Below are 144,179 nucleotides of genomic sequence, written 5' to 3' on the forward strand. Positions count from 1 at the left end.
CTGCATGCTTACTTTCATTAGGTACACAAAAATGCTGGAGAAACTCAGCGGGTGCAGCGATGGAGCGAAGGAAATAGGCAACGTTTCGGACGAAACCCACCCGAAGGGTTTCGGCCCGAAAATGGGGTATTGATTGTGGATGATCAGCCGTGATCATATTGAATGGCGGTGCTAGCTCGAAGGGCTGAATGACCTATTCCTGCACCTATTTTTCTAGGGGACAGCTGGAACCCTGGAGGGTAGTTAGGGAACAGCTGGAGCCCGGGGTGGGGTAGTTGGGGGTAGTTAGGGGGCAGCTGGAGCCCAGGGAGGTGGTAGTTGGGGGGAATTAGGGGAACAGCTACAGCCCGGGGTGGGGGGAATTAGGGGAACAGCTGGAGCCCGGGGTGGGGGGGTAATTGGGGCCGGGGTGGGGGGGTAGTTGGGGCCGGGGTGGGGGGGTAATTGGGGCCGGGGGGGGGGGGTAATTGGGGCCGGGGTGGGGGGGTAGTTGGGGCCGGGGTGGGGGGGGTAGTTGGGGCCGGGGGGGGGGGTAGTGGGGGAACAGCTACAGCCCGGGGTGGGGGGTAGTTGGGGCCGGGGGGGGGGGGGGGGGTAGTTGGGGCCGGGGTGGGGGGTAGTGGGGGAACAGCTACAGCCCGGGGTGGGTGGGGGGTAGTTGGGGCCGGGGTGGGGGGGCAGCTACAGCCCGGGGGCGCCGCCTCTCCGCTCCGCTCGCAGCGCAAACCGCGCTCGGCCACCACCCTCACAGCGCAGGGATATCCATTCACAAACTTGCTGCCCAACAAACAACAACCTTGCAAGTTTTGAGCGGCGTTCAAAGGTGGAAAAGTTGTGACCAAACATTATGTTTGCTATTTCCCCTCCCCCCCGTTTGACAGACACAGTGGGGATCCGCGGGATTGCGGCGGCGACTGTTGCCGGCCGGCGGACTACTTTGCCGTGGGCCGGGGCGGAAGGGTCGGCGGCGGTTGCTAGGAGCGCTGTGGCACCGCCGGCTTCTGTGGGAGGGACGGGCGGGACGGGCGACACTAGAGGGGACAAGCGGGACAAGCGCCATAAGCGGGACGGGCGACACAAGCGGGACGGGCGCCACAAGCGGGGACAAGCGGGACGGGCGATACAAGAGGGACGGGCGGGACGGGCAGGGCAAGAGGGACGGGCGGGACTGACGGGCAGTGTCGTGGAGCTGGATGAGGCGGAGGAGAGGGCCCCAGCGCAGAGCGCTGGGGGGCACAGGGTCCCAGCACGGAGCGGCCGCAGAAAGAGACAGGGTCCCACTGCGGAGCAGAGGGAGAGAGCGAAAGAAGCCCTGTGCGGAGCAGCAGGAGAGACGGAGACGGTCCCAGGGCGGAGCCGCGGGAGAGTGAGGAAGAGGATCCTGGTGCGGAGCAGCTGGAGGGAGGAAGAGGGTCCCAGCGCGGAGCGGTTGGTGACAGAGGGTCCCACCGCGGAGCTGGATGAGACGGAGGGGAGGCCCCAGCGCGGAGCGGGAGGAGCCCAGCCTGGAGAGGGAGGGGTCTCGCTCAGTGGCCTCGCCTCGCCAGCTCACCCCCGCTGTCAGCTTCACTCTGAGCGGCTGTCTCTCTTCCCGGAGGCCACCAACATGGAGAGGAAGCGAACGACTTGCCCGTCTCTGCCCCCCGGGTGGAAAAAGGAGGAGGTGATCCGGAAATCGGGGCTCAGCGCCGGCAAGAGCGACATTTATTACTACAGGTAGCTGGGCTGGGCTGGGCTGGGCTGGTGGGGCAGAGGAGTGGGTGAGGGATTGGGGCAGACAAGCTTGGGAGAGAGAGATAGAAGTAGGGTGCTGTGGTGGCAACATGTAATTGGGAAAGTAAGGGGTGAAGGAGCTGGAAGTCAGTGGGGAAGAAGTGGTTGGGGGATAAGAGTGGCTGGGGAGGGTGTGTTGGAGGCAAGGTGAAGAATGGATAGTAGATGTTGAGGTGGGAGGGTGGTGAAGGATTGGTCAAGTTCATGAGTCTGAAGAAGGTCTCGACCCAGAAACGTCACCCATTCCTTCTCTCCAGAGATGCTGCCTGTCCCACTGAGTTACTCCAGCATTTTGTGTCTACCTTCACAAGTTCATAGACTGTTAGGGATAAGGAGGAGTTGGAGTGGAAATTGAGATGTTGAGGGTGGGAAACTGGGAAGAGGTGTGTGAAGGACTTGAGGTGGTAGTATGGAAAGTGGGTGCTGAGTGGTAAAAGTATGGGAACCACTTTAAACCACCCGCGACCAGTGTCCTGCTGAATCTATAGCCGAAGCTTTAAACGATAGCTTTGAAGAAAGAGGTCTTAAAACGAAGGAAGTTTTTGGTTAATGGGTTTTCGAAAGACAGTAACAGAGGAAAATCTAAGTTTTTCCAAGTATCAACTGGTGTACAGTCAGGTTAAAGTGTATTGAATTCCAAAATTGCAATTAGGAGATTTAAGTTTTAGCCAGCTTAAGGCAAGCATTACAGGAAGGCATTAACGGGTTGTAATTTTGGATTTAGCTGTAATGAATGAAGTCGGGTAGGTGGAGGATGTATCAGTGGGAGAATATGTTGGTGTAGTCAACCTAATACGTTTAGAACAATTTATGAAGAAGGACAAAGATAAGTTTGGAGTTACATTAAAACATAAAGTACAGTACAACACAAAAACAGGCCCTTCCACCTACAATGTCTGCTAAACATGATGCCAAGACCATAACCTATCTGTCTGCACGTAACTTGTATCTCTCCATTCCCTGCATATCCAAACGCCTATCCAAAAGTATTTTAAATGCCACTAACATGTCTGCTTCAACCGCCACTCCTGGCAGTGCATTCCAGGTGTTTACTATCCTCTGTGTAAAAACAAACTTAGCCCTGTAATATTTGATATTACCATCCTGAGAAAAATGTTCTGATTGTCTACCCTATCTATGCTTCTCATAAATGTATACACTTCTATCAGGCCTCACAGCAAACTCTCGGGTTCCAGAGAAAACAATCCAATTTCTTCCTGTAGCTAATACCCCCTAATCCAGGCATCCTCCCAGTAATGGGACAACCAGAACTGTATGCAATATTCCAAATGTGGTCTAACTAAAGTCCCATCATCATGACTTCCTGGCTTGGAAGTAAACATAGACAGGTTGCTTAGTAAGTTTGCAGATGACACCAAGATTTCTGGGCAAGGTTGTCAAGGTATACAACGGGATATAGACACAGAATGATGGAGTAACACAGCGGGTTAGGCAGCATCTCTAGAGAAAAGGAATAGATGACGTTTCGGGTCAAGGCTTGTCGAAGGGTCTTGACCTGAAACGTCAACTATTACTTTTCTCCAGAGATGCTGCCTGACCCGCTGAGTTACTCCAGCAATTTGTGTCAATATCCCGTTGTATTCCTTGACAGCCTTGCTCAGAAATCTTGGTGTCATCTGCAAACTTACTAACCAACCTGTCTATGTTTACTTCCAAGTCATTTACATATATCGCAAACAACAGAAGTCCCAGCGGATCCCTGCTGAGCTCCACTGGTCCCAAACCTGCTGCCTGAATGTTTTCTTTCCACCTCAGCTCTCTCTCTCTCTCTCTCTCTGTTTCTTAAACGTTGGGATAGTCCCTACATCAACTTTCTCCTCTGGTAGCTTGTTCCATATACCCACCACCCATTGTGTGTTTGGCCAATCCAGAAGATTAAGATGTAATTTTGGTCTTTTAATAAAAGATGATTTGGTAATTTGGAGTCAAAACTGTCTTACCCATTGAAGACAGAGGGTAGTGGTGAAAGGGTTTTTGTTTGAGGTCTGTGACCAGTGGTGTTCTGAGGAATCAGTGCAGCCAACACAAAAAATGGTTGCAGACAATAAAGAAAGCTTTTGAAGGATATAGCAGTATATAGATCAATTCCAGATATGGCCAGAGAAACAGCTGATGGGGTAAACCTGGGCCATTGCACTTTGGGACAGTATACAGTTAATGGCAGGAGCCTTATCAGCATTGACGTATAGAGGGATCTTGGAATCCAGGTACAAAGCTCTCTGACAGTAGCAACATGAGTCAAAGAAGGTGTGTGGTATCATCGACCCGGCATTGAGGCGTCTCACCATAATTCCTGACTCAAGTCCAGGCCCACAGCCTCCATGCTGTCTGACTCTCCTGGGTCCTACTGCTCCCCTCCTCGTACAGGGAATCTCAGTAATGATTCCACTGGAACTTCCCCTTTCCCTCTTTTAACCAGGTTACCCAGACTACTCCCCCCTCCCCTTCACCCCCCCTCCCCCACACCCATACACTACTCTTCATACCCCTACCATCCTCCCACAGGACATCGCCTCAACCTCCATCCACTCCCCTGCCCTCCACTGACTCCAGCTCCCACCCTTATCGTGCTTTCACCATTCCCCCCTGACCTCCCCCTTACCGATACAGAATGATCTGTCCTCAACAGAGGCCTTACTTTTGTTCCCCTCTGTCCCCATCTTAATGGGTTCCGGGTCCGCCAGCTTTTCTTCTGCCTCCGCCTCGACTTTTATGGGAAAGAGTCCTCACCGCCCAGTAATGACCCCTTCACCCACCTCCACGGGCTCTCCTTCTCTTGGACTCCCCCGGACGGTCCTCTACACTCTAGACCTTTTAATTTCTAACTGCTGGTTTCTAACATCAACCTTCTCAACTTTTCCACTCCCCTTACCTACTCTAATCTCACACCCTCTAAAAATACAGCCCTCCGCTCACTCTGCTGCAACCCCAACATTATCATCAAACCTGACGATAAGGGAGGTGCATGGCAGTCTGGTGAGCTGACCTCTACTAAGCTGAGGCCAGGCACCAACTTACGGGCACCTCCTACGACTTGCCCCATAACTATGACCCCACAGATGAGCACCAGGCCATTATCTCACAGATCATCTTTTATCACTTCTGGCTGGCTACCCTCCACAGCCTCCAACCATATTTTTCCCCATCCCCACACAGCCCAGGTTTACCTTCTCCTCAAGATCCATAAACAGAACTGCCCTGGCAGACACATTGTTTATGCCTGCTCCTATCTCACGGAAATAATTTTCACGTACCTCTACTCCATCCTGTCCCCCCAGGTCCCAACCCTCCTGACGATTGTCTAACCTCACACGCCCTTTGTCTCTTCAATGACTTCCATTTTCCTGGCCTCTGCCCTCATCTTTACTATAGGCGTTCAGCCAGCCAATTTCCCTCTACAAACACTCCTCCGCCTGGCGGAGCTGGTCCTGACTCTCAACAACTTCTCCTTTGACTTCCTCCAAATCAAAGCGTAGCCATGGGCACTTACATGGGCCCTAGCTATGCCTGTCATTTTATAGGGAATTCCCTTTCCAGGTGTACAATGGCCCTATCACCAAACTCGATCTCTGTTGCATTGACAACTGCATTGGAGCTACCTCCTGCACCCATACAGAACTTGAACTTCATTAACTTCATTACTAATTTCCATCCTGCCCACAAATTCGCTTGGACCATCTCCGAACCTCCATCCCCTTTCACTGACTCCGTCACAGGAGATAGACTATTGACTGACATCTATTACAAACCTACTGACTCCCAAGGTTATCTAGACTACACATTTCCCCCCCCCTGTCTCCTACAAAGTCTCTCCCCTACTCCCAATCCCTCTGTCTCACCAAGATGAGGTGTTCAGCGGACATCCGAGATGTCCTCATTCTTTAGGGAACAGAGGTTCACCTCTTCCATCCTCTCTTGTCTTCTCGTGATCCCGCAGCTTTGCTCATGTTCTCCCTCCCCCAGTTGCACCAGCAACAGAGTCCCCCTGGCCCTCACCTTACACCCCTTCAGCCGTTGCATGCAGCACGTAATTCTCCGACATTTTCACCACCACCAACAAGACCCCACCTCTAGATACATCTTCCCATCTCTACCCGTTTCTACAGTGACTGTTTGGCCTGATCCACTTATACCTTCCCACCCAAATCACCTCATTCCCAGATACTTTGCCCTGCAACTGCAGGAGATGCAACACCTGTCTATATATCTCCACCCTTGACTCTGTCTTGGGACCCTGACAATACTTTCAGGTGAGTCAGAGGTTCACTTGGACCTCCTCCAACCACATGTACCGTATCTGCTGTACTAGGTGTGGACTCCTATATATTGGCGGGACCAAGCGCAGACTGGGTTTGTATTTCGCTGAACACATACTCTCAGTATGCCTTGGCCTATGCGATCTCCCGGTTGCCAACCACTTAATCCCCTTCTCCTACCCATACTGACCTTTCTGTCCTGGGCAGCCTCCACTGTTAGTGTGAGGCCACACACAAATTGGAGGAACAGCACTTTGTATTCTCATAAAAGACAGGAGCAGAATTAGACCATTCGGCCTATCAAGTCTACTCCGCCATTTCAATCATGGCTGATCTATCTCTCCCTCCTAACCTCATTCTCCTGCCTTCTCCCCATAACCTCTGAAACCCATACTAATCAAGAATCTATCTATCTCTGCTTCAAATATATCCACTGACCTGCCCTCCACAATCTTCTGTGGCAAAGAATTCCATAGATTCACCACCCTCTGACTGTAGTAATTCCTACTCGTCTCCTTCCTAAAAGAACGTCCTTTAATTCTGAGACTGTCCCAGAAGTGGGAACTAGTGGAAAATTTTGCCTGGGCAGTTTACAACGTAGTAGTATGAATATTGATTTCTCTAATTTTAAGTAACCCTTGCATTCCTTTTCTCTCTATCCCTCCTCCACCCTAGTCATCCTACTGGTTTCACTGTTGTCCTGCTTAGTTTCACTAAGTTTCACTTCTTTATTACCTCTTCCACAGCCAACGATGGAGCATTGTGGGCTCCACCTTTGCTTGATCATCCTTGTTGGCCTTGATTTGTTCTTTTCGTACCATTCATTCTTTTGTTTTGTGTACCTTTTCATACCTCTAGTTTCCCTCTCCTCTGACTCTCCATCTGAAGAAGGGTCTCAACATGAATTCTCACCTATTTCAATTCTCTAGAGATGTTTCCTGAGTTACTCCAGTATTTTGTATATATATATATATATCTTCTGAGTACAAGAGTTGGGAAGTCATGTGGCTTTATAAAACTTTGGTTAGGCTGCTTCTGGAGTATTATGTGCAGGTCTAGTCAATGGACAATAGGTGCAGGAGTAGGCCATTCGGCCCTTCGAGCCAGCACCGCCATTCACTGTGATCATGGCTGATCATCCACAATCAGTCTTTTGTTCCTGACTTCTCCAAATATCCCCCGGCTCTGATATCTTTAAGAGCTCTATCTAGCTTGAAAGCATCCAAAGAATTGGCCTCCACTGCCTTCTGAGGCAGAGAATTCCACAGATTTACACCCCTCTGTGTGAAATATGACTGGAAAGATGTGGAGGTTTTGAAGAGGGTGCAGCCTGGAACTTTCCGACCACAGATGTTAAGCTCGCTGGCCAGTAGTTCCCAGCCTTTTCCCTGCATCCCTTCTTGAATAGAGATACAATATTTGCCATCCTCCAGACTTCTGGCACCTCGCCTATATTTAATGACAACTCATAAATCTCGACCAGGGCACCCTGTAATTTCCTCTCTTGCTTCCCACAGTGGATATATCTGAGATTTGTCCAGGAGATCTGTCTACCTTCATAAGTGTCCACCTGCATCCCTCTAAAGATCGAGACTTTTACCACCAGTACACTGAATAGTACTCTGCCCTTCTGTTTTTCCTAGCAAGTTCCCCTAATTTGTCTAAATTGCCAGAGCTGTCTGCATCCTGCTCACAGCTCAACATACCTTTGGCCTTGGCAAATCTAGAAATACTATTTGGTATTCTCATCTAAGTTGTTGATTTCACTGCAAATACCTGAGACGAAGGCACTGATTCCTGTGGTACACAACTGGTCATTATCTACTGCTCTGAACCTGCTGATTGTTTGCGAGTAAGAAGAAAACATTTAAATCAGAGGAATAGACAATAGGTGCAGGAGTTGCCATTCGGATCTTTGAGCCAGCACTGCCATTCAATGTGATCATGGCTGATCATCCACAATCAGTACCCCGTTCCTGCCTTCACCAAGATATGGATGGTACAATCAGTTTGGCAGAGAGATGACAGATGAAAATTTAATCTCGAGTAAATTAATACATGTAGGGAGGTGCAAAAAGCAAGGGAATATAAAATAAATAGTCTAGTCCATCAGACTTCCCACCATTGACACCATCTACACTTTACACTGCCTTGGAAAAGCAGCTATCATTATCAAAGACATTCCACCCCGGTCATTTCTTTGCCCTGCTCCTGTCCCTTGAAGGCGTGCAGCACTAGACTCAGAACAACTTCCTCCCCTCCTTTATCAGGCTTCTGAACAATCCTTCCATAAGCTAGGGTAGTGTCTGATTTAACCTATACTCCATTGCGAACATTGGTCTTTGCCTGAGGAACTGATGCGCTACAATGCTGAGAGCTATATTCTGCACGCTGTATCTTCCCCTTTGTTTTATCTATTGTACTTGAGTTACAACTTATGCTATCTATGTATGCTGTATCTGATCTGTTTGGATAGCATGCCAAAACAAAGCTTTTTACTGCACCTCAGTACACTTGACAATAATAAACCTAAACCTAAATAGGATATTGAGTGGCATGGCTACAGATGCTTAGAAATAGCAAGTAATGCCAATAACATGGTGAATCATATATATCGGATGTTTGTTTTTACAAGATCAGCCATCTATACATAACTAAAACTCTGCTCTTGTTATCTTCTGGTTTGGCGGTCTTTCTATTCGCGCAAAAACGGTTCGCGATAGCGCTAGGATTTTTCGCCAGTTCACTCACCGTTCTCCTGTGCTGCGAGTGCACCAAGTTTTGTTCCGATCGGTAGAATGTGATAAAAGTTAGCGATGTTTAAAAATCTTACAAACCGTGCGTACGTAGATCGCTCTCTTCTCCTGCCAGTCTGTGTCGTGCGGATTAGTCTTTTCCCCTGTCACTCCCTGGGACGGTCCCCCCCCCCTTCCTGTGCCATCGCGTCTTTACTGGAGCTGAGGATGGCCGGTGGAGGTTTCCAACCGGACTTTTGGAGGGACCCGAAGCAGTCCAGCCCCACCCCGCCCCAATCAGCAGCCCAGCGTCGGAGAACCGACCCAGCTCAGCCCAGCGCCAGAGACCCGACCTAGCCCAGCCCGGAGTCAGAGATGTCGCCGATGTCACCAAATGGAAAGCGGAGACTCCGATCTCGGCCGAGTAGAACGACCAGCGACCAGCGCCCGCTGTGAGTCCCCATCGCATCGCCAATTCCATCCACTACCCCTCTGGTCCCCCTCGCTGGCTCCTCCCCCCCCCGTCTTTGCTCCGAGCCCACTCCCCCCCCCCCCCTGCCCACACACCCTTCTCCCCTCACAACTCCCTTCCCGCCCACACACCTCTTCCCCCCCCCCCCACAAGCCCCCCTGCCCACACCCCCCCACACCCTTCCCGCCCACATACATACCTCCCCCCACCCCACATCCCCCCACCACACCCCCTCATCCCTCACACCCCCCCCTCCCCCCACACCACCCCCTCCCCCCACACCACCCTCTCCCCCCACACCACCCTCTCCCCCCACACCACCCTCTCCCCCCCTCCTACACCTCCCCGTCCACACACCCCTCCTCCCCTCCCTCACCCCTCCCCCCCCCCTGCCACATACCCCACTTACCTCCCCCCCCCCCCCCCCTCCCACACATGAAGAGGAGGGGGGAGGGAGTGCTTGCGGATGAGGGGAAAAGTGCTGTGTCTGCGCAGTTGGGGGCTATGGTTGAGTGGTAGAATATTGCGTTGGGGAATGGGTTGCATTGCGAGACCATGCCTCCCGTGTGACTGGGACCCAACGGATCCCACTTAGTCTAGTAGTAGACAAGAACAGAAACATTCTGCTAGAATTGTTTTCAATGCTAGTTGGCCCACAGTTCACTCACACTGAATTTAGTGCAAAAACAAAAAAAAAACATTTCAGCCTGTGTTGCTTGACGCATGATGTGGAAATTGTGTTATGGAAAATCACAAGATGGATTCTAGGAATGCAACCCCCTCTGTAACGTGTGGGTTGTCTGTATTGCCCTTTGATCTGATCATGGCATCACAGGAAAAATGTAATTACATTTGTGTGAGTGCAGAAGATTTTTTGTTGCCCAAACAGGCAAATTGTAGCCCTGAGGAAAATTGGATAACCCAAAACGGTTCCTCGGAACAGATTCAGATGCTGAAGGAAGACGTAACTGAAGTATATAAAACTGCTGGAGTGAACAGGAATTAGCTGTTTCCCTTAACAGGGGGATCAAAAACTGTGAATCATAGATCTTGAAATATTTAATAGAAGGAAAAGAGAGATGATGAAAAGTCTTTGCATTCAGCAGGAACCAATGGCCTGAAATGATAGTAGAGCAAGAACCCATCACATATTTAAAGAGTAGTTTGATGAATACTTCAATAATTGTGACCCACAGTAGTGCAAGTGGTGAAAAGTAGGATTACGCTTGAGAGCTTTTTTTCTGTTTGACTGGAATTAGTAGATACATTTTCCGTGTCGTAAATTTTCTCTGACTTCATGATTCCTTATCAAACATCAGTGAAAATTGGAGAGGTACTTGGTGGAATATAATGTGCAGGCCTACAAGGAAAGCGTGGGAATAATCTGTTGTTCTACAGTTAATCCTGGCTAAATTGGACCAGCCAGGACTTCAAAATGGGGCTAAGTTTCAGAGTTTGCTGGGAGATTTGGTTAAATTATAATTGCTCTCTGTAGAGCTGGGACAGCCTATGAGAGGTGCCAGGGAGTCTGGAACTTAGATACAATTTGCAAGCAAAGAATGGGAAGCCTTGCAAACCCTGTCAGTCTGGTACTAAATGCATAGAATGGATTAGACGGCTGCAAACCAGACATACACCTTGTAAATAGCTTGTAAATAATGTTGCAGAGTCTGACTGCTAAGTGTTGATTGGATGGGGTGTTGAGCCTTGTCTGAGATTTCTGTTAATCAGTGTAAAGGGCCTGTCCCACCAGCATGCGACTGCATGTGGTGAGCGTGGCCTAACGTGGTCGCTTGAGCCGTACGGCCTCGCGGGGCCGGTCCCACTTCGATCGCCGGAGCTGTATGGAGTTGTGCGGGGCTGGTCCCGACATCGCGCGGGGCTCCGAAAGACTGACACTGTCCAAAAAATCGACGCGGCAACGGCCTGCCGGCCCGCAACCGCTTTGAGGCCGTACGCAGCGCCTCGACGGGCGTACGCAGCGTCTTGACGGCGTACGCCTAGCGAGTGGCGTTGCGTGATGACGTAACCATCCGACGGCGTGCGACGCTGAAATTCAGTCGGCCCGCCTCCTGCCCAGTTGATTGGTGAGTATGATGTCGGGACCAGCCCCGCACAACTCCAGACGGCTCCGCGGTTGGAAGTGGGACCGGCCCCGCGAGGCCGTACGCCTCAAGCCACCACGTTTGGTCGCGCTAGACGCATGCAATCGCATGCTGATGGGACAGGCCCTTAAATGTTTCCAAGTTGGCTTCATCTCGAAGTCCGTTGAGAATACAATGTATTGAACTGTTGTATCATTGGGTGAGGGAAATGCCTGCTATGTATGGGGTCAATCGATATTTGTAATTGGGTAATTAAGAGACAACCCCCGTGTGGTGAGGCCCTCGAGTTCGCGGGGCATATAAAAGTCCGTGGTCACGAGGCTCACAGTCGATCTTCTGGAAGAGCGCTCAGGACCGCGTACCTTTCTGGAGTACCTCTGTCTGCGCGAGACCTAGAGGGCTTGAACAGATAGACGCAGGGATCGAACCCGCGGTGGGATAGGTACAGTGTGTGTCTGTGACGCGCTTTTGGTAAAATAAAATTTAGTTGATTCAAGTGCTTGATTCAGTGTTTTTACTGAAACTAGACTGGGGGGAAGCTTAGAAACAAGCAATTATCACTACTTGAATCAGATGTGGATATAAAAAGCCAAATGTTGCATCAGAAATATTGAAGTTAATAAGTTTAATATATCCACATTGGGATAATACAGAACCAAGAAGCCAAAAGGGCTGCAGAAGGATGTAGGCTGTTTAAGCAAGTGGCAATAAATGTCAAATGCAGTATAATGTACAATGCATGAGTTATACATTTTAATTGGAAGAATAAAAAAAGCAGAATAACTGCATGAAGCTTGGGAAATGTTTGTTTTCTGTGGAATCCATCACACTATTATGCAGCAGAACAGATTGAAGAATTATATGGACCTACACCTTTATGTTTTTTAGGTTCTGGTTCGAGTACTGTGAACTGAAGTATTACTGTAACATAGAAAAATAGGTGCAGGAGTAGGCCATACGGCTCTTCGAGCCAGCATCGCCATTCAATATGATCATGGCTGATCATCTAAAATCAGTACACCATTACTGCTCTTTCCCCATATCCCTTGATTCCATTATCCCTAAGAGCTGAATCAAACACTCTCTTGAAAACATCCAGCGAATTGGCCTCCACTGTCTTCTGTAGCAGAGAATTCCGCAAATTCACACCTCTCTGCATGATGATGTTTTTCATCATCTCAGTCCTAAATGTCCTACCCCTTATTGATAAACTGTGACCTCTGGTTCTGGACTCCCCCAACATCGGGAACATTTTCCCTGTATCTAGCCTGTCTAATCCTTTAAGAATTTTATATGTTTCTATAAGATCCCCTCACATCCTAAATTCCAGTGAATACAAGCCCAGTCGACCCATTCTTTCATCATATGTCAGTCCCACCATCCCAGGAATTAACCTGGTGAACCTACGCTGCACTCCCTCGATAGGAGTAATGTATTTCCTCAAATTAGGAGACCAAAATTGCACACAATGCTCCAGGTGCAGTCTCACCAAGGACCTGTACAACTGCAGAAGGACCTCCTTGCTCCTAAACTCAATCCTCTTGCATTGAAGGCCAACATGCCATTAGCTATCTTCGTACTAGCATTATAGTCATTGACAAATGGAGCAATATTACCATGGCTTCTTTAAGTGAAAGCAAGGAGAGGATATTGCTTTTACTGCAGGAATAGTGGTGTAACATCTCCAAGTTTGCAGATGACACAAAGAACATCTCCAGGTTTGCGGATGACACAAAGCTGGGTGGCAGAGTGAGGTGCGAGGAGAATGCTATGAGGCTGCAGGATGACGGATAGGTTAGGTGAGTGGACAGATGCATTGCAGATGCAGTATAATATGGATAAATTTGAGGTTATCCACTTTGGTAGCAAGAACAGGAAGGCAGATTATTATCGGAATGGTGTCAGATTGGGAATAGGGGAGGTGCAACACAGGGGAGGAAATCCCGGGGGGGCAGGGGGGACACGTCCCCCTCTGTTTTGAGAGGTGGGGGACATCCCCCCCCCCCCCCCCCCCCCAAGTTTTTGTAATCCGGATTTTAAAACCCGGTGAAATCTCCGCTTTCTGCGAGACAGTGGGGGTGGGACTGATGATCGAGGGCGCCGATTGGACGAGAGAGACGTCGGTCAGCAGGCAATGGGGGCGGGATATGATGATTCAGCGAGATCATTGGAGGAGGGAGGTCTGGGGGGGGGGGGGGAGAGTGTGTCTGAGGATAGAGTGCGGTGATTGGAGGAGGGAGACATGCCAAAACACTCTCGGCACAGACCTGCGCCTCATCTGCAGCCAGGATCGATCCCGGCTCTCCGGCGCTGCCCCGTCCCCACCCGAGTGCTCCCCTTCCCACGGGTGGCCAGAGAAGTCGGGAGTCAGACGGGAGCTGTACTTTTAGGCCCACAGCCAGCGCAGAGAAGCAGCGCTAAACCCAGCACAACTTTGCCTGTCCCGCCAGGTTAACCTACAGCTCTGCCTGGACTTGCGGGAAATATGGCCAGCACGGTGAAGCAGCGCTAGTGTCCCATCAGTCCAGGCAGGGCTGTAGTTAACCCGGCGAGACAGGCAGAGTTGAGCTGCATTTAGCGCTCGATTGAGCCTCCGAAGCCGTGCGTGCGTGTGTGTACGCATGCGCGCGTGGCCGCCAAAAAATTGTGTCCCCCCCTGTCCACCATCCCCTCCATATTTTGATAGCGATTTCCGTGCCTGGTGCAACGAGACCTGGGTGTCCTTGTACATCAGTCAGTGAAAGTAAGCACACAAAATGTCTTGAACATTGAATTCTCCCAATTTTGTTAGTCCTTGCTGTCTCCTCCCCTTCCTCAGCCCTCGGGCTGTCTCCTTCCATCCCTCTGCCTTCGGGCTCCTCATCCTTTTTCCTTTCTTCTCCCCGCCCCCACCTCCCATCAGTCTGAAGAAGGGTTTTGGCCCGAAATGTTGCCTATTTCCTTCGCTCCATAGATGCTGTGGCACCCGCTGAGTTTCTCCAGCATTTTTGTGTACCTTCGATTTTCCAGTATCTGCAGTTCCTTCTTAAACACTGAAAGTAAGCATGCAGGTACAGCAGGCAGTGAAGAAAGTTCATGGCATGTTGGCCTTCATTGTGAGAAGATTTGAGTTTAGGAGCAAGGAGGTCCTTCTGCAGTTGCACAGGACCCTGTTGAGACCACACCTGGAGTACTGTGTGCAGTTTTGGTCTTCTAATTTGAGGAATGATGTGTTCAAAAGACACAGAAGGCAGTGGAGGCCAATTCACTGGATGTTTTCAAGAGAGAGTTAGATTTAGCTCTTAGGGCTAACGGAATTAAGGGATATGGGGAAAAAGCAGGAACGGATACTGATTTTGGATGATCCGCCATAATCATATTGAATGGGCTCAAAGGGCCGAATGGCCTACTCCTGCACCTGTTTTCGATGTTTCTAAGTTGTAGTATTTTTGCAGCTATACGTTTTACAGTATATCCAACCTGTCAATCGCCTCCCTGTAGTACAGCACCCAGAATTGAATACAGTAATCCAATTACAGCCCAGAGTTTTGACAGCTATTGATAATTCATCCTTTCTGTTTTCCAGAATTTTTGAGATAAAAGCCAAAGTTTCTCTCGTCCATTTACTGTTGTGCATTTACTCACTAACTTTTACTAATTTTTGTATTTGTTCTTTTGAACCTTTCTGCTTTTCTCACCTTTTGGTAATTGCTCTGATTAGTCATTTTGGTTGCAGAGCATTCAGCTTCACTGTTAGTGCTCAATCTGGTGTGAAATTCCTTCTCGAAGCTAGCACAGCTGATTGAGACCTAGGACGATGCTGTTTATTTCAGATTGAAGTCGTGCCCCCAGGCCTGCTAGCTGTTAAAGCAGGTGGAGATTGGGACTTGTCAACAATAATTGTTCAATATCATTCAAGGCTATTAAAAATTGAACAAATAAAGCGCTTTCATTATTTCAAACAATGTGCTTGCCTTGCTCAATCACCCAAAATGGGCCAGGAATAGTGTGAAGATTTCCCAAGGAAATCTGTAGAAGATTGTATTTTTTTTGCTGGCCTACATGAAAAGCCCAATGTTGGAACCCAATTGAAAACTTCTGAGAGGACAACAGTATTTAATTTCAAGACTTGTATATTTAATATCAGGACTTGTGCTTTTCTCTTGGTGAAGAAATGTCTTCTTATCTCAATGCTGAATAGATTACCCATTATTTGATCCACAATTCTACACACTGCAGCCATTATTCCTGCATCTGTCTTATCAAGTTTCTTAAGAACTTTGTGTTAGAAACATAGAAACATATGTAACCCAGGTCCCTCCTAATACCAACATTCAAACTAATTAAAAAATATCTTTCTACTTTTAATGCTGAAATGGATGACCACATTTATCTGCTTATATTAAATCTATTATTTCTTTATCCATTAATTTGCATCCGTTTGAAGCTTCTATGCATCCTGCATACAACATGCCATCCAGTTTTGTATCATCAGAAAACTTGGACATACTGGAATTGATGCCCTTGCCCTAATCTTTGATGTAGAACAGAAGAGACACTGGCACTGATCCCTAAAGCAGGGGTTCCCAACCTTTTTCGTCCTGTTTACCCCTGACAACTTTAATAGCACATAACAATGTTATTTCACTTATTTATGAACAGCTAATGATCACAGTCAGTCAATGAGAAAAAATATGTACAAATCCAGAATCAACAAATTTACCCCCTGGGTAGGTGAACTTTACACCTCGGTGTAAATTTACCCCAGGTTGGGAACGCTTGCTCTAAAGTATCACACAAGTTATAGACAGGAAAAACAGAACCCTTATTTCAGCAGTTTTTTTGGTAGTTAAGTAATCCTCAATGCATCTATCAATATCAACCCTGACCACATTCGTCATGTAGTTTTAGAATATCTTGTGTGGCACTTTAAAGAAAGCCTGCTGAAAGTCCAAATCCATCACATCCACTGATTTGCCCTTATCCTTCTATTAGTTACAGCCAAAAAAAAAAAAATCCCAACAGATTTGTCAAACATGATTTTCCTTTCATAAACCCATGTTAATGAATTAATCCTATTATTGTTTTTTAAATGCCTTGGTAATAGATTACAATAGCTGGGTAATAGATTACAATAGCTTTTGTTCTACTGATGTCAGGCTAATTATAGATGTTTTCTCTTTACTCTTTCTTAGATTGTGGGGTTTTACTATTGTTCACTGCTTGGGAACTATTCGAGAATCTAAAATGTTGTAAGGTGTCAACTGTTGCACCCATTATCCTCAAAATCCCAGCTTTCAAAATCTTGGGATTTAAATCATCAGTTCTGAGGGTTTATTTGTTTTCATTCTCATTATTTTTTTCCTTTGGCAAGGAATACAGATTTATTTTCAGGCTCACATTAACTTCAATCCTATTGTTCTCCACTATTTCTTATTGAAACATAACATTATTAAGGGTTTGGACACGCTAGAGGAAGGAAATATGTTCCCGATATTCGGGGAGTCCAGAACCAGAGGCCACAGTTTAAGAATAAGGGGTAAGCCATTTAGAACGGAGATGAGGAAACACTTTTTCACACAGAGAAATGTGAGTGTGGAATTCTCTGCGGTGGAGGTCGGTTCTCTGAATACTTTCAAGAGAGAGCTGGATAGGGCTCTTAAAGATAGCGGAGTCAGGGGATATGGGGAGAATGCAAGAATGGGGTACTGATTGGGGATGATCAGCCATGATCACATGGAATAGCGTTGCTTGCTCGAAAGGCCGAATGGCCTTCTTCTGCACCTATTGTCTATGTATCTACAGTATGTTAATGTTGTGATAGTACCTGCCTCAACTACCTCCTCCAGCACCTGCCTCAACTACCTCCTTCCATATATCGCTCACCCTTTGTGTAAAAACATTGCCCCTCAGGTTCTTAATAAATCTTTCCTCGCTCACATTTCCTGCAGGTTTTTATGTCTGTCAATGTTAATTTATATAAAATATTAGTTTCATTTCTCTACCATTTTATTATTTTTCAATATAATTTTCTATCTTGGTCTGTAAGGGAACTCATTAACTTTTGTTAACCTTTTGTCTTTGTGTGTTTGCATAACCTCTATCTTTTTTTAAATCTTTACTGTATTAATCTTGTATGCATTTTCCACTCGTGCTTACCATTTTTTTGCTAGCATAATACTCTCGTTTATGTAAAATTATTTTTATCCCAGCTGGGTAGTAAAGTTGTTGCCTCACAGCGCCAGCAACCTGATCGATCCTGACTATGGGTGCTGTTTGTATGGAGTTTGTATGTTCCTCCTATAACCTCATGGGTTTTCTCTGGATGCTTCGGTTTCCTCCCACATTCCAAAGACATGCAGGTTTGTTGGTTAATTGCCTTCTGTAAATTTCCTTGGTCTGTAAAAAGCGAAAGCGGGATAACATAGGGCTAGTGTATGGGCTTTCGATGGTCAGCGTTGATTAGCTGGGCCGAAGACCTGTTTCCATGCTAAATGTCAAAAAAGTCCGTTAGCCGTATTTGAGCCTCCATTATTAGGCTTTTTGAGCCTTAAGGTAATTGTTTTTGTTCCTTTATGACTTAACTGTGTTCATTCATTACATGTTATCAAGTCCACTGTCATTTACTTTAATGTAAGATTGTAATCTATCATAGCTAACTCGTGCCTTAAAACTCCAAATTAGTTTTGTTTCGATTGTTTCCAGGCTTCTGATTGAATTAAATTAGTTTTGATCTTCATACAAAAAATCTACCATGTTATGATCACTCTTACTTGAAGTTGCATAACTGCATGATTATCAATTAACCCTCCCTCGATGCATGTATTAGATCGGAAATACCCTGCTCTTACGTGGATTTCACAACATACTGACCTAGAAACTCATATTGTATACACTCCATAAAGCGACTATTGTTGATAAAGGTTTACCCAGAATATATTTAGATATTGTAAAATTCAGTCCTTCAGGAATATTGCATTACCTCTGTTACGTGCACCTCTAATTCCCTGACTATACTGTATCTTGCTTGTGTATTCAGATGAAGCCTTCAGTTTGATCTTTTCCCCCCATTTGGTTCCCAATACTGACTCTGGAACTGTCCCCACCGATATTTTCTGCTCCTTTATTATCTTCATCCAAACTGATTCTTCTTGATGTTCGGACCAAGGTTCCTTTCTTTCAACTGCATTAATCCCATCCTTTTATCAGAAATACCCCTTCTACTTTTAAATTTGCCTATTCCAAATTTCAATTATTTTGCAGTAATATCTCCTTAATTGCTATACTGCTTGCTTATTTTCATCTGTGCCATTAATCATGACACCTAAAAGATACTTGGACAATATATGGGCAGGAAAGGCATTGAGGGATATTGGCCAGGCGCAGGCAAGTGGACTTATCTCAATCAAGCGAGTTTACCCGAATGGCCATCTTTCGGTGCTATATATATTCTGTGACTTTAATTCATCTCTCTTGTTATAAATACTGTAGCACAGATAAAGGGCTTTCAATTATGTCTCTTTTTAACCATGTTTTCCAACTGATGAAAATTGGAGGTATACTCTTATGTTTGTTTGGTTTGATCCTTCCTGATGCACAGTGGTTAATATTGCCCTACTCTAACTTTTTAACTTAATTTCCCTTCACGTGAACCCTCTACTCACTGGTTTGTTCAAAACCTAATCTATAATTTCAGCTCAGATCAAGTGAAGTCCATTCCATCATAATAGTTTCCTCTTTCCCCGGTGCTGGTGCCAGTGTCCGAGACGTTGAAATTTTTTACTTGCTCAGATCTTTGAGCCATGCATTCAGCTCTGATCGTATTTAGTGTATGTAAATTTGTATTTGTTAAGGCAGAAATGCAGAGTTTATGCTCTTTGTAGTTTAGCGTTTAGTTTAGTCCCGAGCTGGTTGAACTTGTCCTGCAGAACCTTATTAATCCCATACCTATTGCTGATTCCCCCAATTGACTCGCCCTCCTCTATTCTTATTCCTGGTTAGGTCTAATGAGTATATGTTCAACGTGGTCACATCATCCATGTGCAAGGTGCCATCTTCCTCGACTCTGCTCTGCTGATAGTGACTGCCTATCTAATTAATGTGATAAATTTTAATCAAAGATTGTTTCCAGTTGCACCCACTATGATGGCCGCCAATCCAAATTTCACATGATTAAAGTCAACCCCTAGGTTATGTAAGGGTTCTGTTCCTGAGAACTATCTATAAGCCGATTTATCCGTAAGTCAGAAACGTCTTTTTTATTGTAACACATAACCTGTTGCTCTCCACGTAACTCCTGTAATCCTCTCATTTCATTAAATATTCACCTTAACACTACCCATAATTAAACATGGAAAATATACTATCCAGTCATTAATGAATACCACAAAACATTTTATTATTATTATTATTATTATTATTATTATTATTTTTACTTGCTTGAAAAATATATTTAAAATGAATAGAGCATTTGCATAAAGCCCAATAGAATGAGAGGCACAGATAGAAGAGACGGTCAGAATCTTTCGCCCAGTGTGGAAATGTCAGACTAGAGGACATAGCTTTAAGCTGCGAGGGGCTAAATTTAGATGAGATATACAGGGCAGGTTTTATTAAACAGACAGCGGTGGGTGCCTGGAATGCACGGCTAAAGATTGTGGTGGAGGCAGACACGATAGCGATGTTTTAGAGGCTTTTTGTAGGCACATGGATATGCAAGGAATGAAGCGAGATAGACCATGTGAAGGAAATGGAGGGGAGGGATATGAATCGTGTACAGCCAGAGGAGATTAGTTTAACTTGGCATCATGTTCGGCACTGACATTGTAGGCCTGAGGGCCTGTTCTTGTGCTGTACTTTTACAGTTCTATTTCTGTAAATCGGGTCATCTGCAAGTTGGGGTGCCTCTATAATCTCTTTACAACATTTTGATATCCTATTTGATCCAGAATTGAATTTAAGCTGCGGAGCCTGTTCATATCCAAAATGGCTGATTTCCATCTGAGCAACATTGCTTCATCCTTAATTCTAGCATCAGAATCTATATCCATATAAATCTTGTCATAAAAGCGTAAGAATTAGGAGCTGAAATAGGCCGTTCTATCCAGCAAGACTACCCTGCCGTTCAACAAGTTCATGGCTGATCTTCTACCTCATTCTTTTGTCCAATCCTCATATTCATTTAATATCCTGAATCATTTAATATCCTGAAAATCATATTCATTTAATATCCTGAAAATCATTTAATATCCTGAAAATTAATAATCTGTTTTGAACACAATCAATGGCTTGTCCTCTGTCACCCTCAGACAGATAATTCCAATGATTCTCCTTCTGAGCATGGACATTATTTTGCTTTCAGTTCTAAGTGACTTGCTCTTTGTTTTTTTCGGACACAGTCCCTAAGTTCTAGAATACTTAGCCAAAGGAATCATAATTCCTGCATTCATTGATTCAAATACAAATATTTTGTTTCTCGCAATCAGGCCAGATCTCATTCTTCTAAACACCAGAGAGTAGACATCTAATCTACTCATTGACAGATCTGCCATCTCAGAATCCAGTTTGATAAATTTTTACTGCTACCCTTTCTCCAGCAAGTATACTTTTTTTTAAGGGAAGGAGACCAACATTGCATATAATACTCCCAAGTGTGATCTTTTGAAGGTCATTTATAATTCTAACAAGGCATTTTTATTCTTCTGGTCAAATTCTCTTGCAAAGCATGGTAATCCCTCTTGCATCCCTTTGCTAGTGACTCTTATATAAATTGAAAGAACAAGAAAGTCAAAATTAGGGTTGTATGCTCATTATCTACATTTCAACAGCTTATAAGTCTGTACCCATTGTATATATGTTTGATATCAGTATGGCGACAGACTGCGTAGAACTACTTGGTGAATCACGGTGACTCATGGTGTGGTAATTCAAGGGATTTCAAGTACAAGACCAATGACATACTTTAGAATGAGGTGTGGTTTATGAGGGAGCATTTTTCTGGTCCATTAAATCTACAAAAGATTTGATGGTGTTCTTCCCAATTTCAGCACAAATTTTAATGATTCAACAACATTTATCTTACTTCAAACAATAGATGGTAGAGTTTGTGTTTTGTTTATTTATTTGTTGTTTACTTGTTTATTCAGCATCATGGATATACAATTCTGAAATAAGCTTCTGCACATTCTTGCTACTCTAATCACTTGATACAATGATTGTGAAATGCTAGCTAATACTACACCGCACCCCAAAAATACATTTCTTCTGGGTGTATAGCTCTTCAGTGTCTAGCTGTTCGCTGCAACTCAGTGTTTAGTGTGCAGGCATTTAAAAATAAATTGTTAACTTAAGTTCAGAGGGGATGGGCAATTTTTTCACACATAGGGTGGTGGGTATAGAAACACAGACATAGAAACATAGACATAGAAAATAGGTGCAGGAGTAGGCCATTCGGCCCTTCGAGCCTGCACCGCCATTCAATATGATCATGGCTGATCATCCAACTCAGTATCCTGTACCTGCCTTATCTCCATGCCCCCCTGATCCCTTTAGCCACAAGGGCCACATCTAACTCCAACTTAAATATAGCCAATGAACTGGCCTCAACTACCTTCTGTGGCAGAGAATTCCACAGATTCACCACTCTCTGTGTGAATTTTATTTCTCTCAACTCGGTCCTAAAAGACTTCCCCCTTATCCTTAAACCGTGTCCCCTTGTTCTGGACTTCCCCAACATTGGGAACAATCTTCTTGCATCTAGTTTGTCCAACCCCTTAAGAATTTTGTTATGCCCCTGTCCCACTTAGGAAACCTGAACGGAAACCTCTGGAGACTTTGCGCCCCACCCAAAGTTTCCGTGCGGTTCCCGGAGATTTTTGTCAGTCTCCCTACCTGCTTCCACTACCTGCAATCTCCGGCAACCTCCGGGAACCGCACGGAAACCTTGGGTGGGGCGCAAAGTCTCCAGAGGTTTCCGTTCAGGTTTACTAAGTGGGACAGGGGCATAAGTTTCTATAAGATCCCCCCTCAATCTTCTAATTCCAGCGAGTACAAGCCGAGTCTGTCCAGTCTTTCTTCATATGAAAGTCCTGCCATCTCAGGAATCAGTCTGGTGAACCTTCTCTGTACTCCCTCTATGGCAAGAATGTCTTTCCTCAGATTAAGAGACCAAAACTACGCAATACTCCAGGTGTGGTCTCACCAAGGCCCTGTACAACTGCAGTAGAACCTCCCTGCTCCTATACTCAAATCCTTTTGCTATGAATGCTAACATACCATTCGCTTTCTTCACTGCCTGCTGCACCTGCATGCCTACTTTCATGGTATATGGCACAAGCTGCCAGAGGAGGCAGTTACTATAACAACAGTTGAGATACATTTGGACAGGTACATGGATAGGAAAGGTTTAGAGGGATACAGGCCAAACACGGGCAGGTAAGACTAGCGTAGATGGGGTACCTTGGTTGGCCTGGACAAATTGACCCGAAGGGTTTGTTTTAGTGCTAGTATGACTCTATGACGATGACTCGTGTTATGTCACTGAACTTCATCTGAAGAGCATGCTAATCTCCCTTATTGATGTAAAAAAAGAGGTTGTTATTAGAAATATTTTTGTTTATTTGTGTTATTTTATTTATTTTCTTTTTTTGACATCGGTTGGAAGCTGCATACCAAATCTCGTTGCACTGATGTGCAATGACAATAAAAGATATTATTATTATTATTATTATGAGTTTTTCTTAGCCTCAAAACGTACTTCTAATCCCTTGGTCTAGTCTGTCGATAATTTGGACTGGGATGTTTAGTCTCATTCCTGGGCTTGCCTCTAATATAAAGCAATTGGTCAATAGTTATGACATTTCACTCATTGGCATACCATTAGCATGTAGTAATGGCACAGGCCCTAACTATTCCAAGAAATAGTGGTCATGTGTCTGTTTACTGGCATTTTTTAGCCTTCGATGTAATATGTATTCCATGTTTGCTGTCCACATCCTCATCTGCAAGAAGGAAATTCTTACTGATTTCCCTCAATCTTTTAGATGAGTATATTTTTGTTTCTTCTGACCATTTCCTATTTGCCTCCTCTATAAGAAGGGAGCTAGGCAAAAAGAAAGGAAATTATAGACTGATTAGCCTGACAGTGGTTGGTAAGATTTTAGAGTCCATTATTAAAGATGAGGTTTCGGGGTACTTGGAAGCTCATGGTAAAATAGGCCAAAATCAGCATGGTTTTGCATGGTTTATCTTGCCTGATAAATCTGTTGGAATTCTTGAGGAAGTAAGAAGCAGGATAGTTAAAAGAGAGTCAGTGGATGGTGTTTACTAGTATTTTCAGAAGGCCTTTGATAACGTGCTACCCTAACTATTTCGGCTACCTCAATCTACTTAATTGCAGACCTTGCACTTTCTCTGTGGATCTAACACTATATTCTACACTCTGTTTCCATTCTAGAAACATAGAAAATAGGTGCAGGAGGAGGCCATTCGGCCCTTCGAGCCAGCACCGCCATTCATTGTGATCATGGCTGATCGTCCCCAATCAATAACCCGTGCCTGCCTTCTCCCCATATCCCTTGATTCCACTAGCCCCTAGAGCTCTATCTAACTCTCTTAAATCCATCCAGTAATTTGGCTTCCACTGTCCCCTGTGGCATGGAATTCCACAAATTCACAATTCTCTGGGTGAAAAAGTTTTTTCTCACCTCATTTTTCAGTCCTAAATGGCCTCCCCTTTATTATAAGACTGTGGCCCCTGGTTCTGGACTCGCCCAACATTGGGAACATTTTTCATGCATCTAGCCTGTCCAGTCCTTTTATAATTTTATATGTTTCTATAAGATCCCCCTCATCCTTCTAAACTCCAGTGAATACAAGCCTAGTCTTTTCAATCTTTCCTCATATGACAGTCCCGCCATCTCAGGGATCAATGTTCTGAATTTGCTATATTTAAGAGGGACTTAGATGTGGCCCTTGTGGCTAAAGGGATCAGGGAGTATGGAGAGAAGGCAGGGATGGGATACAGAGTTGGATGATCAGCCATGATCATATCGAATGGCCGAATGGCCTACTCCTGCACCTATTTTCTATGTTTCTATGAACCTACGCTGCACTGCCTCAATCACAAGGATGTCCTTCCTCAAATTAGGAAACCAAAACTGCAGAACCATTTTAGAACTTCCAACTGTAAAATATTACATTTTAATAACTTCTCTGAAAATTTAATATTTAAACAGTGGAATTATACTTCTGCAAAATTTATAGCCCAAAGCCAATGGAGAATTATTTTTTTGTTCATCTTGTTCTGTCAATCCTACCTTTCTTATTATTTACATGAATTTAACCTATACTTTCTGGCTTAGACTCTCTCAATGACTTGACTGATTGAAGAGTTGTGGGGAATCTTGGCTTGGGATTTTGGCTAAAGGCTGCCTTTAATATTGACCAACTGGAAACTGTCCATTAAACTGTATGTTGGTGCACAGAAGATCATGGATGCTCTGAGCACGTATCGAGTAGTTCAGTGTCCAGTGTTATTCTTTGGTCACTAATCACAAATTCTGAGCCATTATGATCAACAATTCTACTGTTTCTGGATTCTTTGGTTAGAAGACCCAGCGATGGTGCAATTATATGCATATATTCATTTATTAGGTGAGAAATTAAAGACATTATTTTATAATAGTAGTACAAATGTGGAGTTCCTTGAAGGGTTTGCATATTGATACATAGAAACATAGGTGCAGGAGTAGGCCATTCGGCCCTTCGAGCCTGCACCGCCATTCAATATGATCATGGCTGATCATCCAACTCGGTATCCTGTACCTGCCTTCTCTCCATACCCCCTGATCCCTTTAGCCACAAGGGCCACATCTAACTCCCTCTTAAATATAGCCAATTAACTGGCCTCAACTACCTACTGCGGGAGAGAATTCCAGAGATTCACCACTCTCTGTGTGAAAAAAGTTTTCCTCATCTCGGTCCTAAAAGATTTCCCCCTTATCCTAAAACTGTGACCCCTTGTTCTGGACTTCCCCAACATCGGGAACAATCTTCCTGCATCTAGCCTGTCCAACCCCTTAAGAATGTTGTAAGTTTCTATAAGATCCCCCCTCAATCTTCTAAATTCTAGTGAGTACAAACCGAGTCTATCCAGTCTTTCTTCATATGAAAGTCCTGACATCCCAGGAATCAGTCTGGTGAACCTTCTCTGTACTCCCTCTATGGCAAGAATGTCTTTCCTCAGATTAGGAGACCAAAACTGTACGCAATACTCCAGGTGTGGTCTCACCAAGACCCTGTACAATTGCAGTAGAACCTCCCTGCTCCTATACTCAAATCCTTTTGCTATGAATGCTAACATACCATTCGCCTTCTTCACTGCCTGCTGCACCTGCATGCCTACTTTTAATGACTGGTGTACCATGACACCAGGTCTCGTTGCATCTCCCCCTTTTCTAATCGGCCACCATTCAGATAATAATCTACTTTCCTGTTTTTGCCACCAAAGTGGATAACCTCACATTTATCCACATTATACTGCATCTGCCATGCATTTACCCACTCACCCAGCTATCCAAGTCACCTTGCAGCCTCCTAGCATCCTCCTCACAGCTAACACTGCCCCCCAGCTTCGTGTCATCCCCAAACTTGGAGATGTTGCATTCAATTCCCTCGTCCAAATCATTAATATATATCGTAAATAGCTGGGGTCCCAGAACTGAGCCTTGCGGTACCCCACTAGTCACTGCCTGCCATTGTGAAAAGGATCCGTTTACTCCTACCCTTTGCTTCCTGTCTGCCAGCCAGTTCTCTATCCACATCAATACTGAACCCCCAATACCGTGTGCTTTAAGTTTGTATACTAATCTCTTATGTGGGACCTTGTCGAAAGCCTTCTGAAAGTCCAGATATAACACATCCACTGGTTCTCCCTTATCCACTCTACTAGTTACATCCTCGAAAAATTCTATAAGATTCGTCAGACATGATTTACCCTTCACAAATCCATGCTGACTTTGTCCAATGATTTCACCACTTTCCAAATGTGCTGCTATCCCATCTTTAATAACTGATTCTAGCAGTTTCCCCACTAACGACGTTAGACTATCTGGTCTGTAATTCCCCGTTTTCTCTCTCCCTCCCTTTTTAAAAAGTGGGGTTACATTAGCTACCCTCCAATCCTCAGGAACTACTCCAGAATCTAAAGAGATACAAATATCTAGAGTTGGTTTTTGCGACACGTTCAGCTGAATGCTGGTACGATTCAGCAACTAACTACATAACATTAAGGGGGGACTTGAGAGAGGTTTTTAAAATGATGAGAGGGATAGACAGAGTTGACTTGGATAAGCTTTTTCCATTGAGAGTAGGGAAGATTCAAACAAGAGGACATGATTTGAGAATTAAGGGACAGAAGTTTAGGGGTAACATGAGGGGGGAACTTCTTTACTCAGAGAGTGGTAGCTGTGTGGAATGAGCTTCCAGTGGAAGTGGTGGAGGCAGGTTCATTTTTATAATTAAAAAATAAATTGGATAGGTATATGGACGGGAAAGGAATGGAGGGTTATGGTCTGAGTGCAGGTAGATGGGACTAGGGGAGAATAAGTGTTCGGCACGGACTAGAAGGGCCGAGATGGCCTGTTTCCGTGCTGTAATTGTTATATGGTTATATGGTTATAACAGACTTTGGATGTGAGTGGCATTTAGGAATTCTGTCATTGAAAAGCAATTCATGTTTCCACAGTGAATTTCCAGGAGTTTAATATGGTGATGTGCACCTTGTTGAGGTATCCTGCAACATTCCTCCATTAGCTATCATACTAGCATTTGGACTATTTCAGGTCTGATTGTGGTCAGATATTCCCATTCTTTATCCTTTTTCTCAAGGTTTTCATGAATTGTAAATGTCTGACACACCTCAAAGCCTACTCTCCATACCCTTTCAGAATAATTAAAAAATTATTATTAAAATCAGAAATTACATTTTATTGGACCATATCTCCAATTATATCGGATGCATCTTTGGTATGTAGACAATATGATATCTCCACCTGGAGCCATATTGTTCATGCAGTAAAATGGGTGTATTTTTGTGAAATGTTACCTTTGGCGTTCTCAAAATAATACAGGACAAATGAATCCGCAATATATTAACATGCAAAATGGATACTATATTATTACAGCCTTCTGCGCGGTGATGGAAATTACCTAAGTCAACTTCTCAAAATATTTTTGTGAAATATCATTATAGAAATGTGAAGCAAGTTTTTTTTTAATGCTCTCTGTTTTGAGTTTGTGATGGTGAAATAGAAACACAATTGCAAAATGTTATTGCGCCACCTTGATAGCTTTCCTAAAAATGATCTTGCCTTCAAGCGTTTTTTCTGGAAGGTGTTTACCATCAGAGACTTTGCTGTTACTCTCCGTGATGTGTTTTGACCTTTTCGGAAACCATTGCTGGTTGTCACAATTTCATGATCTGGATAATGTTATCAAACTGTTATTTTTAGGCTTACATGGCCAATCGTTGGTTTTCAGAGATCAGGTTTGGAAGAAGTTAGATATTGCAACTTCCACATGAGGTTTCCTGTAGTCAAAATGGAGGGCGCAACCATTGTAGAAAATGATATAATCTGTATGGTGTACTTATGAAATTGTTGTCTTGCACACTTTCTGGATTAAGCTCCAATGTGTGATGCTGGGACCATGACAGAGCATGCATTTCCTTTATTAACTGGTACTTGACTAGCTGTTTTGGTTTTTATTTTCTCTTCTGCCTTTCAGCCCAAGTGGTAAGAAGTTCAGGAGTAAACCTCAGCTGGCTCGATATCTTGGAAACAGCATCGACCTCAATAGCTTTGACTTTCGGACTGGGAAGATGATGCCCAATAAATTACAGAGGAATAAACAGCGTCTTCGCAATGAAGCAATAAATCAAACAAAGGTATTGTATATTTTCAGTATTCTGCTCTGGCTGTATTTCAGATTTAAATTTTTAGTTAACCAGTATTTTTGTAAATATTATCCGTTTAGCACTCATTGTATCCTGTGCCATGGGTACAGATTAGACCCTTTTCATTTTCTTCAGGTAACTTCCTGCTACCAATCATCAGTGTGGGAGAGTCATTGGGCAAAAGGCAATTCCTGGAAGAGGGAATTATGCTTGTGATGAAATGACCTATTCTTTCTGTTTGCAAACTCATTTATGGAAATGCAGCCTCTTTATTTTTCACTTTGTTATGAAGAACATTAAATATTTCTAAGAAATTGAAATGCACGGTTTTGTTGGTTTTAATAATACTGTTGCTATTGACATAAGCTACCTTATTAATGTAATTTGTTCCTCTCAAATATAGCCCCTTTAACTCTTTTTGCCATTTTTATTGAAATTATGTTTTGGGTTTGAGAAGAAGCACAAAATAGAACAAAGTTTTAATTATAGAATCTATTAAGTTTGCTTTCCAAGTCGAATTGAGTTTCCTGTCATATGCACAAGTACAGTGAGACGCGTAGAATGAAAATCTTGCTTGCGGCGGCATCATAGTTGATCGGGAAGCACTATTTAATTACAGTCTTTTTCTCTGGCTCCTGGAATTACTTTTAGCTTGTTTCTTTAAACTTTTAGATCCATATTTATATTAAGCAATTACACCATTTTCGGTAGGTAGAATTACTGCAACAAGTGCAGTGGATTAAATTTTTTTTTTCAGGATTTCTCTCTCCTGTAATGATCCTTTCACTTTCTCCCTAAACTGAGTGTCTGGCCCAGAAAGTCTTGACATCGAGCTACAGAGCAATAGGTTCATTTAGAATAGGTTCACAAGGTTAATTCCCAGGATGGCGGGACTGTCATATGTTGATGGAATGGAGAGGCTGGGCTTGTACACTCTGGAATTTAGAAGGATGAGAGGATATCTTATTGAAACATATAAAATTATTAAGGGTTTGGACACGCTAGAGGCAGGAAACATGTTCCCGATGTTGGGGGAGTCCAGAACCAGGGGCCACAGTTTAAGAATAAGGGGTAAGCCATTTAGAACGGATATGAGGAAAAACTTTTTCGCACAGAGGGTTGTGAATCTGGGGAATTCTCTGTCTCAGAAGGCAGTGGAGGCCAATTCTCTGGATGCTTTCAAGTGTGCGTTAGATAGAGCTCTTAAAGATAGCAGAGTCAGGGGATATGGGGAGAAGGCAGGAACAGGGTACTGATTGTGGATGATCAGCCATGAGCAGAGTGAATGGCGGTGCTGGCTCGAAGGGCTGAATGGCCTACTCCTGCACCTATTGTCTATTGTCTAATATTGATACTATGTTTAATGGCATGGTGTGCCACGATTGCAAAGGATTTGATTGGGCAGATATTTTACAATCTTTCTGTACTATGCTGGTAGGCATGTAGCCTTGGAAAATTATAGAAATGCCTTGTGTTGTGAAGCTTCTGAAGCTTCCACTGTTGATAACATGTGTCTATCCTCTTAGGACGTTGATGTTGTGGTCAATCAGGCACTGTATAGGCAGAATCTCTATTCTCCATTATAGGTGGTTAATCATGAGGAGTGCCTTAGGACATGTCTGGCTCAGATGTCAAATTGCCACTGCAAGCTGTTTTCTTACGGACTCGCATTACAAGGCAAATCATTTTGGAATCACAAAAGATGGTCTGCCTGTGCTATTTTGCTTTCCCCTCTTTTCTCGTCTACTTCAAAAGGTAAAAGATCAATCTGTTCTTAATGCAGAACTGTTAGCAAGAGGGCGATAGCACCATACCCTTTATTAAGTTCTTAAAGAGAATTTAAAATATAAGCACAGTTTGTCATAAAAAATATAGGAATGTTTTGTTGGCATCAATAGACCATAGGTGCAGGAGTAGGTCATTCGGCCCTTCGAGCCAGCACTGCCATTCATTGTGATCATGGCTGATCTTCCCTAATCAGTACCCCGTTCCTGCCTTCTCCCCATATCCCCTGACTCGGCTATCCTCCTAGAGATTGAGCATGGATCCCATCAATGCAAGTGAAAGCTTTAGTAGTTGTTGTCTTTCTTTTCTTTGTATTGGACCAATGATCATCAGTAAACCTCTGTGTGGAGGATGCATCTCTGTAAGTTTTTATTTTAATGCACCAACAACAACAATCATCTTTTTAGTGTTTGTCCACTGAACTAACTTTATGTGTAATGACTGATGTAGGAGACTGAAAGAGGATACTGATTTATTGTACCGATTAGTCATTGGATCCACTCTTCTTGTATTGTTTGGCCCTCAGCATGTTGATATTTTGTCAGCCCCATTTCCATCAGTATTTGAAAATTGTCCATTCTTTAGGCTTTCCTGAAGTTGTGGAAGATGATCTTTAAATACAAGTATTTTATTTGGAAAGTTAAAAGCTGCAGTCATCACTGGTAATCTCACTTTTATTGTTGCCATGGGAAGTTCTGACTGCATTGTCCTGGGCCAATATTTGGCTTTCTAGCCAAATTATAACAGTGAACCTCCTGCTGATGCTTGAACTTTTAAAATGTTTGTGCACTGAACTTACTAATTCAGAAGGAGTCTGAAGAAGGGTTTCGGCCCGAAACGTTGCCTATTTTCTTCTCTCCATAGATGCTGCTGCACCCGCTGAGTTTCTCCAGCATTTTTGTGTACCTTACTAATTCAGAAGGCAGGAGAATGGGGTTAGGAGGGAGAGATAGAGCAGCCATGATTGAATGGCGGAGTACACTTGATGGGCCAAATGGCCTAATTCTTTCCTATCATTTATGACCATATGAACCACTACTCCAAAGGCACTGATCTAGAAGGCAGAAAAAAGGGTGTTTCCTGATTGGTCTGTGGCAATCATGTTGGCATTTTTGTACACCATGTATGTCTGCTGCTACTTTTCAGCTGAACTTAAGGGGTTCAGCTTAAGGGGTTGGACAGGCTAGATGCAGGAAGATTATTCCCGATGTTGGTGAAGTCCAGAACAAGGGGTCACAGTTTAAGGATAAGGGTCTTTTAGGACCGAGATGAGAAAATCATTTTTTACACAGATAGTGCTGAATCTGTGGAATTCTCTACCACAGAAGGTAGTTGAGGCCAGTTCATTGGCTATATTTAAGAGGGTTAGATGTGGCCCTTGTGGCTAAAGGGATCAGGGGAGAGAAAGCAGGTACAGGATACTGAGTTGGATGATCAGCCATGATCATATCGAAGTGCCGAATGGCCTACTCCTGCACCTATTTTCTATGTTTCTATGTTTCTAACTCTACTGTCACCAGATCTGCTGTGATCTTTGTTGTTAAATACTGTCAAATATCATTACTCTAGTCTTGGTCCAAAATATAACTCTGTGTTGTAAATTTAAATGAATTTGAATGATTTTACTAAGTCTATTTTACTGTTTGCAGGTGGCTAACGCCGTAATAATTAAAGATAGACACATAAAGCTGGAGTAACTCAGTGGGCCAGATAGCATCTCTGAAGGAAAGGAATAGGTAACGGGGTTGAGACTCTTCTTCAGACTGAGAGTCATGAACTAGGTTCAATTTGTCAAGCTTGTTGATAGGATCGACCTATGCCTTTCCACTTTTTGTGTACTCCCTTAATCTACAAATCTTTTTGATACCAATACCAGTCCCTATATGCTTGGGTTTAGATTTATTATCATCACACGTACCAAAGAACAGTGATAAGCTTTGTTTTGTATGCTATCCAATCAAATCAGATAATACTGTACATGAATATATTCAATCCAAACTCAAATACAATAGGTGGAGCAAAGAGCTAGACACATTGTGCAGAATATAGTTCTCAGCATTATAGTGTGACAATTCCAGAGACGCAGTCTAATGTCTGCAGTGAGGTAGGTTGGGGAATTAAGGCTGCACCCAAGCTTGTCGAAGCCTGATAACAGAAAGAAAGTAGCTGGTGCACGCTTTCAAACTTCTATATCTTCTACCCCACGGGAGCAGGAAGAAGAAGGAATGATAGTGGAGCAAAAGTTCTTTAATTATATTGACAGCTTTCCTGAGCAACGTGAAGGATAGATGGAGTCAATGGTGGGGAGGCTGTTCTAGTTCAAGTGAGTTTATTGTCATGTGTCCCTGATAGGACAATGAAATAGTAGGCATTTACATGAGGGACTGGGCTAAAACTCTGCAATTTCTTGCGGACTTGGACAAAGCTGTTCCCAAACCAAGATGTCATGCAATCCAACATCATGTTTTCTAAGGTGCATCTGTAGAAGTTTGTGTGAGTCATCGGAGACATGCTATATCTTCTCAGTCTCCTGAGGAAGGCATTGGTATGCCTTTTGGGCTGTTGCTTCAATGTGCTTGGCCCACGACAGAACTTTTATAATATTTTCACCATCGAACTTCCAGTTTGGCACCATTGATGCTGATTGAGCATGAAGTAGATAACTTATCTCCTTCGACTAGCTGACATTGAGGGAGATGTTGATAGAATAGAATGCTATTTATTGTCATTCAAACCTAGGTTTGAACGAAATGTCATTTCTACAGATTTTTACATTACAAAACAATCCAAGACCCACACTTAACACAGTTTACATAACATAAACATCCATCACAGTGAGTCCCCAACATCTCCTCACTGTGATGGAAGGCAAAGTCTTTATCTCTTCCCTTTGTTCCTTCTCCCGCGGTTCAGCAGTCCAACTGCAGTGTCGAGGCGAACTGGGGCTCCGATGTTAAAGCCCCCGGCGGGCGATGGTAAGTCCTGAGGCCGTTTAAGCCACGCCGGGCGATGTTAGGCCCCGGCTCCATGTCCTTAAACCCGCGATTCCAGCGGGAGAAGTCGCCGTTGCGGAGCTCGGAAAAGCGGTCTCCCACCAGGGACCTGCGAGCTCCCGATGTTCCCGTCCACCGGGTCTGCGGCCGGTGCCTCCGAACTCCAAAAGTCGGGTCGCAGCCGCGCGCCACCACAGCTCTTCCCGCTCCGAAGTTGGCCAGCTCCGCGATGTCAGTTCCGCAGACTCTGCAACTGGAGCCCTCAGGTTAGTCCCGGCCGGAGGTCGCCGCCGGCTCCACGATGTTAGGCCCAACGACATCCGAGACCCGACAAGGAATAGTCGTGTCCCCGCACAGGGAAGAAATTTAAACGGTTTCCCCCACCACCCCCCACATATACACAGCTAAAAAAAATAATAAAAACTAACTCAAAGACATACATTTAACAAGACAAAAATAAAAAAAGACAGACGACTGTAGTTGAGCCGCTGCCGTTAGGCGCCGCCACTCCCACTCCTTACACCAGGAGCAGATCTTCTGACTTTTTCCTGATTTTTATTTTTCCTCTCTCCAACTTTTGCTGGACGTCTAATCTATGAATTCATCACAGTTATAATGAAAATATTTCTAGCATCAGTGCTGAATTTGTTCTTCATTACCGTTTAACTTTATTCCAAGGTTCTTCAATTAAAGTCATTGGATTTAAAGTGGATCAGCATTCAACAACACATTTCAACAGGTTCTCAAAATTATGATTAATCATGATAAAACTTTTGCTGCAGATACGTCCAAAGAATTCCATAACACTTTGTATTTGTAAATGCTTTGTAAATTCTGCTAGTTCAGACAGCATCTAGGATAATTATCATCTATCCCTGGGTCTTGTCAGCGTTATATAACATGGAAACAAGCCCTTCAGACCAACTCGTCCATGCCGACAAAGGTGCCTATCCGAGCTAGTCCAATTTGCATGCTTTTGCCCTACATCGCTCTACCATATCCACGCACCTATTCAAATATCTTTTGAACTTAATTGTTCGTGCTTCTACCAACACCTCTGGCATTCACTCTATATACCCACCATTCTCGGTTTGAAAAACGTGGAACTCAGGTCCTCTTTAAATTTTATCTCTTTCACCATAAAGCTATGCCCTCTTGTTTTATACTCCCAGTACCCTGGGACAAAGGCTGTTGCCATTCATCATTTCTATACCATTCATGATTTTATAAACGAAGGTCACCCCTCGGCCTCCTTCACCCCAGGGAAAACATTCTTAGCCTATCCAGTCTCTCCTTATAACACAAGGCATTTTTTCCTCTTTTAATCTTTTCTTCACCCTCGCCAGCTTAATCGCATCCTTCCTACAATATGGTGACCAGAACTGCACACAGTACTTTAATTGTGGTTTAACTAGCGTCTTGTTTGGCTGTATCATGATATTCCCGCTCTTTTACACAATGCCCTAACTAATGAAGACAACTGTGCTTTTACCATAAGGGCTTTGTTCTGCAACACTCCCTAGGGTCCTGCCATTCACTGTGTATGCCTATCCTGGTTTAATTTCTCAAAATGCACGTCTTTTATTTAGATAAAATTCCATCTGCCAATCCTTTGCCATTTTTCTCAGGTGATTTAGATCCTAATCTGACCTTGGATAACCTTCTCCACTGTTCACTATACCACGGATGTTGCCACCCACATTCTCATCCAAATTGTAAACATATGTGATAAACAACAAGGGACCCAGCACTGATCCCTGCGGCATATCACTGATTACAGGCCTCCAAACTGAAAAACAACTACCCTCTGATTCCTTCCACCAAGCCAGTTGTATCCAATTCACTCGCTCACAATGTAATCTAACCTTCTGGATCTGCCTCCAAGCTCTTTGTTAATAATAATAATATATTTTATTGTCATTGCGCATATGTGCAACGAGATTTGGTATGCAGCAAAGACACATAAGACACGTCAACAGCAGATGGTAAAATCTTGCTTGAAGCACAATGTGTTGCAGCAACTCAGTGGATCAGGAGGACATGGATAAGCTATGTTTCAGATCGGGACCTATCTACAAACAGGGTCTTTGATGATCAGCTCTGAGCTTGACCGGGCCTCTCATTTCATTTACGTATATGTCAACAGGCCATAACTTCAAGAGATGAGCTGCTGATGCTCTTCACTGACCTTCACAGAAGTGTTTGTTCACCTTGTGGGTTTTTTCCAGTGTTGCCACTCGAACCTAAATGCCGAAGGTAGAGATTAATGTGGTTCTCTTTTACTGGAGGACCAGAGCAAACTTTACCCAAAAAGTGTTTCGCCATCTCGCCACTTTTCTTATTTGACTCAAACATATTGAATATTCATAGATTTTCCTGGTTTTCAGAAACCAATCAAATTTAAAAAAAATATATATATGTATATTTCAAGAGAGTGTTGTTTATAGCCCCTTCTCCCTATTGAATTTAATGGACTTGCTGTCCCTGTGCTGGGTCTAAAGGCATGACCCAATGTACCTGATACCTCGTGTAAATGCTGAAAAGTATATTCTGCACCCTGTATCTGGCCCTTTCCTCTATTTATTGTACTTCAATTTGGCTTGATTGTATCCATGTGTAGTATTGTCTTGTTCTTCTTGCGAATGAAACATAAACATAGTATTATCTGATTTGATTGGATAGCACGTAAAACAAAGCTTCTCACTGTACCTGGGTACATGTGACAAAAATAAATCTAAATCTAGTTGTAGCAAAGGGTTTGTTTCTTTTGGAAATTGCATTTAAGGAAAAAAAGAATCCTAATGTTTTTCTGAAATATATGGTAAACTCAATTTTTATCCCACTTTCTCTCTCTATCAAATCCCCCGGTGAAGCCCAAGGACCAACCCCAATGTTATCATAAAATACACCAAGCAAGTACTGTTGCTGTTTAGCGAACTGTCCATGCTGTAAGTCTAAAGATGGGAAGAAAACGAAAGGGTGTGAGATCTGGAGAGAAGAGGTGGGAGATGTAAAGCCAGAGGAATGGGTATAGGTGGAAGGGGATCCACCTATATCCCTTCCTCTGGCACTCTTCCACTATTGCCTTTTACCTATATTGCTTTCTTTGGTCCCTTCCATCTATATCCCTTTCCTTTTCTGTGGCTTCACACTTTTTGTGTCACCTTTCCCCTTACCTCAGAGCCCTTTGTCTTCTTCTCATCTCTGGCTTTTGTCCACCCATCTGCCAATCAAAACCTCTCTCACCTGCATCACGTGCCAAGCTTTGTCCCACTCCCTCCTCTTTTCCAGATTTCTGCCCCATTACAATCAGTCTGAATAAAGGGCCTGATCTGAATTGTCACCCATCCATTGTTCACCAGAGGTGCTGCCTGACCCGTTGTCATTCCAGCACTTTGTGTCCAAAAATTGAACTATGGGTGCTAATTACACCTTTCCTGACTTTCTTTACTGCGAAAACCAGTTTGAAATCATAAGAGATTATAGTGTACCGGCTTTTTATGTGGCACCTTGATGGATGTCTTCTGGTAATCCAAATACACCACCTCTGCAGGTTCCCTCCAATAACTTTCCTTGTTTCATCCGAAGACTCTACCAAATTTGACAAACTTGACTTACCATTCATTAAACCATGTTAACTTTATTTTATATGCCAACATCCTACTAACAGCTGATGTAAAAGTAACTTGCCATAGAGAAGGTTCACCAGACTGATTCCTGGGATGTCAGGACTTTCATATGAAGAAAGACTGGATAGACTCGGCTTGTACTCGCTAGAATTTAGAAGATTGAGGAGGGATCTTATAGAAACTTACAAAATTCTTAAGGGGTTGGACAGGCTAGATGCAGGAAGATTGTTCCCGATGTTGGGGAAGTCCAGGACAAGGGGTCACAGTTTAAGGATAAAGGGAAAATCTTTTAGGACCGAGATGAGTAAAACATTTTTCACACAGAGAGTGGTGAATCTCTGGCATTCTCTGCCACAGAAGGTAGTAGAGGCCAGTTCATTGGCTATATTTAAGAGGGAGTTCGATATGGCCTTTGTGGCTAAAGGGACCAGGGGGTATGGAGAGAAGGCAGGTACAGGATACTGAGTTGGATGATCAGCCATGATCATATTGAATGGCGGTGCAGGCTCGAAGGGCCGAATAGCCTACTCCTGCACCTATTTTCTATGTTTCTAACTTGTCTGTACATTCCTACTTTTTGGTTTTCTTTCCTCTTTTTAATAAGGGAGTCACATTTACATCCATCAAATCTGCTGGTACCCTCCAGAATACAGTGATTTTTGAAAATCTTCAAACAATGACTCGTCCACATCCTTTGAAGCCCTTGCAAGCAAGGCACTGGGTCCTGGCTTTGGTCCCATTACTTAATCAAATAATTTTTCCATTTTGTAATAGAAAGCATTGCAAGTTCTTCCATGTTATTTGAAATGAGCCCATCTGCTCAGGTTGGGACATTTCCTGTATCTTCCATTATGACAACTGATGTAAAGTTTTGATTTAAATTAATTGCTGTTTCTTTTCATTAATTGCACAGTCTTGCACGCCAAGGACCTCGCACTTACCTGAGGTGCCTCTTTTTAAATTTCCATAGGAGCTCTTGCTGCTTTTGATATTACTTGCCAGTTTACACTCGCAATCAATTTTCTCTCTACTTCCGAGCTTTTTGGTCTCCTGCTGCTGGTTCCTGAAAAAATCCTAGCTTTCTTATCTATCAGTAACTTATGCTACGTTGCATGCTACTTTGTCCAAGACCTCAACGGAGGAACAAGCGGAGGACGAAGGCTGACCTTAGTGGAGCATCACGACGGCTGGGAAGGCAGATGAAGGCCGCAGCAGAAAAGGGTCTCCGGTCGTCTTGGACTCCATGCCACTATAGGGCTCTCACTTTTCTCTGTTGCCAGCCGGGCAAACTCGGCAGCTTTTTAGGTTGCCAAATGACAGTTTAGGTGGTCATTTAAGACGGCCTGCATGAAGCGTTCGATAATGTGCTCGGACGAAGTGCGTAGTTACCAGTCGGAATTATGCTCAATGAAGCATTCACATATTATTTTTGCTTCAAATAAAGTCACAAACTAAACATATTCACCAATCAGGACATAATATATACCACAACGACATGCAGCAAAATCAGAATATAGTATCCCACCTCTTTTTACACATTGCAATGAATGCAATTTCTATTATTTCTTTCTACTTCCAAACAAAAATGTGGTTGGATTATTCAGCGTATGATCAACCTCGGTGAGACCAAGCACACGCTTGGCGATCGCTTCACATAATACCTTCACTCAGTTCGCAATAACCAACCTGATCTCCCGGCAGCTCAGCACTTCAACTCCCCTTCCCATTCCGAATCCAACCTTTCTGTCCTGGGCCTCCTCCATGGCCAGAGTGAGGCCCACCGCAAATTGGAGGAACAGCACCTCATATTTTGCTTGGGTAGTTTACATCCCAGAGGTATGAGCATTGGCTTCTCCATTTTCAGGTAGCCCTTGCTTTCTCCCTCCTTCCCCTCCCATTCACAGCTCTCCCACAGCCTACTGTCTCCGCATCTTCCTTTCTTCCCCCCCCCTCCCTGACATCAGTCTGAAAGTACCCTGCAATAGTTACCCAACCAGACGCAACTAAATTTAAGGTTCCTCTTTTGTCCCAAGAACCCTTTTTTGCTTAGTTCCACGCTCCACCACCTCCTGTTTAAATATCATTTGGAATATTTTTGGAGGACCAGGAAACCAAGAAGCAAGAGTTACTCTAGGGAGTTACTCCAGTTACAGGGAGTGATACTGCGTTGGGTTTCAGCGGTCGCAGCGAGGCGGTGACCGGACAGCAATGACGGCCAGATCTCCCACAATGCAAAGGGAGGGAGAAAGTGCCCGGCGCTGACCAGTTGCCGTGGCAGTGCGCATGTGCAGGGCGGCCGATGATGTGCTGGCCGTGGCAGTGCGCATGTGCAGGGGGAAGATGTGCAGGCCGTGGCAATGCGCATATGCAGGGCAGCCGAGGATGTGCAGGCCGTGGCAGTGCGCATATGCAGGGGGGGGGGATGTAAAGGCCGTGGCAGTGCGCATGTGCAAGGGAGTCTGGGGAAAGTTGCGGGGAGGGCAGGAGCATTGAGAAGGAGGGGGTTGGGGATCATGTCAGTAACCCACTCACTCACCGCTGCCGCAGCACTCCAGGCGCGGAGCCACAGCATTGTGGCCGGGGAGGGAAGTAGGTCGGCTGGCTGCGAGCGGCTGCCGGGACCTCAGCGCTTTCTGCCTCTCCATTGCCGGGAAATAGCGGAAATAGCGTCTTCATTGTCAGGAAATACGGTATTTAAACACATATAGCTCAAATAAATCTACTTACCACATTATTTGTACACAAACTCCATTCTTCTCTCTTTGTTTCTTAAGATACACTTAAGATAATGGCAATCCATGTTTGAAAAACCCGCCAAGAAACTTGCGCTGCGCATGCGCAGTAGGCTGCTGAGCATGAGCTGTACACAGTCCACGGTGCAAAGGCAGAATTTCAGCTGCCTTCAGCTCCCCTTGTCATTGACAGTTTGAAACAGTGTCGACGGCACATTTATGGTCAATGTTAGAGCAACTGGCCAGTGTCATTGGCACATGTCATTTTACTTTTCTTAAGGTCTGAAGTCATTTATTTGAAGGCGATGAGGCAGTGGGATGTTCAAATGAGGGTTTGAAAATGTTGGTGAAAACTGGGCAGTTGATTGGTGCATGATTTCAGAACCTGTCCAGGGATTCCAACTAGGCCGGCTGCTTACCATCTACTTACACTAAATGGCTCAATTGTCATCATATATTCTGCTAACTGGATAGCATGCAACAAATGCTTTTCACTGTACTTCAGTACACGTGACAATAAACTAAATTAAACTAAATTAAATACTTTCTGGGAGCTTTCTCTAATGCAAAGAAGCCTAACCTCTGCAACCGAGATGTATGGGACAATGCCAGCAGGGGATGCAGCCGAGGATTTTTTTTATATGCAGTGGTAGGTGCTTGGAATGCACTGCCAAGGATGGTGGTGGAAGCAGATATGAAAATGGCAGTTAAGAGGCTTTTAGATGGGCACATAAATGTACAGGTAAAGGGAGTATTTTCATTTAGCATCATGTTCAGTATAGACATTGTGAGCCAAAGTGCCTGTTCCTATATTGTTCTATGTTCGACCTCAACAGTCTTTGTCGGATTGCTGTTGTCATCACATTTCTTGATGAAATAGGTGATGATTATGGTATACTCATTCAGGCAGAATGAAATAGTCTTGAGTGTTACAATCCACTGATTTAAGATAGTCCTGAAGTAGATTGTCGGCCTCCTCCGACCGCTGTTGTTTCTCTCTTTGTTGCTGCCTCCTGCATCAATCTCCAGAAGCCGACTGGAGCAGCACTGTTGATGACCAGGACAGAAGAGAGGGGTCATGGAGAAATGCGCAGTACACATGAGGATATAAACTTTAAAACCGGCTGCAGAATATCAAAATTACTAATCCCTTAGTGGTACTTGGGGGTAAACCACAAACCCACACTCTCAAATGCACAAAGGTCTCTGGCCTTTACTTACTTTCAGTCTGGAAAAAGGGTCACCCATCCTTCTCCAGAAATGCTGCCTGACCGGCTGAATTATTCCAGCACTTTGTGTCTATCTTCAGCACAAATCAGCACCTGCAGTACTTATCTATTCATAAAAATCCAGATGGATTATTCAACAATAAATTTTATTGCAATTCAAACCATTTATTTGCTTTCTTGCTTTAAATTTGCAGGGCAAGTTGGACTTGAACACATCCCTGCCAATAAGACAGACTGCCTCCATTTTCAAACAGCCAGTAACTAAAGTTACAGATCACCCCAATAACAAAGTAAAAATGGAGCTGCAGAAAGAAATCGAGCAACCACGGCAAGTAAGTTTTACATCTTGTGAATGTTTTCATCACAAGCATTACATGTTTTATACATGAAGAAGTATCTATCGGTTTAACATTTCCCCTTCATCTATCTGGTTATATTACATATTCACTCGTCACCCATTCCAGAGCGGCAGTGGAAAATTTCAAGCACTCATACACTGAATCTTAAAAGGCCAATTTTACCAGGCTCCTACTCATGTATGTTCTTATGTATCTCTGCTAAACTGACTATATAAATAACAACATGAATGTGGTGTATTAGAGGGGATTTGGGAATGGGTTTTATCACCCATATGGTGGTTGAAATCTGAGACGCGTAAGTGGAGGCAATTATTCTCACAACACTTAAACATTTGGATGTGCATCTGAAATCCCATGGCACAGAAGGCTGTGGACTGATTTCTTGAAAATGGGATAAATAAACGTTCAGTGGGTTGGTTGATTTTCCTGAGCTTTATGACACTATTACATCAACTAAATATCAGTCCTGCCACACAGCCTGTTACAGGGAGCAGCTCTTTTTGACATGTATGGGCAGGGAATGTGTTGTCTATTAGGAATGGATCAAACAACCAGATGAAAGAACTGTTTAAATCAAAGGTAGACACAAAATGCTGGAGTAACTCAGCGTGTCAGGCAGCATCTCTGGAGGGAAGGAATGGGTGGCGTTTCGGGTCGAGACCCTTCTTCAGACTGAAGTCGGGAGTGGGCGGGACAGAGACAGAATGTAGTCAGACAATAAGACTGGTGGGAGAACTGGGAAGGGGGAGGGGATGGCGAGAGAGGGCAAGCAAGGGCTATTTGAAGTTATAGAAGTTAATGTTCATACCGCTGGGGTGTAAGCTACCCAAGCGAAATATGAGGTGCTGTACCTCCAATTTTCACTGGGCCTCACTCTGACAATGGACCTCATATTTCATATGGGCCGCTTACACCCCAGCGGTATGAACATTGACTCTCGAACTTCAAATAGCCCTTGCTTTTCCTCTCTCCATTCGCTCCCCCTTACCAGTTGTCCCTTATTATCGGACTACATTCTGTCTCTGGCCCGCCCACTCCCCTGACATCAGATGATAGCTCGGCACAATCTGTTTAGACAGATACGTGGTTGATGATTAATTATTTTCACTCTGATTTGAGTTCTGAGATGGCTGCTGAGGTCATTGTGAGACTTGTCGACTCTGCAACAGGGGGGTTGGAGGTGCGTGATCATCTAAGATGGTCCGTTCGTTCCCCTGTTTACATTAGGCTTCTGCGTGTCTCTGACAAAGAGACGTAGTAGCACATAGCACTGGGAAATAGAGGTTTGTGCCAGGTCCTGGGAAGTGCAGCTCCCAGGCTCTGGAACTCCCTCCCCCAACTGATCCGCAATTCCGTGTCCCTCCCCATCTTCCAGTCCCGCCTCAAGACCCATCTCTTCACCTCTGCCTATCCTTAGCCCCACGTCCCCGTCCCTTTTCATCTGTGCATTAATTGCCTCATGCTGTGTTTTGTATTGAATTCTGTCTTTACTTTGTGTACTAGTCATGTCTCTACTATTTATTTCATTCCCCTTGCATGTTTTTCCTATACATGCTCAATTTTTGTAAGGTGTCCTTGAGACTCTTGAAAGGCGCCCATAAATAAAATGTATTATTATTATTATTATATAGAGTGCAAGAGTTTAGTTTATTGTCACGTGCAACGAGTTACAGTGAAAAGCATTTTGATGCGTGCTATCCAATCAGCACGAAGACTATACATGATTACAATCCAATTGACCACAGTGTACAGATACAGGATAAAGGGAATAATGTCTAGTCCAGTAAAATTCAATTAAAGATAGTCCGAGGGTCTCCAATGAGGTATATAAGTAGCTGAGGACCATTCTCTAGTTTGTGATACGATGGTTCAGTTGCCTGATAACAGCTTGGAAGAAACTACCCCTGAATCTGGATGTATGTGTTTTCATACTTCTGGACCACTTGCCTGATGGGAGAGGGGAGAAGAGGGGATGAAGTGGGATGAGACTCACCCTTGATTATGCTGGTGGCCTTGCCAAGGCAACCTGAAGTGTAACTAGTTTGGAGTCAATGGAAGGGAGTTTGGTTTGTGTGATGGCCTGGGCTACATCCACAATTCTCTGCAATTCCCTGCAGTCTTAAATGGAGCTATTCCCAAACTATGCCATGATGCATCGTGATAAAATGTTTTGATTAATTGAATGTCACCGCATGGAAACAGATTGTTTGGCCTTCAAAGAGGGGGGCACCTTTTAGAACATGCAGAGGATACCCACAGGGTCACATGAAAAGCACACAAACCACATAGATAAAATAGGCCGAAGCCAGCATGGCTTTGCAAAGGGGAGGTCTTGCTTGACAAATTTGCTGGAATTCTTTGAAGTAGTAAATAGCAGGACAGACAAAGGATAGTCAGTAGATGTTGTTTACTTTGATTTTCAGAAAGCCTTTGATAGGGTGCCACATGTTAGGCTGCTTAGAAAGATGAGAGCGCATGGTATCAAAGGGCAGGTACTAGCCAGGTTGGCTGGATAGCAAAAGACAGTGGCAATAAAGGGGGCTTTTTCTGGTTGGTTGCCAGCGACTAGTGGATTTCCGCAAGGGACGGTGCTGGGGCCGCTACTCTTCACTATTTATATTAATGATTTGGATGAGGGGATTGAAGGCTTTGTGGCAAAGTTTGCGATTGATACGAAAACAGGTGGAGGGGCAGGTAGTGTAGAGAAAGCAGGGACTCTGCAGAAGGACTTGGACAGGTTGTGAGAGTGGGCAGAGAAGTAGTAGATGGAATATAGTGTATCAAAGTGTGGAGTATGCATTTTGGTAGTAGGAATAAAGGAATAGACTATTTTCGAAATGAGTTGAGAATCCAGATATTGGAGGTGCAAAGGGGCTTGGGAGTGCTGGTGCAGGATTCCCAAAAAGTAAATCTGCAAGTCGAATCGGTAGTAAAGAAAGCAAGCATTTATTTCAGGAGGGCTTGTATACAAAAATAGGGATGTAATGTTGAGGCTCTAAAAGGCACTGGTAAGGCCGTATTTGGAATATTGTGAGCAATTTTGGGCACCATATCTGAAGAAGGATGTGTTGGTCCTGGAGAGGGTCCAGAGGAGATCATATTCTCAGAATTAAAGTACGTCTTTTAGGAATGAGATGAGGAGAAATGTCTTTGGTGGTGAATCTGTGGAATTATTTGCCACTGAAGGCTGTGGAGGCCAAGTTTGTAAGGCAGAGATAGATAGATTTTTGATTAGTATGGGTGTTAGAGGTTATGGGGAGAAGGCAGGGGAATGGGGTTAGGAGGGAGAGATAGATCTGCCATGATTGAATGGCGGAGTAGACTTAATGGCCTGAATGGCCTAATTTTACTCCTGTTCCTTATGAGATAGCACCCAAGGTCAGGATCAAACTTAGCTCTTTGATGCTGCAACACTTTACCACCCTAAACAAAATGGGAGACCAAGAATGCCCCAATTAATCTGTGCTCTGCATAATAATGACAGTGGTCTAAATATGTTTTTTAGAAGATGAGAATCACAAAAGTACTTTACCTTCCACCATGTGGTTATTGCAGACTCACTCTTGCAGAAGATGGCAGCGAGCTGTAGCACCAAATTACCAGTAGATGTCCCCAAAACTGTACTATTCAACATATAACTCTGCTTGAACATTATACCATGATCAGATCCTGCCATGTAGCTGATCTGAGAAGATGTGCTTGCATTAAGGGGCCTGTTCAATCATTCAGATGTTCTTGAGGGGAAGAACAAGTGTTATTCTTAACCAAAGATTATTTAGAAAAAAAACTTTGCTCTACCAGAATAAAATGAAAAGCTGATGAATGTATGAATCTCTGTGTTTTTAAATTGGATTCGCTTTCATTCTTTAAAGGATAGTGAATCGAGTTTAGAAACATATTTGTTCATTTAAACTTCAGCGGCATTTAGATTTTATTTACGTGCAAGAATTGAGACTAATTTGGCTTCCTAGATGGGTGAACTTTTAAACCTTTTAATGTTATGGAGTCATGTGACACCCCAGTAATATCGTGCCTGATATGGGTGATAATTCTCTCGTCTGCAATTCATTGGATTTTGAAAATCCTTGCTATTCAGAGGTCCATTTTGAGTGTTATTTTAAAATTGTTTAATCCATTAGAAGATTTATTTATAAAACTTATTGCTTTGACCTGTCTGAAGTTCACCACATTTATATATTTTAGGATAACAAATATATTTTACCAACTTGTGCCAAAGAAATAATTTATATTGTAACATGAAATTGGATAAGGGTGCATTTATTAATTCAAAGTCACTTTTCAGCTCTGGATGGATAGTGTGGAGGACATGAGAGATTGTGGAGAATTAGGTGTGAGATCTGGACCATTCCAATATCTATAGTATGGAATTGTCCCCCATCAGTGATGCTATGACCAGCAGGTTAGAAAGGGGACTGCAGTAGAAATCTGTAGGAAGGAACTGCAGAAGCTGGTTTAAATCAAAGATAGACACAAAATGCTGGAGTAACTCAGTGGGACAGGCAGCAACTCGGGTGAGAAGGAATGGGTGACGTTTTGGGCCGTGACCATTCTTCAGACCCAACCTGAAGCGTCACCCATTCCTTCTCTCCAGTGATGCTGCCTGTCCAGTTACTCCAGCATTTTGTGTCTATTTGCAGTAGAAATCTGTTATGACTGCAGGAATCCAATGGAATATTCCCCGGTGTGGATTGAATGCTTTCAAGGTTGTGACCGAGTGTAAATTGTGGTGCAAAGCTGGATTTAAGTAGTCCCATAGGCTCCTTCTGAGGTTCTGTGTCAGAATCTGACCCATAATGTATCTGCACATTTCTACCCAGTCTGCTTCTTATGTATAGCTATGTATATACCACCCCTCTGCCCACCATTGCACCAACATTTTGAGTCACATTTGTCATGTGTTGGAATAAAATATGACTTTTAATTGGGTAAAATGGGTGCCTATATTTTATTTTGTGTTTATTTTTAGTTTAAATTTATCAAAAAGTGATATTCATGTTGCATACTGTTTCTAAAAACCTGCCCTTGGCAGTTTGATTTGAAACTCATTAACTTTGAATTGTACTTCTGGAATAGTTATTTAGGTTAGAAGTTCCATGTTTTCTGTTGGGAACAAGAAGATGTGTCATATTCTTTCTTTTCGAAACTCATAGTTATAAGATTTGCTTCACAGCTTCAATATTTTGTAGCTTCTGAAGAATTAGCTTTTCATTCTTTGTGCCAAAACAACATAAATACTTTGAATGTGTCAACGCTGAAGAAGGGTTTCGGCCCGAAACGTCGCCTATTTCCTTCGCTCCATAGATGCTGCTGCACCCGCTGAGTTTCCCCAGCAATTTTGTGTACCTTCTGACTTTTTAAAGATGGTCCAACCAGAGAAGCAAATTTGCATCCTGCCATAGCAACTATGGAATTTATTAATTAAATTAATCTGGAATAAAAAGCTACCTTTTGGTACAAGTGACTATGTATACTGTAGATAGACACAAAGCTGGAGTAACTCAACAGGATAGGCAGCATCTCTGGAGAGCAGGAATGGGCGAAGATTTGGGTCTAGACCCTTCTTCAGACTGGTTTGGACTTCATCATCCCTAACCAGTCTGGTAACTAAGCGTTTCATCTATGCTGTTGATCCCTGTATAACAGCACAGGGTACGCAGTTCCAAGATGTTGAGACAACGCTGACAGAGGCACTCACCGGTTTATGAGGAAAACCAGCTGCATGCCGACCCATCGAAAACACAGGTCCGTGCATTCCACCTGAGGAATATAGAGGCTAACCATCAACTACACGTCACATGGTCTGGACTCCCACTAACACATTGCCCAAACCCAGTCTACCTTGGAGTCACACTCTACCGCGGCTTAACATTCAAGGCACATGTGGAAAAAATTAAAGCGAAGGTGGGCACCCACAACAACATATTGAACAAATTCACCACCACCAAATGGGTTTGCCAACCCTACAGCAGTACATACTACAGCCTTAGCACTCTGCTTCTCTGCTGCAGAATACGCCTGCCCTGCTTGGGAGAGATATACACATGCAATACATATACACATCTTTTTGTTGCTGTTGCTTAAAAATCCACGGGAGCTCTGAGTTAAGTCTGCCTGTGCTTTGCCTCTCCATTTCAACTGTTTTTCCCCTCTGACTCACTTCTAACTCTCCTCCCACAGCCTAGAGCCAATCAGTGCTTTCACCTGCTTCTCTTTGTTGCTGTTGCTTCCAAATCCATGTCAAAACATCACTGTGCTGATTAGCTAGGATCCGGGTAACCACAGTAATACATTTGCACAAAGGCATTTTCTGTATGTTCTTTCGATACAAAAGTATTCTTTGAGCATGTAATAAGTTATTCTTCTCGGCAGTCCTATGTGATGTTTACCAGATCATTTCAATGAATTCTGTTTTACAACACTGCATTGTGTTTGTGTCTAAGAAGGAACTGCAGATGCTGGAAAATCAAAGGTAGATAAAAATGCTGGAGAAATTCAGCGGGTGAGGCAGCATTTATGGAGCGAAGGAAATAGGCAACGTTTCGGGTCAAAACCCTTCTTCAGACTGATGTGAGGGTGGGAGGAAGAAAGGAAGAGGAGGAGCCAGAGGGCTGAGGGAAAGCTGAGAAGGGGAGGAGAAAGTAAGGACTATCTGAAATTAGAGAAGTCAATGTTCATACCACTGGGGTGCAAACTGCCCAAGCGAAATATGACGTGCTGCTCCAATTTACAGTGGTCCTCACTCTGGTCATGGAGGAGACCCAGGACAGAATGGGAGGGGGAGTTGAAGTGCTGAGCCACCGGGAGATCGGGTTGGTTATTGCGAACCGAGCGGAGGTGTTCGGCGAAGTGATCGCCAAGCCTACGCTTGGTCTCACCAATGTAGAGCAGCTGACATCTAGAGCAGCGGATGCAATAGATGAGGTTGGAGGAGGTGCTGGTGAACCTCTGCCGCACCTGGAAAGACTGCTTGGGTCCTTGAATGGAGTCAAGGGAGGAGGTAAAGCGACAAGTGTAGCATTTCTTGCGGTTGCAAGGGAAAGTGCCCAGAGAGGGGGTGGCTCAGGTGGGAAGGGACAAATTGACCGGGGAGTTATGGAGGTAGCGGTCTCTGCGGAAAGCAGACAGGGGAGGAGATGGGAAGATTGGGCAAGTGGTTGGCAAGTGGATCACATTGGAGGTGGCGAAAATATTGGAAGATCATTTGTTGTATGTGACGGCTAGTAGGGTGGAAGGTGAGGACAAGGGGGACTCTGCACTTGTTACTTGTGGGGGGATGGGGAGTGAGAGTAGAGTCACAGGGTATAGAAGAGATCCTGGTGAGAGCCTCATCTATGGTAGAAGAGGGAAACCCCCGTTCTCTGAAGAATGAAGATATCTCTGATGCCCCGGTGTGGAACACCTCATCCTGGGTGCAGATGCGGCGTAGACGGAGGAATTGGGAGTAGGGGATGGAGACCTTACAGGAAGCTGGGTGGGAAGAAGTGTAGTCCAGATAGCCATGGGATAGTACATATGTTTGTGTACTTTGCCACCTATGTTAACATTATTGGATATCTTTCCTGGTGCATAATAACATAATCAATTTGTAAGAAAGTATCAAAGTGGAAGCTTACTATTTTCTTCACCTCTATTCCTCTTAAGTTATTGTGTACAATGACAAATACCATCTAAAGAGTTTTAGCAGTTGATTGATATGCACCTGTGCACAGTTGTCGATGTAGAGCTCTCTTATACCTGCATTAAGGAGGCATTTAAACACACCTGAGCAATTACAAACGCCTGTGAAGCCATGTGTCCCAAACATTATGCCCTGAAATGGGGGACTATGTATAAACACAGCTGTAATTTCTACATGGTGAAACCAAAAATTTATCAAAATACCCTTTAATAAAATCCGACAATGTGCATTTTAACCACATGTGATTTTTTTCTATTACAAATCTCAAATTGTGGAGTATAGAGGCAAATAAATAAATGATGGGTCTTTGTCTCAAACATTATGGAGGGCACTGTACCTCATTGGTGATCTTTGAACTACCTTTAATTAGACATTACTGGACTTTATCTTGCACTAAATGTTGTACCCTTTATGCTTTATCTATATACTGTGGATGGTTTGATTGTAATCATGTATAGTCTTTGACAGGATAGCATGCAACGAAAAGCTTTTCCCTGTACGTCGGTACACATGGCAATAATAAAAAATCACAATTGACCTGATGGTAGGAAGCTACGGTTATGTAAGGTTGTTTTTTGACTGGAGGCCTGTGACTCGTGGTGTGCCAGTGTTGGGATCAGTGTTAGTGCAGTTCTTTGTTGTTTATATAAATGATTTGGATGGGAATGTGCAAGGCATGATGAGTAGAGTTGCAGATGATACTAAAATAGATAGTATTATAGGCTTGGGTTTATGATTGTCTCATACAAAATACAGTGAAAAGCCTTGCTTTGTCACCATATTGCTATGGCTTCTGGTATTTTATATTTCCCTCCTTGGAAAATGGTTCTGACTGTCTAGCTTATCTATGCCTCTAATAATTTTATATACTTCTACCAGGTCTTCCCGCAACCTCTGGCATTCCAGAGAAAACAATCCAAGTCTGTCCAACCTCTCCCTCTATCTAATACCCCTTAATCCATGCATCACTTTAGGTAAACTATCTTTGCACCCCTTCCAAAGCCTCTGCATCTTTCCTGCAAGGAGGGGACCAGAACTGCACGCAGTACTCCAAATACAACTTAACTGTACAATACATAGATACAATCAATTCAAATTCAAGTACAACAGACAGAACAAAGGGGAAGATACAGAGTGCAGAACATAGTGCTCAGCAGAGTGTGGCATTTTAGTGCATCAGTTCCATAGACAAAGTCCAATGTCCACGATGGGGAAGAGATGAATCAGACAGTACCCTAGTTTCTGGAAGGACTGTTCAAAAGCCTGATAACAGAGGGAAAGACCTTTACCCTTTTGCTGGATAGTGACAGGGAGAAAGAGGAATAACCAGGCTTGGACAAGTTTTTGATTATGTTGGTAAGACGGGTAAGACTAGAAAAGGAACACATGGGGAGTAGCTTACCTGCAGTTTGAAGATTCAGTATTCATGCCATTGGACTGTGACTACCTAAGTGGAATATGAGGTGCTTATCTATCTGTGTTGCTGCCTTCAGGGATCCTTGGACGTGTATCTTCCTGGATCCTACCATTCACGGTGGATATCCTAGCCACCCTAACATTTTTTAGGATTAAGTACCATCTACCACTGCTCTGTCCATCGTACATTTCAATATCATATTGTTGTTCTGGGCCATCTCACTATCAACAGCACTACAATTTGAATGTGTTTGAAAGATTAATCAAAAAGAGCATGATGAAAGCTGCCCTTACAAAGCCATGTAGATTGCCCATGATTAAGTTTCTTTCCAAGCGCAAAATAGTTCTGGTACCCAGCAACTTTCCTACCATCGACATTAGATTAATAATTTTTCCAACTAATTTTGGACACTTGCTGATTAAGGGGAAAATATATAAACAATGAAGGAAGAAATAAAGGCTTCTCAGAGTTAATTGAGGAAGGGTGTGAGAAGACTCGGATTGATCTTAATTGCAACCTTGCATTGATTGCGATGAAAACCCTTTTTCTCTTCTGTGTATTAATTTTGTGATAAAATATAAAATTTGTTTGAGTTATAGAGTGATGATACAACATGGAACCAGGTCCTTCGGCCCAACTTACCCACATCGGCCAACATGTCCCAGCTACACTAGCCCCACCTGCTGGCATTTGACCCGTATCCTTCCAAACCTGTCCTATCCATGTACCTGTCTAAATTGTTTGGATAGTTAAAGATTTGGATAGTCCCAGCCTCAACTACCTCCTCTGGAGGCTTCTTCCATACACCCACCACTCTTTGTGTGAAAAAGTTACCCCTCAGATTCTTATTAAATCTTTTCCCTTTCACCTTAAACCTATGTCCTCTGGTCCACTATTCACCTACTCTCGGCAAGAGACTCTGTGCATCTACCCGATCTATTCCCCTCATGATTTTAGACACCTCTATGATCACCCCTCATCCTCCTGTGCTCCGAGGAATTAAGTTCCAGCCTACTCAACCTCTCTCTATAGCTCAGACCCTCTAGTCCTGGCAACATCCTCGTAAATCTTCTCTGTACCCTTTCCAGCTTGACAATATATTTCCTATAACATGGTGCCAGAACTGAACATAATACTCTAGATGCCGCCTCCCCAAAGGCCTAAACATCTGCAACATGACCTCCCAACTTCTATACTCAATACTCTGACTGGTGAAGGCCAATGTGCCAAAAGTCGTCTTGACTGCCCTATCTACCTGCAACGACTCCTTCAAGGAACCATGCACCTGCTCTCCTAGATCCCTCTGCTGTACAACACTCCCCAGAGCCCTACGATTCACTGTGTAGGTCCTGCCCATGACTTCCCAAATATTAAATTCCACCAACCATTCTGGCCAACCGATCAAGATGCAATTTAATACAGAGAAGTGTGAGGTGTTGCATTTTGGGACATTGAACAAGAGCAGGACCTACACAGTAAATGGTAGGCCTCTGGGTAGTGTTGTGGAGCAGAACGATCTAGGAGTACAAGTCGTGGGTAGATAAGGTGGTCAAAAAGGTTTTTGGCATTTTGGCCTTCATCAGTTAGAGTATTGAGTGTAGAAGTTGAGAAGTCATGTTGCAGTTGTATAATACATTGGTGAGACCGCATTTAGAATATTGTGTTCAGTTCTGGGCACCATGTTATAGGAAAGATATTGTCAAGCATGAAAGGGTTCAGAAAAGATTTACGAGGATGTTGCCAGGACTAGAGGGTGTGAGCAAAAGGGAGAGGTTGAGTAGGCTGGGTCTCCATTCCATTGAGCGCAGGAGGAAGAGGGGGGATCTTATGAGGTGTACAAAATCATGAGAGGATTCGATCGGGTAGATGCACAGAGTCTCTTGCCCAGAGTGGAGGAATCGAGGACCAAAGGACCTCAAGGTGAAGTGGAAAAGATTGAATAGGAATCCGAGGGGTAACTTTTTCACACAAAGGGTGGTGGGTGTATGGAACAAGCTGCCAGAGGAGGTAGTTGAGGCAGGGACTATCCCATCATTTAAGAGACAAGTCGGACAGGTTTGGAGGGATATGGACCAAGCGCATGCAAGTGGGACGTGTAACTGGGGCATTGTTAGCCGGTGCGCGCAAGTTGGGCTGAAGGGCCTTTTTCCACACTTTATCACTCCATGACTCGATGTGCTTGGATATATCTGATCAGGCCCTGGAGATTTGTCTACCTTCATACACGATAGTACCTTCAGCACTTCCACCGTAACACTGATTGTTCTCAACATTTCCGTTGACTTCCCCAAGTTCCTCTGTCCTCCTGTCTTTCTCCTCAGAGCAATACTTATTGACGACCTTGCCCATCTCCTGTGGCTCCACCCAGAGGTGACCACGAAATCCTGAAGGGTCCCACTTTCTCTCTAGTTATCCTTTTTTCCCCCTTATGTATTATAAAATCTCTTAGGATTGTTCTTGATGGTATCTGTCAGAGCTATCTCCTTTCTGCCCTTCTGATTTCCTTCTTTTTAGTTTATGCCTCAGTTCCCGAAACTCCTCCAGCGATGCACTTGATCCCAGCAGCCTATACCTGTCCCATGCGTCCTTATTCTTGACCAATGCCTCAATTTCCCTCGTCAGTCAAGCTTCCTTGTGTTTGCCTGCCCTACTCTTCACTCCAGCAGGGATGTGCATATCCCGAACTTTTGTTATCATACTTTTAAAAATGTCCTACTTGGCTGACGTTCCTTTCCCCTGAAATAACCTGCTGCAGTCAACTTGAGCGAGACCTTCTCTCATCGCCTCAAAGTTGGCCTTGCCCCAATTGAGCATTTTAGTTCTGTCCTGCTAGAAGTAAAGGCCAGTTGTTGGTTTTGTTTATTTAACGGCTTTTCTAACCTCCATCAGAACTTTACATTTTTTGTATAATGCACTTTAAGATATCTTTTGAACGATCCCACTCAAATTTGACCTTCCACGCAACAATTGACCTCTCGGTGCTTTCTATCAAAATCGCACCTTGCAGTCATCTGTGTTTAATTTTTTTTTTCATGATTATTTCTGCATTCGGCACGTTTATTACAGGTCATGTCTCTTGTAATTTGTGAGAGTGATCCTTTTTACTGACCTCATCTTTAATTTGGCATCTGCCCCAGGCCGCCCCTGTCCTCGCATCCCAGCAAATCTACCACTGAAACAAAACTGATGCCCTGTCCCCATCCTGCTTTGTTCATTCTCCCTGATTTTATTTCCATCTTTTCCCCAGGATCCTGTTATTCTGTACTTTACACATTTTCTGTTAATCATTCAGCACAAGAAACTAAACGCTTTATTTGTTTATCAAATGAAGCGATGTGCGCTTGCTTTCCCCCTTAATTTCCTCCTCTTTGAACGAGGAAGGGAATTGAGTGGCATGGGACTTGAGGCTAGATGCAAGATCTATTGGGAAAGGTTTTACTTAATCAGCACAATTTTACTTAAAAAAAAAATGTTTTTAAAAAATCATCACTGACATAATCTACTTGCTGATTTGTTTGCCTTCTAATTTACCTGATAGAAAAGAGAAAGTTATTGTGGTTTGAAAACATTTTAATTTTTCTATTTTTCAATAGCTTTTTTGGGAGAAACGGCTGCAAGGTTTGAGTGCATGCGACATTGCTGAACAGATCATTAAATCAGTAGAACTTCCCAAAGGGTTGCAAGGTAAGATCCACTGATGATGTGATAATCAACAGGATAATGCGATTAAAGCAGTTTGTCCCAGATTAGCAAGTTACTTTTGTGCACAGTTTCTGATTGGCAATATTGAGTTTTTAATGGTTCTTTATCTTCTCAAATTCTTGGCTACTCTCAATAATAAACATTCCCAGATGTATTCATGTATGTCTGGTCTTGGAGTTGTGATGTGTCAAAACGCCTGCAGATGCCAATAAATCTTGATGTGAGGCAAACTGAGTTTAAAAAAAAAAAAAAAATTCTAAACTAACTTCTTAGGAGGTTCTTGGGCATTTGATTTGTAAATAAATTGAACTACAGTTAGAAGTTTTCTATTTTCTGCTTAGTTGGACATGAAATTGCTTTTTCATCATTTTCGTCCCTGCCTTTTCGGAAAGTTGGTAATTTGAACATTTATTTTCATAGATTAAGATATATTTGAGTTTAGATGTTGGGAGGCAGCAAAACTTGGAGATATCGGAATAATTAGCATTGATATCCTGATTTATTACAGAGCATTATATTAGACTAGTCAGACCATTGTATCCTGTCCATTCAGGAGATTTCAATCATCCTTGGTGTTGTATAGCTATACAGCACAGAAACGTTACAATTGTACTCATTTCAATGAGTTTCTCTAGCAGCTCAATCCATATACCCTCTATGTGGAAGAACTTGTCCTTCAGATCTCCATAAAATGTACCCCTCTCACATTAAACCTATGCACTCCCCTACCCAAGAAAAAAGACTGTGATCATCCACGTTTTCTGTGCCATTCATTTAAAAAACATATCCAAGGTCACCCCCTCAGCCTTCACTTCAGTTTCGGAACATCCAGTCTCTTTGTATGACTAAAGGGCCTGTCCCACTTAGGCGATTTTTTTCGGCGACTGCCGGAGACTGTCACAGTCGTAGCAGGTCGCCGAAAAAGTGGCGACTGAACCCCCCTACGACAATGTCTACGACAACCTACCACCTAGTTGACATCAAGTTATGGCAAGCTACCGACAAACGGCGACCCAATCGCGCGACTTAGGACGGCACCTATGACAATCTACCACCACACAGGCGACAACGTACGACAACCGAAGTCACCAGCGACAAGCAACGACCCTGTCGGCGACAACTGAAGACAATTCAGTCACTGGTACCTGTCGACGGTTAACAGTTAGTCGCCAATGGAATTCACCAAAGTCAGCACCCGGAGACAACCAATGTCACTTGGCGTCATCCTGGCGACAACCTACGACAGGAGAAGACAGCCAATGTCAAGCCCACTGTCGCCGAAAGGTTTTGAACATTTCAAAATCCAGCAGCGACAAGAAAAAAAGTTACGACACTTGTTGAGACAACTCACGACAATACAGGCGTCACCCGGCGACCATGTGGTGACAGCCTATTTTCCGTCTTGTCACCAAAAAAATCGCCAAGTGGGACAAGCCTTTCAAGCCCTCCAGTTTTAGCAACATTCTTGCCAATATTCCTGCACGCAAACTATCTTAATCACATTCTCCCTATTATCATGGCAACCAAAACTGTACACAATGCTCCCCAAGTGCGGTCTAAACTGTGTCCGGAAGTGGCGTTGAAGGACGAGAAGCCGAAGCAAAGAAGAGGAAGCCAAATAACCGAACGGAAATGAAGCCGAAACGCCAAATAACCGAAAGCATACGAAGCCGAAACGCCAACTAGCTGAAAGGGTGGGACGCCTAAAAGCAAACTAACCAAAAGGGTGGGACGCCTAAAAGCAAACTCACCGAAAGGCCGCTCTGCCGAAACACCAACTCACAGAAAGGCTGTGTCGCCTACAAGCCAACTCGCCGAATGGCCGCTCTGCCGAAAAGTCAAATAATGAACATGACGTCACTGGTGGGGGGGGGGGGGGGGCGGGACTTGTCAGCGATTGGTCCAGACCCCCGCAACCATCACATCACTGGCCAGTGGAGACGGGAGGGTGGGGGTCATTTTCCCACACAAGCCATAGGTGACTGGGCATTCTGAACCCGAGCACTAAGTTGTAAGCGGTCAAAGGAGCGCATCCCTCGGGATAGCCCCCACTCTCCCACGGCCACGACCGCCCTCCGCCTCGCCTGCCCAGTGCGACCACACTTTGACGGGCTGTGAGTCGGCAGCGCCGGGTGGAGCAGAGGTGTGGGACCGGCTGGTCCCTCTGCCCACCCAGAGTCACTGACAGCAGTCCATGTGAAAGATCAGTACCTACCAACAATGAAGGCACTATGAAACCAGCTGCCACAAGCCCTTCCCACAGGACGAGGTCGGTCAGCATTAAAACTCAAAAAAGAGTTACTGATTTAAAAACAAAAATGTTACATGTATAAATAGTTCTTACACTCGGGAACCTGGTAAATTAGGTGGTGGGATTATTTCCCTGTCCTAACTATGCCTTTGCTTTAGCCGGTGGTTACTGATCTTCCACATGGACCACTGTCAGTGACTGGGTGGGCGGAGGGACCAGCCTGTCCCACGCCTCTGCTCCACCCGGCGCTGCCGACACACAGCCCGTCACAGTGCGGTCGCACGGGGGAGATGAGGCGGAGTGCGGCCGTGGCCGTGGGAGAGTGGGGGCTGTCCCGAGGGATGCACTCCTTCGGCCGCTTACAACTTGGTGCTCGGGTTCAGAATGCCCGGTCACCTATGGCTCGTGTGGGAAAATGACCCCCACCCTCCTGTCTCCACCGGCCAGTGATGTGATGGATGCGGGGGTCTGGACCAATCACTGATAAGCCCTGCCCCCCGGCGACATCATGTCTGTTATTTGACTTTTCAGTAGAGCGGCCATTCGGTGAGTTGGCTTGTAGGCGACGCAGTCTTTTGGTGAGTTGGCGTTTCGGCAGAGCGGCCTTTCAGTGAGTTTTCTTTTAGGCATCCCGCCCTTTTGTTTAGTTGGCTTTTAGGCGTCCCACCCTTTCAGTAGTTTGCTTTTAGGCATCCCACCCATTCGGTTAGTTAACGTTTCGGGTTCGTATGCTTTTGGTTATTTGCCGTTTCGGCTTCGTTTCCGTTCGGTTGTTTGACTTCCACTTCTTTGCTTCGGCTTCTCGTCCTTCGACGCCACGTCCGGATAACGTCTAAACAATATCTGTTCTGCTATAATTCTTGTACCCGATGCCCGGATCAATTAAGTCAAGTGTACCACATTCCATTTTCACTACCCTGTCTACCTGTTTCACTTTCAGGGAACTGTGAGGTTGTACCTCTAGGTCTCAGTTCTATAACACTCCCCAGGACGTTGCTATTCACTGCGCAAGTTCTGCCTTAGTTTAACTTCCCAAATGAATCACTTCTATGTTAAATTAAATCTTCCATTCTTTTGCCCACTTTCCAGTTGATCTAGATTCTGTTGTGAACCGCCTTCACTGACCATTCAACATCAGTGTTGCTATTGGCTGTAAGCTTGATCATCATGCCATCTACAAAGTGATCTTTGTCCTCCAATCTGAAAAATAACCCTGTGCCACTATCCTTTGATTCCTTCCATCAAGCCAATTGTGTATCTAGTTGCCCAGCACACCTTGGATCCCATGTGATCTAACTTTGTGGACCAGCCTACCATGCAGGACCTTTGTCATCATTTACCACCCTGACCCTTGTCAATCCTTTTGACCATCTCTTCAAACGACTCGATCTAATACGCAAGACATGATTTCCCACAAGCAAAACCATACTCGCTATCCCTAATCTTCCTTTCCTTTACAAATGCAGATGGATCCTGTATCTCAATCCCATCCAATAACTTTTCTAGTACTAATGTCAGGCTCGCTGTCTCGCAGTAGGTTTCTGGCTTGTCCTTGCAGCCCCTCTTAAATAAAGGCACAGCATTAGTCACGCTCTGGTATTTTGGTCCCTCACCCATGATTAAAGATGATATAAAAATCTTTGCTAGGGCTCTCGAAATTTCTTCCCTTGTTTCCCACAACATCCTAGGATATACTTGTTCATGCTGCAGGGATTTATCAACCTTGGTGCACTTCGAAAAGACAAATACATCTTTCAAACTCTATATTTCAGAACATTCCTGTTCTATTCCCTGAATTTGACTCCACACATGGACAATCCCATGCATTCTTTAACATCCCTTTATCCTTTTGCTTATAATACATTTATAGAATTTATAGAATTTTTTAGATTCTCCTTCATTTTAACTAAAAGGATATCTTGCGCCCCCTTTCTGGCTTCCTGATTTTCTTCTTAACGGTATATCTATGCCCTTTATAGTCAACAGACTTGTTTGATCCCATCTGCCTATATCTCACATATTCCTCTTGGCCAGAGCCTCATTATCCTCTTCCTTTATACATACACAACGCACAAGGGCATCCACATTAACAATATATTTGCATTGTGGTTACTGCATTACATGTGCAGGGGGCAACTTGAGCATGTTACCTAGCAAGACTAATTCAAAGGAGAAATGAAGAAGACAGTGTTATCAGGCTGGGAAAATGGGGATTACAACTTTGATGGAAAAGAAAATGGTAATAGGATAATAGCAGCTTCATGAACTATTTGAAAATAATTATTACTAACTTATTTTGTCCCCTTTGCCGTTTCACTGTTGTCAACTCTATATGCCAAATTTTCCAGAAGGACAGCACCGACTTATTGCTATTGCATTACCTTGCAAGAGAAAAAATTAAGATCGTAGTTATGCCAAGTTAAATATATATTAAAATCAATTTAGTTGTAATATGATCTGTTATTGGAGGAAAATTACTTCTAAATTGGATACAAATATTAATTGCTATCTTTCCTTCTTTAAAAAAAGGTATTGGCCCTGGCAACACAAATGAAGCCTTATTGTCTGCAATAGCAAGTGCCTTACACACCAGTTCTGGACCCATTATAGGACAACCGTCTCCAGCTGTAGAGAAAAATCCAGCGGTTTGGCTCAACGTATACCAGCCAATGTGTAGAGCATTTGTTGTCACAGATAAGGATATCAGGTGGGGCTCAAACTTCAAACAAATCTTAAATAAGAAAGTTACATTTTGAACGGGCTGTATTAGAATGGTAATGTTACCAGTTCAGGCTGTAAATCTATGCAAGTTCATTTGGGCATAAATTTATAGTTTATAATAATCATGTTGTTTACTTGAAACCATTATTATCTTGTGCCTCCCTTGGAGCAAAACAATGATTTATGGGATTATAGTTCATCGGGCCTTCTGGTACTTCAGATATTTGCGTATTTTAACAGGCATCTGAACGCTGAATATTACAGCAAACCAATCTCTTCTCTTCAGATTATATTTGTGTATCTTGATGTAGCCATTATTTTGAGTTAATGGTTTCAAATCCAGTAGAATTTCAATTATTTTAAGTTTGACAATATTGATTGTATTTTCTGAATTAAACCACTTCTATAAATTCTAATATCACGGGTAGTAACTGCTCATAGGGAGCCACCTAAAGTGGTGAGTGCCATCTCAAATTTAAAACCCATGTTTTCTTTTAATATATAAAAGTGGTTGAAAGTTGTTCAGGTCCAGCATTCACATAGCTTCAAATCATACTATGACCTCATACCTTTCAGAAGTCTATGATGCTTTTGACATTAATTTTGAGTATATGTAGCTTAACAAAGGAAGTGATAGTAAGCTGAAATCCTTTTCAGGTCCAACACTGCCTTTATGTTTGCAATTTCATATACTAGCAAAAACATTCATGTTCTCCTGATATTTTCTTTAAAAAAAAAAAATTGTATTGAAAAAAAATCCAAAGAATGTATCAGGAGAGCCACATAAGCTTGATGGCAACTATATTAACTTGTTTTTGTATTTGATATTTTCTTGAACTGATTTGTTCTTGGTATTAGAATTTAATAGTAAGAAATTAAACTTTCATTTACCAGGGGAATTAATAAAATAGGCGTGCCTCTTTACTACTGTTTCTCTGTAAATATTGGTTGTGACATGCGTATGAATTTAAGATTTTTATGCTCATTTTGATGACGAATAGGTTTGATAATTAGGAAGTTGCCATGACTTGTGTAATTCCATTGCATTGTCAATATGGGAAAGTTAATGATGATGTCTTGAGGACTGTCTATTACAGTCAGAGGTTCTGGATTTCCTAAAATGTATGAAGGCGGATAAAACTCCAGGGCCGGACTGGATATATCCAAAGTCACTGTGGGAAGCTAGAGGAGAAATTGAAGTAGTCCTGGCTAAGATATATAAATCATCCCTACAACCATCAGGCTATTAAAGACTACAACCTTCAAATTGTTTCCTCTAGTGGGAGAGTCTTGGTCTAGAGGTCATAGCCTCAGAATTAAAGGACGTTCTTTTAGGAAAGAAATGAGGAGGAAATTCTTTAGTCAGAGGGTGGTGAATCTGAGGAATTCTTTGCCACTGAAGGCTGTGGAGGCTGTCAGTAGATATATTTAAGGCTGAGATAGATAGATTCTTGATTAGTGCAGGTGCCAGAGGTTATGGGGAGAAGGCTAGAGAATGGGGCTAGGAGGGAGAGATAGATCAGCCACGATTGAATGGCGGAGTAGACTTGATGGGCCGAATGGCCTAATTCTGCTCCTATCACTTAGGATCTTATGATCTTACAGCTCAGTTAACGGTCTTATGATCTTACAGCTCAGGTCCTGGCAAAAATGTTCATAAATCTCTGAGCTCTTTCCAGCTTAATAGCATCTTTCCTACTGCAGGGTGACCAAAACTAAACACTACTTCAAGTGCGGCTTCACCAAGTCTTCCTATTTCAAGGTTCTGATGCATACAGTCTTGTAAAATTGTAACATAATACCTCAACTTCTATATTCAATATCCTGGATCATGTAAAGACTCCTCCACCATATCTGAGCCAATTTGAGGGTTGTAGTCTTTAATAGCCTGATGGTTGTCGAGAAGAAGATGGTACTGAACCTGAACATTACAGTTTTCTGGCTCCTATACCTTCTTCCCTATGTCAGGAGAGAAATGAGAGTGTGGCCAGGGTGGTGTTGGTCTCTGATGATGCTGGCTGCCTTTTTGAGGCAGTGACTCTTGTAGATCACTTTGGTAGGGAGGTCAGTACTGGATGGACTGGTCACTGTTTCAATGGCCCAGGTGCTGTTATGGTGTATCAGCGCCGGTGAGCGGGCCGTGAGCTCGCTTCCTGCACCTTCGGAGGTGCGTGGGGTTCTGGCTGTGGGAGAAACTTGGGCACACAGGCTGAGCTGTGTGGGGGGGGGGGTGGGGGGGGAATGGGATTAAAAGGATGACGTGTTCGCAGTTCATTGTGTTGGTGGGGTGGGCCGCTGGAGGCCCTACAGCAGCCGGGGAATCGCTTGGATCAAACACCGCTGGATGCCCACGGAGGTTAGACAAGCACGTGGATCGACATTTTAAGAACTTAGATTTAGGTTTATTATTGTCTCATTTACTGAGGTACAGTGAACACTTTGTTTTGCATGATATCCAATCAGATCAGACAATATTATACAATCACATCAAACACAAGCACAATAGATAGAACAAAGGGGAAGATGCGGACTGCAGAATACAGTTCTCAGCAGCACAGTGCAACAGGTCCATAGGTAAAGTCCAATATCTGTAATGGATTAGAGGTGAATCAGGCAGTTCTCCAACCTGTGGAAGGACCATTCAAAGCCTATTAACAGAGGGGAAGAAGCTGTTCCTGAGTACAGTGGTGTCCTTCTGCTGGACAGGAGCAGGGAGAAGAAGGAATGACTTGCCTGGGACACGTCTTTGATTATGTTGGCTGCTTTTCTGAGGTAGTGTAAAGTGTACATGGAGTCAATGGTGGGACGTATAGTCTGTGTGATGGGCTGGGCTACAGCCACAACTCTCTGCAATTTCTTGCACTCTTGGGCTGAGCTGTTCCCAAGCCAAGCTGTGATGTAACCCGACAGTATGCTTTCTGTGTTGCATCTATAGAGGTTTGTAAAGGTCATTGAATATGCCAAATTTCCTCAGTTTCCTAAGGAAGTAAAGGCATTGGTGTGCCTTCTTGGTTATGACATGAATATAGTTGGTCAACAACATCATTGGTAATATTAACTTGAAATTCTCAACTTCTTCAAATATACAAGATGGCACTGAAAACCTGATGCCTCTTGTGTACTGCCTCAGTGTAATCTACTATTCTTACACTCTTGTACTTGGTTATGATTGTGCTCATGTATGGTAAGATTTTACTGAATTGTACGCAAAAATTAATTTCACTGTACCTAGGTGCATATGACAATAAAGTACCATGGAACCGTTGATAATGTTGGATACAAAATCTGGCTGAGGCTTATATTGATGTTTATCCCTACTAATCACAATACTAAGGATTCCAAATGTATATCCTGTGCCAAACCTCCTACAATAAGTACTTGAATTTATATTAGCAGAATGTCCAAGGTATTTTATTGCAATATTAATTTAGAAGGATGAGAGGGTATCTTATTGAAGCATATAAGATTATTATTAGATTGGACATGCTAGAGGCAGGAAACATGTTCCCGATGTTGGGGGAGTCCAGAACCAGGGGCCACAGTTTAAAAATAAGGGGTAAGCCATTTAGAACGAAGATGAGGAAACACTTTTTCACCCAGAGAGTTGTGAATCTTAGGAATTCTCTGCCTCGGAAGGCATTGGAGGCCAATTCACTGGATGCTTTCAAGAGAGAGTTAGATAGAGCTCTTAAAGATAGCAGAGCCAGGGGATATGGGGAGGAACCGGGTACTGATTGTGGATGATCGGCCATGATCACATGAACTCAGAGCTCCCGTGGAATTTGAAGCAACAGCAACAAAGAGAAGCAGGAGAAAGCACTGATTGGCTCTAGCCCGAGTGGGAGGAGAGTTTGAAGTGAGTCAGAGGGGGGAAACCGTTTAAAACTGAGGAATTTGGTTTGTAAATTGGTAAATTAGCCAATTTATCAGTCAATATAAGCAAGACGACTCTTAGGGAGCGGCAGTGAGGGAAGTGCTTGTGAGGGAAGTGCTTGTGACGGGAAGTGTGAGTCTTTGGCTCGAGAGTCTTTGGCTCGAGAGTCTTTGGCTCGAGAGTCTTTGGCTCGAGAGTCTTCGGCGAGGAGGCTGAGGAGAGGAGGCTACGCATAAAGTGCGAGAGGACGGAACGCGGTGAACACATGTTGGGGCAGATGAGACAGTGTGAGGCTTGCAGAATGTGGGAGTCCAGGGACACAGATGGAGCATCTGGCTGCTACAACTGTGGCAAGTGCTTCCAGCTTCAGCTCCTAAAGGACCGTGTTGGGGCACTGGAGAAGCAGCTGGATGACCTCAGGGCCATCCGGTAAATCGAGAGCTTCCTGGACAGGACCTACAGTGAGGTAGTCACACCGAGGTTACGGGAAGAACCAAGGTGTGTGACAGAGAGAAAGGGTGGAAATCGGGGAGTGCAGAAGACTCAGGTGGCTGTGCCTAATGAAAACAGGTACGCCCACTTGGGAACTGTCCGGGGAGACAATGTTTCCAGTCCGAGTGGCGGACACGTCAGTGGCTCCAATCCTGGAGACGGGACTCGACCGGCGAGACCGACGTCGGGCAGAGCCCTAGTGGTGGGTGACTCCATTGTCCGAGGAGCGGACTGGAGATTCTGTGGCGGCTGACGAGATGCGTGGATAGTCTGTTGGCTCCCTGGTGCCAGGGTTCAGGATGTCACGAGCCAAATTCTGAACATCCTCGAGAGAGAAGGTGAACAGCCGGCAGTAGTTGTGCACGTAGGCTCAAACGACATCGGGAAGAAGAGGAAGAAGGTTCTCCAGCATGACTTCAGAGAGTTGTGAAGAAGACTGAAATGCCGGACTTCTAGGGTGGTTATCACTGGATTGCTTCCAGTACCACATGCTAGTGAGGACAGGAACAGGGAGATAGGGGATCTGAATGTGTGGCTGAGGGGCTGGTGCAGGAAGCAAAGATTTAGATTTATAGACCACTGGGATCTCTTCTGGGGTTGGGGTGACCTGTACAAAAGGGACGGGAGGGGGACCGACAATCTGGCAGACAGCTTTGCTAGGGCTACACGTGTGGGTTTAAACTAAGTAGTGGGGGGGGAGGGATTGACAAATTGGGAGTATAAAGATGGAGTTGAAGGGGAAGTGGCTACAGGAAAAATTACAAAAGATTCTCGAATTAATGTGAAGGATAGCTCGAGAATGGACAACAGAGTGGTCAGGGCAAATTGTGAGGTGGGAAGTGAATACGGAGGTCAGAAGTACTGTATATGAATGCGCGAAGTATAAGGAATAAAGTGGACGAGCTTGAAGCTCAGTTAGAAACTGGCAAGTATGATGTTACTGAGACATGGCTGCAAGAGGGCCAGGGCTGGGAACTGAATATTCAAGGGTATACCTCCTATCGAAAAGACAGACAGATGGGCAGAGGGGGTGGGGTTGCCCTGTTGGTGAGGAATGAAATTCAGTCCCTTGCAAGGGGTGACAATGAAACAGGAGATGTGGAGTCAGTATGGATAGAACTAAGGAATTGTAAGGGTAAAAAGACCCTAATGGGACTAATCTACAGGCCCCAAACAGTAGCCTGGGCATAGCGTGCAAGTTGAATCAGGAGTTAAAATTGGCATGTAGTAAAAGTAATGGTGTGGTTGTTATGGGAGATTTCAACATGCAGGTAGACTGGGAAAATCAGGTTGGTACTGGACCCCAAGAAAGGGACTTTGTAGAGTGCCTTTGCGATGGATTCTTTGAACAGCTTGTATTGGAGCCTACCAGGGAGAAGGCAATTCTGGATTTAGTGTTATGTAATGAACCGGATTTGATAAAGGACCTCAAGGTTAATGAGCCATTAGGAAGCAGTGACCATAACATGGTCAGGTTTAATCTACAATAGGAGAGGGAGAAGAGTAGATCGGAGGTGTCAGTGTTGCAGTTGAATAAAGGAGACTATGGGACCATGAGGGAGGAGCTGGCCAAAGTTGACTGGAAAGGGATGACAGTAGAACAAAAATGGCAGGTGTTTCTAGTAATAATACAGAAGGTGCAGGATCAGTTCATTCCTAGGAGGAAGAAAGATTCCAAGGGGTGAAAGGGACGACCATGGCTGACAAGGGACGTCAGGGACAGTATAAAAATTAAATCGAAGAAGTACAATGTAGCAAAGATGATCGGGAAGCAAGAGGATTGGGTAATGTTTAAAGAACAACAGAAGATAACCAAAAAGACAATACGAGGAGAAAAGATGAGGTACGAAGGTAAGCTAGCCAAGAATATAAAGCAAGTTCAAGTCAAGTGAGTTTATTGTCATGTGTCCCTGTATAGGACAATGAAATTCTTGCTTTGCTTAAGCACACAGAAAATAGTAGGCATTTACTACAAAACAGATAAATGTGTCCATATACCATGATAAAAATATATACACACATGAATAAATAAACTGGTAGTGCAAATAACAGAAAGTGGTTGCTAATAATCAGAGTTTTGTCCGAGCCAGGTTTAATAGCCTGATGGCTGAGGGGAAGTAGCTATTCCTGAACCTGGTTGTTGCAGTCTTCAGGCTCCTGTACCTTCTACCTGAAGGTAGCAGGGAGATGAGTGTGTGGCCAGGATGGTGTGGGTCTTTGATGATACTGCCAGCCTTTTTGAGGCAGCGACTGCGATAAATCCCCTCGCTGGAAGGAAGATCAGAGCCGATGATGGACTGGGCAGTGTTTACTACTTTTTGTAGTCTTTTCCTCTCCAGGGCGCTCAAATTGCCGAACCAAGCCACGATGCAACCGGTCAGCATGCTCTCGACTGTGCACCTGTAGAAGTTAGAGAGAGTCTTCCTTGACAATCCGACTCTCCGTAATCTTCTCAGGAAGTAGAGGCGCTGATGAGCTTTTTTGATAATTGCGTTAGTGTTCTCGGACCAGGAAAGATCTTCAGAGATGTGCACGCCCAGGAATTTGAAGTTCTTGACCCTTTCAACCATCGACCCGTTGATATAAATGGGGCTGTGGGTCCCCCTCCTACTCCTTCCAAAGTCCACAATCAGTTTCTTGGTTTTGCTGGTGTTGAGGGCCAGGTTATTGCGCTGGCACCATATGGACAGTTGCTCGATCCCTCTTCTGTACTCTGACTCATCCCCATCAGTGATACGCCCCATAATAGTGGTGTCGTCAGCGAACTTGATGATGGAGTTCGCACTGTGGTTCGCTACGCAGTCATGGGTATAGAGTGAGTACAGCAGGGGGCTGAGCACGCAGCCTTGAGGTGCTCCCGTGCTGATTGTTATTGAGGCTGACACATTTCCACCAATACGAACAGACTGTGGTCTGTGGACGAGGAAGTCGAGGATCCAGTTGCAGAGGGATGCGCAGAGACCCAGTTCTGCGAGTTTGGTAACCAGTTTGGAGGGGATGATTGTGTTAAATGCCGAGCTGTAATCAATGAATAACAGCCTGACATATGAGTTTTTGTTGTCCAAGTGGTCCAGTGCGGAGTGGAGGGCCAGCGAGATCGCATCCACCGTTGATCTGTTGTGGCGGTACGCGAACTGCAGTGGGTCCAGGTTTTTGTCGATGTAGAAGTTGATTTGCTCCATGATCAACCTCTCAAAGCACTTCATCACCACCGGCGTTAGTGCCACTGGTCGATAGTCATTGAGGCATGTCACCTTACTCTTCTTGGGCACCGGTATAATTGATGCCCTTTTAAAGCAGGTGGGGACCTCAGACCTCAGAAGTGAGAGGTTGAAAATATCCGTAAAAACTCTCGCCAGTTGGTCCGCACAGGTTTTTAGAACACGGCCGGGTATACCATCAGGTCCAGGTGCTTTTCGGGGGTTCACCCCTCTGAAGGATTTCCTGACATCGGCCTCTGTGACTGAGACTGAAATGCCATCACAGCGAATGGGGGATCGGGAAGGCACATCGGTATTCTCCCTGTCAAAGCGTGCGTAAAACGCATTGAGCTCGTCAGGGAGTGATGTTACACCAGCATTCGAGCTGCCTCCTGGTTTTGCCTTGTAGGAGGTGATTGCATTCAGACCCTGCCACAGCTGCGGAACATCTGTCTCGTCCTCCAGTTTGGAGCAGAAGTCCCTTTTGGCCTTTTTGATGGCCTTACCAAGGTCGTATCTGGTCTTCATGTAGGCCACTGTATCATTGGAGGTGAATGCCCTGTGTCTGGACTTCAGGGGAGTGCGGATCTCAAAGTTCATCCAAGGTTTCTGATTGGGAAACACTCGGAAGGTTTTTGTAGGGATGCAATCCTCCACACATTTCTTTATGAAGTCTGTAACGACTGTGGCATATTCGTTCAAGTCCGTTGCCGAGTCCTTGAACATTGCCCAGTCTACAGACTCCAAACAGTCCTGGAGTCAGGATAGTAAACGCTTCTTTAAGGTATGTGAAGAGGAAAAAATTAGTTAAGACCAAAGTTGGACCCTTGAAGACTGAAAAAGGTGAATTTATTATGGGGAACAAGGAAATGGCAGATGAGTTGAACAGGTACTTTGGATCTGTCTTCACTAAGGAGGACACAAATAATCTTCCTGATATAGTAGTGGCCAGAGGACCTGGGGTGCAGAGGAACTGAAGGAAATCCACATTAGGCAGGAAATGGTGTTGGATAGACTGATGGGACTGAAGACTGATAAATCCCCAGGGCCTGATGGTCTGCATCCTAGGGTACTTAAGGAAGTGGCTCTAGAAATCGTGGATGCATTGGTGATAATTTTCCAATGTTCTATAGACTCAGGATCAGTTCCTGTGGATTGGAGGGTAACTAATGTTATCCCACTTTTTAAGAAAGGCGGGAGAGAGAAAACGGGGAATTATAGAACATTTAGCCTGACATCGGTGGTGGGGAAGATGCTGGAGTCAATTATAAAAGATGAGATAGCCGTACATTTGGATAGCAGTAACAGGATCGGTCCGAGTCAGCATGGATTTACGAAGGGGAAATCATGCTTGACTAATCTTCTGGAATTTTTTGAAGATGTAACTAGGCAAATGGACAAGGGAGAGCCAGTGGATGTAGTGTACCTGGACTTTCAGAAAGCATTTTATAAGGTCCCGCAAATTAGATTAGTGGGCAAAATTATGGCACATGGTATTGGGGGTAGAATGCTGACATGGATAGAGAAGTGGTTGGCAGACAGGAAACAAAGAGTAGGGATTAACGGGTCCCTTTCAGAATGGCAGGCAGTGACTAGTGGGGTACCGCAAGGCTCGGTGCTGGCTCGAAGGGCCAAATAGCCTAGTCCTGCTACTATTGTCTATTGTCTATTGAATGACGGTGCTGGCTCAAAGGGCCGAATGGCCTACTTCTGCACCTATTGTCTATTGTCTATAATGCTTAACACTAAACCATGTAAGTGTGCATTAGATGAGCTTCCAATGGCTTGTCCAAGGAGTGAGGATTTAAGTTAACTAAAGGGAGGTCTAGGAGAGAAGCTCGCAGCGTGTGTCCGTGGTTGGCAGAGGTGGCTCAACCAGTTGGAGGGCAATTAAAATCAGGAGATAAAAAGTGAAGTTGCTCGTTGTCTAAGAGTGTTGGGCTGATTAGAGATGGGGAGGAGCAGGACTAAGGTGCAATTTGAGTATTTTAAAACTAGATATTACTTATACCCTATCCAGTATGAGTTACCCCACACAGTTGCAAATGAAAGGCAGACACAAAATGCTGGAGTAACTCCGTGGGACACACAGCATCTCTGGAATTAAGGAATGGGTGATGTTTTGGGTGGAGACCCTTCTTCAGAGTGCAAATGAATATGGCTTAACATGCACGTTGGAGCTTTGTAGGACTGAGCAGAATTTGTTTTGTAAGAGAATGGGTTAATTAAGAGCAGTGAGCAAGGTTTATCATGTCTTATGAACTTGATTGAGTTTTTTCGAGAGGGTGACAAAGGTTATTGAGCATACCGCAGTGGATTTTAGTAAGGTAGCTGAAAAGTCCCTTGTGGTATGCTTATTTAGAAGATTAAGATGTACAGGATCCACTGACTTCTATTGTTATCTGGCAGTGCTACTTCCACGCTGTTACTCGGGTGGGATAAAAGCGGCCAATGGAGTTCCACAGAGGTCTACACTGGGACCTCAGTTTGTGATATTTACAAACAACTTGGATGTAAATATAGATGTGTTGGTTAGTAAGTTTGCAGACAACACCAAAATTGACTGAGGAAGGCTGTCAACGTATACAACGAGATATAGATCAGCTGCAGAAATGGGCAGAAAAATAATGCAGGGAATAGAGGTATATGGATCACATGCAGGCATAGGCGATTAGTTTAACTTGGCATCATGTTTTGCATGGACTTAGTGGCCGAAGGGCCTGTTCCTGTGCTGTAGGGTTTCGGCCCGAAACGTCGCCTATTTCCTTCGCTCCATAGATGCTGCTGCACCCGCTGAGTTTCTCCAGCATTTTTGTGTACCTTCGAACTTCCAGCATCTACAGTTCCTTCTTGAACACCTGTGCTGTAGTGCTCTGTTCTACAATGCCTCACTGAAATAGTTGATGCGAGAGTTACTTTTTGACTGGCATGGATATAAAACGATGAATGACCTATATTATACATTTTATGACCAAAGGATTGAGCAGCGAATAAGCTGTTGCAAGCATGAGTGGATGTTATGGATGTGGAAAATTGGTGGTTTGAGTAATGGATATGTGATCAGAAGCTTACTTCTGGGTCAATTATATAACCACGGTTTTGAAGTCTAGTTCAGCCTTAAGACAGTTTTCCAAGTAAGGTATTAAATTTGTGACTCCTCCAAAGACTTGGGCATGTAGACCTGCAGGCTTGTGTGTTCCTGCACCACCTTTCACATAAAGAAATGTACTTCATATCTGATGTTTCATGTCTCCCCATTTACTGTTCGAATTGTCCTGCTATCCTCACTTTCAACCTTTCTCATCTTGAATCTTTGAAATATTGTCCTTTGTAACTTACAAAGGTCTGAAGTAATGAATCTTGTAAGTAATGTTTGTCTGGGTTGTCCCTCAGGAGATTTGTTTTTTGCTGACTTTAATGTAGTTGTAAGATTTGTATTGGTTCTTGTACCTTTCTCATTTACAACTTCTAAAATTTTAGGGTGGAAACGCTGCAAATGTCTTTTCAAATTTGAAGCTCTTGTTGGAGCATTTTTTATCAGAGCCAGAGAAACAACTGAGTTTTGTTTCACACAATCTTTCACCATCATCATCTTCTATCATACACTGACACACAAAACGTTTCTCATCTGTAGTTATTGTTAAATGTTCAAAAACAGCTGATCGTTTGGAGTTTTCTTTGCCATTGAGAATGGGGCTTTAGATTTCAAACTTGCTAACTTGGGAAATTTTAATTAACTCAAAAATTTTCACTGAAAAAGAAAATAATTAATGTCATTAGTGAATGAATAGTGCCTGAAATGGAATTATTAATGTATTTTATATATAACAAAATACGGGGTTAAAGTACTGTAAATACCGACGGAAGAACTGACATACTTTACTTCCTTTTACTAACTCACTTTTGTAGTCTCCATTTATTGGTAATAATTAAATAATTTGAGGGAACTTGTTTTAAGGGATTAGGTGGGGGGGGGGGGGGGTCAAGGTGATGCAGCCCCCCCACCCCCCCCCCCTCCCCCCCGTTAGTTTAGGTTAGATTAAAGGGGGGGGGGGGGAACGCAGCCCCCCGTTAGTTTAGGTTAGCTGGTGTTTACTATACTTTTACCTAAATGAGCTCTAACCTTTTTTTTCCTTCATAACCCAACCCCTTACTAACCTTTTAACCTTGTGTCAAGCATACCACTGAAAGAGGAAATGATGCTTTGTATTGATGAAAAATTACCAAATTCTTTGACGCTTTGCCAAGACTAATGTTTACTGCTGTTGAGAAGGAATTAATCATCACTGACGATTTATTTTGCAGTGAGTCATGAAAATCCGTAATCTGTATTCATTTATAATATATTTCCTCATAAATGAATGACTACATTTACCTTTTGAATTCAGAAATTATCCAGACATATTCACTCAGTAGCAGGTGGAGGGAAATCAGCTGGTGATGGCATTTGTTTACATTTTGTTTCTTGTCGTTTTGCCGCCAGATGGCAGTACCGATGTGATTTCTCATTCTCTCAGGTGGAAATAAATTGTGCAGTATGTTTAAAAAGTGGGATTTGTTACGATTTACGTAGTGTCAGAAATTTATGTTGAGGTCGGAGTCAGGACTTTTTTACTGACTGTAATGAGTCTAGTCAAACACAAATCAAAGGTACAACACATGTTTATTAAATCTACTCACAGCATCGGTCTGCAGGACATGACAGTTCCGAGCAGCTACTCATACTGAGTGGCGTAGGCAAGCTCTTGGTAATATGAATCGCATATTAGGCGGAGCAACTACTAACAAGCATTACAATTGGCTAGTAGGAAATAACCAATCTACATCTTTCCTTGTAGAAACAAAAATAAAGCATCGATACGTGGGAACATGGTGGCTAAGCAATATAGGAAGCAGAACAATAATAAAGGGGCTGTCCCACTTGGGCGACTTAATTGGCGAGTTTAGAAGAGTGAAAAAATGACATGTTGAAGACCTCCGACTATATAGAAGACCTCCTTCGACTATGTTGGTGAGCTGCTTCGACTAGCTGCGACTAGCTATGACTAACTTCGGGAAAATTTGACACCGAATAGTGGAGAGTGAAGACGATCTCCTTCGACCTCCCTTCGACTATGATGAAGACTATCTACGACTACCTTCTTCTATCCTCGATTACCTACGACTAACATTCCGACCTACTAGGACCTACTACGACTAAACCTACGAGTAACAAAAGTATCGATTTTTTCCCATGGCGACCATTTTTTTAATTGCGGGCATTTTTTAACATATTGAAAAAATCGCCGCAACCTAGCTGAGGCCTCGAATACGCGGAGACCACTCTCGAGCATGAAGGGTAGTTACGAGGACCTCCTACGACCTTGTGTCGACCATGCTGCGAGTAAGGTTCGAGGGCAAACTCACCAGAACTCACGGATTAGGTCGCCCAAATGGGACAGCCCCTTTACACATATGGGGAAGTTGATATAGTTACTCAAAATCACCGTATCTAATGGGTGGCCTGCTAACCCGTCCAGCACGTGTGCGGTACGAACCCGCTTCACCCCCTTTCACCGGAGAAGATACCAAGGAGGGAACCGGGGATGTGATCTGGGAACCGTCGGAGCGGGGAGGTGGTGAGATAGGTGAGCTAGGCGCCGAACGCTGCGGGGAGGTCGCAGTGGAAACTGTCTCTGATAGTGGAGCAGAAGAACCGGTAGTGGGAGGGTATACAAAACGCGAGACATCTGGATATGGAGTCGCAGGACGTGGTTCCTTCACTGGAAGGATATGTTGACGGTTGCGTCTGTGAATGGCTCCATCCGCTTCGACCAGATAAGAGTGCGGTTCTTTGGCAAGGCTGTAGATGTGACCCAGGCTTACTGGATTTGTTGAAAAACCATTTCTGTGTATCGCGTTTGAAATGTAGTTGTTTCTGGACCGCAGACGGAGATCGAACTTGTGGCTGCAAAAGCTGCTGGGACACAGGCAGGATAGCACGGGGTTGGCGAATCATTAGTCGCTGGGCTGGGGAACCCAGTATGGGATCCATTGCAATGTTTCTTAAGTTGAGCAGGTCTAGGTAGACATCCGATTTTGCAAGGTATGAACGCTCCATTAGTTTTGCGCTTCGGACGGCTCGATCGGCGAGTCCGTTGAACTGCGGAAACTCAGGGCTGCTGGTAATATGTCGAAAGTCCCATCGTTTTGCAAAGTTTTTGAAAGTCTGGCTGGTGAACTGACTCGTTGTCGGACAGAAGACGTGCAGGGGAGCCGTACACGGAGAAGTGGCGCTGCAACTTCTCGATAACCGCTTCAGATGTAATGGTTTGGAGTAGATCGATGTCAAACCAGCCCGAATAAGAGTTGACAAGAACCAGATAGTGTTTTCCATGCTATTCAAATATATCGGTGGCTAACGTGGACCACGGTAGAGGAGGAACCGGGAGCGACAGTAAGGGCTGCTTCTGCTGATGTGGCATCAGGCTTTTGCAGATGGCGCAGACTTCAATTGGTCACGTTTGTAGTTAGTCATACCAGGCCGGTAAAACATGCTTTGTGCCCGTTGTAGGGTTGCCTCCACACCGGGGTGACCCCTGTGGATTGTGTCGAAGTTCTTGTCCCCGAGGACAGCTGGGACAACTGCCTTGTGGCCCTTGACTAAATCCCGTCCTGTAACACCAGTTCGTCGCGAACCATGAAGTATGGGGGGATTGCGAACGGGGTGTTGGATGACTGCGGACAGCAATTGTAAAGTCTCGTCGGCAGCCGTGTGCTCTGCCAGACTGCTTAAGCAATCAGTAGGAACATACGATACCTTCGTTACTGAGAACTGGTCCTGTTCAGAGAGTTGTGTTCAAGAAGGAGCTGCAGATGCTGGAAGATCGAAGGTACACAAAAATGCTGGAGAAACTCAGCGGGTGCAGCAGCATCTATGGAGCGAAGGAAATAGGCGACGTTTCGGGCCGAAACCCTTCTTCAGACTGATGGTACCCTGTCACGCATGGCATGCGGAACACCATGTGGTGCTCGAACTACAGGAGTGACGTTGGGATCAACGAAAATGTGGTACTCGAGGGGCAACAGTCTGAAGAAGGGTTTCGGCCCGAAACGTCGCCTATTTCCTTCGCTCCATAGATGCTGCTGCACCCGCTGAGTTTCTCCAGCATTTTTGTGTACCCTGTTCAGAGAGTTGTTGTTCGTTGGTTTTGCTTGGGGCTCTTGAAAGCGTCAGTTATGTGCATGCCCTTGCCTTTCTTATAGACAATGTTGAAATCAAAACGCTGCAGCTGCATCATCATACTGCTGCAGCTGCATCAAACAACTTTGCAAGATGTTGCAGTTTCAATCCTCAAGAACGAGCTTGCACCTGTTACAACATGAGCTTGCTGATAACGAATACCAAGAGCCTGATTTGCCATCCCCCACTCAGCTCTCTGAATGTACTGATAACAGTTCAGCCATCCACTCTCTCCTCCCTTCCTCTAATGAGCAACTTGACCCTGAGGACCATGTTTGTGAATAACAGACCTGTGATTGCCAAGGTTGATACTGGCGCGAAATGCAACATCATCTCGTTATCAGAGTTTTTAAAAATTCATGATGCTGAACCTATTGAAAAGGCCTCGGTCATGCTTCGGGCCTACGGGGGAGATGTTCTACATCTGCTTGGACAGACTAATTTAAAATGCACCATAGATTCGCGGCCCCATACCCTAAAGTTTTATATCGTCAAGGGGGATTCTGAGACTCTGCTCAGTATCAATGCATGCCACGATCTAGGCTTGGTATACTTTGACCGTGCTGTCCATCAACTCTTTCTCGCTGAAGGCTCCACTCAGCAAGTACTCTCTCAATACAGATAACTGTTTAACAATGAGCTTGCCAAGTTGCCCCTCGAGTACCACATTGTCGTTGATCCCAACGTCACTCCTGTAGTTCGAGCACCACATGGTGTTCCGCATGCCATGCGTGACAGGGTACACAATGAACTCATGTGGATGGTCTCCATGGGTGTTATTGTTGAAGTTACTGACCCATCTGACTGGGTTTCCACCATGGTGGTTGCAACGAAAAAAGCAAGGAGGAGATCCGTATCTGCATAAACTCCAGAGATCTTAACACTGCTATCAAATGCCCGCATTACTCTATGTGAACAGTAGAGGAAGTTGCTGCTCAAATAGGCAGCGCATCAATGTTCTCCGTTCTGGATGCCAAAAGCTCGTTTTGGCAGATTCCACTAGACCCAGACTACCTTCGGCACCCCCTTCGGCCGCTACAAATCCCTGAGAATGCCCTTTGGCATCAACTCTGCCAGCAAATTTTACCAGCGCACGATGGGACAATTGTTTGCTGAGTATCCATGCGCCATCATTGTTGATGACATTCTCGTCTACGGGCGCGATTTGGCTGAACATGATACTAATCTGAAGAAAGTACTAGTCCGTGCCAAAGACATTCAGATCAAACTCATTCCCCTGAAGTGCAAGTTTCGGGTCCCGGAAGTTACCTATGTCGGACATGTTTTCACAAGTGATGGCCTCAAGCCAGACCCATCAAAAAACTACAGAAATTACAGATTTTACCATAAGCAAAACAGAACTCTCGACCCGTGGCATGAAAATAGTTACAATTAGGACATTGAGCAGCAGACCTTCGCTGCTGCCAGGCCAGGGAGGGCTGGCAACGGCTGTTACAAGAGGTGTCTGTAAGATTGACACTATACTGCGAACACTGACCGGAGGTCACAGATTTAGTGTGAGAAGATGTTATCTCAGCAATCCGACAGGCGTGTTTGGCTTGATTATGGGTCAGGTCGTCCCTTAACTTGTTACCAAGCAGACCTCGAACAATCTTGTCACGGATGAGCACATCGCACAAATCACAAAATTGGCAGCGTGCAGCCATGTGTTTTAATTCGCGGATAAAACGTTCTATCGATTCGTCAATCTGTTGCATATGAGCATAAAACTTGGTACGTTTGATAATGTAGTTCGATGGGAGGTCAACACAACTGTCTGAACTTTGCAAGTAGGACGGCAGGGTCATCAATCGGCTCTGCAGGCACTAGGACCCGTCCATTTGCATCTAAAATAGCAGGCTCAAAGGTGAAACATTGTTGGCACGTTTCATTGCCTGGGCCAGCTAGATTGAGTAATACAGAAGCACGCACATCAGGAGGATTGTTGCAATGAATGATGCGAACACTGAGTGTAGTCACGCTCGAAAAGACGCCAGCGTTCAGCAATGTCAGAGTCAAAGATCAGAGGACTAGGACGGCAAGACGAGTTTGCCATGATAGAGGTAACTGGCACATAAACAAGTTTAAAAAAAAAGCAAACTGAGTAGGTAAGACTCACTCTCTGACACCATGTAATGAGTCGAGTCAAACGCACATCAAGATACAACACATGTTTATTAAATCTACTTACAGCATCGGTCTGCAGGACATTACAGTTCCTAGCAGTTACTCATACTGAATGGCGTAGGCAAGTTCTTGGTAATATGAATCACATAATAGGCAGAGCAACTACTAACAAGCACTACAATTGGCTAGTAGGAAATAACCAATCTACACTGACTCCAGCAGCATCAAAGTTGCTCCGACTCCGACCCGACGACTTCGACTCCACAGCCCTGTTTGTAAGTCCAGCTTGTTAATATATCAAAAAGAGCAATGCCCTTGATAACAATCCCCAAATACTGTTCGCTTCTCAGAAAACAGCTATTCATTACTGTCCTCCCTTTTACTGTTAACCAATTTCTTATCCTTAATCCTGTAATACCAGGGGTTCAAACAAACTTAAATGTTGATATTGTTCCTGCTCACTTTGCTTGTGCGTTTCTGCAGTTTCATGATCCTTTGCTTACTTCCCTGTGAACTTTTTTACTTTGAATGCATGATGAGCATACAAGTGGAAGAATTTTAAGAACTACATTGTTACAGTACAATAAACCCACAAATATTGTGCCAGTTATAAACTGAGGGTCTCAAGTAATTAAATAATTAATTGGGAGCCAACCGATATTGATCTGCTATCTTACAGAATAGACTTTCCTTTAACAATTCCTCCTTAAAGTACATAAAAATGTGGGAATTCAGTTGTATTTTCCACTGGGTCATGTATCTTTCATAAGCAATGGGGTATTCATTTATTCTTGAAGTTTAAGCCAATGCAGCTATGCCCACACGAGAATTGTTTCTGGAAACTGAAGAATAAATGTGAAAAGGAACAAGGTTTAAAAGTAAATTATTGCACATCAATTTTTGGCCAAAGCCGATTTACAAACCAGTTATTTATCATGTCACATATCAGCAGTGTTGTTGGATTGTAAGGTTTATACTTGAAGTTTTTGTATTTAGCCTTTTAAGTAAAGCTAAGCAAATTGATATATAAAGTTTATATTGTGTGAAAATCGCATAATTATCCCTCATGCCTGTTAAAAGTTGTTATGGCAATTTTGAGGTTGGAGAGTAACATCTCGGGGTTTGTTTTGTTTCTTTTGCCAAATATGATAGAAATTCACGGTAATAATTAAGCAAATAATTAAGCAAACACAGCAAAAAACTCACTTGGAAGTGCATTGGCACTGTTTGAAAGTAAAAGAATGTTCCTGCATAAAAGTGATACATTAATCGAGCAGTGTTTATAGATAATTAAGAATACCTCACAGTTTTCAAATCTGCTCGAGAGATGCTTTGAAAAATGGGTAAAACATCTAATGTAAGGAAAACAAAAAGAGGACAGGCCTGGTGAACAGCAAATAATTCAAGACCAGTGAGATCACCCACAGTTCTCAGTGCCTGGGCCGATCTTTAAGTTCAATAAATCATATTTTTCTTTACTTTGTAATTTAGCGATACAGCGTGGAAACAGGCCCTTTGACCCACCGAGTCTGCGCCACCGATCGTTCACCCCTTACGCTTGCGTAGTTCTACACACTGGACAATCTACCATTTACAGAAGCCAATTAACCCACAAACCTGTACTACTTTGGAGTATGGGAGAAAACCAGAGCACCCGGGGAAAACCCACACAGTCACAGGGAGAACGTACAAACTCTTCGCAGGCAGCACCTGTAATCAGGATCGAACCTGGATCTCTAGCGCTGTAAGGGAGCAACTCTGCCGCTGCGCCACAGTGCCCCTTCTCTCTGTATTTTAGTTAAATAGGAGCCGCCTAATACTCTTTTAATTGTGTGCATTTGAGGCTGAAAGATTAACATTGAATGGTCATATTTTTGCACCAGCAGAAAACTGCTTTGCTCTTTCAACATTCTTAGAGTTGGTAGCTCTTGATCTTCCACAGATAAGAGATTTAGTAGCTTGCATGCTTCTACAATGTGGTATGATAGATGACCCAAACTTCTTCTATCTATTCCCCACTTGCTTATCCTCAACTTATTCCTTCCCTCCTCTCACTTCACTGCACTGGCATTCTATGCCCCCATTTGCCACCAGCATCAGATTGTCATATCAACCATATCCTTGCTTGTCCATTTCCATGATTTATGCTATTTCTTCTCTGATCCATTCTTCATTCTTTGCTTCTCAAACCGTTTCCAACAAATGAACCTGTCTTGCTCTTTTGCTCCTATTAACCATCTGATAGAGCAAGTAGGGAGAAATAGATAATTTTAATTAATAATCAAGAAATAATCTAGATATAATGAATCTAGATGAGAAATTAAAATTATTTTGACTTGTAAACTACGCTACCTCAAATGCAATTGAATCCCATAGAAATTTTGTGTGTGGTGGGGGGGGGGGGGGGGGGGGGACATGCCTGGAAGAAGGGTCATTTGCAAAGAAATTTTACCTTCAGCATTTCTTTCAAGGAAACGACCTTTACACACTGCTAAATAGGACTTTCTGTCCTTTAAAACTAAGATTGCATGTAATTCCATGATTCGTCGTGTGTTTCTGCTGAAGGAGACTGGTGAGAAGCTTGGCATTTATCTCATGTAAAACTCAAAGTAAATTACCCTCTGTTAATCTTGAATCCCTTACAGTGACATTCTGGGCTAATAAATGTGAGGGAACATTCCATCTTGCACATCCCATCAGCAAAATAAGTATGGGATCTACCATGCATTTTCTTTTTGAATTACTATTGGATAGGTGACAGATGTTGCAAGCTGATAGCATCCAATTTATATTTTAGATGTCAAACACACAGATATGGACAGAAGGTTGGATTTACTCAGTAGTCTAAAATACGATCAATAATATAAAATCAATGACGAGACTGAGTGAGAACATTAAAAAATAATTAAGATGGTCTTTCAGATTCTGTATATTGTTCTTGGAGGATGCATCAATTACAACAATTGGTAGCAGCATAACTCTTGAAGGTATTATCAATTTAATTGTGATTGGTATGTCCATTTGTGGTATAAATGGGAAATGGTCTTTGTGTCTATTAAACATTTATTCCTACAATGCACCTGTTAAACCAGCAGATGGCACTGGCATATTAAGCATGATAGATTCAGTAAAATTAAAGGCGGCTATTGCCAGAATATCAACTGATATGGCCATGGTTCTTCAGAGAGAATGTTATTTTCTCCTTACAAACATTAATTATACAGTTATCTTCACACCTGTATTTACAATCTACCATGCTTGAAATAAGGATAGTCAAACAAATAATTTAGACATTTGTATCCCTGATTCAATGCATAATTTGGCTTTTTGTGTGTGGCTTATTTAGAATTATGTAATCAAATCTCTCCTTTGAAATGGGAATAAGAAGTGAGCCATCTCTACTCAACTGTTGGATGACGTTTCGGGTCGACACCCTTTATCAGACATTATGTCTGAAGAAGTGTCGCAACCTGAAATGTCACCCATTCCTTCTCTCCAGAGATGCTGCCTGTCCTGCTGAGTTACTCCAGCTTTTTGGGTCTATCTTCAGGTTCAACCAGCATCTGCAGTTCCTTCCTACACATTTTGTCTACTCAATTGTTTACTTGTTTAAAAGAAAAGCCAAATTATGCATTACAAGGTTAATTCCTGGGATGGCGGGACTGTCATATGCTGAGAGAATGGAGCGGCTGGGCTTGTACACTCTGGAGTCTAGAAGGATGAGAGGGTATCTCATTGAAACATATAAGATTGTTAAGGGCTTGGACACGATAGAGGCAGGAAACATGTTCCCGATGTTGGGAGAGTCCAGAACCAGAGGCCACAGTTTAAGAATAAGGAGTAAGCCATTTAGAACGGAGACGAGGAAACACTTTTTCTCACAGAGAGTGGTGAGTCTGTGGAAATCTCTACCTCAGAGGGCGGTGGAGGCAGGTTCTCTGGATGCTTTCAAGAGAGAGCTAGATAGGGCTCTTAAAAATAGCGGAGTCAGGGGATATGGGGAGAAGGCAGGAACGGGGTACTGATTGTGGATGATCAGCCATGATCACATTGAATGGCGGTGCTGGCTCGAAGGGCCAAATGGCCCACTCCTGCACCGATTGTCTATTGTCTATTGTCTAAAATGACAGGAAAATTTTAAAAAGCATTTCTTTGGGAACTTAAGGGCCTGTCCCACGAGCATGCGACTGCATGCGTCAAGCGCGACCAAACCGGAAGCGGGTGCCGCACGGAGGTCGAGTGATCCCCGTACAGGTCCTGTCTCATCAGCATGCGACTGCATGCGGCGAGCGTGACCAAACCAGAAGCGGGGGCCGCGCGGAGGTCGAGTGATCCCCGTACAGGTCCTGTCTCATCAGCATGCGACTGCATGCGGCGAGCGTGACCAAACCAGAAGCGGGGGCCGCGCGGAGGTCGAGTGATCCCATACGAGTTGAGCAAAGTCCGCGGGAAGTTCGCGCTAGGCGTATGCCGTCAAGACGCTGCGTACGGCGTCGAGATGCTGCGCACGCCCGTCGAGGCGGTGCGTACGGCCTCAATGCGGCTGTGGGCCGGCAGGCCGTTGCCGCGCGGAATTTTTGGATAGTGTCAGTTTTTCGGAGCCCCGCGCGATGTCGGGACCAGCTCCGCACAACTCCATACGGCTCCGGCGATCGAAGTGGGACCGGCTCCGCGAGACCGTACGGCTCAAGCTACCACGTTAGGTCGCGCTTGCCGCATGCAGTCACATGCTCATGGGACAGGCCCTTTAGTCACTAACATTGGATTTGTTAACTCAGAGTGATTGGTACCATCATGGAGAATCATTGGGGACTGGGTCCCTGCTTGAGGAACCACCTAGAGCCAAGGAAATATGATTTGAGGGAGGCTGTGGCAGAATAAGTTTTCCTTGAAGCTAGAGATTACTTTTTTATAAAAGAAAGTTGTGTTATAATTGCTGAGGAATTAACTAAAGGAGGTCTTTAAATTAATATTTGGAAATTAATTTGGTGGCAATTTCCTGGTTCTTTCTAGACGAGACCAAGAAAGAACTGGAGGTTTATCTTGGTGGGCACCTAGAAGGGGGGAATGCATCTGAGACGGATAAACAATAATATCAATTGTACAGACAATCCTAAATTCACTTGCACACTCAAAGTATGGTTGGAGAGGGTAATAGAGAGGTAGCTGGTGGAAGAGAAAACAATTTACAGATGATTTCTGCATTCTAGCTTGGTCATGGAGTTGTTAAGCAGTTTTCTTTGGACTGGTGAACCCTTCATGGATCAATTATTTTTTTTAACTAACATTTATAGTAATTAATGCCCAAAAGTCTTGAGGGCTGGAACAGCTTGTCATATGTTGACCATTTCCATTGGTTTATTCTGTATTCTGTTTATGATCTCTAAATTACATTTATACAGGCATTTGCTTGAGTATTGATTTTGAGTATGACTCGTGATAGCAGGTGTGATTGTCCTTGATGAGTTATTAGATAGTGAAATAACAATTTTTTGCAAAAGACAAATAAGCAAAATTTACTTTTGTCCTATTGTCCCCATCCTCAAAAGAATATTGGAGGCAAGGATTTCTCTTAATAATAAATATTATTTTACATGATCTTCAAACTGAAATTAGCAGCTGCAATCACATCTTTTTAACTGCCAGTCTATTTTGGAACTATTGTAAAGACCAGTAAATAGTTAAGCCATCGTGCACCTGTAACACCTGATGAGGCATCTAACCTTAAATGTTATTAAACTACAAAATCAATGCATTGAATTTAGTGGGTTTCATTGCATTCTAGATAAAACCTTTAGCGTCGAGATATTGCAAGTATTAAATATAAATGAAAAAATTGCAGATCAAAATCTGCAAATACTAAGATTGATATTTGCAAGTAATTTCTATGGAGTTAAATCTGGAAATCATATCATCTATAAAATTATGCTCTATGCTATAGGAAACAAGAAGAACGAGTACAGCAGGTGCGGAAAAAGCTGGAGGAAGCTCTAATGGCAGACGAGTTAGCACGAGCAGAGGAAGTCACAGAAGAAGGACATGTGGAACAAGAGCAATATGATGCACATGGGTAAGATGTTCATTGCAACGTTGGGTGAAACAATGGAGTGGACTGGGTAGGCATTGCTTGTGTGCATTTTAGGATTATCATGACTGGAACACAAATTAAGGTAAATGGGTACCTTGGCAATACATAATCCCATAAACTGTAAAATGGTTTTAACTTGTCCACTGATCATTCGAAAGGGGAAAAAGGTCAGTCCTTTTCAGAAACTGAAAAGCTTCCACAGTTACTACTTCAAATTTTGTGACTTTCAATTTTCACTGACTGTTGCAAATGTGCTATTGGAAACTTGAAAGTGTGAAAGTATTTTTGTGAAATTTTTTTTTGTTGCCTGCTGAGAAGAAAGCTTTCTGGATTTTGTTTTTCACCTAAAATTCATTTTAACAAATGATAATGTATCAAGGAAAAATTATTTAAAATGTGGAGGGAAAATAGGGATGCTTTGAGATAATGGCAGCAATGGTTTTCTCTCAGCAAATTACCCTGCTCCAGCCTAGTTTCAAATCTGTTGGTTTATCAGAAATTCTTCCATTTAACAATTTGTGCAGAACTTGCAGACATTACTCCATTTAAATGGGCAAATGAAATCAATGGCACGATCGGAGCACAGGAAGTAGCAACATATTTTACAGTAGTATTATTTGGTGTATAGATGCAAGTTATGCTTAGTAAAGTCCAAAACGTGAGCAAATAATCTGTTGCTTCACACTTATTGTGGAGTAATTGTCACATACTACTCTTCACAGTAGCGCACAGGGATAGTTTAAGTCCAGTGAAGAAAATAGGTGATGTTTCATTTTCTAGCCTGTAAGTACTGCAATGGAAAATCAACTTGGATTTATGCTCAAGTCTTTTGAATGATGCAGGAACCCAAAACATTTTGATTCCACTGAGCCATACTTGACATCTGTGCTTTTCTATTTTGTACTGGGACATGGAATACCCGTCACAAAAAGACTTTTTCAGATTGATTGATTCATCCATTGTAAAACTTCTGCTATAAAAAAATATTTTCTATTTTATTCTTGCAGACTGTGACATAAAGTTAGATCAATTACTTCTGTGGCCTTTAAACTTCAAGAATATTTTTTTCCAAGGATAATAATAATGCTATAAATTATAAACATGAATGTAGAAATGAAAATGAACATGCTCACCCACTTTGAAAATGTGACCCAGTCTCTAAATATCTTATACCTCTCATTCCTTTGCTAACCACCAAATCACACACTCGTGAAAGGCTAGATGCTATTACATTATAGAATTTAGTAATTGGTTTGTTGTTGTCACGTGGATCCATTATTCAGTGAAAAACCTTTTTGCGTGCTATCTAGGCGAATTATAACATACATAAGTACATCAGGGTGGTGCAAAAGAAAAACTAAACAGTGCAAAATATAGTGTTATGTCTACAAGGAAAGTGCAGATAATAAAAGTGTAAGGGTCCCAACACGGTAGATTGCCATACCAAGTTATGGTGTATCAAATATTATACTTTCTGTGGCATATCTTTCAAAAACTGCTATGTCATTGGAGATGTGCTTGATTTCCATCAACTTCTGAGAAAGTAGAGGTGATGGGGTGCTTTCTTGATCAGAGCGTCAATGTAGTTCAAACAGGATAAATGATACTTACAACTAGGAACCTGAAGCTCTCAAAGTACTTTATTGAATAGAATGGTCAGAATTGACCAGGAATAGATAAGTGAGCATAGCGGGGGTTAATATTGCCTCAGGCTAAGGTTGATTGTATCAGATGATAGTCGATCCTTCTCTGTGAAGAGCACGCAAACAGTAAATACGCTCTGGCATTATCTTGCTCAAAGATGTGCACCGTAAACTATGGAATAATCGTGAGGTCCAATCGCATGTGAACTATGTCAACAGCATTCGTCAAACGATCCCAAGCAGTACAAGAAATCTATCTACGATCTTTGCTAAGCCATTAAGGATGCCAAGAGAGAATTCCAGTCCAAGCTGGAGTACCAAAGCAATTGGCACTCTAGATTGTGGCAAGGCCAGTATGCTTTAACAAGCTACAGAACACAGATGGGCACTTTCAACGGCAATGAACTCAATGCATTCTACGTCCACCTTGAACAACAGGATGGTGGACATACCTCCAGTCTCATCTGCCATTCTCGTGTGCGTTTGGACCAATGTTTACTGTGGCTGATGTAAGATTGACGTTTCTGAGTGTGAATGCATGGAAAGCTACTTGTCCAGATGGAATCCGCGTATCCTCAGGACCAGCTGGGAGTGGTATGCATGGACATCCTTAACCACTACTCCATCCTGAGGTCCCCACCTGCTTCAGGAAAAGTAACGTGACGTGCCTTAATGATTACCGTCAGTGGTTCTGACATCCACCATCAAGAAGTGCTTCCGGAGACTGGTGATGGCACACTCTAACTTCAGCCTGCCAGCCTGCCTAGATCCACTGCAGCTTGCTTACTATCACACCAGGTCCACAGCAGACATCATCTCCCTGGCCTTTGGCATCTCCAGAGATGGATTTATGGAACACCTAGACAACAAGGATTCCTATGTTAGACTCCTATACATCGACTATAGGTTTGTCTTCAGTGCCATAATCCCATCCAAACTCATCCTCCGTCACTGGATCCTCTACTTTCTGACCCACAGTACTTAATCAGTGAGGATAAGTGACAATGCCACTTCCACTATAATTCTCAACACTGGTGCCCCGCAAGGATGTGTACTCGGTTCTCTGCTATACTCCCTAGATATTCATGATTGTGCGGCCAAATTGAACTCTAATTCCATCTACAGGTTTGCAGATGACACCACTGTGGTGGGCAGGATCACAAACAATGACGTGCTGGGATACAGAAAAGACATAGAGAGAACTTGGTATCAGGACAACAATCTCTCCCTCAATGTAAGCAAGACAAAGGAGCTAATAATTGGCGTCAAGAAGCGTGGTGGAGTACATGTCCCAATCAGCCTGAATGGTGCTGAAGTGGAAACGGCTGTGAGCTTCAAGTTCCGTAGAGTTAATATTATTAACGATCTGTCGTGGACCAACCAAACTGATGTGACAGCCAAGAAGGCACACCAACACCTCTACTTCCTTCAAAGACTGAGAAAATTGAGCATGTCTCCAATGACTCTTACAAATGTCTATAGATGCACGATTTAAAGCATACTGTCTGGTCGCATCACAGCTTGGTTTGGGAACAGTTCTGCCCCAGATCGCTAGAAATTGCAGAGAATTGTAGGTGTAGCCCAGTCCATACACAGACCAGACTTCCCACCATTCACTCCATCTGCAATTTAAGCTGCCTCGGAGCAGCTGCCAAAATAATTAGACTTGTTCCATCCCGTCATTCCTCCTTCTCCATGCTCACGCTGGGCTGAAGGTATAGAAGCATGAAAGCCTGCACTGCCAGACTCTGGAACAGCTTGTTCCACTCTGTTATCAGGTGTGAATCATCCTTCAATAAGGTAGGGTACATCTGACTTTGCCTATGGAATTGATGCGCTACAATGTTGAGAACTATATTCCACACTCTCCAGCTTCCCCTTTGTCTATCTGTTGTACTTGAGTTTGATTTTATATTTATTTTTGGTATATCTGATCTGTTTGGGCAGCATGCAAAGCAAAGCTTTTCATTGCACCTTGGCATACTTCACAATAATAAACCAAAATCTTGATGATAACTCTGCTATCTATGCAGAGTTTGCACATTCTCCCTGTGACTGCATTGGTTTCCTCCCACATCCCAAAGACATGCTGGTTTGTAGATTAATTGGCCTCTCTAAATTTTCCCGGTGTGTAGGAAGTGGATGAGAAAGTGGGCTAGCAGAGAACTGGTGTGAAGGGGTGATCGATGGTCGGGGTGGACTTGCTGGGCTGAAAGTCGTGTTTCCATGGCGAATATCTAAACTAAACTAAAATTAAAATGTGCTGAGTGAGAACTAAGGCCTCGCCACTGCGTGGGGTACAACATGCCACTCTGCTCTAGGCTGTGTTCTCAATTATATGCTTTGGTTTTGTGTTTTTGGTTGGCCATCATATGTAAACCCACATGCATCAGCATTTTCGATTTCCAGGTCTTGGTGCCTTGTAAGCCTGTTGAAATAGTGATGCCACTATAAATTTAGAAGTTAACTCCAAACATCATTGAATTGAAATATGATGCATTTGCTTCAATATTAATTTAAGCTCCCCATTACAATGATGAAAACATTGGTGTTAAATATCTACTTTCTCAATTTAGCAGTATTTCTAACCATTGTGCAGATAAAAGAGACTGGAGTAATTCAGTGGTTCAGGCAGTATCTCTGTAGAATGTGGGTAGGAGACGTTTCAGGTCGAGACCCTCGGGATGATCAGCCATGATCATATTGAATGGCGGTGCAGGCTCGAAGGGCCGAATGGCCTACTCCTGCACCTAATTTCTATGTTTCTATGTTTCTATGTCCATGTTCTCCCGAGATGCTGTTTTCAAATGGGGAGAGAATACAGAAATCAGAGGTGCAAAGGGACCTGCTGCACGATTCCCAAAAAATTAATCTGCAAGTCGAATCGGTAGTAAAGAAAGCAAACTCAATGCCAGCATTTATTTCAAGAGAGCTTGTATACAAAAACAAGGATGTAATGCTGAGGCTCTATAAGGTGCAGGTCAGGCCGCATTTGGAATATTATGAGCATTTTTGGGCACCATGTCTGAGGAAGGATGTACTGGCTCTGGAGAAGGTCTAGAGGAGGTTTGCATGAATGATACCAGGAATGAGTGGGTTTACATATGATGAGCATTTGTTGGCACTGGTCCTGCACTCGCTGGAGTTTAGAAGAATTGCGGGCACCTAATTGCAACATACAGAATAGTGAAAGGCATTGAAAGAGTGGATGTAGAGAGGATGTTTTCACTAGTGGGAGAGTCTAGGACAAGAGGTCATAGCACCAAATTAAAGGACGCTCTTTTAGGAAGGAGATGAGAAATTTCTTTGGTCTGAGGGTGGTGAATCTGTGGAATTCTTTGCCACAGAAGGCTGTGGAGGCCAAGTCAGTGGGTATTTTTAAGGCAGAGATAGATAGATTCTTTATTATTACCGGTGTCAGAGGTTATGGGGAGAAGGCAGGAGAATTGGATTAGGAGGGAGAGATGGATCAGCCATGATTGAATGGCGGAGTAGACTTGATGGGCCGAATGGCCTAATACTACTATCACTTAGGATCTTATGATCTTACAGCTCAATTGATGATCTTATGATCTTACAGCTCTAGTTCTGGCAAAAATGTTCATAAATCTCTGAGCTCTTTCCAGCTTAATAGCATCTTTCCTACTGCAGGGTGACCAAAACTGAACACTACTTCAAGTGCGGCTTCACCAAGTCTTCCTATTTCCAGGCAGAGATAGATAGATTCTTGATTGGTACAGGTGTCAGAGGTTATCGGGAGAAGGCAGGAGAATTGGGTTATGAGAGAGAGATGGATCAGCCATGATTGAATGGCGGAGTAGACTTGATGGGCCGAATGGCTTAATTCTACTCCTATTTTTTTATGACCGTACGTGGCCTTCGCCTGTAAATATGAAAAATAATGAGAAAAATCATAATGTTCTGAGCATTGCACATTTTGTCACCAAGCCAATAACTTCTGAACACTTTGCTAAATTGTAAAAAAGGAACTTGCATTTAACTATTGTAGATAGGCAGGTGAATTGACAGGATAATATAGGGATATGGCGCAGGTATGTGGGATAAATTAAAATGGCATCATAGAAGCTGCAGTCATGATGGGTTCCTTGATTGCTGTCTTTTTCTTCAGACATTTTACATTGTGCATATCATTCCTTTTTATATGGTTTGATCCATGAATTAATTTAGTTTAGTCTAGCGATACAACACGGGAACAGGCCCTTCAGCTCATCGTTTCCGCGCCGACCAGCGATCCCTGTACACGAACATTAACCTACACTTTTACACTGGGGACAATTTACAGTTTTTACCAAAGCCAATCAACCTACAAACCTGTACGTCTTTAGAGTGTGTGAGGAAACCAGAGCACCCAGAGAAAACCCACGTGGTCACAGGGAGAGCGTACAAACTCCGTACACACAGCCATTTAAAATAAAATGTAACATAAACATCCACCACAGCAGCTCCCCACATTCCTCACTGTGATGGAAGGTAATAAAGTCCAATCTTCTGCCTCTTTATTCTCCCGCGTTCGGGGCTGTCGAGCCATGGTAAATCCACGCCGCTTCCATGGTTGAAGCGCCGGGTCAGTCTCTAGGAAAGGCCATGCCACTCCACAATGTTAGGTCACAGTGGGAACGGAGATACGATACGGGAAAAAAATCGCATCTCCGCCGAGGTAAGAGATTGGAGAAAAGCTTCCCCCAGCCCCTCACCCCCAACATAAATATAAAAACATCAAACCAAGAAACACTAAAACATACTCTTTAATCCCTACTTAAAATAACAAAACAAAAGAAAGGACAGACAGATTGTTGGCAAGGCAGCCATTGCTGGTGCCACCTGGTGGATAATCTTGTACCGGAGATCAGATTCAGATTCAGATTCAACTTTAATTGTAATTGTCAGTGAACAGTACAGTAGACGAAATGCAGTAGACAACGAGACAACGAGACACTATTAATCCTGTGCATCTTAATCTGCTGAATCAGCCTACCATGGGAGCCTTGCCCATCCATCATCCTACTCTCATCAATCATCTTCCTCACCCCCTCAAAATAGTCAACCAAGTTAGTAAGACACAGACTGCCATGTATAAAGCCATACAGTCTGTCCCTAATTAAACCATCCTGTACCAATGGGAGTAAATCCTTTCACGTGGAATCCTCTCCAGTAGTTTCTTTACCGCTGACGTAAGTGTTGCCAGTCCCTGGATTGTCTCTACTTCCCTTCTTTAATAAAGTAACAGCATCAGATATTCTCTAGTCCTCCGGGACCTTGTCTATGGCTAGAGAAGACAGTAAGATCTTCTACAAGGCTCTCGCAATCTCCTCTCTTGGCTCTCTCAACTGGGGATTTATCCATCTTAATATAAATTTGTATTGGTATATAAAATGATCGGTATATAAAATTATGAGAGGCATAGATAGTCATAGAGGTAGACAGTCAGAACCCTTTTCCCCATGGTGGAAATATCCAACACTTGAGGGCATAGCTGTTCTGAACATCAATCAACTGGCTTTTAAACAACTCCCACGTCAGATGTGGACTTACCCAATAACAATTGTTCCCAGTGTATCCTCCCGAGCTCCTGCCCAATTACATTGTAGTTTACTTTCGTCCAATTTAGCACCTTTCGGCAAGGTCTTCTCCCTAGTCAAAATAATTTAAAAACTTGTAGATTTGCGATTACTGCCGCCAAAAAAAATCATGCTTGACTAATCTTCTGGAATTTTTTGAGGATGTAACGAGAAAAATGGACAAGGGAGAACCAGTGGATGTAGTGTACCTGGACTTTCAGAAAGCATTTGATAAGGTCCCACATAGGAGATTAGTGGGCAAAATTAGGGCACCTGGTATTGGAGGTAGAGTGCTGACATAGACAGAAAATTGGTTTGGAGACAGGAAACAAAGAGTATGGATTAACGGGCCCCTTTCAGAATGGCAGGTAATGACTAGTTGGGTACTGCAAGGCTCGGTGCGGGGACCACAGCTATTTACAGTATACATCAATGATTTAGATGAATGGGATTCAAAGTAACATTAGCAAATTTGCAGATGGCACAAAACTGGGTGGCAGTGTGAACTGTGAGGAAGATGCGATGAGAATGCAGGGTGACTTGTACAGGTTGGGTGAGTGGGCAGATGCATGGCAAATGCAGTTTAATGTGGATAATTGTGAGGTTGTCCACTTTGGCAGCAAAAACAGGAAGGCAGATTATTATCTAAATAGTGTTAAATTGGGAAAAGGCGAAGTACAATGGGATCTGGGGGGTCCTTATTCATCAGTCAATGAAAGTAAGCATGCAGGTACAGCAGGCAGTGAAGAAAGTGAATGGCATATTGGCCTTCATAACAAGAGGAGTTGAGTATAGGAGCAAAGAGGTCCTCCTGCAGTTGTATAGGGTCCTAGTGAGACCCCACCTGGAGTATTGTGTGCAGTTTTGGTCTCCAAATGTGAGGAAGGACATTCTTGCTATTGAGGGAGTGCAGCGTAGGTTCACTAGGTTAATTCCTGGGATGGCGGGACTGTCATATGCTGAGAGAATGATGCGGCTGGGCTTGTATACTCTGGAATTTAGAAGGATGATAGGGGATCATATTGAAACATAAGATTATTATGGGTTTGGGCACGCTAGAGACAGGAAACATGTTCCTGATGTTGGGGGAGTACAGAACCAGGGGCCACTGTTTAGGAATAAGGGGTAAGCCATTTAAAACGGAGATAAGGAAACAATTTTTCAGACAGAGTCATGAATCTGTAGAATTCTCTGCTTCAGATGGCAGTGGAGGCCGTTCTCTGGATAATTTCAAGAGAGAGCTAGATGGGGTGCCAGGGGATATGGGGAGAAGGCAGGAATGGGGGTACTGATTGTGGATGATCAGCCATGATCACATTGAATGGCGGTGCTGGCTCGAAGGGCTGACTGGCCTACTCCTGCACCTATTGTCTATTGTCTAAAATGCTCTTCCACTGAAACACTGGCCACCTGGCCAGGCTTATTTTCCAAGGTTCAGTACGTCCCATTCTCGGGTTGGGCTATCCATACATTGTTTCAAGAAACCCTCTTGAACATACCTCACAATTTCTGCCTCTAAGCCTTTGGCATTGAGCAAGTTCCAGTCAATAATGGGAAAGTTAAGGCAACCCTGTTGGTTTAGCATCTTTCTGTAATCTGTCCACATATCTGTTGCTCCATCTCCCATTTGCTATTGGGGTGTCTGTTTATACAATCCTATTGGAGTGCTTGCACCATTCTTCTTTCTAAACTCCATCCATACAGCCTCAGTGGACGAACGCTCCATATGTCCCCTCTGAGTGCTGCCATGACACTCCCAGACCAAGTAGTGCAACCTCTCCTCCTTTTGGCTCCATCTCAATTATGTCTGAAACATCGAAACCTCAGAACATTGAGCTGCCAGTCATATCCCCCTCTCAATCACGTTGACACAATGTCCAGAACATTATAGTCCCAAGCATCAATCCAGGTTCTAAGTTCTTCGGCTTTTCCCTAATATTCATTACATTGAAATAAACTCACTCAGCTCATCAGCATCACCATATTGCTTTACCTCTTTAGGCCTGTCCTTCCTTTGAGATTTGCTGGTGCTGATCTTTACCTTCCCATCACTCCTTCCAATTTCTGACCAACTACTCTGGTTTTCAACCCTCTGCCTCTCTAGTTTAAAAGCTCTTGAGTATTACTACCAATCATGCCTGCAAGGATACTAGTCCACCTGAAGTTCAGAGGCAACCTGTCCCTCTTGTACAAGTCATCTCTTCCTCAGAAGAGATCCAAATGGGCTAGAAATCTTAATTCCTGCTCTCTATCCTAAATTCCCATATAGAAACATAGAAACATAGAAAATATTTGCAGGAGTAGGCCATTCGGCCCTTCGAGCCTGCACCGCCATTCGATATGATCATGGCTGATCATCCAACTCAGTATCCCATCCCTGCCTTCTCTCCATACCCCCTGATCCCTTTAGCCACAAGGGCCACATCTAACTCCCTCTTAAATATAGCCAATGAACTGGCCTCAACTACCTTCTGTGGCAGAGAATTCCAGAGATACAATACAATACAATACAATACAATACAATACAATTTATTTGTTATCATTTGAACCTCTTGACGTTCAAACAAAATTTGGTTTCTGCAGTTATACACACAAGAAAAAAGAACCAAGACACAACACAATTTACACATACATCCATCACAGTGAATCTCCTCCTCACTGTGATGGAAGGCAAAGTCTTATCTCTCCCCTACACTCCTCCCGATGTCAGTCAAAGTCCCCGGCGGACGATGGTAAGTGTCCCGCGGCCATTAAAGCCGCGCCGGGCGATGTAAAGCCCTGCTCCAGGTACTCTTCAACCCCGCAACTCGGCGGGAAAGTCGCCGTTGCGGAATCCCCAAAAAGCGGTCACCACTCTCTGTGTAAAAAATGATTTTCTCATCTCGTTACTAAAAGACTTCCCTCTTATCCTTAAACTGTGACCCCTAGTTCTGGACTTCCCCAACATCGGGAATAATCTTCCTGCATCTAGCCTGTCCAACCCCTTAAGAATTTTGTAAGTTTCTATAAGATCCCCCCTCAATCTTCTAAATTCTAGCGTGTACAAGCCGAGTCTATCCAGTCTTTCTTCATATGAAAGTCCTGCCATCCCAGGAATCAGTCTGGTGAACCTTCTCTGTACTCCCAATATGGCAAGTATGTCTTTCCTCAGATTAGGAGACCAAAACTGTATGCAATACTCCAGGTGTGGTCTCACCAAGACCCTGTACAACTGCAGTAGAACCTCCCTGCTCTAGTATGAGTGCTGGCCAGCGTGGCTTGGTAGGCTGAAGGGCTGGTTTCTAGGAGTTCTAGGAATACTGAGAATCAGCCCTGATTCTGCAGAAACTTACAAAATTCTTAAGGGGTTGGACAGGCTAGATGCAGGAAGATTATTCCCGATGTTGGGGAAGTCCAGAACTAGGGGTCACAGTTTTGTCCCTTCGAGCCTGCACCGCCATTCAATATGATCATGGCTGATCATCCAACTCAGTATCCTGTACCTGCCTTCTCTCCATACCCCCTGACCCCTTTAGCCACAAGGGCCTCATCTATCTCCCTCTTAAATATAGCCAATGAACTGGCCTCAACTACCCTCTGTGGCAGAGAGTTCCAGAGATTCACCACTCTCTGTGTGAAAAATGTTTTTCTCATCTCGGTCTTAAAGGATTTCCCCCTTACTGTGCCCTTGTTCGACGTCAGAAAATGCAACACCTCACACTTTTCTGTATTAAATTCCATCAATCATTCCTCCGCCCACATGGCCAATCGATCCAGATTCTGCAGCAATCTTTCACAAACATCTTCACTATTTGCAAAACCACTAACTTTTGTATCATCAACAAACTTGCTAATCTTGGCCTGTATGTTCTCATCCAAGTCATTGATATACAAACAGTAACGGGCCCAGCACCGAACCCTGAGGCACACCACTAGTCACAGACCTCCTGCCCGAGAAGCAACCTTCTACCATCACTCTCTGCTTCCTTCCATGGAGCCAATTTGCTATCCATTCAGCATATCTCTCCTTGGGTCCCATGCTATCTAACCTTCTAGAGCAGCTACCATGTGGAACCTTGTTGAATGCCTTACGGAATAGTTTCAAATAGCTTCATGGTCCTATTGGTTTTTTTAATATATTTAATGATTTTTGGCAGTTCTGTGCCCTTTCCTCACTGTCCTGGAGAAGGTGGTGGTGAGCCACGTTTTTGAAACTCTGCCGTCTTTCCCATGAAAGTTGATGTTCGATTGATAACAAAAACGAGGGATTAGTTAGCAAATCAAAAATGAGAGGACATAGGAAGGAGGTTTAAAGTGATTCTGAGAGGTACTTTTTTGAACAAAAAAGTTGTTATCTGGATCATGTTGAAGGAAGTGGTGGAATCAGATACAATTACTCGTTTAAGAGATATTTAAGCAGACACAATGGTGGAGTAACTCATCGGGACAGGCAACATCTCTGGAGGGAAGGCATGGGTGACGTTTTGGGTCGAGACCCTTCTTCAGACATTTCAGTTGGCCAGGCATGGAAGGATATGGTTCTAACGTGGGGAAAATTGAATTAGTAGATGAGCAAAAAGATCGGCAAAAATGCGATGGGCGAAAGGGCTAGATTTTGTGCAGTATGACTGACACTGATGTTAGATAGACCACGTCATTATGTCCCTACGTTTCTAACAAATGATGTAAAGATTTGTCACCAAGAGGTTTGAAAAAGGTAAAGCAATGCAACCTCCTAATCTACTTAATTTATAGTACCCGCAGGGTAGTACTAACATAACTACCTTAATATTCCTTTTCAAAGGTCGTCGCACCAACTGGGGCACAATATACTGAAAATTTCAGTCTATTTATAGATTTTCTCTTGGTTATGTACAGAATAGTAAAACAAAAGTAAGAAATGGTTCAAATTCACTCTTTGGGGAATATAACTGGATTACAAATTCCTTGTAAAATATATTGTATCAATGGGTAGTCTCTCACTGCAAACATATCCTGTAATAGTTTAAGTTTATCTGTACATTGGCTAACTAAGAATCACTGTACTTTGTGTACAGTCTTTAGTAAATTGATTTTCTGTCTAATGGCTAAGTAGCATTAATTATAAAAATATGATTTGAACATACATTGACAAAAACATGCCTATTACAAATAAAATATTTGGGTTGCCTTCATGCAGAAGAGAATGAAAAATGGGTTCCTTCCTCCTATTTAGTCTAAGCACTACAAAGTTGGGTTGAAAAAGTAGCCTCCAGATTACATTTAACTTCCCCAACACTCATTTGAGAATGTTAGCCACAATAGATAATTTATAACTGAAGATTATTAATGAAAATATGAAAAGTGGCAGAATAAAATCGACTAATTAACACTGTGAAAGGATAATAATGTATTTTGCCATTGTGTATGAGGAAGTAGTATCCAGTATTCATGTTTTCCAGTTGAGTTTGTTTATAATTGAAAGTTCATTATATTATATTCATCACGTGCAAGACATTAATCTAGGAAATAATGAAAAATCTGAATATATTCTTTTAACATGATAAATTTGTAATTCTGTATAATTGTTCTGTAATACGATCCTAGATTAGCTAAGATAAGGCAGGAGAGAAGTGCTATTCCCAAATACTAAATCATTTATGTTCAATTGTATTTGCCCAGCTATTCAGCGTAACTTAAGGTAATGGGGTGAATTAAGATGCTTAATGAAAGGACAGAATGAAGCAATTTGGCTGATCTCTCTTGTATCTGCTTCTTTTAAAGACTAGTTTGATTAAGCTTGCTTATGTGTTCTTTTTCATGTGCACAATTTTGTGTATTTCTATCACTCTGGAATTGGCTTCCACCACTCTTTTTCAGACTTGCAGTCCAAATCATATCTAACTGAAATTGTTTAATAATTTTACTTCACCTCGGGAACTTTTGTCAACTGCATTGTATGGGTTGCTCACCCGTTTGTCATTGGAAACAATCTCTCATCGAGTCGTACAGTGTAGAAACAGGCCCTTCAGCCCATCTTGCCCACATCGACCGACATGTTCCATCTACACTAGTACCACTTGCCTGCATTTGGCCCATATCCCTCTTAACCTGTCCTATCCATGTTCCTGTCTAATTGCTTCTTAAATGTTGTGATAGTCCCTGCCTCAACTACCTCCTCCAGCAGCTTGTTCCATACACCCATCATCCTCTGTGTGAAAATGTTGCCCCTCAGATTCCTATAAAATCTTTCCCCCTCCACAAACATATACCCTCTGTTTCTCGATTCCCGCACTCTGGGCAAGAGACTCTGTGCGTCCACTCAATCTATTCTCCTTCTTAATCAAAATCTCTCGTGGTTTTGAACAACACTATTAAATTGATACTTCAAGGATAACATTAATGGACAATATTAAGAGAGAAGTATTTATTTGTTAAATATTTTGGGGAGGAATTTGTTGGTTTAGTTAAAAATACGAACATGTTGTGTTTTTTCAACTGATTTTTGTCTGAATTGCTGTGTTTTTTTTTGTTACTTTTACAGGACATTAATTTCAATTTGCACTCACTCTCAAGCCTATTAATTCAAGACTATGCGCAAGGGCGTAGGATTGAAAGAAATCAGTGCAACTTGAGCAAAGACATCAAGGATTCAATTGAAAATGGATCAGTGTACTACTTGGATCTTTTATTATATTTTTTTAAAGGGTCGAATTGGCCTGAGAGGCAGTAAGATTTATATAACCACTTCAATGTTCATTGAAATGTGTGGACATTTATGGCCTCTATCTTTTTCATTTCCACCATCATGTTGAAAAGGACAGAATATTCTTACTTTTGTGCATTGGATTCTGGAACCAATTGTGCTCGATCCTTGATTTCAACAGAATTCTGAAGCCTTCCACCAACCATTGATGTCTAAAGAAAGCAGTTCTGTTTTTTCTACAGAAATTGATATCTTTGATTTCACTTGTTGGTCCACTGAAGCAGCACGATTTACTTGGAAAGAAGAAACATTGTAGCTTGAATACGTACTTGCAGCCTTCACTTTCTGAATCTCATTTGTTTTTTCATTTCCCCCTTGTTTTACCCATTCCCACGTCAAATTAACCCTCTGAATTGTTAACGCTGTCTCCCACCCACCCCCTTCCCAATACTCCAACCACCACCATTACTGGAAGGAAGATGGCTAATATTAGAATCTCATGAATGACAAGATAAACAGCAAACGTTGCAACAGGCAAATCTTTGTATCACAGTATAAACAGAAAATTCATACTATTAATTTAATAAAGAAAGACAAGGTTCCCCAATGGTGGAAAACTTGCAGTGTTATATGGCTGAATTCAACATGATAATTCTTTTGGGCATCAGATTCTGTATAATTATTGAAATATGTGATAAATATATTTTTAAAGTTGGGTTCTTTTCCTTGGTTCATAATATCTTTGCAAAAGTAATTGGATTATGTGACACTGTGCAATGTAAACATGCTCTTCTAGATACCAGAAATATTTTTTTGTGCTGTATATAAGTAATTTGTCAATTTATCATGTGGCCTAGGATAACCTATGGCTTTATGTCTGAGTAAAACAAAAAAGGATATATATAAAGAAAAGAATATATAATTATTTACTGAATACACCTATACAATCTATTATGGCAAAATAAAGGAATTGGTTTACATTTGGCAACTTGCTTACATTGTCTACTGTTGATGGTGAACTGTTTCTGATGACTCATTGAGGTTGATGAACTTGAATACATATCATAGAAACATAGAAAAGTATCAGTATTTTGTTATTGTTGGTTCTCAAAGGTGGTTCTGAATAGTTAAATGGAACACAAGGAAATGCAGATGGTTGTTTACAAAAAAAAGGTTGTTATAGCACTTTGTGTCTACCTCTGATTAGTTTAGTTTTGAGAAACTTTTAAAAAGTTTTTAGTAAGTTTTGTTCTTCGTTTGTTGGAGAAATGGACTTCTTAATGTGGGGGGAAGGAGGTAATTATACTTCTAGGTCCCTACCTGGTCGGTGAGGCAGCTTTTTTCTCCGGGCTGCCCGTCGACCCGTCCTCGTGGCCTACCAGCGGGCGTGGAGCGCCGTTTCCTGGCGGGGACCGCCCAGCACCTCGGCTTCGTTGGCGGCACAGCGCTGGAGCGCTATCGCTGAGCGGAGCAGGCGATGCCTTGCCTGGGTCGCCGCGCTGGATCGACGCGCTGGAGCTCCGGTGAGATATGACCGCCGAGATCAACACCTGCGGGTCTGTGGAGCGGAGTGGGCGGCGCCGACCTTAACATCGGGAGCCTGGGAGCTCCAACCCGGCGCGGCCCTGTCGGCTTCGGAAGCCGACAATCCCCTGCTAGGAAGCGGCCGTTCCAGGTGGCCCAGCCGCTGTGAGGACTCTCCCGACGCCGGGGCAACACCACCCGGCCATAACGGCCAGGAACATCGGGCCTCCGTAGAGGCAATAGCGGTGGCCTCAATAGGCCTGACTTTGGGTGAACTGGGGATGGGGACTGGACTTTGTGCCTTCCCCCACAGTGGTAACCACTGTGGGGGGATGATTTTTCTGTGTGTAAGTTAACATGTTAGTCTGTGTGCAAGATGGCTGTCGGAAGGGAGAGTGGACGCTGGCGCGCTTTAGCTGACGCTGGCGCGCTTTAGCTGCCGCTGCTCTCTCTTCACATTGTGTTTTTTGATTTTGTGTCTTTGGAACGATTTCTATCTTTAATTTGTGTATTGATGATGTCCTTATTATTTATTTTTCTCCGACTATATGTTTTTTTCTCTTCTGTTAACTTTTGTAAGGTGTCCTTGCGTGTCCAGAAAGGCGCCAGCAAATAAAATGCATTATTATTATTATTATTATTCAGCGTGGAAATAGGCCCTTTGGCCCACTGAGTCCGCACTGACAGCAGTCTCCACGCATTAGCATTATCCTACACTAGGGACAATTTTTACATTTATACCAAGCCAATTAACGTACAAACATGTGTCTGGAGTGGGGGAGGAAACCTAAAATCTCCGAGAAAGCACATGCAGTCATGGGGAATATGTACAAACTCCATGCAGACAGCACCAATGGTCAGGATCGAACCCGGGTGTCTGGCACTGTAAGGCAGCAACTCTACTGCGGCACCACCGTGCTGGCCCTAGTTGTTGGAGAATGTGTTCATGACAGGCATTACTGCTTTCCTCTCGTCTTCTTCACAGCCTTTCAACATTGTATTTACAAACAAACAACTTTCAACTTAAGATAATTCTGGTATCATGCCATCGGTTCTTTGGAGGAGAAAATTGTAAAGGTTGTGAATCAAAGGATTATAATCCTATATTGGAATGATACAATGTGAAAGCCATGGGAGCATTCAAGTGAATATTTCAAAATGGAAAGTGGTGGAAGTTGGAACACGGTAAACTATTTGCTCAGTGAGCTAGTTTTGTTCATATATTTAAACTTGTGCAACAGATCTGCCCGTTGTTTATTTGCCTTTGAATCATTTCATTGTATACTTGTACCTAACAAAAATGGCAGTGCGATTAATCCAGCCACCTACCTTTTTAAAGGACAGAATTTTGTAAATGAGTACTGATGGAAATGGGAAATGTTGAAGTGGGTGTATTAGGGCAAAACAATAGGGGTTTTAAGACTGGTGGGTTTAGTGAGAAAGTTCTGGGAAAGGGTTCACAAGCAGTCAGTGAGATAATGTCTTCCAAGCAGCTCCCATTAGAAATTGGAGCTACTAGTCATTGGCCATTCATGTTCCCACCACCAAACGCCATGCTGCTTGCCAATAAAGAAAAAGGTTTGAGTGAAGTAAATATATTTGAGAAGGATGGAAAATTAAGATGAAAAGTGATCAATGGAGATGGACCCGTCGGCTTCAAGAACATGAACTGTCCTACAGGTAGAAACTACTCAATGATTAGCTTGTACCAAATCTCAGACACTAACTCACGCACGGGATCCACTGTGCAATAACAGAACTGTGCAATATCAGAACTAGAATGTATTGAAAGCAATATTGCAAGATGTCTAAGAATTAAAAATGAGGACCGATAAGCCTCTGATTGTTATTTATTTTGTTGTAAATTTGGTTTTTTGATTGTTTCAGTGGTTTATGAATTGCTGTAGTATTAAAATCACGAATTCTTTATTCATAGAATGTCTTTCAACTTCACAATTTTGAGCCCAGAAATATTAGATTAGCCAATCCGAGGAGACAAAGTCCATGAAGCCCACCAGCTATCTTGGATAATTAAATTCTATTGTCTGATATAAGCCCATTTACAACTATAGAGAGAAAATGAGTCTTGTCAACAACAATTTGACAGTTTTCCCATTGTACTCAGTGCGGTAAATGTCACTGTAAAAGCGACTAGTCCTTGTGATAATGTAGTGGATGAAATGTTATGTTAATAACTACCCCACAGTCTGATGAAAGGAAAGAAAAAAAAATCATACTTAAAACGCCCGACTCTTGGATCTTCCTGAAATTTCACGCAACAGCAGGCAACATATTATTGCAATTCAGCCACAAAATGAGACTAATGTTTACACAATAATCAGAAGGCATTTTGGTGAGAGAAAGAATGCCTTTTAAGTGCATTTTGTGAGGCACATTCAGGATTCCCAAAGTTGTAATGATTACATATATTCTAAGTAGTTTAGAAACTAGGTAACATCTTGTGTTTATTGTTTATTAAGACCTAAATGGTGGGAAGTTGGTTCATTGTGAGAAATCTCACCCAGGACCAAGGAAACTAGTTTCATTGTTGATCCTGAGAAGATTGTGCGATTTTCTGTTTCTTAAAGTCAGATTTGTCAGTATGTTGAAATTCCAGTACCTGATTTCAACAAGAGCAAGGAGATTTCTCTGTGCGCTGGTCAGCACTCCTCCTTTAAAGTTAGCCAGTTACTGACTGATAAGTCTCATTCAATACACAACGTGCTGGGGGAATTCAGCAATTCAGAGCATCAGTGGAGAGAATGGACAGACAACATTTCAGGTTGGGACCCTTCTTCAGACCTTTGGGGGGGGGGGGGAAAAGATGCAGGAATTGGGTGAAGTCTGACCAGTGATAGATGGCATCAGGTGAAGAGCATTGGATTGGCTGATGGGTAGGGTAAGTAACAAGCACTTGAGATGAAATGGAGACAAAAGAGTGTCAGAAAACAGGAGGAGGAGTGAAACGTAAAGCCGGAAGGACAATGGGGGGGTGGGGATAGAGGAAAAAGGGGACTTAAAACGGGAAATCGGTGCCTCGGGATGGGAGATGAGCCTATGGAGGAGAGGAATGGAGAAGGGTGGATGGGAGTGTGGGAGAAATGTGCATGCATTGGAGTGGGGATTGGGGCACTGGAAAGAGTGGGTAGTACAGGAATTACTTCAATTGGAATTACAAGCCTTCCTCATCTGTATCCCGCTGAGTTCCTCCAGCAATTTGTGCTCAAGATTCCAGAGTTTATTGTTCCTTGCATAAGCATTCTCAGTTATGTTAATGGAAGATCACTGAGAACAAAGTATGCACCTTCTCAGTTATGTATGTATTATTGCAGTTTACAGTACTCAGTTTAGTGTGCAGTGTTGGTCACCTTCCTATAAGGTGGTTGTTAAGCTGGAAAGAGTGCAGAGATGATTTATGAGGATATTGCCAGGACTTGAGAGCCTGAACTGTAGGGAGAGGTTGGACCGGATAGGACTTTATTCCTTGGAGTGCAGGAGGATGAGGTGTGATCTTATGGAGGTGTATATGATCATGAGGGGAATGGATATGGTTAATGCACTCTTTTATCCACAGTAGGGGAATCAAGAAGCAGGGGACATACGTTTAAGGTGAGAGGGGATAGATTTAATAGGAACCTGAGGTGCAACGTTTTCACTCAAAAGGATGGTGGGTATATGGAACGAGCTGCCAGAGGAGGTAGTTGAGGCTATAATAATATTCAAAATACATTTGGACAGGTTTAGGAATAGGAAAGCTTTGTAAGGATATGGATTAATGCGGGCAGGTTTGATTAGTACAGGTGTCAAGGGTTAAGGGAAGAAGGCAGGAGAATGGGGTTAGGAGGGGGAGATAGATCAGCCATGGTTGAATGGCAGAGTAGACTTGATGGGCCGAATGGCCTAATTCTGCTCCTATTACTTATGAGGTGGGGCTAGTGTAGATGGGGTCATGTTGGTTGGCATGGGCAAGTTAGACCGAAGGTACAGTTTCCATCCCCTATGACTGACTACTTCATTCTGATGGAGATGTCTTATAATCCTTTGAGTGAATTATTTGTTGCATACATGACAGCTAGAATAGTTTTAACTGTATAATTCATCAGTGATTGTCCTAGGGAGAGTTTATGGGATGTGGGGAAATGGTCACAGATACTCCTACTGCATTGATTTCTCATACCCAACTTAATAGGGTTATAAAAAATTGGAAGTACCCAACATGGGTCAATCCGGAGCCGTGGTAAGGGAAACTAACAACATTTCCGATCCATGGCCTTTAAGTTATCTTATTTCAGATTCAAGGTAGACACAAAATGCTGGAGTAACTCAGCAGGACAGGCAGTATCTCTGGAGAGAAGGAATGGGTGTCGTTGGGTCGAGACCCTTGTCTCACTACTTATTTCAGATTTACATCTGCAGGTATTTAAAAATTATTTTCACAAACTGATATGCCAACCTATTGCCAGGAACAAAATGTATTGAACTCCTACTGCCTTTAGATAAATTACTGAATACCCAAATTCCTATCTCACTGCTTCCAGCTTCCACCGATAAATGATGTGCCCTCGCATAATTCCAGTCAATTGCTTTGTATAAAAGGAAATAATAAAAAACGAATTAATCCAAAGATGTGCTTATGAATGCTTCTCTCTAGTGTGATATAAATCACGATGTATAGATTAGTGTTGTGGAAGGTCAGTCTATTATCACCAATACCGCTGTTGATGCTTTGAGATGATAATCACGACTGTTCTGAAAAATACTGTAGAATAGATAATATGGTAGATCAAAACACAAAGTGTAGGAGTAATTCCGTGAGTCAGGCAGCATCTGTGGAGGACATGCATAAGAGATGGGTTTCGGGTCGAGACACTCCTACAGATTGATTACAGTTGGGGAGAGAAAGATGGAAAAGAGGTGCGGGTGGGGCAAAGCTTGGCAGGTGATAGGTGGGTACAGGCACAGCGGACGTGATAAACAGGTGGAGCGGTAAAGGCTAGAGATGAAAAGGAGTAAATCCGACTGGTTGGTATAGAGGAGTCTTCCTGTGGTCTGTCCAGCAAAAGTCATTGTCAGTGTTTCCCCAAATGCCTATTCTCATTCATCAAAGAGCTACTACCTGGTTCACAGGGTGTGTTCTGTCCATCGTGAGGTACACTCGACATTACATTCACCATGTGATTTATCTAAAGAGCCATGCAGTGAGCAACCATTAACTGTGACTTTTCTCAATCTATCAAGACCTGAATCAGGAGGTCCATATCAGAGCCAATCTCAGTGCCAATATTACAAAAACACCACAACAACTTGTAGGGCGGATGTTGTTTGGTCCCATAAGTGTTCGTGTATCCAGTGTTCTTGGCCATTCCTTGAAATCATGTGGAGTGAGTCAAATTGGCCGCACACTGGCAGTAAATGTGTTGGTGGGTTTCAAGAGGAAGGCAAAATGTATTATCCACATGCAATTTCTGTTTGAGGATGCTGACTCTCCTAGTGCAATTGGTGACAACTTGCCAATCCATATGAACACGAGTTCTGGAAGTAGGCCTAATTGTAGCAAAGATAAGGTTGGCTGTTAATCTTGATTTTTGCTAGGTAAAGATTATTTTGCAGTGCATTTTACTGGATGTATTTATATATATATGCACCACTTCTATTTCCACTTCAGTTTTAAATCTAACTAGACCAAGTGCAGACCCGTTGGGTCTGTTTCCCCAACGGCGTTTGCGAGGGGGGGGGGGGGGGATGCGGCATCACACTCACATTAACCACCCCCCAAACACACAGGTGGGGAGGAGAGGGGGTGAGAAGAGGGGAGGGAGGGGAGAGGAGGAGGAGGAGGAAACGGGACAGATTCGGGAGGGAAAGGAGAGCGGGGTAGGGCGTGAGAGAGGGGGATGGGGAGAGAGATGTGGGGGAGGGTGGGATGGGAGGGAGGGAGGGGGAGAGCTTAATGCTGACTTCCACATCTCTAAAGATAAGAGTCCGATTGAACTTCATTATTTTGGTTTAACTTCGAAAATTTTGCATTTTTTGTTCTTTACAGACTTTCCGGTGTCTCACTTAACTACTAATTCTTAAAGATAACATTTAATTTCAAAGACAGCACTTTTTTAATTTTAAAATATATTTCTAACGATGCTTTACCCCGTTTGTTACTTCCCGTTTTTTTTCCAGTACTAATTTCTTTACAATTTTAAAAGTTTGCGGTTATTTACTACCCGAATTAAGACAGATTTTTGACCGCTTTCAAAAAAAATTGCTCTTGTTTTGGAAAATATCAGATAACCCCCCCCCCCCCCCTCTTTCCCTCCCCAATTTTTTTCCTCCCCCACCCTCTTTCCCTCCCCCCTCTTTCCCTCCCCCCTCTTTCCCTCTTCCCCCCCCTCCCCTTCTTCATCTCTCTCCCTCTCTCTCCCTCCACCTCCCCCACCCCATCCCCCTCCCCCTCTCCCTCTCTCTTCCCCCTCCCCCTCTCTCTGTGTCTCTGCCCCCTCTCTCTGTGTCTCTGCCCCCTCTCTGTATCCCCCTCTCTAGACGTGCCTGTGAGTTGGGGGTTATGCATGAGTAGATATGGTGGGGATGGTGTAAAAGGAGCGAATGAATAATAATATATCAAGGGGGGGTGGTTAGTGTGTGTGTGGGGTGGTTTGCTTGTGTGGTGGTTTGTGTGTGCGGTGGTTTGTGTGTGTGTGTGGGGGGGGGGGTGGTTAGTGTGTGTGTGTGGGGGGGTGGTTTGTGTGTGTGGAGTGGTTTGTGTGTGTGTGTGTGTGCGGTGGTTTGTGTGTGTGTGTGGTGGTTTGTGTGAGGTGGTTTGTGTGTGTGTGGGGTGGTTTGTGTGTGTGGGTGTGTGAGGTGGTTTGTGTGTGTGTGGGGTGGTTTGTGTGTGTGGGGTGGTTTGTGTGTGAGGGGTAGTTAGTGTGTGTGTGATGCCGCAGGCCACCCCCCCCCCCCTCCCCCACCCCGTGATGGGCGGAGATGGGAGTGGGTGTGGTAATGGCAACCCAACCAATGAAGCAGATCAACGCTCTGCAGTTTTGCCACATCCTGTCACGTTCATAGGCTCTTGGATCATAATTAGGCCATTCAGCCATTCAAGCCTACTCCGCAATTTAATCGTGGCTGATCTATCTTCCCCTCAACCCCATTCTCCTGCCTTCGCCCCATAACCCTTGACACCCTCACTTGTCAAGAATCTGTCAATCTCCACTTTAGAAATATCCACTGATAGACCTCCACAGCCATCTGGCAATGAATTCCCCAGATTCACCACCCTCTGACTAAAAAAATTCCTTCTCATCTTTCTAAAGGTGCATCCTTTTATTCTACAATATACAATACAATATTTTATTACATGTCATTTGAACCTCAGTGAGGCTCAAACGAAACTCCGTTTCCACAGCCATACAAACAAAGACAATTTCCTACAAGACATACAAACAATTCAATTTACACAAACATCCATCACAGTGAATCTCCTCCTCACTGTGATGGAAGGCAAAGTCTTTTCTCTCCCCTGCACCATTTCTCTCCTGATGTTGAAGCCCCAGGCAGACGATGGTAAGTCCCACGGCCATTTAAGGCCGCGCCGGGCGATGTACGGTCCCGCTCCAGGCCCAGAAGTCACGACGGTGGAGCCCCTGGCGGGCGTTGGAATGTCCCGCGGCTGTTAAAGCCGTGCCGGGCGATGTACGGCTCCGCTCCGCGTCGTTCCAACCCCGCGACTCGGGCTGCAGAAGTTGCGTTGCGGGAGCTCCGAAAAGCGGTCTCCACCTGGACCCACGAGCTCCCGATGTCCCAGTCCACCGCAGCAGCAAGCCACCACCGCAACGCTCTGAAGCCGGCCAGCCCCACGATGGTGAATAGTCCTCAGCTCCGCAGGCTCTGCGACTGGAGCCCCCAGGTCGTTCCAGCTGGAGGCCGCTCCACGGTGCTAGGCCCCAACTACAATGGAGACCCGACAGAAAAAAGGTCGGTTCTCCCGTGCAGGTAAAAGCTTTTTTTAAGTTTCCCCCTCTCCCCCCCCCGTATATACACAGTTAAAAACAGTATTAAAAAACACTAACAACTACATTTATCTAGACAAAAAATAAAAAAAAGACAGACAGGCTGTAGGGGCCACTGCAACGTGAGTCGCGCCACCGCACTGTAATTAAGCCTTTCCTGAGGCTATAGCCTCTGGTCCTAGACCCTCCCACTAGTGGAAACATCCTATCCACATTCACAGTCATGGATGTTTGGGAGGCAATTAAACAATCAGCAACAGGGGGAAACCCCACCAGGAAGGTCCTAAGGCCCTCTGGTTCTTCAAAACCAACATCCACACCGAGAACTACCCTGGCAAACCCATCGTCTCTGCCTGCTCCTGCCCTGAACTGAACTCATCTCCACATATCTTGATTGCATCCTATTTTGTCCAATCTTATATCCGAGACATCTCACATCCCCATCAACTCTTCAATAGCTTTCAATTTCTAGGCCTTCATTGCCATGGACGTCGAGCCCCTTTACATATTGTCATGCTGGAAAGGGTACAGAGAAGATTTACGAGGATGGTGCCAGGACTAGAGGGTCTGAGGGAGAGGTAGAGTGGGCTGGGACTCTATTCCTTTGAGTGCAGGAGGATGAGGGATGATCTTATAGAGGTGTAAACAATCATGAGAGGAATAGATCGAGTAGATGCACAGAGTCTTTTGCCCAGCAGGTGAATCAAGGACCAGAGGACATAGGTTTAAGATGAAGGGGAAAAGATTTAATAGCAATCTGAGGGGTAACTATTTCACTCAAAGGGTGGTGGGTGTATGGAACAAGCTGCCAGAGGAGGTAGCTAAGGCAGGGACTATCCCAATGTTTAAGAAACATTTAGACAAGTACATGGATAGAACAGGTTTGGAGGGATATGGGCCAAAAGCGGGCAGGTGGGACTAGTGTAGCTGGGACATATTGGCTGATGTGGGCAAGTTGGGCCCAAGGGTCTGTTATCACTATGACTCCATGATTCAATTACCTCGATACCCCACCAGGAAGGTCTAAAGACCTCTGGTTCTTCAATTGCCTTGACACATCCTTGCAAAAGTCAAAGCTGTAGTGTACGAAAATATTTCCAGTCAGAATTTCTGATGTAATCCACACTGTGTACAGGAAAAACCCATGCTTTCAACAATATCTCATCTGTATCGCTGAAGGCTTGTCTGCAGAGATAGCTGCCTTGAAGTTAGCTGTTCCAGCTGGTAACAGCACAGCTATTTGCCAAACCATGTGGAAAATTGCCAAGCTATAGTCTGTAAAAACACGTAAAACAGCTGAAATCCAATGTACAGTAATTTCGCCACACAGACTGCTGTGCTTCAGTGAGGCTGCTCCTCATCACATCCTCCAGGGAATGAGGTGGGAGGTGGGGGGGGGGGGGGGAACCCACAACAATGCTCATATCCCATGAATGGAGCAGTACTGTTGCACATCAAGGGCAGAGAAATTGGACTAATGGTTCAATGAACTAATCTTTCAAAGAACCGGCAAAGGCACAATAAACTGAGTTGTCTCATTCCTTGTTTTCAAATTCTGTGATTACATTTTCTTAATCAATCTGTGTACAACTGGAGGGTGTACAGAAGAACAACTTAAATTGGGTGAATTAAGCATTAATCTTTAAAGCCAGTACTGTTGAGTTTATGAGCCGGATGCAGAGAGCATGGCAGATTTTACTCCTAGTTTAGGAAATTGCTACTCGTTACTAAAATTATTTGAGCTGTATCACATTCCTCTCCCGGCTGATGCAAGTTTATAGCACCAATATCAGTAGGGGTTGCAATTAGCCATCCAAGTGAATCACATACATCACTAATGCCCTAGCCGTATGTGGGGAGATGGTCAGTGGGTTGTTTAAAGCTGGAAAAACGAACACAGATTTTAATCGCATGGAATAAAAAGAAGAAAAGGATTGGCACAGTTGTGCAGCAGCAGAGTTGCTGGCTTAGAAACATAGAAACATAGCAAATAGGTGCAGGAGTAGGCCCTTCGACCCTGCACCGCCATTCAATATGATCATGGCTGATCATCCAACTCAGTATCCTGTACCTGCCTTCTCTCCATACCCCCTGATCCCTTTAGCCACAAGGGCCACATCTAACTCCCTCTTAAATATAGCCAATGAACTGGCCTCAATTACCTTCTGTGGCAGAGAATTCCAGAGATTCACCACTCTCTGTGTAAAAAATGTTTTCCTCATCTCGGTACTAAAAGATTGCCCCCTTATCCTTAAACTGTGACCCCTTGTTCTGGACTTCCCCCAACATCGGGAACAATCTTCCTGCATCTAGCCTGTCCAACCCCTTAAGAATTTTGTAAGTTTCTATAAGATCCCCCCTCAATCTTCTAAATTCTAGTGAGTACAAGCCGAGTCTATCCAGTCTTTCTTCTTATGAAAGTCCTGACATCCCAGGAATCATTCTGGTGAACCTTCTTTGTACTCCCTCTATGGCAATAATGTCTTTCCTCAGATTAGTAGACCAAAACTGTATGCAATACTCCAGGTGTGGTCTCACCAAGACCCTGTACAACTGCAGTAGAACCTCCCTGCTCCCATACTCAAATCCTTTTGCTGTGAATGCTAACATACCATTCGCTTTCTTCACTGCCTGCTGCACCTGCATGCCTACTTTCAATGACTGGTGTACCATGCCACCCAGGTCTCGTTGCATCGTCCCTTTTCCTAATCGGTCACCATTCAGATAATAGTCTACTTTCCTCTTTTTGCCACCAAAGTGGATAACTTTGCAGCACCAGAGATCCGGGTTCAATCCTGACTACAGGTGCTGTCTGTACGGAGTTTGCACGTTCACCCTGTGATTGCGTGGGTTTTCTTTGGGTGCTTCGTTTTCTTCCCACACTCCAAAGACGTACAGGTTTGTGGGTTAATTGGCTTTGGTAAAAAAGATTGCAAATTGTCCCTAGTGTGTAGAATCGTTCTACTGTACAGGGATTGCTGGTCGGCGTGGACTTGGTGTGCCGAAGGGTCCATTTCCAAGCTGTAACTCTAAATTAAACTAAACTAACTGAAACTAAACTAAATGCAGAACCACAGATTGAAAACAAAGCACATAAACGTTTTTTTAATGTAGAAATTACAAAATTGTAGTGTAATAAATGCACAATACTTTGTGGAAAATTAAACCCCATATTCCACACACTAGGGAAAATTTACAGAAGCTTATTAACCTACAAACCTGCATGTCTTTGGAGTGTGGGAGGAATCCAGAGCACCCAGTGAAAACCCACGTAGTTATAGGGAGAACGTACAAACTCCATACAGGGAGTAACTGGCGACATAAATAGATAGAGTGGTAAGAAGGAGTTTGGTATGTTTGTCTTTATCAGTCGAGGCAGGGAGCTGAGAACTTGGCCCCCGTTGATTTCTCTGTTGCATGGCGAAGGCTGCGGATGCCAACAGAATTAACAAGCAGGAAGGCTGGCTCCATCCTGAGGGTGGAGATGGATTCATTGGAGTTGGTCTTGGAATGGAGGATGCTCCTCAAACTGCGCCACATCTTGGACAATGCCCCCATGACGCACTGGTCAACCTGAGGAGCACCTTCAGCAACAGACTGGTTCCACCAAGATGCAGCACAGAACGCCACAGGAGATCCACAGGAAGGAACTGTACAACTCCTTCCCCTTCTGACTCCCCCCCCCCCCCCCCCCCCCCCCCTGCCCCTCCTCCCCAATCTTTGCACATCCCCAATCTTAGAGTTTCCACTCGTCACTTTGAATTCATGTTTCATGTATCTTGCTTGTTGTGTTTTATGACTGTTGGCTGACCAAATTCCCTCCTGGGATAAAGTTCTAATCGTATCATATATCACATCATATCATATCACAACATATCAATGCTGTCAAGAATCTCGCCATAACCTCTTACATTCGACCTTCAACAGTGCAGCACCACACACTTGCTTGGATTGAACTCCATTTGGTATTTCTCTGCCCAGATCAGTAACTGATCTAAATCCCTTTGGCAGCCTTCCTCACTCTGCATTTTCTTGTGGTCTTGGCAGAGCTATTACCAAACTAAGCTGTGATGCATCCCAATAGGATGCTTTCTACGATGCATCTGTGGAGGGTGGTCAACAGTTCTTGGATACATGCCAAACTTCTTTAGTCTTCTGATATTATAGCAGCATTGGAGTGCTTTCTTAGCTTTATTTCCTTCAATACGATTGTTCAATATTGTTGGTGATATTTACACCTAATAACCTGAAGCTCTCAAACATTTCTACTTTGGCACCATTGCTGCTGACTTGGATGTGAATACCACCTCGTTACCAATGACTAGGTCCTTCCTCTGTTGAAATTGAGGCACATCTTTACACCACAGTACTATTATTCACATTACACTTATTTTTTTTAAATCTTGTACATTAAGGAAAATACTCTGATTCAAACATTAAATGGCTGTGTCTTCTCTAGGGTTCCAAGAAATGCATACGTCCTTTGATTAAACATGAATTTGACATATTACACCACCAACCAAACAAACAGAGGAAAATCTGCTCTGGTTATTGGATGCAATGTTTGATGAAAATATTCCAGGTACATTCCCTGAAGCTATTGTAGAGAAACACACATATTTATTATTAATACACCAGAGATCAAAATCTAGTGTAAAGTTTAAATTCTTATCTGGAAATAGCCAAGCCTACAGGTCAAATCTGATTAAAAATTGGATTGAATTTTGCAGCAAGAATCAGTATTTATATTTTCTGAGTGTCGTTAACACTGCAAAACTACCCAAGATGCTGAATAGGGTGACACAGTGGCATGTGGCAAGTCTGCTAAATTAAAGTCCTCATTTGAGGAAGGACATTCTTGCTATTGAGGGAGTGCAGTGTAGGTTAATTAAATAAGGTTAATTTCAGGGATGGCGGGACTATCATATGCTGAGAGAATGGAGCGGCTGGGCTTGTATACTCTGAAATTTAGAAGGATGAGAGGATATCTTATTGAAACATATAAGATTATTATGGGTTTGGACAGGCTAGAGGCAGGAAACATGTTAGAAACATAGAAAATAGATGCAGGAGTAGGCCATTCGGCCCTTCGAGCCTGCACCGCCATTCAATATGATCATGGCTGATCATCCAACTCAGTATCCTGTACCTGCCTTCTCTCCATACCCCCTGATCCCTTTAGCCACAAGGGCCACATCTAACTCCCTCTTAAATATAGCCAATGAACTGGCCTCAACTACCTTCTGTGGCAGAGAATTCCAGAGATTCACCACTCTCTGTATGAAAAATGTTTTCCTCATCTCGGTCCTAAAAGATTTCCCCCTTATCCTTAAATTGTGACCCCTTGTTCTAGACTTCCCCAACATCAGGAACAACCTTCCTGCATCTAGCCTGTCCAACCCCTTAAGAATTTTGTAAGTTTCCATAAGATCCCCCCTCAATCTTCTAAATTCTAGTGAGTACAAACCGAGTCTATTCAGTCTTTCTTCATATGAAAGTCCTGACATCCCAGGAATCAGTCTGGTGAACCTTCTCTGTACTCCCTCTATGGCCATGTTCCCGATGTTGGGGAGTTGAGGACTAGGGGCCACAGTTTAAGAATAAGGGGCAAGCCATTTAGAACAGAGATTAGGAAACAGTTTTTCACACAGACAGTTGTGAGTCTGTGGAATTCTCTGCCTCCGAGGGCGGTGGAGGTCAGTTCTCTGGATACTTTCAAGAGAGAGCTAGATAGGGCTCTTAAAGATAGCGGAGTCAGGGGATATGGGGAGAAGGCTGGAATGAGGTACTGATTGGGGATGATCAGCCATGAATGGCGGTGCTGGCTCGAAGGGCCGAATGGCCTACTCCGGCACCTATTGTCTATTGTCTATAAACTCCAGCGAACACAGATCCAGAGCCTTCAAATGCTCCCGATACGTTAACCCAATCACCATTTGTACCATCAAGCTTGGATGGTATAATGGTATTAAAGGCAGAGTTGTAGTCTCTGAATAGGTGTCTGACATAGGTGTCTCTCTTCTCCAAGTGTTCTAGGGATGAGTGCAGGGCTTGGCAATGGCATAGTCCCTGGACCTGTTGTGGTGGTAGGCGAACTGCAGTGGGTCAAGGCCGCTGAGCAGAGTGGATTTAATGCACTCCATAATAAGCCTCTCAAAGCATTTCATGATGGTGGACGTCATGGCCACGGGACGCTAGTCGTTTAGGCATGAGGTCTTGCTTTTCTTCGGCACATCTGTTTTGTCAGACCAGCACAGTACAACGTTCTGTACTCGATCTGCAATAGAGCTACAAACACACAGTGTCCAAGGTTGACGTTGGATATGGAGTGAGTCAAGAATAGGGAGTGAGATTTATTTTGTCATAGTCATAGATGCCATTTGTAATTTTGATAACAGTTGCAAAAATATGCATGTAAATTCCTATGTCCTCACGTTTAGTCATAGTCACACAGTGCGGAAACATGCTCTTTGGTTCAACTCAGCCACACTCACCAACATGTCTAACTAAATTATTCCCATTTGCTTGGGTTTGGTACCTGTCAAAATGTATTTTAAACATTGTCATTGTATCCGCCTCTATGGCTTCCTCTGTTCCATCTACGTGTAAACGTGCCGCTCAGATTCCTTTAAAATCTTTTCTTTCTTATCTTAAATGTATACCCTCTAGTTTTACACTTCCTTACCCTGAGAAATAGACTGTAACACACCCTCGTGGTTTTCTATACCTCTCGGCCTCCTATACTCCAGGGAACAAAAAAGTCCCAGTTTGTCCATTCTCTCTTTATAACTCTGAGGCATAAAACCATTATAAGATTTGGAATCTTGAGCAACATCAAACTGCTGGAGGAACTCATCGGGTCAAGCAGCATCTGTGTAGGGGAATGTACAGATCGCTTTTCGGATCCGGACCTTCAGTCTGAAGAAGGATCCCGTCCCGAAATGTGTAGGAACGAACTGCAGATGCTGGTTTAAACCGAAGATAGACATATAATGCCTGAGTAACTCAGCGAGACAGGCAGCAGCATCTCTGGGTAGAAGGAACGGGTGACGATTCGGGTCGAGACCCTTCTTCAGTCCAGTAATTTACATCTATTCCCGTCCTGAAATGTCGTCTTTCCCCATAACTCAATTGATTAGGTTACTCCAGCTGCCATTTTATTTAAACCATAAACAAATATGTGAGATCCGGACACCTGCCTTTTGACAGAGTTTGTGAACTGAAGAGAGAAATTAGGTTTGTTAAATGGGGAGGTAACATAATAGAGGTGTAAAGGTCTGTGGCTTCCAAGCTATCATCAGCTATCTCCGAGTCAACTTCGGTCCACCGCACACATTTTCTGTGAACACTGATCAAATCACTTGGCGTGTTTCATTGTGGTTACAATTAAGAGAAACTGCAAACCAGAAAGACTTGTGCAGATAAAAGAAATGTCTGCAAACAGCTCATGAAAAATCACACACTTCATGTTAGTTATTTTATTTTGTTTGTGATATCCAATGACCTACTGTTGTTAAATTATGGAGTAAATGAGATATTTAAAAAAAAACTAGGAATGAAATCTAGCCAAAGCATAGCTTTGTGGTATTAATAGGCACATCACGACTGCAGCTTGTGCGTTAAAAGCCATTTACACCCTGGGAAATAGATTTGAGTAATCCATGCCATCAAACCAGCAACATATCTGAAAATGTAATCATTTCAAAAATATGCATTTTGACTTTCTTCTTCAGCAATATTTTCTGCCCAATTACTGCTCGTGTAAATGCTATCATTTACGGTCATAAAAATAATCATGTTATCAGATGCCTAAATTCAAGAGCTGCTGATAGTCCGAGTCTTTGAAATTGTTATTCAAGCAATCACATTTTGAATGTTAGAAGCCTGTTTAACAATCTGTTTCTAAAGTGAATCATTTTGCTGATTAGGTTTCTCTGATTAATTAGTTGGGTAATCATAACATCAATTTGAGAAAATGAGTCACAACAAGACTAGGAGCCTCTCAGATTCACTCTCCAATCTCTGCTGAATGATCCTATTTAACCCTAGATAATAGGCCATTCCAAGTGTCCTCTGTGGATCATAGGATAAAGATGTTATTACTTGTTTGCACGAGCGGGCAGAGGTTAGCTAGGAGAATGTGCTTGGGCAGCTGAAAGGTCTAAAGGGGAATTGGTCACCTGGACCAGGGTTCTGAAAGAGGTAGCTTTAGAGATTGTGGAGGCATTAGCAATGATCTTTCAAGAATCACTAGAGTCAGGAGTGGTCCCGAAGGACTAGAAATTTGCAAATGCTGTTCCACTGTTCAAGAAAGAAGTGAGGCAAAAGAGGAGAAACTATAGGCTGATTAGCCTGACTTCAGCGGGTGGTAAGATTTTAGAGTCCATTATTAAGGATGAAATTCCTGAGTGGCTTCTTGCAGTGTGGCTGCTTGCAGTGTGGCGGCTACTGATGGCGCCGACGATGGCGGCCACGGTGTACTGCTCCTTGTTTTTTAGTATGTGTTTGTTCATTTCTGTCGTCTGTGAAAACCCTACAAAGATTACTTTCACGAGAGAGGTACTCATAAACATCGGACATACGGTACCTCCAAACATCCTTCTAGATTTCTCTCATTCGCTGGATTATTTGGACATGTTGGCGGTGCTCCGGCTGCGTTCAAGGTCTTGAGACGGAGGAGGACACGTGGGAAGCGCTCTGGAGCACTCACCCAATTCTGGCGACGAGGATCATGCACACCACTCCCGCCCGAGCATATTCCCGGCAAACGTACGTTCTCTCAAGAACAAAGTGGACGAACTGCAACTCCTGCATCGGACAAACAAGGACTTCTCTCGAGCCGCTGCCTTGTGTTTCACCGAGACCTGGCTTTGTGAGTCGATCCCGGACAGCGCGCTGCAACTGGCTGGCTTCCAACTTCACAGAGCGGATCGCGAAGTGGAGGCAGCGGGGAAATCAAGAGGCGGTGGAATATGCTTCTATACCAACCAGGACTGGTGCAGCGACATCACGGTACTGTCAAATTTCTGTTCTCCCAACCTAGAATCCCTCTTTATAAATTGCAAACCCTTCCACTCTCCGAGGGAATTTAACTCCTTTATTCTCGCTGAAGTTTACATCCCACCACCCCCCCCCCCCCCCCTCCCCATGCCTGTGTACGTGAGGTGCAAAAGCAGCTCGCTGACCAGGTAATGAGGGTAGAGAGTGACTTCTTAGACTTCATGGGCATTGTTTTGGGGGACTTTAACAAAGCTAACCTCAGCTGTGACCTTCCAAAATACAGACACTAGCAAATTCTCAGCTAGTGACTCTTCTTCAGTTTGGAAGGGCTTGCAAGAAATCACCAGCTACAAGAGGAAAGCCCCCCGCTCTTTGGACAATCGTCAGCTGATGAACGACCTGAATTAGTTTTACTGCAGGTTTGATAAGCAGAAACGTAACCCTGGTACCCCCACCACCTCCCCCAACCAACACAGCCAGACCCCAGTCTGCAAAGACTGGACCCTTCTACACCCACTCCTCCCCAATCACCACTTCACACCTACTTAAAGCAAGACTCCAGTCTGAAAAGGCTGGATCCATTCCCATCACCCCTCTCCAATCACCTTCATGTTCTGCAACAGCTTCTTCCCCCGAACCATTAGGCTCTTGAATTCCATATAATGTGCCGCCGCTATTATCTATTTTATCTTTTTATTCTTTGGAGCGCAGAAGGTTAAGGGGGGACTTGATAGAGGTCTTTAAAATGATGAGAGGGATAGACAGAGTTGACGTGGATAAGCTTTTCCCACTGAGAGTAGGGAAGGTTCAAACAAGGGGACATGACATGAGAATTAAGGGACAGAAGTTTAGGGGTAACATGAGGGGGAACTTCTTTACTCAGAGAGTGGTGGCTGTGTGGAATGAGCTTCCAGTGAAGGTGGTGGAGGCAGGTTCGTTTTTATCATTTAAAAATAAATTGGATAGTTATATGGACGGGAAAGGAATGGAGGGTTATGGTCTGAGCGCAGGTATATGGGACTAGGGGAGAATACGTGTTCGGCACGGACTAGAAAGGTCGAGATGGCCTGTTTCCGTGCTGTAATTGTTATATGGTTATATGGTTATCTATTTTATCCTTTTGTTATTTTATGTTGCACGGTGAGCCAGATGCAACGAAATTTTGTTCAGATTTGCGCATTTGGTGTATTTTTGAATGACAATAAAGTCTTTGATTGATTGATTGATAAGGCTATACAAGGCACTGGTCAGATCAAATTTGGAGCATTGTGAGCAGTTCTGGATACCATATCTGAGGAAGGATGTCCTAGCATATAAGAGGTTTAAGCTAAAAGTAACTGACAAGGAAATGATTGGATAGGACTCCTGGAGTTATAGGATGAAAGGAAAATCTCGGCAAGGACATGAATGATGAAAATATTCATTTAATTAAAGTGGAAGTTTTTCAATTTATTATTTTTTGGGAGCTGGGTATTACTGGCAGGATCATCATCTAATGTGTCATTTTATTTTATTCATTGAAGGGTTAAGCACCTTGCAAGCTCATCGCCCTTTAGAAGGAGGTGGTGAGCTGCCATCTTGAACCACTGCAGTCCTTCAGGTTGTGTGTAGCCACAATGCTGTTTGGGAGCGAGATCCACGATTTTGAGGCAGCAATGATGAAGGATGGGGAAAATATTTCAGAGTCAGGTCGTGGCAATCCCATGTTTTTACTACCCTTGTCCCTCTAACTGATAGATATCATGGTTTTGGAAGGTGCTGTCCAAGGAGTCCACCTTGAATTGCCCTTAAGAAGATGGTACTGAGCTAACTCTGTCCTTTGGGTGAGGATCCCTTTGCAGCTCTTTGTTAGAAGAGTAGAAAAATTGGACGGTAGAACCACTGCCTCACACGCTAGAGACTGGGCTCGATCGTGAACTCGGGTGCAGTCTGTGCCAAATTTGCACATTCTCTGATTGCTCCAGTTTCCTCCCACATTCCAAAGACTTCTGAGAATGTAGGTTAATTGGTGCCTCCAAATTACCCCTTGTGTGTAGGGAGTGGATGCGGAAGTTGGATAATATAGAACTAGTGTAGGTATACAAAAAAGCTGGAGAAACTCAGCGGGTGCAGCAGCATCTATGGAGCGAAGGAAATAGGCAACGTTTCGGGCCGAAACCCTTCTTCAGACTGCCTGAAGTCTGAAGAAGGGTTTCGGCCCAAAACGTTGCCTATTTCCTTCGCTCCATAGATGCTGCTGCACCCGCTGAGTTTCTCCAGCATTTTTGTGTACCTTCGATTTTCCAGCATCTGCAGTTCCTTATTATATTCTTAGAACTAGTGTAAATGGGTGATCGATGGTCAGCATGGACTGAGTAGGCCTTTTTCTATACTGCGTCTCTAAATCTAATCTATAATCACTAGGAGCTCAGTAATGTGCAGATGGGCATGCCAGGCGCAACACTATGGATACCAAAGAATGAGATGCCAAGCTGCACACTAAATTGCAGAAACAACATGCAAAGTTTAGAGGTGGTTGATCTCACAAACAACAGATCTGATCAAATGTCTCATTAAGTGTCCTAATTGTCTGAAGAAGGGTCCCGACCCGAAACGTCACCGATTAATGTTCACCAAAGATGCTGTCTGACCCGAGGAGTTACTCCAGAACTTTGTGCCCTTCTTTGTTAATCAGCATCTGCAGTTCCTTGTTTCTAGATCTCTCTAGAAGACTCTCTCCAACTTCTACAGGTGCACAGTAGAGAGCATGCTGACCGGTTGCATCGTGGCTTGGTTCGGTAATTTGAGCGCCCTGGAGAGGAAAAAACTACAAAAAGTAGTAAACACTGCCCAGTCCATCATCGGCTCTGACCTTCCTTCCATCGAGGGGATTTATCGCAGTCGTTGCCTCAAAAAGGCTGGCAGTATCATCAAAGACCCACACCATCCGGGCCACACACTCATCTCCCTGCTACCTTCAGGTAGAAGGTACAGGAGCCTGAAGACTGCAACAACCAGGTTCAGGAATAGCTACTTCCCCACAGCCATCAGGCTATTAAACCTGGCTCGGACAAAACTCTGATTATTAATAACCCATTTTCTGTTATTTGCACTTTATCAGTTTATTTATTCATGTGTGTATATATTTATATCATGGTATATGGACACACTTATCTGTTTTGTAGTAAATGCCTACTATGTTCTGTGCGCTGAAGCAAAGCAAGAATTTCATTGTCCTATACAGGGACACATGATAATAAACTCACTTGAACTTGAACTAGATCTGTTTAAACCTCTGGATTCCTGCCACATTTCGGCACAGATGGTAATAGGCAATTAAACCACTACTGGGGAGAACAGGCTCTGGTAACACAACACATGAAAAGTTACTGAGCCTTATAACAATGCATGGAGGTGGGGGTAAATCTATTATAATGGGGCAATATAAGGATCATACTTGGGTAAATAGCAAGAAACATTCCTCTGAGCAAAGGTGTCCAAAATCAGAAGCCATGGGTTTAGGGTAAATGGGTGGTAGGTTTAGAGAGGATCTAATGAGGATTATTTTCACACACTGGGTAGTTTTCAATTGCCACGGTATAGAAAGCTATGGACCAAACGCTAATAAATGTGATGATTACTATGGATGACTGCATGCTGGTCAGAATGAACATGGTGGGCCGAATAGCCTGCTTCTCACTCTGAATTGACGGACCAAATGGTGATGGATAGGAGTGGAATTTTCCTTTGCAAGCAGAGTTGGAAGACTGCAGGAAAATCATAACCTCTGGGTAATTCTGTCAAAGAATGGAGTATCCTAGTACAAGCAGAAACCAAGGAGTTCTGTTATTACATTCTGCTTATTCCCATTAGAAGACAATTAATTGGAACAACACAGTGACGCAGAGGCAGAGTTGCTCTTTTACATGTTGGTGACTTTAACAGTTTGAAAGTCAAAGTTCACTGAAAATCATGAAAGGAATTGCGTTTAAAAAAATATCTTGCTGCAACAGCGATAGTTCATTCTACTCATCGGAAACAAAGTTAACAATGAAAGCATAATATTGGGTGTGTAGCTAACATGTTAGCTTTGTTAACACTAGGCCTGTCACCACCAATGTTGGATTTAGAACAGATTTGCTATCCAACTGCTTTTTTAGGGCAAGGTTATTGGAGCTCAAACCAATTGATTGTCTGCACAGAAAAATAAAGTCCAAAACCAACTAACTAATTTGACCAAGTGACCCTGACTGCTTTAGGTTCAGAGACCCGGGTTTGATCCTGACTATGGGTGCTGTCTGTACGGAGTTTGTACTTTCTCTCTGTGACCGAGTGGGTTTTCTCCAGCTGCTTCAATTTCCTCCCACACTCCAAAGACGCACAGGTTTGTAGGTTAATTGGCTTTGGTAATGATACATTGCAAATTGTTCTTAGGTTAGTGCTAGTGTATGGGGCAATTGCTAGTCGGCACGAACTCGGTGGGCCGCACTGTATCTAGGTCTAAAAGTAAAGGGTTTAAATACAACCCAGTCTGATATCATTACATTTACATCACTTTTGGCCCGTAGGAGAACCTTGCTGGTCTGGAAATCGACCACTCCTCCATCTGCTGCTGCTTGGCTGGAAGACATGATGGGTTTTTTAAGGCTAGAAAAAATTAAATTCACATTGAGGGGGGCTGTGAAAAAGTTTTATTTGAAATGGGACCCTTTTTTTAATCCTACTTTGAGGGTCTAAAGGAACTACCTATTGACTGAGGGCACATGACAGTAGGTGGGGAGCTGCCTTTATTCTGTTTTGTTACTTTATCATTGTTAAAATGTGGATTTGTATTTGTGATATGTTTGTATTGTGAACACATTAGCTGCCAAGGGGTGTTTAGGGAGGGTGGGTAAGGGTTATTTTGTTATTATATATAAAAACTAAATGGAGGGAAATGTCATGCAATATGTCAGATGTATTGTATTTATTTTCCTCCAATAAAAATAAATTAAAAGTAAAGAATGGATTGGAACTGAAGATAGACACAAAAAACTGGGGTAACTCAGCGGGACAGGCAGCATCTCTGTTGATAAGGAATGGGTGACATTTCGGGTCGAGACATCACCCATCGTCACCCATTCCTTGTCTCCAGAGATGCTGCCTCACCCGCTGAGTTACTCCAGCTTTTTGTCTACCTTCCTGTAACTGACTGTTTGGATTGTAACTAAAGGTTTTAATTAGTTTTTTTAACCTCCTTTTGAAGAAAGAGCAGTAGCCCAGGAGAATCTCTCAAACTCAGAGATATCTTATCCATGATGGCAAGTCAGCTTGTTTGATTAGTGATGTGACGGACAAGTAAAGTATCACAGATTTGCCAGTTGTATTTCCTTTTTATTATCATGCCTCTAGAAACTCAAGATGGTCTGGCAATATGATGACTGCTTTTATTTCATAATCTCTGGATCATTCTGTCAAATTCTAGCATAAGCAGAAACCAGAGAGTTGAATCATTACATTCTGCTTATTCCCATTAGAAGACACAGCTAGTTTTCAATTAAAATCTGTGAATAAAGTAGGTATTGCTCTTGACAGTGAGAAATAAAAGATTATTTAGTACATAATTTCTATTGCATTATATAAATATGCCATTAATTATCTTCAGTATAACTTTTAATGGGATGTGTCAAGTCATATTTGTAATTTAAGTTTGAATATCTATTTCAGCTAATGCACAAGCAAAGAAGCTCGGCGTTATTTTGAAGACTCTCGATGGGGTCACCACTCTGTTTGCTTTTTAGTGTTCTGGATTTCTGAAGAAAGGTTTGCATTTATATGGTGCCTTTCACAATTGATATTCAGAAACTCTCCAATCAATGCTTTTTTTTTTTTTAATTAAAAGGTTACAAAGTGCTGGAGTTCCTCAGCAGGTCAGGCAGCATCTCCGGAGGACTTGCAAGGGTGATATTTTGGATCGGGACCCTTCTTCTGGCTTCTTTATTTGGATTCACTCGTATAATGCAGGTAATCTGGAAGCTAATTTGTGCACAGAAAGCTTCCACAAATAGCATTAAAATAAATGACAGTGTCACCTGCTTTAGTTAGAGATATTGAAAAATTGGGTCTATTCTTCAGTCAATTTAAAAAAAAAGAGCACATGCACTTTATTCTACATTACCCAGTTTTAACACCAATGTTCATTGATTCATGTCGTAGGAGCAGAATTAGGCCATTTGGCCCATCGAGCCTGCTCCACCATTCAATCATGGCTGACCTCCCCCCCCCCCCCCCCGTAACCCTTGACATCCTTACTAATCAAGAAACTGTCAATCTCTACCTTAAAAAAAAACCCCAATGCCTTAATTTGATTTAATACCTAGGATAATACTCAAAGGCCGAATGGTCTACTCCATCACCTATTGTCTATTTTCAGCAATTCCTTTCATTATCCATGGGATTTCAAACCAAAATCACAAGTACAAAGTGATATGAGTAGGAAGGAACTGCAGATGCTGTTTAAAATGGAGAGCTGTGGGTCTGTGGACACAGAGAGTTGTGTCTGTGGAATTCTCTGCCTCAGAGGGCGGTGGAGGCCTATTCTCTGGATACTTTCAAGAGAGCTAGATGGGGCTCTTAAATATAGCAGAGTCAGGGGATATGGGGAGAAGGCAGGAACGGGGTACTGATTGTGGGCGATCAGCCATCATCACATTGAATGGTGGTGCTGGCTTGATGGGCCGAATGGCCCACTCCTACACCTTTTGTCTATTGTCTATTGTCACCTGGCACGGCAGCTGCACCAGCCACGCCTGAAGGGCCCTTCAGAGAGTGGTGTGGACGGCCCAGCACATCACCGGGTGCGAGCTGCCCTCCCTCCAGGACATCTACTCCAGGCGGTACGTTGGAAAAGCCCTGAAGACCATTAAAGACCTCAGCCACGGGTCTATTCTGCCTGCTGCCCTCAAGCAGAAGGTACTGGAGCATCAGCTCCTGTACCGCCAGACACTCAAACAGCTTCCCCCCCCCCCCCCAGGCAATCAGGCTGCTGAACCAACCAGCCCTGAAACTCACCTGAACTGGACTCTGTCTGTAAGAAACGAGTTTGGTATTACCACTGCAAATGCCCAGATCATGGGTCATTTGGGATAAACATTATCACCAGCTGAGCTACTGTGTGTGTACGGACCTGTGTTTCATACATATTTTCAGATTTTGCTTCCTCGAGACTAGAAAATACTGCTTTCAAAACTATTATCCAGATGTATTTACGGTTCTTTTATGGGGTTCTGCATGTACATGTTTAAGTAAAGTTATGTAGTACAAAAGTTGGTCATCTTATATGGGATGAAAGAAGACTTTTTAAGTCATCTTACATCAAAATAGCTATCGGCCTTGCCATCTTTGTAGTCGCTCAGCAGGCGAGACTTCAGTGAAGTAGCTGGCTGGTTAACCTCATCATAACTGGCAAGATGATTTGACAGCTCGACGAAGGATGCGGGAGGCAAGCAGTTTAGTCCTTCGATTCTCCAAGCCACCCATCTTTCAGTTCGCTCATGGGATCAGGAAGAATTTCTTCTCCATATTTCGAGAATTCCCTGCATTGATCAGCATGACAATGTTTTTTTTTCACCTGCATTCGACAGCACGGGCTTCTTCATGTATGATGCAGCCTAAGCAGCGAGTTTGGCTTTTCATCCCGTCTTTTCAAGCCCCCTGACTGCTAAAAAATGCTTCAAAGCTTCGACTTCCCATCGCAGAAAATATCCAGTGTCATACCATTGTAAGTTGTAATGGGGAAGGTGGGACCTGTACAGAAAGGATGGGTTGCACTTGAACCCGAGGGGGACCAACATCCTGGCGGGGAAATTTGCAAAGGTCACTGGGGAGACTTTAAACTAGAATGGTTGGGGCGAGGGACTCAAATAGAGAAAGCTAGTAGACAGAATGGGAGGCAGGAAGCAGAAAAGGGAAGCACTCGGACACAAGAGGAGAAAGAAAAAAAAGGAAATAAACAGAGAAGAAGAGACGGGGGTTTCTTAAATGTGCATATTTTAATGCTAGGAGCATTGTAAGAAAGGTGGATGAGCTTAGAGTCTGGATAGACACCTGGAAGTATGATGTTGTGGCGATCAGTGAAACATGGTTGCAGGAGGGCTGTGATTGGAAACTAAATATTCCAGGATTTCGTTGCTTCAGGTGTGATAGAATTGGAGGGGCAAGAGGTGGAGGTGTTGCATTGCTAGTCAGGGAAGATATTACAGCAGTGCTTTGGCAGGATAGATTGGAGGGCTCATCTAGGGAGGCTATTTGGGTGGAACTGAGAAGTGGGAAAGGTGTAGCAACACTTATAGGGGTGTATTATAGACCACCAAATGGGGAACGAGTATTGGAAGAGCAAATATGTAAGGAGATAGCAGATATTAGTAGTAAGCACAAGGTAGTGATTGTGGGAGATTTCAACTTTCCACACATAGACTGGGAAACACATTCTGTAAATGGGCTGGATGGTTTGGAGTTTGTAAAATGTGTGCAGGATAGTTTTTTGCAGCAATACATAGAGGTACCTACTAGAGGAGGGGCAGTGCTGGACCTCCTGTTAGGAAATGAGACGGGACAGGTGGCGGAGGTATGTGTTGGGAAACACTTCGGGTCCAGTGATCACAATACCATTAGTTTCAATATAATTATGGAGAAGGTCAGAACTGGACCTAGGGTTGAGATTTTTGATTGGAGAAAGGCTAACTTTGATGAGATGTGAGATGATTTAAAAGGAGTGGACTGGGACATTTTGTTTTATGGGAAAGATGTAGAAGAGAAATGGTGGACATTTAAAGGGGAAATTTTAAGAGTACAGAATCTTTATGTTCCTGTTCGGTTGAAAGGAAACAGTAAAAATTGGAAAGAGCCCTGGTTTTCAAGGGAAATTGGACATCTTGTTCGGAAAAAGAGGGAGATCTACAATAATTATAGGCAGCATGAAGTAAATGAGGTGCTTGTGGAGTATAAGGAATGTAAAAAGAATCTTAAGAAAGAAATTAGAAAAGCTAAAAGAAGATATGAGGATGCTTTGGCAAGTAAGGTGAAAGTAAATCCAAAGGGTTTCTACAGCTATATTAATAGCAAAAGGATAACGAGGGATAAAATTGGTCCATTGGAGAAACAGAGTGGGCAGCTATCTGCAGAGCCAAAAGAGATGGGGAAGATATTGAACAATTTCTTTTCTTCGGTATTCACCAAGAAGAAGGATATTGAATTATGTGAGGTAAGGGAAACGAGTAGAGTAGTTATGGATACTATGAGTTTCAAAGTAAAAGAAGTACTGACACTTTTGAAAAATATAAAAGTGGATAAGTCTCCAGGTCCTGACAGGGTATTCCCTAGGACATTGAGGGAAGTTAGTATAGAAATAGCCGGGGCTATGACAGAAATATTTCAAATGTCATTAGAAACGGGAATAGTCCCCGAGGATTGGTGTACTGCGCATGTTGTTCCATTGTTTAAAAAGGGTTCTAAGAGTAAACCTAGCAATTATAGACCTGTTAGTTTGACTTCAGTGGTGGGCAAATTAATGGAAAAGATACTTAGAGATAATATATATAAGCATCTGGATAAACAGGGTCTGATTAGGAACAGTCAACATGGATTTGTGCCTGGAAGGTCATGTTTGACTAATCTTCTTGAATTTTTTGAAGAGGTTACTAGGGAAATTGACGAGGGTAAAGCAGTGGATGTCGTCTATATGGACTTTAGTAAGGCCTTTGACAAGGTTCCTCATGGAAGGTTGGTTAAGAAGGTTAAACTGTTGGGTATAAATGCAGGAATAGCAAGATGGATTCAGCAGTGGCTGAATGGGAGAAGCCAGAGGGTAATGGTGGATGGCTGTTTGTCGGGTTGGAGGCAGGTGACTAGTGGGGTGCCTCAGGGATCTGTGTTGGGTCCTTTGTTGTTTGTCATGTACATCAATGATCTGGATGAAGGGCTGGTAAATTGGATTAGTAAGTATGCAGATGATACCAAGATAGGGGGTGTTGTGGATAATGAAGAGGATTTCCAAAGTCTACAGAGTGATTTAGGCCATTTGGAAAAATGGGCTGAAAGATGGCAGATGGAGTTTAATGCTGATAAATGTGAGGTGTTACACCTTGGCAGGACAAATCAAAATAGGACGTACATGATAAATGGTAGGGAATTGAAGAATACAGTTGAACAGAGGGATCTGGGAATAACCGTGCATAGTTCCTTGAAGGTGGAATCTCATATAGATAGGGTGGTAAAGAAAGCTTTTGGTATGCTAGCCTTTATAAATCAGAGCATTGAGTATAGAAGCTGGGATGTAATGTTAAAATTGTACAAGGCATTGGTGAGACCAAATCTGGAGTATGGTGTACAATTTTGGTCGCCCAATTATAGGAAGGATGTCAACAAAATAGAGAGAGTACAGAGGAGATTTACTAGAATGTTGCCTGGGTTTCAACAACTAAGTTACAGAGATAGGTTGAATAAGTTAGGTCTTTATTCTCTGGAGCGCAGAAGGTTAAGGGGGGACTTGATAGAGGTCTTTAAAATGATGAGAGGGATAGACAGAGTTGATGTGATCAAGCTTTTCCCTTTGAGAATAGGGAAGATTCAAACAAGAGGACATGACTTCAGAATTAAGGGACAGAAGTTTAGGGGTAACATGAGGGGGAACTTCTTTACTCAGAGAGTGGTAGCGGTGTGGAATGAGCTTCCATTGGAAGTGGTGGCGGCAGGTTCGTTGGTATCATTTAAGAATAAATTGGATAGGCATATGGATGAGAAGGGAATGGAGGGTTATGGTATGAGTGCAGGCAGGTGGGACTAAGGGAAAAAAATTGTTCGGCACGGACTTGTAGGGCCGAGATGGCCTGTTTCCGTGCTGTAATTGTTATATGGTTATATGGTTATATGGTTAAGTTGGGTCAGCCATAAACAATATAAGATTCAAAGAAGACGAAAACTCAGGCCAAAATGTACTCGCAGTTTATACAGCGTTGCATTCGCTTTTTTTAAATCCTGAATGACCTTTGACAAATCCCATAAGCCCTTGCTTTTATTGAGATACTGAACTCGCTTCATTAATGTTCAATTTATAACTTAATGCATGCACTTTATAATGTAATGTTAAATTTACTGTAGCACAATACTGTAGTACATACCTCCAGCACAAGATTTTCACACAGGATTGTACCATGTATGGAACTGGCGTGACAATAAACCCCTTGAATCTTGAATCTTGATGGGTCTCACCCGAAAAGTCACCCATTCCTTCTCTCCAAAGATGCTGCCTGACCTGCTGAGTTACTCCAGCATTTTGTGTCTATCAATGTGATATGAGCCCCTTTAACAATCAGTCTGATGTTATGTGCTGGTAATGATATTGGTCCACAAACTCAAACGCAGACTGAACAAGATGCCAAAGTTGTGACCAATGGGTTTTAGCCGGAGCTGCAGGCTGGTGAAAAGGGTGGAGTCAGTAGATGTGAACTTTGTGGCTGGACTGAAAACGATGATCTTTGACCTTTGCCGAGGGCAGCAGGAATACAGCACATGCAGAAATGCAGGCTTAAAATCTGCAGGGCTGTTGGGAACTAATTAGACAGCAGAAACTAGTTACTGGAGTCTTGAGCAAAACACAAAGTGCTGGAGAAACCAGTCACACACAGTATTTGTGGAGGGAATGGACAGATGATGTTTCAGGTTGGGACCCTTCTTCAGAAGGGTTGGAGAGGGGGGAGAATGCTGGAAAGGAGTGATGGGAGGGTAGTGGGGATGGGGTGAAGCCTGACAAGTGATGGACCAATACAGGTGGGGTTGGGGTGGGGGGAACAATACCAAATGGGTTGAGTAATCAACAAAGATTGGAGGTGAAAAGGGGGTAAAAGGATATTAGCTAAGGAGAGGAGTAAAATGTAAAGCCAAAAGGATGGATATGATTGAAGGGGACAGTGAGGAAGGTGGGGGGGGGGGGGGGGGGGACAGAGGGGAGGGTAGAAAAGAGTGGACATAACATGGAAATGGGGTACTTGTGGCAGATGAGTTTGGGATGGAAGAGGAAAGGAGCAGTGTGAATAGGGGGGTGGGAGATGGTGGCAGAACATATTGTTTCTTCATGTGGGGATGGGGGGGCCTGGGAAGTAGAGGGAGGACATGGAAGGTATCATGTCCCTTGACACACCAGGTCCCTTATCATGTATCTACAGTATACACTCTAAATGGCTCGATTGGAATCATGTATTGTCTTTCCGCTGACTGGATCTCACACAACAAAAGCTTTTAACTGTACACATAACAATAAACTAAACTGAATAAACTAAACTGGTATTACTTGAATTTGAAGAATTCAATATTCATGCCGTGGTGCTCTAAGCTACCTGTGCAGAATATGAGGTGCTGTTCCTCCAGTTTGCTTGTGGTCTCACTCTGTCAATGGAGCAGGCCAAGGACAAAAAGGTCATTGTGGGAATAGGAAGGTGAAAAGAAATGGCTGAAAACCAGGATATCTAGCGGGTCCTGGTGGACAGAGCGTAAGTGTTTTGCCAAGCAGTCACTATGCAGTCACTGGCACAGTGACACAGCGGTAGAGTTATTGACTAGCAGCGGCAGAGACCCAGGTTCGATCCTGACGACGGGTGCTGTCTGCATGGAGTTTGTACGTTCTCCCCCTAACTATTCTCCCCGTGGGGTTTACCCCGATATCTCTGGTTTCCTCCCACACTCCAAAGGTTCGTAGGTTAATTGGCTTCTGCTAATTGTAAATTGTCCCTAATGTGTAGGACAGTGCAAGTGTACTCGGTGATCGCTGGTCGGTGCAGACCCGGTGGGCCGAAGGGCCTGTTTCTGCACTGTATCTCTAAACTAAACCAAGTCTATACTTGGTCTCACCAACATAGAGGAAGCTGCATCACATGCAGTAAATGCAATAGATGAGGTTGTAGGAGGTGCGTGTAAACCTCTGTCAGATGTGGAAGGGCTGTTAGGGGTCCCTGAATGGAGGTGTGGGGGGCAGCTGGGAGCCCCAGAATCCTTGCCTGACAGAGTGCAAGTGTTCTGCAAAACAATTACCTAGTCCACGCTTGGTCTCGCCGATGCAAAAGAGGCCACATCAGGGGCATCAAATGCAGTTGATGAGGTTTGAAGAGGCGCATGTAACCTTTTGTCTCAACAGGACGGGCTCCTGGATTCCCTGGATGGAAGTGAGAGAAGGGGTGTGGAAAATAATGGAAAGGAATACTTGCTTCTCCTTTGTTCTTCCTCCCCCCCCCATCCCCCTGTGTTACATCTCCTGTAGTTGCCGGTGAAAGCACCCGGGGAGGGGGTGGGTTGGGTGGGTAGGTGATGATGTGTGGGACAAGGAGTTGTGGAGCTATTGATCTTCTGGAAAGGGGAGGGGACGGGCAGATGTGACTGGAGGTGGGATCACGTCGAAGGCGACACATGAGTTGAAAGATTTTTATCGCTTCCTCATTCCACAAAAAATGAATGCCGGTTTCCAAGGAAACCTTCCAAGCATTAGTTGATCAATGTGAGCGATGCATCAATCACCCTTTGATAATCTAAGACAGGAGCTCCTTTATTTCACGATAGATCTCCAAATTAACGAGCACCTAATTTTGCTAGGCCACGTGTTTACTCTTATGTTCGAGATCTTTGCTGAGAACTGAATCATGATCAGAGCTTGCAGTATATTTATGATCATCTTTATAGGTCATTTACTGGCCAGTGGGCTTAGATTCCTGCAGTGGAAGTATTTTTTTAAATTCCTCTGTCATTGAATGAAGCTTCAGTCTGACATATCCTTTGAGGACACAGATAAGGCATTTGCTCTCAAACACCAGATTTCTATGAGTAGCTGGCATTTGGGTAGTTTAAATGTGGGACGACATTACTAACTTGAAATGCCCTGGTGGGAAGAGTTGAAAATGTCTTACTTATTCTGTGTGTGAGTTTTCCGTTTTTATTTACAATTTTTATTTTATTCAATTGCAATACATGAATTCACAGCATAAATATTTAATGAAAAATCCAAAGTCAAGAGGGGAGAGTGTTTTATTGTCACTCTTGAAATGAAATTCTTACTTGCAGCAGCACAACAAATATGTAAACATACTACTCTGTAAACACAATAATAAATAACAAAATAAAATCAGTATATTGTGAGCGCATCCCTGTCAGAGACAGGCTTCAGTTGCTGTCTGTACGGAGTTTGTACGTTCTTCCTTTGATCTGTGGAATCAAAGGGATGGATGGCAGAGGGGAAGGTGGAAATTGGGCACCAGTGTAGGGAGGGGTTGATGACAAGTGGATGGAGCAGAGGAGGAGATAAAATAAATTGGGTGATGAAGGTGGGGGAGTTGGAAGAAAGATGTGCATGGGAGTGAAGAGGGGCAGGGGAGATGAGAAGGAGGGGAGGGTTCTACCTGAAATTGGAGAATTTCGTGATCATGCCATTGTGCCACACAGGGAATATGAGGTTGCGTTCCTTCAGTATGCGTGTGGCCTCACTCTGGCAGTGGAGGAGGCCAAGGACAAACGGATCGCTATGGGTAGGGGAATTTAAATGGCTAGCAACCAGGAGTCCAGCTATCTCTGACAGACAGAGTGCAACATTTGGCAACACAGTCACCTAATCTATGCTTCGTATCTCCAATGTAGAGGAGGCTACACCAAGAGCAGCAATGGATGAAAATTAAGGAACATGGGATGTCTACTACCCCTGTTATGTGTCTCAGGTGAGGGAAATGTGGAGGGCAGAACTGTGAGAAACTGAGAAGATATGGGCATGGCATCCAATCACAACTATGGGGGGGGGGGGGCAGAAAGTGAACAGTTGAAGAAAGTGAACAGTTATCCGGCACTTTATCTTGTTATGAATCTGATGAGTACAAATGAAATAGAATAACACAAAATGATGTGGTCAATTCATGCTGTTCAATATTCTATGGATTTATTGATTATTTTTTCCATTTCAACGAAATCATGGACCAGTGTGAAAAGAAACATTAAATTAATTAAGTGCTGAATCTATTTTGAGGTTTGGAAATATCCATTAAGAAGATAATGAGTGAATAACAAATTATAGATAATAGACAATAGGTGCAGGAGTAGGCCATTCGGCCCTTCGAGCCAGCACCGCCATTCAACGTGATCATGGCTGATCATCCCCAATCAGTACCCCGTTCCTGCCTTCTCCCCATATCCCCAGACTCCACTATCTTTACAAACCCTATCTAGCTCTCTCTTGAAAGCATCCAGAGAACTGGCCTCCATCGCCCTCTGAGGCAGAGAATTCCACAGACTCACAACTCTCTGTGTGAAAAAGTGTTTCCTCATCTCCGTTCTAAATGGCTTACCCCTTATTCTTAAACTGTGGCCCCTGGTTCTTGGCTCCCCCTACATCGGGAACATGTTTCTTGCCTCTAGTGTGTCCAAACCCTTAATAATCTTACTTGAGAAACTTCAATAAGATACCCTCTCATCCTTCTAAGTTCCAGAGTATACAAGCCCAGCCGCTCCATTCTTTCAGCATATGACAGTCCCGCTATCCCGGGAATTAACCTTGTGAACCTACGCTGCACTCCCTCAATAGCAAGAATGTCCTTCCTCAAATTTGGAGACCAAAACTGCACAAAATACTGAAGGTGTGGTCTCACTAAGGCCCTGTACAACTGCAGAAGGATCGCTTTGCTCCTTTACTCAAATCCTCTTGTTATGAAGGCCAACATGCCATTCGTTTTCTTCATTGCCTGCTGTACGTGCATGCTTACTTTCATTGACTGATGAACAAGGACCCCCCAGATCCCATTGTACTTCCCCTTTTCCCAACGACACCATTTAGATAATAATCTTCCTTCTTGTTTTTGCTACCAAAGTGGATAGCCTCACTTTTATCCACATTAAACTGCATCTGCCATGCATCTGCCCAGTAATCCAACCTGTCCAAGTCACCCTGCATTCTCATAGCATCTTCCTCACTTGCTCAAATTGCTAAAATAACTCAAAAGGTCAAGCAGCATCTGTGGTGTTAAAGGGATGGTTGATGTTTATGTGCTGAGCCACTGCAGGGTCTTAACCTGAAACATCAACCATCCTTCTACTTTCATAGATGCTGCTTAACCTGCTGAGTATGTCCAACAGTTTGTTTCTGGCTCTCGGCTGAAACCATCCTTCCCATACACCTTCAAGCCACTACAAAGAGCTTCAGGTCTAGAAACATAGAAACAGAAAAATAGGTGCAGCAGTAGGCCATTTGGCCCTTTGAGCCAGCATCGCCATTCAATACGATCATGGCTGATCATCTAAAATCAGTACCCCGTTCCTGCCTTTTCCCCATATCCCTTGATTCATTTACCTCTAAGAGCTAAATCTAACTCTCTCTTGAAAACATCCAGTGAATTAGCCTCCACTGCCTTCTGTGGTAGTGAATTCCACAGACTCACAACTCTCTGGGTGAAAAGGTTTTTCCTCATCTCAGTCCGAAATGGCCTACCACTTATTCTTAAACTGTGACCCCTGGTTCCAGATTTCCCAACATCTGGAACATTTTTCTTGCATCTAACCTGTCCAATCCTTTAAGAATTGTATATGTTTCTATAAGATCCCTTCTCATCCTTCTAAATTCCAGTGTATACAAGCCCACTCGTCCCATGCTTTCATGATACATCTGTCCCGCCATCCCGGGAATTAACCTGGTGAACCTACAAAGCACTCCCTCAAAAGCAAGAATGTCCTTCCTCAAATTAGGAGACCAAAATTGCAAACAATACTCCAGGTGCGGTCTCACCGGGGCACTGTTCAACTGCAGTAGGACCTCCTTGCTCCTAAACTCAAATCCAATGAAGGCCAACGTGCCATTATCTTTCTTCACTGCCTGCTGTACCTGCATGCTTACTTTCAGTGACTGATGTACAAGCACACCCAGGTCTCGTTGCACCTCCCTTTTTCCTAATCTGACACCATTCAGATAATAATCTGCCTTCCTGTTCTTGCCACCAAAGTGGATAACCTCATATTTATCCACATTATACTGCATCTGCCATGCATCTGCCCGCTCAACTAAACTATCCAAGTCACCCTGCAGCCTCATAACATACTCCTCGCAGCTCACACTGCCACCCAGCTTTGTGTCATCCGTAAACTTGGAGATGTTACATTTAATTCCCTCATCTAAGTCGTGAATATATATTGCAAATAACTGGGGTCCCAGCACCGAGCCTTGTGGCACCCCACTAGTCACTGCGAGACAGGTCTATGGGATTTTGGTTCCTGGACCTCTTTAATTTGTTCCTCTGGAATGCCAACTGTTCTGAGTGGTATGGAATGGTAGCATTGAGTGGATGTGAGTGAAATTACATAGTAGAGTCAGCTTGATATGAATGTAGATTTTAGTATCGTGGAGTTTGCATGTTTTCCCTGACCACATGGGATTTCTCTGGTGCTCCAGTTCTCTCCCACATCCTAAAGACGAGCGGGTTTGTAGGTTAATTGGCCTTTGTCCTTAGTGTGTAAGGAGTGGATGAGAAAGTGGGATAATGTAGAACTAGTGTGAATGGGTGATTGGTTGGCGTCGGTGGGCCAAATGGCCTGTTTGTTCTTGTATCTCTAAACTGAATAGAGATTTCATACAGCATAGAAACTGGCCCTTTGGCCCATCTTGCCCACGTTGACCAATATGCTCCAACTATACCATTCAAAACTGCCTGCGTTTGGCACATATCCCTTTAAACCTACCCTATCTCAGATTTACCCTATCTAACCCTACCCTGTCCATGTACCTATCTAAATGTTTCTTAAACATGTGATAGTACCTGCCTCAACTACCTCCTCTGGCTGGTTGTTCCATGCACCTACTACCATCCTTTGTGTGAAAAAGTTACCTCTCAGGTTGCCCCCTCACCTTAAGCCTATGTCCTGTGGTTCCATACTCTGGGCAAATGCTTCGTTTACCCAATCTATTCCTCTCAACATGTTGTACACTTCTATAAGATTACCCCTCATCCTCCTGCACTCCAAGGAGTAGAGTCCTAGCCTGCCCAAGCTTCTTCTTTAGCTCAAGCTCTCGAGTCCTGGCAACATATTCGTAAATCCTCTCTGCACCAGCTTGACACCATCTTTCCTGTAACATGATGACCAAAACGGAACATCATTTTGCAAATGTGACCTCACCAACATCTTATAAAAGTGCAACATTTAATCAAAACTTTTATACTCAAGTCTCTGAAGGCCAATTGATGGTCAAGGAAGCCTTCTTGACCATCCTATTTACCTGGGATGGCACTTCCAAGGAAATATGTACCTGCACTACTAGATTCCTCTGCTCTACAACACCTCCCAGAGCCCTACCATTTACTAAATAAGTCCTGTCCATGTTAGACTTCCCAAAATGCAACACCTCACATTTTTCTGCATTAAATTCCATCAACCATTCCTCAGCCCACCTGGCCAATCGATCAAGATCCTGCATCCTGAACCCTGAGGCACGCTGCTAGTCATTGGCCTCCAGTCCAAAAAGCAAACTTCCACCATCACCCTCTGCCTCCTTCCATGAAACCAATTTCCTAACCATTCTAAACTGGCCCTTCAGCCCACCATGTCCGTTTGTCACCCCATACACAGGCACTATCCTACACACTAGGGACAATTTATAAGCTTTCACTGAAGCCAATTAAACTACAAAACTGTATATCCATGGAGTGTGGGAGGAAAACCCACGTGCACAGGGCGAATGTTCAAAACTCCGTACAGACAGCAGCCACAGTCAGGAGTGAACCCGGGTCTCCGGCGCTGTAAAGCAGCAACTCTACTGCTGCACCACCGTCTCACTCTCCTTGGATCCTATACAATCTAACCTTCCAGAGCAGTCTACCACGTGGAACCTAGTCGAATGCACTATAAACTAGACAATAGCATTCGGAAAGTACACAAGAAGGGTAGAAGATACTAATGACCCTTCAAGCTCTTGGCATCTTGCAAAGAAAAATACTCTGCAGGTGTGGCCTAGATATCAAAGTTTAAATTCATCATAACAGTCTTCTTTGCTGTGAAAGCTTTGCAACACAGCAGTGTCTGCTGCATTGTTTGTCTTCCTTGGTCCAGTTTTTTGACAGAGAAGATAATCCACAAAATTAGGAGCTAACTGTGTTGAATATATCGTGGCTCAGCGAGAGAGAAATCATTTAATTCCTGCAGACTGATTGGGCACATCAGCTGCCTAATGACTATTACATTCAACAATTTTGCCTAAATGGGATCCTCATTGCCCACTGTTGTGAACCAAAAGCTGTCCGCACATTTGCTATTTTGGATTACGAGGCACTTATATAATTACCAGTGCTATTAAAATGAGATTGTGTAAAACTGCAGATTAAGCAGGCAATAAAAAGAAGCATATCATCTAAATGGTGAGAAATTGCAAGAGCTCTGAGATTGCAAGGTTTGTCAAAGACTAGCGTGCGGTTACAGCATATATAGTAATTAGAAAAGTTAACAGGATGTTAGAGGAATTGAATGCAAAATAGGGAGGTTATGGTTCAGATATATCTACTTCTCCATAGCAGGCAGTGTCGACTTTACGGGTGTTGAGGTGACGGGTAAGGCCTCTGTGTGAAATGCAGACTCAACCACAGATGGAAGCCCCATATCTGAGGAAGGATGTGCTGGAGCTGAAGAGGGTCCAGAGGAGATTTACGAGAATGATCCCTGGAATGAGTGGGTAAACATATGATGAGCATTTGACGGCACTGGGCCTCTACTCGCTGGAGTTTAGAAGAATGATGGGGGACCTCATTGAAACTTACCGAATAGCGAAAGGCCTGGATAGAGTGGATGTGGAGAGGATGTCTCCACTAGTGGGTGAGTCTAGGACCAGAGGTCATAGCCTCAGAATTAAAGAACGTTCCTTTAGGAAGGAGATGATGAGGAATTTATTTAGTCAGAGGGTGGTAAATCTGTGGAATTCATTGCCACAGAAGGCTGTGGAGGCCAAGTGAAAGGATATTTTTAAGGTAGAGATAGATAGATCCTTGATTAGTACGGGTGTCAGGGGTTACGGGGAGAAGGCTGAAGAATGGGGTTAAAAGGGAAAGATAAATCAGCCATGATTGAATGGCGGAGTAGACTTGATGGGCCGAATGGCCTAATTCTGCTCGTATCACATGAACTTATGGGAGAGGAGATCCCTGATGGGAAGGTCATGTGCTCCTATTCTTTACGCATATTCTCTGCTCTTCAGAAAGCATTAATGGTGGATGCTGAACTGTTGGGTTACATCACAGCTTGGTTTGGGAACAATTGTGCTCAAGACAGTGAGAAATTGCAGAGAGTTGTAGATGTAGCCCAGTCCATGACACAGATCAGACTTCCCAGCATTGACTCTGTCTGCACTTCATGTTGCCTCGGAATCTCTCCCTCCTAACCCCATTCTCCTGCCTTCTCCCCATAACCCCTGACACCCGTACTAATCAAGAATCCAATAATCACTGCCTTAAAAATATACATTGACTTTGCCTCCATAGCCATTCTGTGGCAAAGAACTCCACAGTACTCAGCCATGATCACAATGAATGGCGATGCTGGCTCAAAGGGCTGAATGGCCTCCTCCTGCACCTATTTTCTGTTTTTCTATGATTCACCACCTCTGACGAATTATATTCCTTCTTATCTCCTTCCTAAAGGAACATCTTTAAAGGAACATCTTTAAAGGAACATTCTGAAGCTATGACCTCTAGTCCTCGACTCTCCCACAAGTGGAAACATCCTCTCCACATTCAGTCTGGAATAGGTGAAACCTTGGGAAACATGGTTATCTTGTAAGTGAGTGAATGGGAACAGTTAGAAAGTGAGAACATAGATAGAAGAATGTAGAAGTTGCTTCCTTTCTGCCCGAGACGTCTTATAACCATATAACCATATAACAATTACAGCACGGAAACAGGCCATCTCAGCCCTACAAGTCCGTGCCGAACAACTTTTTTCCCTTAGTCCCACCTGCCTGCACTCATACCATAACCCTCCATTCCCTTCTCATCCATATGCCTATCCAATTTATTTTTAAATGATACCAACGAACCTGCCTCCACCACTTCCACTGGAAGCTCATTCCACACCGCTACCACTCTCTGAGTAAAGAAGTTCCCCCTCATGTTACCCCTAAACTTCTGTCCCTTAATTCTGAAGTCATGTCCTCTTGTTTGAATCTTCCCTAGTCTCAAAGGGAAAAGCTTGATCACATCAACTCTGTCTATCCCTCTCATCATTTTAAAGACCTCTATCAAGTCCCCCCTTAACCTTCTGCGCTCCAGAGAATAAAGACCTAACTTATTCAACCTATCTCTGTAACTTAGTTGTTGAAACCCAGGCAACATTCTAGTAAATCTCCTCTGTACTCTCTCTATTTTGTTGACATCCTTCCTATAATTGGGCGACCAAAATTGTACACCATACTCCAGATTTGGTCTCACCAATGCCTTGTACAAATTTAACATTACATCCCAGCTTCTATACTCAATGCTCTTCCTGTTCTGTATATCACAACTCTTTCATTCTTTTGTCTTTTGTCCTTGTTCACTCATTGAACAGGTAACCTTATCCCCATGATCACCCCTCCACCACAATACTTTCACCTGAAGAACCCTCTTTCCATGTGGACAGCTCATGCTGGCAGTGAGATGATGGTTGAGCAAGAAAGTAGAATTGAAGTCAATTAACTTTGATGTTGATAAATTAATGCATGACAATGTTGAGGAGTAATAAAGCCTTCAGCTTCTCCAATAACTTATGTTCATTTGGTCTTACCATAAAAATGTATATGGATCATTCATCAGACAGCAAGCAAGCATCTGTTACATTGCTACCTGATATCAAGAGGCACTAAAAATAATTAATTGCTTGACTAACCTCAATTTACCTCTCAACATATACTGTCCTGTTATCATAGCAAAACTCTTGAAGTTGTTTCATTCTTGATAGCAGAATATCATTAAATAGTTGCTACATTGCCTTTTCTTTCATGTTTCTCAGTTCAGATTTGAAAGATTCAATTATTTCACTTTACTCTAGCGCTTACATTTACTTCTGAATTTTTTGAACAATGAATGTTTTACACTTGAAGCCTAAATTGTACCTAAACAAGGCTTGAGAAGCATAATTGTTTTTAATATTCCCACTGGATGCTCCATAAATTAAATGGATTAGCATGACAATGTCTCAATGATAAGATGGATGTTTTCAAACGTCCTTATCTGGGTGTTAGCAGACATAACAATCTGCTTATCTCTAACTATCCTCCGATTCACTGCATATTTTGGAAAAATTAGTCACAGGATTATACAGCTTGAAAACATACCCTTAATCCCAAATATTCCATGTTTTAAGGCAGAGATAGATAGATTTTTGATTAGTACAGTTGTCAAAGGTTACGGGGAGAAGGCAGGAGTATGGGGATAGGACGAAGAAATTGATCAGCCATGATTGAATGGTGGGGTAGATTTGATGGGCCGAATGGCTTAATTCTACTCCTATCGCATGATCTTATGACCTTACCATATTACCTAACTGAGCTTTACCCCATTTGACGGAATTTGGCCCACATCCCTTTGAACCGGATTTGATAAAGGACCTCGAGGTTAATGAGCCATTAGGAGGCAGTGACCATAACATGGTCAGGTTTAATCTACAATTGGAGAGGGAGAAGAGTAGATCGGAGGTGTCAGTGTTGCAGTTGAATAAAGGGGACTATGGGGCCATGAGGGAGGAGCTGGCCAAAGTTGACAAGAAATATACACTTGCAGGCATGACAGTGGAACAAAAATGGCAGGTGTTTCTAGGAATAATACAGAATGTGCAGGATCAGTTCATTCCTAGGAGGAAGAAAGATTCCAAGGGGAGAAAGGGACGACCATGGCTGACAAGGGACGTCAGGGACAGTATAAAAATTAAAGCGAAGAAGTACAATGTAGCAAAGATGAGCGGGAAGCAAGAGGATTGGGTAATGTTTAAAGAACAACAGAAGATAACTAAAAAGACAATACGGGGAGAAAAGATGAGGTACGAAGGTATGGTACACAAAAACGCTGGATAAACTCAGCGGGTGCAGCAGCATCTATGGAGCAAAGGAAATAGGCGACGTTTCGGGCCGAAACCCTTCTTCAGACTGAAGGTAAGCTAGCCAAGAGTATAAAGCAGGATAGTAAAAGCTTCTTTGGGTATGTGAAGAGGAAAAAATTAGTTAAGACCAAAGTTGGACCTTTGAAGACCGAAAAAGGTGAATTTATTACGGGGAACAAGGAAATGGCAGATGAGTTGAACAGGTACTTTGGATCTGTCTTCACTAAGGAGGACACAAACAATCTTCCTGATATAGTAGTGACCAGGGGATCTGGGGTGACAGAGGAACTGAAGGAAATCCACATTAGGCAGGAAATGGTGTTGGATAGACTGATGGGACTGAAGGCTGATAAATCCCCAGGGCCTGATGGTCTGCATCCTAGGGTACTTAAGGAAGTGGCTCTAGAAATCATGGATGCATTGGTGATAATTTCCAATGTTCTATAGACTCAGGATCAGTTCCTGTGGATTGGAGGGTAGCTAATGTTATCCCACTTTTTAAGAAACGCGGGAGAGAGAAAACGGGGAATTATAGACTAGTTAGCCTGACATCGGTGGTGGGGAAGATGCTGGAGTCAATTATAAAAGATGAGATAGCCGCACATTTGGATAGCAGTAACAGGATCGGTCCGAGTCAGCATGGATTTACGAAGGGGAAATCATGTTTGGCTAATCTGGAATTTTTTGAAGATGTAACTGGGAAAATGGACAAGGTAGAGCCAGTAGATGTAGTGCACCTGGAATTTCAGAAAGCATTTGATAAGGTCCCACATAGGAGATTAGTGGGCAAAATTATGGCACATGGTATTGGGGGTAGCGTGCTGACATGGATAGAGAAGTGGTTGGCAGACAGGAAACAGAGTAGGGATTAACGGGTCCCTTTCAGAATGGCAGGCAGTGACAAGTGGGGTACCACAAGGCTCGGTGCTGGGACCGCCGCTATTTACAATATACATCAATGATTTGGATGAAGGGATTCTCAGTAACATTAGCAAGTTTGCAGATGACACAGAGCTGGGTGGCAGTGTGAACTGTGAGGAGGATGCTATGAGAATGCAGGGTGACTTGGACAGGTTGTGGGAGTGGGCAGATGCATGGCAGATGAAGTTTAATGTGGATAAATGTGAGGTTATCCACTTTGGTAGCAAAAACAGGAAGGCAGATTACTATCTAAATGGTGTCAAGTTGCGAAAAGGGGAAGTACAACGGGATCTGGGGTGTCCTTGTACATCAGTCTATGAAAGTAAGCATGCAGGTACAGCAGCCAGTGAAGAAAGCGAATGGCATGTTGGCCTTTATAACAAGAGGAATCGAATATAGGAGCAAAGAGGTCCTTCTGCAGTTGTACAGAGCCCTAGTGAGATCACATTTGGAGTATTGTGTGCAGTTTTGGTCCCCTAATTTGAGGAAGGACATTCTTGCTATTGAGGGAGTGCAGCGTAGGTTTACAAGGTTAATTCCCGGGATGGTGGGGCTGTCATATGCTGAGGGAATGGAGCAGCTGGGCTTGTACACTCTGGAGTTTAGAAGGATGAGAGGATATCTCATTGAAACAAATAAGATTGTTAAGGGCTTGGACACGCTAGAGGCAGGAAAAATGTTCCCGATGTTGGGGAGTCCAGAACCAGGAGCTACAGTTTAAAAATAAGGAGTAAGCCATTTAGAACGGAGACGAGGAAACACTTTTTCTCACAGAGAGTGGTGAGTCTGTGGAATTTTCTGCCTCAGAGGGCAGTGGAGGCAGGTTCGCTGGATGCTTTTTAGAGAGCTAGATTTAGCTCTTAAAAATAGCGGAGTCAGGGGATATGGGGAGAAGGCAGGAAAGGGGTACTGATTGGGGATGATCAGCCATGATCACATTGAATGGCGGTGCTGGCTTGAAGGGCCAAATGGCCTGCTCCTGCATCTATTGTCATTTGTCTATTGTCTATTGTCATTTATCCGCATTAAACTTCATCTGCCATGCATCTGCCCACTCCCCCAACCTTTCCAATTCACCCTGCATTCACATAGCATCCTCCACACTGCCACCCAGATTTGTGTCATCTGCAAATTTGCTAATTATACTTTGAATCACTTCATCCAAATCATTGATGGATTTTGTAAATAGTTGAGGTCCCAGCACCGAGCCTTGTGGTACCCCACTAGTCACTGACTGCCATTCTGAAAGGGACCTGTTCATCCCTACTCCTTGTTTCCTGTCTGCCAACCACTTCTCTATCCATGTCAGCATTCTACCCCCAATACCATGTGCCCTAATTTTGCCCACTAATCTCCTATGTGGGACCTTATAAAATGCTTTCTGAAAGTCCAGGTACACTACATCCACTGGCTCTCCCTTGTCCATTTTCCTAGTTACATCTTCAAAAAAGATTGTTAAGGGCTTGGACACGCTAGAGGCAGGAAAAATGTTCCCGATGTTGGGGAGTCCAGAACCAGGAGCTACAGTTTAAAAATAAGGAGTAAGCCATTTAGAACGGAGACGAGGAAACACTTTTTCTCACAGAGAGTGGTGAGTCTGTGGAATTCTCTGCCTCAGAGGGCGGTGGAGGCAGGTTCTCTGGATGTGTTCAAGAGAGAGCTAGATAGGGCTCTTAAAAATAGCGGAGTCAGGGGATATGGGGAGAAGGCAGGAGCGGGGTGCTAATTGGGGATGATCAGCCATGATCACATTGAATGGCGGTGCTGGCCCGAAGGGCCAAATGGCCTACTCCTGCACCTATTGTCTATTGTCTAAGTCAATCCTATCCATGAACCTGTCGAAATCTCTATATAACTAATAGTCTTTGTCTTGTTTTGCCCACGTGTCTCTGTGTGTGTCAATCTGGTTAATTCCTATCTTCTTCCAAACGCTAGGCCACAGCCTTCCCATTTTCACACATCCTACTCACAATTTTCCCATGGAGGCGATAAACATCTTCCAGTCGCATTTCCACCTATATTTCCGATGTTATTAATCGTTGAAATGTAAAAAACAGCCCGATTTCTTCAAACTCACCCATTTTGGAAAAAGAAAATCCGAATGATGTCACAATGCAAGGCAGGACAGGCCACTCCAGGAGGGAGGGCCACACCAGCACTCCAACCCCCCCTCCCCCCTCCCCCTCCCCCTCCCTTCCACCCCCCTCCTCCTCCCCCCTTCCCCCCACCTTTCCCCCTCATCCTCTCCCCCCACCCCCATCCCCCACCACGCCTTCCCCCCTCCTCCCCACCCTCCAACTCCCTCCCCCCCCCATCTACCCCACCCCCTCCCCCCCACCACCCCCTCCCCTCCAGTGCACCAATCACAATGGGCTCTCAAGCTGCCGAGTGCCACACCCCCTCCCCCCAGGTTATTCATGATTAAAGTTTCTAAAAAAGGCAAATGGGTTGTGTTGGTGGAACCGGTGAGTGCTGGAATATTGCATTGGGGGAGCAGACAAAACGGGTCTGCACTTTGTATATACCTTGTATTTGTACTCACCTCTACTGCTTCCCCTGGCATCTACTCTACATACCCACAATGCCCTGTGTAAAATAAAATTTGCCCCTCGTGGCTCCAAATGACAACCTATCTCTTGGAAGATGTTGCTGCAGTTTCTTTCCTCCACTTATTAAGTAGAATCTGTTTTCTGAATAATATGACATTTTTTTACTGCAAGCCATTATCGAAGCAATGGCCGAGAAAGTGGAATGTAGGAGAAAACCTGAGCAGCTGGAGAAAATCCATGTGGTCACGGGGAGAATGTACAACTCAGTACAGACAGCACCCGTAGTCAGAATCGCTGTGCAATTGTGCTACTAATAAATACACTGTAAAATTATTTCCCACCTCCTGCCCAAATTAATAGCAATAAGAAAACACCACTATACATGGATGGGAGAGTGCTTTAAGTAATTGGTATTAATGTTCTTGGTTGAAACGAGTCTCTAAGGCATGTAGAACAAGGGATATCTTATTGTCAATAGTGCTATAACTGTTAACCTGAACTTGCTTGAGCATTGATTGCATGTGTTAATACTGCCCTGCAGTTTTAGTTCAGAAAATCTGATGCTGATCTGAGGATTGTTCTCTGGATGTCCCAGTAGGCTAATTTGACATCAGAGGGAATATATACCTACACAGCGCTTACACTAATTATAGATGGTCAAGTGAAATCAAAAGGAAATCTGCATCATTAGTTTGGGATTAAAGGGGATTATAGAACATACATTCTGATTTTGCACTGTGCATTATATATTGGAAAGAGAAAAATAATGAACATTTTAGGTCAAATACTTAAAAAAAATCAAAACTGGAATAGGAATTTAGCCACATATTTACCTTCTCAGAGATGTAGTCTGACCCCAGAGTGTTTCCAGCGTTTCCTATTTTTCACTCTTTCCCAGTTCTAATGAAGGGCCTTAGATGGATCATTAACTCTTTTCTCTTTGGGGCCTAACCTGCTGAGATTTTTCCATCATCTCTTGTTTTTAGCTCAGATTTCCAGTTTTGATTTTCATTATAAGTTTGGAAGTTGGCCAAGTGAAATGGTGCAATATTTAACAACTGGCCAAGGAACTCTATGTTGTAACTGAGAGAACTGTGTGTTGTTTCAACAGCTTAAACAGAATATAGAGAGGTCGAGTGAGTGGGTGAGGACATGGAGATGATGTGGAAAAAAAATGAGAGATCATCCATGTTGGTAAACATAACTGAAAGGCAGAGTGGAGGCACAAGAGACTGGAGTTGCTGGAATCTGGTGCAAAATATAAACTGCTGAAAGAAGTAGCATCTGTGGAGGCAAAGGGATGGTTAATATTTCAGGTTGAAACACTGCATCAAGACTGGGAGTGTGGAGGGAAGATAGCCAGCTTGTCAATGTGAGAGATAGGGGTGAGGCAACAGCTGATCGCTGAGCACTGGAGCCAAAGGGTTTGGGGGAAAAGGAGTGTGTTTAGACTGAGGATAAATTGAAACTAGATAAGGAGAGAGAAGAACAAATAGGCAGATGGAATCAGCTGGAGGAGAGGCTGGGAATAATTAACCAAGGGATAATTTATAAAAATCAGGGCGATTGCAGAACAGTGGCCACTTTCTATTTGTATTTCTTGTATTTGTGTTTAGAAACATAGAAACATAGAAAATAGGTGCAGGAGTAGGCCATTCAGTTCTTCGAGCCTACACCGCCATTCAATATGATCATGGCTGATCATCGAACTCAGTATCCTGTACCTGCCTTCTCTCCATACCCCCTGATCCCTTTAGCCACAAGGGCCACATCTAACTCCCTCTTAAATATAGCCAATGAACTGGCCTCAACTACCTTCTGTGGCAGAGAATTCCAGAGACTCACCACTCTCTGTGTGAAAAATGTTTTTCTCATCTCGGTCCTAAAAGACTACCCCCTTATCCTTAAACTGTGACCCCTTGTTCTGGGCTTCCCCAACATCGGGAACAATCTTCCTGCATCAAGCCTGTCCAACCCCTACGAATTTTGTAAATTTTCTAAATTCTAGCGAGTACGAGCCGAGTCTATCCAGTCTTTCTTCATATGAAAGTCCTGACATCCCAGGAATCAGTCTGGTGAACCTTCTCTGTACTCCCTCTATGGGAAGAATGTCTTTCTCGGCATTTTGTTGAATTGATAAGTTAAGAATTTTATGATCCAATTCATTGACAAATATCCTCAAAATCTAATGTTTTTTTTGCATGTCCAATTGAGTTTTTAATAATCATTATTTTTGTTTGATAAAAATGAAATATTATAACTTTACATTAATATTTTGAAGTATCCGAGGTTTCTTAAAAAAATGTTTTTTTTGTACATTTGCAAGTGTGATTATTTAGGTTTAACTTTATTTTTGGTTCAGAATTGCATTCAGCAAGAATAAAATAAATACAATTGGTTCCTATTTTTCCATCTTTACCAAGTGCTGGAGTAACTCAGCGGGTCAGGCAGCATCTCTGGTGAAAGTGGATAGAACCCTTCAGACCCTGAAGGGTCCCAACCTAAAATGTCAACTATCCATGTTTACCAGGGATATTGCCGACCCGCTGAGTTACTGTAGCATTTGTGTCCTTTCTTTTCAGCTTCATGATGTGTTGGATATTAGGCATTCTGTTGAGTTTTCTCCAGGCCATCAGGGGTCAGAAATGAAGAGATTCCTGCCTGACAGGTAACACTGTATATCTTGGTGCAGAGCTACTTACCCAGTCAGTAACTGATCATATATTCTGGGCCTTCACATTAGTATTGGTTATTTATTTTTCAATACTCCATTCTGTAGGATCCATTAGCAGTCAGTGTATCATAGCTCTAAAACATTATTCCCAAATTTCACCTATTTCTAGTCAAGTGTTTGTGTGGGGTCAGTATATAAAATGCAGAGAACAAAGTGTTTGTGTGGGATCAGTATATAAAATGCCGAGCGGAGATGAATTTTACATGCTCAGTCAGAATGCTTCAAGTTATATGACTTACGACTCATACCAGAGGAATAATGTAACCTTTCCTGCTTTCTCTGCTTTAGTCAGGACAGCATAGGTTGCTTTAAATACATTTGGTGTTTAGAAAAGGTCACCTGATGAAGATGGGACTCTATTTTACTTAATTAGGTATCTGAAAGCTCCTACACCAGCCTTCTGGAGTTCCACCTGGAACCACCAAACAATTAAATATCAACTATGTTCGAACTGGGATTATTGTATCATTAATCAGTTAATGTGACAGGCACCAGTATGCTGCTGGGAAGCAGTGATTTAGCTCAGGTCTGGCTTAGATCCACAGGCAAAACTAGGGAAAACCAAACCAGCATTTAAATTCTTCAAATAAGGATTTATTTATTTCATGGGCTAATTATAATCAGCCTGAATCAATACAATTGAATGGGACTATGATTCTTAATTTACA

General features: G+C 43.6%; 1 protein-coding gene across 1 annotated transcript; it reads left to right on the forward strand.

Annotated features, from left to right (window-relative positions):
• Positions 1-966: 966 nt before the first annotated feature.
• LOC116980822 (methyl-CpG-binding domain protein 2-like) lies at positions 967-96,689 on the forward strand. The gene is made up of 8 exons (XM_033033428.1): positions 967-1,018; positions 1,175-1,716; positions 28,127-28,286; positions 40,858-40,995; positions 53,732-53,822; positions 58,621-58,798; positions 81,669-81,797; positions 95,540-96,689. Exons 2-8 carry the CDS (start codon positions 1,607-1,609, stop codon positions 95,577-95,579), a joined length of 846 nt encoding a protein of 281 aa, XP_032889319.1. The 5' UTR covers positions 967-1,018; positions 1,175-1,606; the 3' UTR covers positions 95,580-96,689.
• Positions 96,690-144,179: the final 47,490 nt, after the last annotated feature.

This window comes from Amblyraja radiata, chromosome 1, assembly GCF_010909765.2.
Source record: "Amblyraja radiata isolate CabotCenter1 chromosome 1, sAmbRad1.1.pri, whole genome shotgun sequence".
Lineage (NCBI taxonomy): Eukaryota > Metazoa > Chordata > Chondrichthyes > Rajiformes > Rajidae > Amblyraja > Amblyraja radiata.

What these genes read in the sequence shown, in the direction of transcription:
- LOC116980822 (XM_033033428.1), top strand. Translation starts at nt 1,607, where the DNA reads ATGGAGAGGAAGCGAACGACTTGCCCGTCTCTGCCCCCCGGGTGGAAA. An exon ending in ACTTCCCAAAGGGTTGCAAG is followed by an intron (nt 53,823 to 58,620) that starts GTAAGATCCACT and finishes CTTTAAAAAAAG; the next exon opens with GTATTGGCCCTGGCAACACA. An exon ending in GAGCAATATGATGCACATGG is followed by an intron (nt 81,798 to 95,539) that starts GTAAGATGTTCA and finishes TTACTTTTACAG; the next exon opens with GACATTAATTTCAATTTGCA.